The sequence below is a fragment of the Mytilus trossulus genome, chromosome 4, assembly GCF_036588685.1.
Source record: "Mytilus trossulus isolate FHL-02 chromosome 4, PNRI_Mtr1.1.1.hap1, whole genome shotgun sequence".
In the NCBI taxonomy this organism is placed as follows: domain Eukaryota; kingdom Metazoa; phylum Mollusca; class Bivalvia; order Mytilida; family Mytilidae; genus Mytilus; species Mytilus trossulus.
Window position 1 is genome coordinate 51,895,229 of NC_086376.1, and position 144,179 is coordinate 52,039,407.

The window sequence follows — 144,179 nt, forward strand, 5'->3', positions numbered from 1 at the left end:
TGATAAAATTAATGACATTGCATTTGAAAAAAACATATAGTTTTATGTTTGATTTTAAGATATTCTAACCGAAAATAAAATCTTCAGTTCTACATGGCGATGTTTGCATTGTTTCAGTTGACATATTATTACTTTAGACCCAGTTAACCTGGACAATTTCAAGAAAATAAAAAATATTTCAAGGATTTAGAGTTCATTTCCTAATGTTTGTAGATTAAGGCTTTGCTTTGCTTGCTTGCTTTGTTTTTATCAATGTTTACCTAGGCTTTGTAGTTAAGATTGACACCTGGAAACAACATAAAAAGGAGGAGTAAAACTTGTATACTAGTACATTATATTTAAATTTTGTATTTGACATTATCAAATTATCAATTTTACCTATATACAGGATAACTCCGTCTACTTATATTGTTTGAAGATGTCAATCTTAATTACGATACTTGAGCAAACAGTTATACAAACAAAGCAAGCAATGCAAGCAAGCAATGCAAGCAAGCAATGCAAGCAAGCAATGCAAGCTAACCAAACTTTTACTCTGCATGCAATAGGAAATTGTCTAAAATGTTATGTGGTGTGTATTGATTGTATAAGATGAATAGTATAAGAGTTTCAACATCATATTAAACTTTGCTCACTAGTGACAGACTATATATACAGGCGGAACCCCGGTTGAAATAGAACAAAAGAATCGAAACTCTTTGTTAGAGAGGGCGATAAATGCTTACTGTAATGTTTACTATAGTAACAAAAAAAATAAAAGTTAATATTAACAAAAAAAATAAAAGTTAATAGTAACAAATAAAATGACAGTATGCTTCTCAATTACGAAGAGTTCTATTTGAAAAACGCCATTTGCATAAGGTTTCAATTTATCTATTACATAGTTACAATGTAAGCAGAACAATTAGATATCAAGTCGACGTCATGGGTATCTATCAACTTTGATGTAGAAAATGCATAACCTCCGAATTTAAAAAAAAATATACCACGGACGGAGAACATATCAATCTATAAGTTCAGTAATTTTCGTGTCTGCCCTTTCATTATGTGACTCAAGAAAAAATTCTAAAAAATGGGTAACAATTGTATCGAAAAAAAGAAAATCGAGTGCACCTTTTTATGTAAGGGCGTGTTTGAGTTGAATATTTTGTCTTGAAAACGTACAAAGCAAGAATATTTGATACATCATCTCGCTTCAGATTCTATCATTTTTATATAGCAAAGCTACAGGTTGACTTTATAACCTAAACAATCACGGTACTACGATGAAATATATGGGTCAAGTGAAATACCTATCTAATAAATCATAAAAACAGAGTAGGTGTGTTCGAATAGCTATTTTTTTTACTAAAAGTACTTGACGACAGTCTTTCAAGTTGGATGATGAAAATGCATATCTTCGAAAATCAATATTTTTGTGTGTGTGATATCTAAGGTTTATAGTCTTCAACCACTAAAAAATCTAGGGTAATTCCACGAAATATTTCATAATAAAATTTTTTTAAATATTTATGAATTTTCAAAAATTCCACCTGACAACCGATAAGACAATAATTCTAAGTTGAATCAATGCAGACAAGATAATTAACTGATGATCATTAGCTAGTAGATACATATGTCTTTTAAAATACAACTGACATATAAGGATCGTAATGGTGCTATGCGGATAAATTTATCGGTTTTCAAGAGCAAAATTGGCAGCGCGTTATCCCTACAATGGCTTCCATTTCTACGATTGTAAAAATTAACTGGCGTAATTGGGAGATAATTTTGACGAAGTAGAATCCTGACTGAATATGCTGTATATTTTTCTGTTCCATATTTGTGTTACTGCCTGGTTAGCTTGAATTATTATTTCGGACCAGCTTGCAATAGATGATGAAAGTCGTGTGGTAAACATAACATGCGTACCAAAAAGAGAACCTTCTAGATTGCAGCACTTTTGCAAAAAAATGTCATGTAAGAAAATAATAGCCCAGGACTTAAGGAAACATTAAATGAAAGCAAGGGTAGCCAATCTACTATGTTCGTTTATTTGGTTTTATTGGTGAAAATTATAATTTTGAATGAATGATGGATATAAGAGCATTTCATGTCAAAATTTATTAAAATACGTATTTAAATTAACTTTCTCTAGATAGTGTCAAGCACCAAAAATCCATTTATCAACAAACGCGATAAATTGAAAATGAAGTGTTAATTTTTCAAGTATTACATTATTAATAGACTTCGTGATATTTTTAAGCAGATAAAACTGCAGACTTGTTAAATTTACACTTTTAGATAGAAGACATAAATTAAATTATTTTAAAGTAGCACAAACAAAATTTACGTTTTTTCAAACTGACCTCGCATTTATTTATTGACTGATGGAAAGACAAAAAATAAAAGAATTTGGAATTTGTTATTTTCACAAATATTCAAATTAACCAGCTTTTCAATAATGAGTATTTCATTATATATATGATTGAAGTCTTGTCTAAGGTATATTGAGAGTTTCAGCTTTGATATTGGTATACAAGTGTTTTATTTGGGCGTTTTGCTCTTTGCTATAGTATGCATACATTCGCTGTGCTGTGCCGTGTCTTCGTTATGTTTGCTTTATATAGTCGATATTGATGTTAATTTGTTTTGATGATGTTCAGTCTTCTGTTTACAGATATTTTTTATGATGTGTACTAGTATGAGAAAGTTGTATTTAGATTTTTTTTCTTGTATAAGTATTGTTGTAGATATGCATTATACATATTTAAGCGTATTATTGAGCTTTACTTAAATGAACTTATACGTTGCTATCGTGGAAGTGTATGTAGGTGCGTAGTGAGGTGTTTTAGTCTTGCTTGTTTGTATTATTATTGGCGTATTAATGTGTTGTAGTCTCGTATTTCTAATTTGGTCTTTAGTTTACAAAGATATATTTGGGAAAGTACTATAAAATCACAAAATACTGAACTCCGAGGAAAATTCAAAAAGGAAAGACTGTAATCAATGGAAATATGAAAATCTAAAACACATCAAACGAATGGATACAAAAAAGTTAAATCACAAAAAAAAACTGATCTCCGAGGAAAACTCAAAACAGAAAGTCCCTAATCAAATGTCAGAATACATCAAACGAATGGACAACAAGTGTCATATTCCTGACTTGGTACAGGCATTTTCAAATGTAGAAAATGGTGGATTGAACCTGGTTTTATAGCGCTTAACCTCTCACTTGTGTGACAGTCGAATCAAATTCCATTATATTTGCAACGATGCGTGAACAAAACAGACACAACCGTTAAAATTGTCAAAATGGGGGTACAGCAGTCATCACTGTGTCACAATCTCAATTAGAACAAAAACAAACAAATATTTAACAAAGAAGCACAAAAAGCATCTATCAAATTTAATGACAACTGATGGTAGGTTCAAAACCAAAATTTATGACAAACGCGATGATTTTAATTTTCCTATAGTCACCTTTCCATTTCTGTGTAGCAACATCCCAGCGGCACCAGCATATGAAGTATATGTGTCTCAATTGATACGTTACTCTAGAGCTAGCTCAAAGTACGTTGATTTTGTTGAACGAGGAATACTGCTTTCTTCAAAATTTGCAAAGACAGGGCTATGAATCAATCAAATTAAGGTCATCACTCAAGAAATTTACATTCGCTATCATGAGCTGATTGTCCATTATGACAAAAGTGTGTCAGAAATTATAACTGATATTCCTCCTCAGTCAATAACCTTTCATCATTACCAAACTGAACAAAGAAATAACACGACGGGTGCCGTAGACGGTGCAGGAAATGCTTACACCTTCCGGGGCACCTGATGTCACTCCCGGTTTTTAGTGGAGTTCGTGTTATTTCTTATTTATTATCTATAACTGTTGGTGTAAATGTCTTTTTGCTTTGTGAGTCTTTGTTTACTCCTTGATTTTGATTGTTATTGTCTTAAAAACCACATTCATTGCTTACTGATGTATGTATTTTATATCAACCCATAAAGGATTGATATATTTGAAGTCCTGTGACTAAATTTCAAGATTCACATCAACTCCAGAGTAGAGTCGCGGGTTTGACGTCTGAATGTAAACGTCACAAAGGAAGAAACATAAAATAATTTTGACGTTCAAAGTATTTCAAAATTATAATTTCACAAGAGAATTGTGGTATACGTGGTTGAAAAATCAATTGTCATATTCCTGACTTGGCACAGGCATTTTTTATGTAGAAACAGGTGGACCAAACCTGGTTTTATAGATAGCTAAACCTCTCATATTTATGAAAATGGGAGGCATTTGAATTGTATCTTCTCCAAGGATTAACTAGTAGAAACAAAGAAGCTCTTTCAATTGGTCCATTGTAGACTTAGTGTTCAATAAAAAATGCTATATTGTTGGGGTGTTGTTCTTTTATCATGTTACAAATATTTTTCTTTCACTCATTTGTTTCATTATCTCGATAGATCATTCAATAATGTCCGATATTTAATTAAAATCTTTTATCAATCGAAAATTAACTGTCTTTTTTATTACAAGGACATCCCATAATAAAAGTGGGTCATAAAAAAATTTCATCAACTCTATTATTGCAAACTAAAGGCCCTAAAGAGCCTGTGTCGCTCACCTTGGTATATGTGAATTAAACAAAGGAAGCAGACAGTTCATGACAAAATTGTGTTTAGATGATTGTGATGTGTTTTTACATCTTACTTTATTGAACATTCTTGCTGCTTACAATTATCTCTATCTATAATGAACTTGTCCGTGTAATTTCAGTGGAAAATGTAAGTAAAAATTTACAAATTTTATGATTGTTAAAAATTGATTATAAAGGACAATAACTTCTTAGCGGGTCAATTGACCATTTTTGTCATTTTGATTTATTTTTGAGTCTTAAATTGCTGTACATTATTGCTGTTTACAGTTTATCTCTATCTATAATTATACTCAAGATAATAACCCAAAACAGCAAAATTTCCTTGACCAGATAAACAATTTCACCCCTTGTCAGATTTGCTCTAAATGCTTTGGTTTTTGAGTTATAAGCCAAAAACTGCATTTTACCCCTATGTTCTATTTTTAGCCGTAGCGGCCTATTGGTTGGTTTGCTCGGTCACAAAACAAAATTTTAAAACTAGGTAGCCTTATAATGCTTCTGGCTATGTTTGGTAAAATTTGGCCCAGTAGTTTCAGAGGAGAAGATTTTTGTAAAAGTTAACTAAGATTTACGAAAAATGGTTAAAATTGACTATAAAGTGCAATAACTCCTAAAAGGGTCAACTGACGATTTTGGTCCTGATGACTTATTTGTAAATCTTACCTTGCTGAACAGTTTTGCTGTGAACAGTTTATCTCTATCCATAATAATATTCAAGATAATATCCAAAAACAGCAAAAATTCCTTAAAATTACCAATTTAGGGGCAGTAACCCAACACTGGGTTGTCTGATTCGTCTGAAAATTTCAGCGCAGATAGATCTTGACCTGATAAACAATTGTACCCAAGTCAGATTTGCTCTAAATGCTTTGGTTTTTGAGTTATAAGCCAAAAAATGCATTTTACCCCTATGTTCTATAATTATACCTGATGTCACTCCCGGTTTTTAGTGGAGTTCGTGTTATTTCTTATTTATTATCTATAACTGTTGGTGTAAATGTCTTTTTGTTTTGTGAGTCTTTGTTTACTCCTTGATTTTGATTGTTATTGTCTTAAAAAACCACATTCATTGCTTACTGATGTATGTATTTTATATCAACCCATAAAGGATTGATATATTTGAAGTCCTGTGACTAAATTTCAAGATTCACATCAACTCTAGAGTAGAGTCGCGGGTTTGACGTCTGAATGTAAACGTCACAAAGGAAGAAATATAAAATAATGTTGACGTTCAAAGTATTTCAAAATTATAATTTCACAAGAGAATTGTGGTATACGTGGTTGAAAAATTAAAATTGTCATATTCCTGACTTGGCACAGGCATTTTTTATGTAGAAACAGGTGGACCAAACCTGGTTTTATAGATAGCTAAACCTCTCATTTTTATGAAAATGGGAGGCATTTGAATTGTATCTACTCCAAGGATTAACTAGTAGAAACAAAGAAGCTCTTTCAATTGGTCCATTGTAGACTTAGTGTTCAATAAAAATTGCTATATTGTTGGGGTGTTGTTCTTTTATCATGTTACAAATATTTTTCTTTCACTCATTTGTTTCATTAACTCGATAGATCATTCAATAATGTCCGATATTTAATTAAAATCTTTTATCAATCGAAAATTAACTGTCTTTTTTATTACAAGGACATCCCATAATAAAAGTGGGTCATAAAAAAATTTCATCAACTCTATTATTGCAAACTAAAGGCCCTAAAGAGCCTGTGTCGCACACCTTGGTATATGTGAATTAAACAAAGGAAGCAGACAGTTCATGACAAAATTGTGTTTAGATGATTGTGATGTGTTTGTACATCTTACTTTATTGAACATTCTTGCTGCTTACAATTATCTCTATCTATAATGAACTTGTCCGTGTAGTTTCAGTGGAAAATGTAAGTAAAAATTTACAAATTTTATGATTGTTAAAAATTGATTATAAAGGACAATAACTTCTTAGGGGGTCAATTGACCATTTTTTTCATTTTGATTTATTTTTGAGTCTTAAATTGCTGTACATTATTGCTGTTTACAGTTTATCTCTATCTATAATTATACTCAAGATAATAACCCAAAACAGCAAAATTTCCTTGACCAGATAAACAATCTCACCCCTTGTCAGATTTGCTCTAAATGCTTTGGTTTTTGAGTTATAAGCCAAAAACTGCATTTTACCCCTATGTTCTATGTTTAGCCGTAGCGGCCTATTGGTTGGTTTGCTCGGTCACAAAACAAAATTTTAAAACTAGGTAGCCTTATAATGCTTCTGGCTATGTTTGGTAAAATTTGGCCCAGTAGTTTCAGAGGAGAAGATTTTTGTAAAAGTTAACTAAGATTTACGAAAAATGGTTAAAATTGACTATAAAGTGCAATAACTCCTAAAAGGGTCAACTGACGATTTTGGTCCTGATGACTTATTTGTAAATCTTACCTTACTGAACAGTTTTGCTGTGAACAGTTTATCTCTATCCATAATAATATTCAAGATAATATCCAAAAACAGCAAAAATTCCTTAAAATTACCAATTTAGGGGCAGCAACCCAACAATGGGTTGTCTGATTCGTCTGAAAATTTCAGCGCAGATAGATCTTGACCTGATAAACAATTGTACCCAAGTCAGATTTGCTCTAAATGCTTTGGTTTTTGAGTTATAAGCCAAAAAATGCATTTTACCCCTATGTTCTATTTTTAGCCATGACGGCCATCTAAGTTGGTTGGCCGGGTAAAAAAACACAATTTTTAAACTAGATACATCAATGATGCTTGTGGCCAAGTTTGGTTTAATTTGGCCCAGTAGTTTTAGAGGAGAAGATTTTTGTAAAAGTTAACGACGACGGACGACGGGCGACGGACGCCAAGTGATGAGAAAAGCTCACTTGGCCAGGTGAGCTAATAATAAATAATACATAATTAAATATTTCCCGTTGAAAAAAGAAGGAAATATTATTTTTGGGGTCTCTTATTTTAAATTGTAAAATCAAAATTCATTGAAGGTACAATAATTTGGCCTTTAAATAAAAGATCACTGCAATGAAATTGTTCATTTTATTGAAAGTCAATACTTAAAACCAAATATAACAGGCACCTACTAATATTCAATTTACATTTTAAATTGAACATTTAACTGACATTCTAAAATGTCTTGCTTTTTCTACTGATTATTACATATAACTCAATTTAATGTTATAAGTTTTTGAGATCAAAATCGTTAGAAAGGTATTCCATATAAACTGTTTTCACAGAGATATGTCTCGCTTTTTTTTGTAATTTCGATAATGTAAATGTTGAAATTAAAATAGCAACACTTTAACATATAAATTTTGCAAATATTCAAAGTCAATAAACCATGACTGTAAGTACATGGCTAAACAACCTATATGGAAATTAGATGTGCAAATGCTGATACAACTGCATACCTAGTACAAATGACGTATGGCAAGTAGTTTCCTTTAAACAAACATTTTAACACAAACTAATACATGTTATTTTAGCAAAATCTTAAGGTCAATAAATCATGACTGAGGGGCAGGGTCAAATAATTTCCAAGGTAATGAGATGTGCAATGCTAATACAACTACATACTAAATACCATAGACCTACCACAAGAGGTTTACCATAAACCGACCTAATCACAAACTAATAGATGAAAAACTAAGCAAAAGTTTCAGTCAATTGACCATGACTGAGGGAGCAGGGCCAAATAATCTCCATGGAAATGAGATATGCCAATGCGTATACAACTGCATACCATTTATCATCAACTTATCACTAGTGGTTCACTCTAATCTGACATAATAAAAAAAATAGATGAAAAACTAAGCAAAAGTTTCGAAGTCAATAAACTATGACTGAGGGAGCAGGGCAAACTAATCTCTATGGAAATGAGATATGTCAATGCTTATACAACTGCATACCAATTATGATTAACGTTTCCCCATAAACTGACCTAATCACAAATTAATACATGAAAATTAAGCAAAGTTTCAAAGTCAATAAACAATAACTGAGGGGGCGGGGCCAAATAATATCCATGGCAATGAAATGTGCCACTTGCCCTTATTTTTATGGATCGTTGGTCCATTTTTGTCTCGCTTGACGGAGTCAAAAAGCTAGCAAAGGTATGCTGTTTCCGGTGGCGATGGCTGTATCAATAATGTATTAGTTTGTGATTAGGTCTAGTTTATAGTGAACTACTAGTGGTAAGTCTATTATATATTTGGTATGTAGTTGTATTAGTAGTAATCAGATGAAACCTGTCAGATTGACTCTGCTCATCTTATAAAGATTTTTTAAAACAACAGACATGATTGACTTATGATTTATCATAAATGAGAAATAGATGTCATCAGAGACATATAATACATGTATCTGATGTCATCAAGAAAACTAAACCATTTGAAAAATAATATCAAGGTGAAATGGACCCTGTCAGATATGTACTTCTAACTACCATTCTATGCACCACATATCAGTGGCCTACTATCTACAGTTATACAGCTACAAAACAAATTAATGGAAAACAGTGATGGAACAGAATGACTTAAACATTAGTTGATGACAATGGGTCTCTTATATTTGCAACTTCATAGTTTAATCAAATAATGTTTTCTGTTTCATGTTTTACGTTTTTCATCTTTAAAAGAACTAAACAAATAAATGTTTTGGAATAAGTTTGTTAGTTATCGTTGTAGAACATGAGACCAACAAAAAGTCAATAAAAAAAGCAGTTAAGGAGTTGGGGCATGAAATTTACAGTACTACTGTGCATTAGCTAAAATTCATATTTTATCTATAATATTAAATTAACAAGGAGGCATTAGATTTTAGACATATTGGTATAATGATAACTTTTTTGTATCCCTAGCCTCAGCAATATGCTCAAATATCTCACCTAAGTTGATACTGATATCTTTTCTGTAACCCTAGCCTAAGCAATATTAGAGTTCAGACCTATTTGGATACTGATAGCTTTTATTGTAACCCTATACATAGGTTGCATCAGCACTATGCTCAAATGTCTCACCAGCTGAATAATAAGTTTTTATGTAAACAGTGGGTCTCTTACATTGCAACTTCGTAGTTTAATCAAATAATGTTCTCGGTTTCATTCTTTACGGTTTTCATATTGAAACAGTAGAACTTACCATATAAGTTGTTCACAATAAGTTTGTTAATTAGCGTTGTACAGCATGGGACCAACTTGTGTATTCATTATTGAGATCAAGAAATGTGTATTGAGTTTTGCTATCTTATTTATGTAAATCTGCTGTTCAATAAAACAAGCATATAAGGGGTCTAGGCATTACAATTTAGTCTCAATCTTGTACCTGATTGTGTTTTGACAATACAGGTAGTGTATCAGCACTCTTAATTGAATTAGAGGTATCATTATTTGTTCATAATTGTTCATTTGTACTTGGATCTATTTTAGAACACCAGATTCATACACCTTACAAATGTAATGTAATTCTTAATAAAATAGTCTGCTGACAAAGAATGCTTAAAACATATCTAACTTGAATATCTGAGTAAATAAATTGCATGACATTGTTATTAGTTATATACTTAAGAGTAAAGAACTTTTAAATTTTACTGTTTGATAATAGCATTAAATTTATGTGAATTTCATATTTACCCAAATTGTGTTTAGTGGGCTGATATGAAAAATCTATCAACTGCTTCCAGTTATTACTAAGTATTGCATTCCTTACGTAACATTATAGCATTGTATTTAGATGTCACTAGGAAAATTCTGGACAATACACCTCAACAGTACATTTTCAGTGAAAATCATAACAAAGTAGGATATAACGCAAATATTAGGAGGCAGGAAAATATATTATGTAAAATGCAAAACAAATGATACAATAAATGCATTTTATTCAAATATCTAAAAAATATCAGGTCTACATTTCTTCTGCTGAAGTATATGATGAAAAGATAACATATCATTTTTCATATCAGATATATTAACAGCCCTCTGTCAATTAAAATCCCTGAGTCTCTGGCACTTGGGCTGAGATTGTACATTTGGCTTATTATTCTGATATGAAAAATGCCATGTTATATTCTGGTTATATCATATGTGTTGTTTGTTTTATGGTTTTATCATTAAACAGGACATTGGTTCTTTTTTTACATTTTGTCATTTCAGAATCTTTTTTATCATGCTCTGTAGGATTAGTGTTGCTCACATCTACATCATTAGGTCTCTAGTGGATAATTGTCTCATTTGCAATCATACCTCATCTTCTTATTCTAATGTTTGAAGTTATGCTTAAATGCACCTTTAATAGTTGTTCAAAAGCAAAACAGCAAAATATTATTTCACTTTATTAAAATATTGATAGCTTAATTCATATTAGATTAGTTGAGAATATCCCAAGTGACAAAAAACAAAATAATCATATTATCTCACTTATAACACTTTTTTCAAAGCAAAATCATTGTTAATAGTTTGCTTTTAACAATTATCATGCCATGTAATAAATAAATATTTTTTTAAAATACTCATTATGTCATGCAATTCTAAAATAAAGGATGAGAAATTGCATGATGTACTATTATGGTAGTTAAAGAAAGTACTGTAATAACACTTTCATTTCTCTTGCCTAGGGAGGTATGAGGTTTGTTCATCTTAGAAAAACAATATCAACTTGGGCTAGGCCCTAAAAAAAATTAATTTGTTTCGGTGAACAAATTTTCATTTCTCTCTAAGATCATCTCAACTCCATTGCTTTTCTCACTTTCGCTGTACCAGCTCAAGCGAGAAAATCAATCTCGTTGAGATGATCAACGATAATCTATAATTAGCATAATTAGTGTTTATTTATCTATATTTTTTTATATTTATAGGACATTATCAAGGAGGCATTAGAATTCTTACCTAATGGTAGGTATAATGGTAACTTTTTTGTATCCCTAGCCTCAGCAATATGCTCGAATTTCTCACCTTATTATACACTGATATCTTTTTTGTATGCTTAGCCTAATCAATGTAAGATTTTAGACCTAATTAGACACTGATAACTTTTTTGTAACTCTAGCCTAAGCAATATAAGTTTTCAGACCTATTTGGTTACTGATAGCTTTATTGTAACCCTATATATAGGTAGCATCATCAATATGCTGAAATTTATCACCAACTGAAAAATTTGTTTTGATGATACTAACTGCAATTGGATTAAGATTTGCATTATGTAAAAATGGAAACAGTGAAACACTTCCAGTAAAGACACTCTTACATAATTTCCATACAGAACAATTGCACATAAATTCCATATTGGAGCAGACAGCAAAAATTAAAGCATTTCATTTTAATACTTTATTTCATATAACTTGCACCAATACACATGTATTAGATTTGTAGACAGCTGGTACAATATTGAGCAAACAAAGCTTGGTTACAACAAGTCAACACATTTAAGCTTTGAAGTCCAAGTTAAATACTTAAGATAAGTGTAAATTTAAACTATGACACAATTCATTGATGTTTTAATGATTTTACATTGATAACTTGACAATTACATGTATTTGCTATTATTTGGAGTGGTTTCAATGCATTTGTTACCCCATTAATTGTATAGGTAATACCATCTACGTGACTGAAATATTCAAATAGCAGGCAGATTTATGCTTCACATTGGCATGTATTGTTGTACTGACATGAACAGCCCTTCAGTTTTGAACTAATTAAACCCATAACAGCTGTCTATATAACAAAAAACAGTCTTTCTTTTTACTTCCTGGTTTTATTAGATAAGACCATCTAACTGTTGTCCTTAAGAGGGTGACATTCTACAGAAATTGGATCTTAGCTATTTTTATGAAAGAACGTAGTATATCTTAATGGTTATAAAAAAAACAGCAAAGTCCACATGCTTAACTATTACCCTTGCTAATACATTATTTCTTATGAGTAAATTCTTGTAGTTGATGAACTATTTCTGAGTCTACTGAATCCATCATTTCATTAAAGACACTTTGTCCATGTAATAACTGACAGGCTCTGAGTTGAGAGAGTAAATATTCTCGGAGAGCAATGGTATGTACTGGATCCTTCTTTGATAACTGAAAAAATACAGTAAACCAGTCAGTGAAACATGCTGTGAAAAATAGCAATAGAGATTTCTGCAGACATTTAGTTGATTGATTGATATATGTTTAAAGTCACTTTCAGCACTATTGACTATTTTGTTGCAGTAAGTTTTAATCAGTGGAGGAAGTCATAGTGCACAAAGAGTCCCACTAAAGATCAGCATGAAAACTGAAATTCTAGTCAAAACTAGTTTTGGGGCCTAGTATAGCTTGCTATTCAGTTTAAACTAAGACTCTGTGTTGAATGTCTTACTTTGACCTATAATGGTTTACTTTTACTAAATGTGACTTGGATGGAGAGATGTCTCATTGGCACTGATACCACATCTTCTTATGTCTAGTACAAAGTTTTGTTTAGGGGCCAGCTGAAGCCCGCCTCTGGTTACTAGATATTCTCACTTTGTTGAAGACCCATTGGTGGCCTTAGCTTTTTTCTGCTTTTTGATCCGGGTTGTTATCTCTTTGATACATTCCCCATTTTCATTTGTAATTTTATTTTATAGTATTTACAATAGTAAAAAAAAAATACAATAAATCACATAAAATTTAATCTCATTGTGTTGGTAGAAAATGTGTTAAAATGTTAATTACAAACAAGATTAATTAGTAATAAGAAATTGGAAGGCCCTGAATATGTGGCTGTATGTACATGGGATAAAATTTCAATTCTGTGATAAGGTTCAAAGATACTTCTATTCATTAATACAATTTCTTGGGATTGGTTTTATTGGTTGCAGGCATTTGGTAATAGCCTAAATGTAATTATTTTGTGATGGGATTCATTAGAATTTAGATTTTGCCATTAATTATTCTGGAATTCAGGATAAGACCACCTCCTAGGAGTCCTAGCCCCTTTTAATTTTTTTCTTAACAGTAATACTTTTATTCATTGTTTGCTTGATTGCATAGCATTAACTTGACTATCATTGTCTTCTGGTACCTTAGTTTTTCTTCTATCATGTTCTGAAATCTGATCTGTCGCCTCATTTCCACAATAATACTCATTATCCTCATCTGCACCATCATCATGAATCACAAGGGAACTACAAAAGTTATAAATAGATTTACTATAAATAGCACCATCATCATGAATCACAAGGGAACTACAAAAGTTATAAATAGATTTACTATAAATAGCACCATCATCATGAATCACAATGGAATTGCAAAAAATATAAATAGATTTTCGAAAAATATTTGCACCATCATTATGAATTACAAGGGAACTACAAAAGTTATAAATAGATTTACTCTGAATAGATTATAAATTTAAACCATGTCATCAGTGTACTAAAGCCCTCTGTGTAAGGATAATCATTGAATAAGCCATTCAATTCTTTGAAAATAAAATAAAGCAGTTCAATGTTATAACATGAGGAAATTGAAACACAAATTATTTCCCTGATGAAAAGTGGATGGAAATTAATTGTTTAAAGAGGTAAAAGATGTTGTTTCATCTTAAAGGTAAGAAACTGGTTGTTCCCCTACTTAGCAGACAATATACTATTAACTAGCCCTATATAATAAAAGAAAATTTTAAAATGAGATCTATCATGAAAATCAGTAAGTGTTGGTCAGGGCATTTACATTTTTGAAAGGTGAACTGCCCAATTGAATGAATCTTTTGTCCTCTGCGGAGTTCAATCAATAAAAACTTAAAGTTTCTCTTTGATTTTTTTTTATCATAAATTATGATAAACACCAACTGATTATGATTAAAGGTTTGAATTCCAGCTTGCAAAATAAGTGTTTAATTGTAAATCACTCCTTTTCAAAATAACCTGTATATTCAGATGAAGATTTCAATTTATAAGGAAATGTTAAAAGGAAGTTGTTGAATCCTTATTGGAAAGTTAATAAACTAGAAGCTCTCAAGAGCCTGTATCGCTCACCTCATTCTACTTGGGTTTTTGAAATCATATAAAAACTAGAGGCTCTCAAGAGCCTGTATCGCTCACCTGATTCTATTTGGTTTTTTGAAATCATATAAAAAAATATAAAATTTGGCTAAAAGTAATAATACAACCTCATACGGAAAGGAAAATTCAGGCTATGGTGATTTCATTCAAAAGGCCCCCACTGGCGGACATCTTGTATGATGAATCGGCTACAAAGTAACTACACTTGGTCAACACCTCATAAGGAACATTCATGCCATTTTTGGTTTCATTCCATTCAGTGGTTCTTTAAAAGAAGTCATTTGTATGCATTTCCCATAGGGTCCTATGTTAAACTAAGTCCCCCGCTGGCGTCCATCTTGGATGATGGATCAGCTACAAAGTAACAACACTTGGTCAGCACCTCATAAGGAACATTCATGCTACGTTTGGTTTCATTCCATTCAGTGGTTCTTTAAAAGAAGTCATTTGTATGCATTTCCCTTCGGGTCCTATGTTAAAGTAAGTCCCCCGCTGGCAGCCATCTTGGATAATGGATCGGCTACAAAGTAACAACACTTGGTCAGCACCTCATAAGGAACATTCATGCCATGTTTGCTTTCATTCCATTCAGTGGTTCTCTAAAAGAAGTCATTTGTATGCATTTCCCATAGGGTCCTATGTTAAACTAAGTCCCCAGCTGGCAGCCATCTTGGATAATGGATAGGCTACAAAGTAACAACACTTGATCAGCACCTAATAAGGAACATTCATGCCATGTTTGGTTTCATTCCATTCAGTGGTTCTCTAAAAGAAGTCATTTGTATGCATTTCCCATAGGGTCCTATGTTGAACTTAGTCCCCTGCTGGCGGTCATCTTGGATGATGGATCGGCTACAAAGTAACAACACTTGGTCAGCACCTCATAAGGAACATTCATGCCATGTTTAGATCATTCCATTCAGTGGTTCTCTAAAAGAAGTCATTTGTATGCATTTCCCGTAGGGTCCTATGTTAAACTAAGTCCCCTGCTAGCGCCATCTTGGATAATGGATCAGCTACAAAGTTACAACACTTGGTCAGCACCATATTAGGAACATTCATGCCATGTTTGGTTGTATTCCATTCAGTGGTTCTCTAAAAGAAGTCATTTGTATGCATTTCCCATAGGGTCCTATGTTAAACTAAGTCCCCCGCTGGCGGCCATCTTGGATAATGGATCGGCTTCAACGTAACAACACTTTGTCAGCACCACATTAGGAACATTCATGCCATGTTTGATTTCATTCCATTCAGTGGTTTTCTAAAAGAAGTCATTTATATGCATTTCCCATAGGGTCCTATGTTAAACTAAATCCCCCCCTGGCGGCCATCTTGGATGGTAGATCGGCTACAAAGTAACAACACTTGGTCAGCACCACATAAGGAACATTCATGCCATGTTTGGTTTCATTCCATTCAGTGGTTCTCTAGAAGAAGTTCAAAATGTAAAAAGTTAACGACGACGTAGACGGACGACGGACGCCAAGTGGTAAAAAAAAATGAGAATAAACATAATATTTCAGATAATATTATCTCATTAGTATAAACAAGCACCTGTATCTGCTATCAGAGTTTTTTCCCATCATGTAGTTTAAAGCAACTGTTCCAAACAGGTCAATAATGAAACAGTTACTGATTGGTTCAGGTTTAATAATTGACCTGCAATGACTCATCAATCACACAGGAAGCAGTCTGCAGAATATTGGTTTGAACTCCATAATTGAAATCTCTGGCATTGACCTTTGTCCTGAGACATAGATATCAAAGAAGTTTGTCCATAACCTCAGTGAAAGAATGTTTGATATTTACTGAATATTGGATGTTGTATTATGAATAAAAGGTGCTAGAGACAAATAAACAGATATGTTACTTTATCCCTTACATATGTTTGTTGCAAAGTGATGACAGAATAGAATAAAACAAGATGTGTAGAAACGACACAAATGGCCCCGTCTCACAAAGTTGAAAAATTGCAATTTCAACAAAACATCTGGACACAAACATCAAAAATCAACTCATAATTTGAAGGCATATAGAAAAAAGTCTGTAGGATTGTGATTTTCAATAATTTTCAATGTCGTAAACCCTTAATTTTGACAAATATCAGCGGAGCGGAACCTAACTTAAATACGATCTATAAGTCATCACGGTTAACTCACATACCAAAAAATCAGCCCAATATCTGAAGGCGTTTAGAAAAAAAGTCAGTATAACTTGTTTTCAACAATTTATAAAAGTCTGAAACCCGTAATTTCAGCAAAAATTAGAGGAGTGGAATGAACCTTTAACTTGATCTGTAACTCATCATGTTTAACTCACATACCAAATATCAGCCCAATATCTGAATGCGTTAAGAAAAAATACACCATATAATGGTTTGTTGAGGAATGACGGAATGACAGTATGACAAAACTATATGGCACTGATTTTCATTGAGGGGCCATCAAAAATTTAAAAAATACAGTATTCATGAAAATAGACTATATTGGTATTTTGATATGTTAATAGATGAATATAACTTATACCTTAATTTGAGCTAAAACTGAGAAAAAAAAATCACAGTGTTTAAAAATGTTATAACCCTACTTCAGCAATATTTGTTCATGCCATTCTCTATGCTTATCATGATCATCGGTAGGCATTATATTTGTCAATTTAAATTGTTGAAATAAATAATCCAAATCCATGTCAAAATGAGCATAGAGCATGGCATAATTTTCAGAACATTTGACCTTATCAAAGCAATCATAAAAAGACATGTGTTCAAATTGAAGCGAAATTAATTTCATAATCCTTCTTTGATACTGAAAAATACAGTGAACCAGTCAGTGAAACCCAAAACCTAACATTTACCCATACTTAACCATGACAATAGTCTTAACCTATCCCTAGCCATAAATGAACTCCTACACTTAAGTATGTGGACCCCTAATGTAAAGAATTTACATTACTTTTTGCAAACCCAATGAAAGTTTACCATAGATTTGTATGATAGTTACTTGTTCAATTAAACACAAAATCACATTTTTCATGGTAAAAATGTTATTTCTATCAATTTAGCAGATAAATCTTTTACTCAGGTAGATTAATCAATGAGTGATAGATTTCTCTTAGAAGAAATTTAAAGGTCCCAGTGAATAAACTACACAGAGAACAATACCTGTTGTATTTGTTAGATGGGACAATAGAACTGCCAAAAGTTTAAATGGACAGGTAACTATCAGGTGAATCTATGGTAAACTTTCATTGGGTTTGCACTAACAGATACATACTCTAATTGTATTGTAGGATCTTCGTCCACTGGAATTCTGGTTACATCATGTAATACTTCCACACATAAACACATAATTGCACAAAACTTTTCTTTTATAACACTGAAAAATAGTTATTATATGGTGTTGAACTGCAGTCTAATATCAATTATTTATCAATAAACCCTGACCTAAAAGACTATTCTATTAAAGAAAGTGTTATTATACTTGAATAAGAAAAAAAATCCTGATTGGTATGCTTTTCTTACTTGGAAGCATACAAGAGCTTAAAACCATAACCATGATTAAAGGTGCTGAATGCATTACCAGTACTTTTCTGATTTAAAACCAGCTACTGGGGATTTATTATTATTTGTGGAATACCTTTTTTTGTTGATTTCATGGGTGAATATGAACTGTTCAAAGAAGTACAAAGTTTCTAAATGCATTGACAAAATCACTTATTCAAACATCTGTGAAAATATCATTTTCCCTCAATGAGAATTGGTACCCATGAAAATAAATAAAATCCACAGAATTCATGAAGATCAAGTCTTACAATTTGGTACATGGTTCCTTTTCCAAAATGTAAGACTTGATCAATTCTTTTTCCAGTGCTTGTGACACATTTGAACTTAAAAACTGACAATGCAATTTATGTTATTGACCTTTTTCAAGCAGACATTATCAATTTTTCTAATCAAACATTTAACAAGTATATTTAAAAAAAAAACATATAAAAAATAAGATCATTTGATTTTGTTTTTTGAAGAAACTATTATTTATCATTTACTAAAAGCCATTCCTCTCCTTTTGAATTATAACTTTTCATCAATATTGATGAAACTTTAAAAATTTCCTAGAAAGTAATCACTAGTATCTGTGATGTAATAATTTCTATTGATTTTTAAGTTGAATTAATCTAGAGGAATTCTATACAATCAAACAGATTGTCTAAAGATTACAGTTGTCATCATAGTATCATAATTTGTCTTCTTCATATTTGTAATAAACTTTTGTTTTATATAACTATCCCTTAACAGAATTCTGACAAAGTAATACAAAGAGAAATTTCAAATATCTTCAGGAGTGCAAGAAATTTTATTTTCTTATCATATGAGCTTCACATAATGCAGATAAAAACAAGAAATACTTCAGAAATTATCTTTACTTTCACCATGAGCGAATATAAGAATTATTCCCTTTATCTATAAAAAAAAAAAGAGACAAGACAAAAAAATCTATTGTGCACTTGAAAGGTCTTTTAATAATAAATCTCACAAGAATTGAATGTGGGATAAGGATATGAATTGTTTTTGAGAATTTTATCAGTATATGACATAAAAGAATGGGGCATCACCTCCAGGTATCCACAGATTCAAAATATCAAAAGTCATTGTGGAAGGGTAAAAAAGTTATGACATGCATATGGAAATGAAGTGTTCAAGAAAGAGACAAATGATTACAAATGACCACAACAATGTTGAGGAACAATTTTAATTAAACAAGAAGAACAAGAAGAAGATCTGATTCCAACATTCAAGGAAGTGCAAAGTTAACAAAATACTTAATTTCTTGTGTTAAGAATTGAATACTTCTTTTTGTAAATTCATTGGGGTGTAAAAGGGTTGACTGAAGTACATTTTGTATGAAGCACGAAAGCGCTCCAATCTTAAAATGTGTGCACCAAAAGAAGCATTCAATACTTAGAAATTACATTTTTGTAGCTATGATCATAAAAACACGAATACTATCAAGTTTTTTTCTATTATTTACCTGGGCATTTTATTGTAGAAGCACCTGTCAACAAGAATGCTACAATTCATTTTGAAAAGAAGTTGGTTAAGGAATAAAGCAAGATTGCAGTTAGCCAATCAGAATAATGTATTATGATGAAACATACATCTAATGTAATTACTACCAAATAAAACAATCCTTGGGATTGACTGGAATTTGAAATAGTACTACAATCCCAGACTTTGAACCAAAAATCCGTCTTTATTACAATATTGATGAAATATTAAATTTCATTGATTGATTGTTGGTTGCCTTACGTCCAGTTGCAAATTATTCATGCATGTGCTGGACAGAAACATTGGGTTTCAATCAAGGAGACAACAGCTTAACAACACAAAAATCTAGAACACTTATTTAAGTTAACAGACTATAAAAAAAGTCCAGTAATACTTGTAAATAATGATACTTACTTTAAATTAAGAGATAACAAAGAAGTAACACATAAAGCACATAATTTACGTTTCTCTGGTTGAGTTATACTATCTATCTTTTCTGACAATATGTCCAGAAACATTCCTAGAACACTCTCACTCTGTAAACAATAAAAATATGTCATAAAGAATTCTAATGGAAGGAATAAATACTGTAACTAATAAACCATTAGAGAAAACTTATAATTGTGAACTACATACAACTTTCAATGATTATTTTTTTTTGCATTTATATAACGTTTATACATAATGAGATACATATAATAGGGAAAACATGTTTTAATATCAAAAATGCATGAAGTACTTGCCACTGTACATAAAATCAATTAATCAATTGTATATTGGTACTTCATTTTAAAACTTCACCAGGGCTATGGTGGCTGTGGCTGAAGGGACTAAGTAGTTCATCTACTGTAGTCTGTATCACAAACTTGTCAACATTGAGGTTGTTAGTTCAGACCTCATATGTGGCATACCAAGGCTATGGTGGCTGTGGCTGAAGGGACTAAGTAGTTCATCTACTGTAGTCTGTATCACAAACTTGTCAACATTGAGGTTGTTAGTTCAGACCCCATATGTGGCATACCAAGGCTATGGTGGCTGTGGCTGAAGGGACTAAGTAGTTCATCTACTGTAGTCTGTATCACAAACTTGTCAACACTGAGGTTGTTAGTTCAGACCCCATATGTGGCATGCAGGTGCATTCTACTACAATCTTAATATAACAAGAATTGCCAGTAGTTCTTCACAGCTTCCATGATCAATACAAACACTGTCACAATACAGCTAATATTGTTGAAAGTGGTGTTAAACATCAACAATTAATCAATCAATCAAAAGTGTAACTGTTTTTACAAATATCAAAAGTCTTGAAAATATTTTTTAATGTTTACTTACATCTTTATTCAAATCTGTTGCTACTTGGTTTAAAAAATTGAACATAAATTCTTGATTCTGTAGAACAATTCTGGCAAGAAGTGTAAGGTACATTGACAAAATCAATGGATGTTCCTACAAAATAAAATTCTTGCAATGTTCAAAGTTTGTCAAATATTTATAAAATAATAAAATTAAAATACATTTCAATATTTTTTATATTTTATTTTTAGCAATCTTTTACATATTGATTTTATATCATTATTTGAAATTGGACTATTATGTTCTGATTTTTTGTTGATTTATAGATAAATTGACTTATTAGGACTTTAATACTTCTGCTAATGATCCAATTTCACAGAAAACCTGCATATCATTAACAACTGAAACAAGTTAAAAGTATAAATCAAGAAATGCCCTACAAGCAATTCTTTCAAATGTAAAATGTGTCTAGTTTGACCTATTAAACAACATTTAAAAATATTTTTTCAAATGGTATACTGGAATAATATATAGACACACAAGGTTCAACTTTAATATACATACAGAACTTTTAAAATTCCTTACTAAAAGTGTTTGCTTTTCAATCTTACTTTCCTCTAAACAAGATCATATATATATATACTAGTAATCTTAGGGATAGCCTTAGTGCTATTCCAGTAAAACTTATCTAGGAAGGTCCAATTTTGGAGAATAAAACCGCGGACTATACAAGCATTTTAACAGTAAATGTTAAATAAGTCTGTAAATGAGCGGAGGGCCAAGATCACAAAATTATCTCTTTGTTTATATGAATGCAGACACAATTTGTGCATATACAAGTACCACACACTGTCTGGATAAATAACATTAATCTGAACTGATGTTTGGCAATTTGTTTCTCTTTCTCTGCAAAGAATATGTCCTTTTTAGATATTGACCTTTTAAGAAGAACTGGCCAATTCTTTGCAATTTTTGTCATAATATTTTATTGCATACAATTTATAACTTCTTTAAACTTCTTTAAGGGGGCTCGCGGGTCTAAATCAATTTTTTAATTTAATATAAGATTTTGCTATATTTTTGTATAAATTAACTTTGTCTTATACCTAATAGAAAAATGAAATAAAAAAATGGGGTCACCGTTCATTTACGCTCACAATCTGCCTTCGAAAAGAACATGCATTTTTGCTAATGTCCTTTTTTTCTGTTGAACTAATAGGAGAAAAAGCGGTCATATAGAAATTAAAAAAGAACTAAATTACAGAAATGGCTAAAATTTTACAATCATTTAGTTTATGTACAGCTTTTTCGAAAATAGCAATAAAAAATATAGGTCACCGATGAGTTAAAAAAGATATTTAAATTTTAATGCCAAAAAATGGCATTTTTGCACCAAAGGGAGATAATTTGGAGCTTTTTCAATGATATCTACATTTTAAAAGTCACCTGGGGCCAACACGTATTGATTTTTTGGAATCATTTTTGTACCATATGATAAAGTAACAATTTCTTAAGGTAATTAATAAAATTTGTAATGACAAATAAACGTTTGATCTTTTTCTGAAAATTTTATACCCTTTCTCCCTTATCTGCCCTCTTCTTAGGCAAGTATGTGTGGCTGACATCTTAACTTCTAGGTCCCTTTAAAGGGGGGTCTTGCAAGGTGCAGGACCTGCTTTCCCTGCGAGAGCACCTGAGTTTGTCCAAGTGTTTTCGGGGTCGGTGTTTCTCATTTATTTTCAGTTTTCAATGTTGAATGTTTTTGATCACCTGGTTAATTTTCTAACTGTTAAATAATATGAGGCAGGCATTACCTGTGATAGGGGACCAAGTCTGTGTAAAAAAAATTTCTTAATTCAAACATATTTTAACTTCAAAATCTGTTTAAAAAGAAACAGCAATACCGTAATGTTTCTGATTTTGGTTCTGTTGTTAGGGATTTTAGTTGTGACATTATTTTAGTTATGACTTCATATTCAATGTAAACAAAGAAACACTATCATTAGGTAACATCTTTTTCATATCAAAGAATAAATTAAAATGAAATTGTTATTGTGTTCCTTCCTATATTTTACTGGATTAAGGATAAATATATATTTCACTCAAAGTCTCATGAAAAACAAGACCGTAAGAAGGAAGTAGATTTCTGTGCAAATGCGGGAATTTAAAAAAGTGACAAAACAAGAATGTGTCCAAAGTACACGGATGCCCCACTGGCACTATCATTTTCCATGTTTCATGGACTGTGAAATTGGGTCAAAAGTCTAATTTGGCTTTAAAATTAGAAAGATCATATCATTAGCAGCAAGTGTACTAAGTTTCAAGTTGATTGGACTTCAGCTCTACAAAAACTACCTTGACCAAAAACTTTAACCTGAAACTCCCATTTTCATTTTCTATGTTCAGTTGACTGTGAAATTGGGTTCAAAAGTCTAATTTGGCTTTAAAATTAGAAAGATCATATCATAAGCAACAAGTGTACTAAGTTTCTAGTTTATTGGACTTCAGCTTCATCACAAACTACCTTGACCAAAAACTTTAACCTGCGGACGAACAAACGAACAGACGGACGAACAAACGAACGAACGGAGCCACAAGACCAGAAAACATAATGCCCCTCTACTATCGTAGGTGGGGCATAAAAAAGTTAACGATTTTGAGTTTATTAGTACAATGAAAATTTTGGGAAATTTTCGAGTTTTTTATTTTTTTATTTTTATTGATTTTTCTACTGTTATAGGAGACTTCATCCCCTTATTAATTATGGCATGTATGGGAAGGGCATCCATGGCTTATAGACATCTAGTTCCGTCCAGTTAAATACTAAGAAGAAGTCTCGACAGCTGAAGTGCCAGCCAAAAAGAAGGGCAATCCATAAATAATTTGCACTAAAATAGATAAACCAACAAATTTTACATTACTTTAAAAAGCTAGCTAACTTTTATTTTATTCTATAGGAATATCTTGGAAGAAAATACATGTTCTAGGTGGGGGTATATTTTTTTTAATCTTTTCCATAAGGGGGGGTGTCAAAAAATAAGTGGCGTTCCAACTTCCATCCCCCTGCACCCTCCACCCGCTGGATAATTTTTACTGGATTAGCCCTTATGCTCTCAATCTAAAAAAAATCTAGATAAAACTTTTTAAGTTCATTCTATGTACCAGTATTAAATAAATAGTTTTTTTTGCTAATCAGGTAAATAAGATTTGACCAAAGAAACTGAGTGTTCTCATCCTAAATACAATGTATAAATATTTACAACATGCAATAAATTGAATGAAATCAATGAGAGAACACTTTCAAAACACGGAAGTAAATTGACCTTTGTCTTATTGATCAAAGTAAACATGCAAGGAACTATGTGACATAACAGCTAGACGAATCTGTTACAGTAGAAGAAATGTTTTTTAGTGGGTTCACTGTTCATGAACTCTGTTACAATTGAAGAATTGGTTTTTAGTGGGTTCACTGTTCATGAAATCTGTTACAGTTGAAGAATTGGTTTTTAGTGGGTTCATAATCCCTGATTGTAAAATCTGTTACAGCAGAAGAATTATTTTTTAGTGGGTTCACTGTTTGAGAAATCTGTTACAGTAGAAGAATTGTTTTTTAGTGGGTTCACTGTTTAAAAAATCTGTTACAGTAGAAGAATTGTTTTTAGTGGTTGTTCAGTTCTTGAAATCTAGATCTGTTACAGTAGAATAATTGTTCTTTTTAGTGAATTCATGATCACTGCTAGTGAAATCTGTTACAGTAGAAGAATTGTTTATGTGGGTTCATTATCACTGTTTTTGAAACCTGTGTCAGTAGAAGATTTTTTTCTGAGTGGGTTCACTGTTCATGAACAAAATATGGTTTAGGAATTTTATCCTTGATTATGGACATAAATACAATCATTGTGAAATATACCATTTGTTGTGGTATTGATAACTTCTGATATTTTTTTCTCACCAGTAAAAGTGTTAGTACTCTTCATTTATAAAATTATGTTTAAGTTCTTATTACCTCATTTTCTAGTACTGCTTTAATAAAACTTGGCAGCAATGGAGAAAATGCCTCTGGAGCCTCTTTTGGGAATGTTTTCAACACAAGTTCTATCACCTTCAATAAATAACAAAGATAATCAATATCTATAATAGTTCAAGAATCTGTATATAGGCAATTTATCACATAGAAGACACACTAAATCTGTCTCAGCAATGTTCACATGGTCACTAAAAATACCAAAGGGTAAACATACAAATTATGCCATAACTCTAAAAAGAGTTTTAGAAATTTTTAGAACATTTCGGAAACCATAATCATGATAAATGTAATTTTAGTTTTGAATAAAACATCAATGAGACATCACTTAAAGACCCCACTTCCAAAAAAACAACCCAACAAACAAGCAGAAACTAAAACAAAACAACAATAAAAAGACAATATTAGCTTTCTCATACTGTTTTGTCACACCAAAATAGCATTCTCTTGACTTAATTAATTTAGGAATAGAGCCCTGTAGTGTAAAAGGTAATAAAAGAACACTTAATTCAAGCATTATGTCATAGTACCTGCCAAAATAATTAACTTTTGAAACAGATGATTCTGCTTGACTGACATTTTTAAACAGATTATAGATTGTTACATGACACTTATTGTAACAAAAACAGGTTTAATGTTGTAATCCTACTGAATTATTCAGGAATCCCATTAACAAATAAATATTAATCCTACTGACTGATTAGTAGATGAAAAAGATGATTTTTTCATAGATTTATATTTATGGGAAATATTGAGCACATGCAAGTGCTACAAAAATACATACATGATAGACGTTGTTCAAAAAGACATTTTGGTAAATTATTAAGAAAATACTTGCATGTGATCTATTTTTGCCAGTCCCAATACTATCTGAAAATATAAGGCCATTGAGGCTCTTATTATAATACAAAAAGTTGTATGTTTTGGGATGTTTTATTGCATTGTTTTACCAAAATCTGCATAGAAGCCTATACAAATTTGTACTTCCTAGAAAATTTAAATGTGTGGTTCACATGTACCCACAAAATCAGTACTTTGGATTCATTACTATTTGTTGGATACCAATTTTCATGGATTTAGTGGCACACTGGTGAACCCAAATTTAAATGTTCAACAAATCACAAATTTTCTATAGGCTTTGAATGCTGAGATTGGCAAAACAACGAAATCAAATACTGTAAATTCAGAAAAATTTTGCTTGCATTTATTATTGCGATTTTGTCCATTTAGACTAAAATGCAAGTTTAAATTTTTGCGATTATGACCCTGTCACATTTTTGCAATAATTTAAACATTGCAATAATTTCTGAAATTACAGTATCCAAGAAAATACAAGTTTTCCTCAATACACGAAATTGATACCAACGAAAAAAATAAATGAATCCACAGTAATTAAACTCAAATTACCCTCAGCACTAATACTTGTGCTTCTGTTTTGATATCAGTCATTAAACTACCAAGACTCTGGACTAGTACACTGGAATACTGCTGTAAATACAAAAAAATTATTCTGACATCAATATCAAATTCATTTGTATACCTCAATCATAACAAATATGTAACATTTAAAACATTACTAACTTGAGGGCTGTTAAATAAAAAAGCCTGCATGATACCAAGGGAAGGCACTTCTATATGTGTGTGTTTTTGTACCGTGAAAGTGTAAGAACAAATTCTAAACTTGCCTCATCAGATGGCAATTAGTAAAATTGCAAGACCCAGTATTTTGAATGTGGCAATTTTTTTTTTTTTAACTAGGAGCCCTTTATTATGTATGTAAAGTGGTTTCACTATGAGTTCAAAATTTTAAAGAGTAATGTAGAGGTCCTATGGTTTTAAGTAGGGACAATTTGTCTACTTTGCCAGGATGGACTCACATTTTGAGGGTAGTCAAATAGTTTTACTGTAAATTCTAGTATTTGGATTGAGGAATACAATGGTCAAGAGGTTTCACTGTATGTAGGAAAATCTGAACAATTGCAAATCATAGTGTTTGAAATCAGTTCGCAAAAAGCAAGCTGTTTAAATGCTTGTAATAGTTTGGAGTCCTATTTCAAAGTTTTTATACTGTTTTAGAGTTTGAAATGTGACATTGAATCTCACCCATTTTAATGTGAATTTTGTGTTTGCAGTAAAGGTTTTTGAGTCCATTTTTATTATCATAATTTCAATAAAACATTATTTTATCATAAAACACAAACATTTTCTTTTCACTAAGTGTTCAAAATGATGTCATTGCATTAGATTAAATGAAAACAGTTAGATAAGATATGACATTTTTATAACAACACAACATCTATGTAGGCTGGGACATTAGCAATAGATTATTTAGTTTAATACCAATAATTGTGGAACTTATCAGATAAACAACAGCTTGTATAAATATTTCTGCAGACTAGTTTTTCCTAATAAAAATTACTTGAATGTTTATCTAGGAGCCAAACTTTATATTTTATCGAATGCATTTAACTGAATTATATTTGCAATATTAGATAAAAGTGCAACTGTTTAAATTGATTAAACAAATTTTGTCACGACTGAACATAATAAATTGTATATACGAAGACAACTTAATCATTGTTCAATCAAAATTATAACAAGTAAAACTGTAAACTAATTCTCCCTAATAATAACCCCATTTTAAAGGGAAACTTCGCAAAAAAATCAAAAATTGATATCATGTCCATTCTGTATAAAAATGCTTAAAATCATAGATATTAAAGTTTTATTCTGCTAGATAAGAGATCACCATCAATTTTAAATTTACAGTATCAATTCTCTGCGTTCGGCCATTTTGTCATCTTCTTCAATTAGAAACCACAAAGGACCAAAACTACAGTAACCTGATGTAGTCGTAATTGCGTGTCGATATCTTGCCAATTGTACGGTTGTTTTATCCGACTAACTAACTTGATACTGAAAATGTTCTTATTTTAAAAAAAATAACAATGGTCTGTTATTTTTAAACTGTTAATATTGGAATTAGTTAAAAAGTCAAAGTCAAATCATAAATAAGTGTTCCATGAATTTTTTTTTCTCCAAAATTTTTTTTGTTCATAATTCTTTTATGTAATAAACTTTATTCAAATAAATTCAGATCTTCCCTCATCTGATCACCAAAATGGCTAAAGGTATCACTCTCAAAGGTATTGTGAGGGGTGTGAGGTGACACGTCCAGGTATTCAAGCGATTTCCTGTTGGCTTGCAAGTTCATGTATCGTTTCACTTCTGAGGGTATTGATCAGTGTACACGGCCGATTACTTATAACTTTCCATTTTGAACTATCAGGTGAATAATATAATTCTCTGTCTTGCGTGTCCGAAAGTGATATGATATACTTGTCATTACTAAACTCATACGCTTGTTTATAAATAACATTTCTGGTGTAAAGAATATTATTCAATAATACCAACAAAAAAAAAAGATGAAATAAAAATCTATTTACATTTATTTTCCAAGGGTAAATTTGGGAAAATGTAATATACACTCGTTGCCAATAGTAAAGGAGCATAGAACATACCAGAAATATTGATTTAAAAAAATGTATGCACTTGTCGACCATTCGTTTATACACCTGGATAGAAAGTTATGTAACTATAGCGCAATTTAGAATATATACATGTATACATTGAACATAAGGAAGAAACATGCATTTTGTGTAAATTGGAGTAAAAGTTTTGTAAATTGACTAGTCCAGGTATGCCAACAGTATCTAATCATTGAATGTCGATAGACTATTGTATACCAAAAGAAGAAGAAGAAGAAGAGAGCCAATTTGATTTAAATACAGGTCGATATATAACTTGCTTTGGTTCATCGAAGTTATAGACATAGATCACAGATTTATATATCAATTAGATTGTTCTCGAATAAAGGAAGAAATTCATCATCATCACAATTGTTCCGGCATGCATGTAATATATATGCAACTGGACGTACACTAATAATCCCCAAGGAATGTGAATATTTTCCAGGAAAACTATTGAGTATCAAAGTTTCAAATCAATTTCATGATTTATTTTCTTTCTTGATATTCAATGACAGCAATTTAAAGAATAAACTGCTTGTGCTCTTTAGGGGTATTCTTGCCAGTTAAAACAGACTTACAATTACATGTACATTCAAAAATAGGGAAAGATGACATTAAATTCGTTCTGTCTTTTTTTTTAAACATCGTTGGTCAAATAGCTAAAGTATTATACATTGTGAGAAGAAGACTATTTTAATAAGGACATTACTTATTATGTATAAATTTTGTTGATGTTTTTCACACTTGAAAAGAATATCTGTTCCTAATTTTTCGATTCCATTCCAAGAAGATTCTTAAATTTCCTGTCAATTTTTTTAAACATCTTTTTTCTTCTTCAAATAGCTGAAGTATCATGTGTTGTGAGATTTAAAATATTTTGATGAGAACATAAATTCCTAAATAGATAAATAAAAATCATTTTGATGGGCTAAATTATATAATTGCAATTGTTAATGATCTGTTTGAAATATTAAAGGTTGCTGATTCTAATTTAAAATAGTACAATTTTTAGTTCATACACTCGTGTTTAGAAAGCTATTTTTATTTATAAATTTATTCAATTAAAATAATTCAGTATTTTTTCGTTACAAAAGTAATCAGAAGTCATAATTCATTTAAAAGTGAGCTTATGCAAAATATAAAAATATACAACAGCTATCCAGTTATTGTGCAACCTTATTACTCCCGTAAATTAATTTTAATTCTTTTTTTTACATTTCTGTGTCTAAAACTATCACTGACTCCCGTTAATCATTCATATGAAATGTTGTGAAACACCTGAAATGATGAACCGTGACGCCTAGATTTTTAACTGAATGAAGGTCAAGAGATTAAAATTACATAATGCTAATCTTTTAATCACCTAGAGTTTAACTACGCATTCAACATTCACTAAGTGTCACAAAACAATACACATTTTATTTCCACTGTACAAGCAAGTGAAAATGTTTGTTGGAATGAAGCAAAAAGGTCAGAATACAAACATGTATTTTTAATACACTATCGATCATGTTTCAAATGTTTGTTGAAAGTATTTGTTGAAAAAAAATCATCAAAATGTTCTATTGTATGATTTACTTTTATTACTAAAATTTTTCGTTGATTAATAGCTACACCAAAAATTGTCGATGCGCTTTAAAAAGCGTTATGAGATTAATGAACAAGACTTAAATGAGATTAATTTCACTCCTGGCATGCAAAAAGATTTAAACTACGTCACATAAGTCAGGAAGTTTGAAGAAATAAAATTAATAATTCCCAATTTTCTTCTTTATTAGTTTTCATATTAAAATAAAACTTGGTGTATATGTTTTTTATGGTATTATGAACAAGACAGTTTAATTTTCAACATTTAAAGTGTGATGCTTGCAGAGCCTTGAAAATAATTTAAATTAAACTGTTGAGAGTGGAGAAATATTGTGATTTACGAGTTAAAGTGGTGGAATCTGTATACCTAATGATTTTTATCCTTCCTTTTTCAAAGTTTTACAGAAAGTTGTGTTCTTTATATGTGGCGTCATCAGTTGCTTTTTTTCATGATGTCACAATAGGAAAATTCAAAAGAAACCAAGAAAATTTGAGGTCGTATTTAAATTTTGACCAATCATTTTCTGAGAACTTAGTGAGGAGAAATATTTTCTCACACTGAAATATGAAAAGAGCACAAAAATTAGAGAAAGTTTGATATCAAATTTTTAGAAGCTTCAATTCATAAAATATGGAAAAAATGTCATACTTGGGCATTTTACATAAAAATATATAAGTATTATGTAAACCCGAAGAAGTTGAACTATTAACGGAAAAATGCATCCAACAATATAAAATGCTACAAATTTTCATTAAGATATGATTTGTTGTTTCTGACAAAAATGACAAACAGGAACAGGGTACAGACAGTGGAAAACCCTAATACACCTTTTTGGAAGAGGCGTTATGAGAACATACCTGCATAAACTCAACAGGACATAACAATATATAATCTTCTATAACTTTTAAACACATCCGTAAATTTTCTGTTCCAAGCTCTGAAAAATATTGGTTAATGGCATAAGAGAGATAACAATATTTTAACATTTATTATCCCACTTGATTCAATTTGTAAAAAACAAAAATACATACTGATTTAATTGTTTGCCTACTTGATGTGCTTATGACAGGGAACTTATAAAAAACTTAAACTCAATATATTTCTAAGAGGAATAATTATTGTAATTCTTAGGCCTAAATTAATATATTGTTTGTTTCCCCAATCCCGACCCTGCCAAGCAAGGTGTGGGTAGGTAGGTGGGGAAATATTTTTTTTTTCTCCAAAAAGCTGGAACAAGATCTTTCCATACAGCAAGCCTGAAAATCGGAAATGAATAAAATAATATTTGAATTAGTTTTGACAATAAAATTTTTATGAGTCAAACCGTTTTTGCAGGGTCGGTCGGCATTTGGGAAACAAACAATATTTTATTTTAGGTCTTATTTCATATTTTCTCAACAATATAAATGAGATGCTCACCATTGAGAAATAATTATCAGAAGATAATACTACGAAAGTTGATTGTTATAGAACAATAATATCATAACTGGATTCCTCAACTGATTAAGATTTGAAGCTATACAAGATACTTATTTATGAGATTACATAAGAGATATTGGAGAGAGACTGCTACAAAACATTATCTTGAGTTACAAGTGTATATTGTCTCCACAATTTAGGGGAACTGACAAAGTAAAGATAAAAAAATAAGAAGATGGGGGTTAGGGTAGCAAATGAAACACGTCTCCACCAGTTTGTTTTATGGTCATTTTTAGTGCACAAAAAAAGCTCTGCACATTTTGCAGTTTGATATAGTGTGACACAGACTCCTGTCTTTTATTTTATGCAGATATTTTTGCCATCGGGTTAACGTTGCAGCCTTATAAATTTATAAAGCACATCTTTATTTATTCAGAGTAGTTGGTAGTAAGTGATCTTTGAATGGTGAAATAAGAGAACTCTCAGATCACAGATAGATTTGATTTAACCAGAACTGTTCATAAATACGTGTATTTCTTTTCTTTTTCTGTGTTTGTTTGAGTATATCAAAACAACCTTGGTGGTCTCTCTGACAGCAGGAGGTCATCAATATGACCTCAGCATGTAAAACCAAAGTTTTGAAAATTGGTTTTTGATGCAAGCATGCTTCTCAGTTAAACATGGCATTTAGGAGTCAAGACAAGTTTGCTCAAGGATGAACTTAGGTGAAGTTTTGGTATTTGTGTCAAATGTTCGGACTCCTTGGTGTTTTTCAATACAATACAAGGTAAAATATTTTGTCATAACACCCATTTATTTTTTCATACAAGATTAAATAACTCATAAATTGTCATTTACCAAAATTTATGCAGATTTTTTATTTTCTTTGTTTTGAGACCCAAATAAAACCAATGCAAATATAAGGTAAAAGTGCAAGTCAGTCTATTTCCGCCATATTTAAATAGCAAATATTTTGAAGAGAAGCTCTATGACCCATCAATATTTTTAGCTTATTTTAATTCTTAACTAATGTTTTTCCGGCTTATAGTGTCAATTTTAGATTCTTGATTTATTTTATTTCACCTAAGTACATCCTTAAAGTCAAATATTGTGTCAGAGTAGGGTGACATGTATCAATGCTGACTGTTAATGAACTAGTACATCAAAAATCTGGCTCATTGTGGCAGTCTTGTACAAGGCAGGTTCATATTTACTTCACATAACATGCTCTCATCCTGGATATGCATTTTCAACCTGCAATAAATTTGTAAACAGTCATCTATCATTATAACTATCATCTAGTATATCCATACCTAATAAACCAGTCATATTTGAAAACAGATGTAGCATATGGTCTGTAGAAGCTGATGTATTCTGTAGAGTGACATGCCATAATTCTACCCCATCTTCTACCAGATATATATACTGGTCTTGTGTCACGTCAGTCGACATCTGTATCACAGGCAGCAGGAAATTAAACATACACGAACAACTTGTACCAAATCCCTGAAATCAAGCATAAAAATCTCAAAATATACATAACATAGGATCGTACATTAAAATCAAAAGGCAAACTAGGAAAATATTTCAAGGCCATGATAATATCAATGTCCAATATCGTATGACTTTTTTTCAATGCTACATGTTAGTATTGTTTTTGATCTAACATTTTGTTATTGTTATGTTTTTCATAGCAATCCTATTGTTTGGATTTTAAACTAATACAATTCGTATTCTTATTCTTATCATTAATATTAAACACAGAATAGATGAATCAAAAATGTTTTCTCAGACAAATTTAATATTGCCAGGGGCGTAGCTACCCGGAGGCACGACAGCACGTGCATCCACGTCGTTTTCACAAAAAATAAAAAAAATAATGAAGAGAGAGAGAGAGAAATAAGTTGTCAATCGGAATCAGACAGCGACGCGTGATGCATGTATCATCTTAGACTATTATGATTATAATATTTGTTTAACGTCGGAGACTGTTGGTGTCCCGGATATTAGTTTGACAACCTATAGTTACAAGTGTTGATGAAGCTTCGAGTCATGCAGAAAAAGATCTTGGCTCCATATACACTTACACGCAGTTGCGTGTACATTGATTCGGCATGCAAAAAAGAAATGGCAAAATCAAAATTTATAAATTGAATGTTAAAGGAAACAACTATGTTGTCACCTTTTTAATTAATGAAATATCATTAAATAACGACATTTGGTTTCAAAATTTAAAAAAATGACAAGATCAGGAGGTAACTTGTATTTTTTTCAAGATTTGAATTTATATTCAGTCTAAGACATGTAGTTTTGGAGAATGTTTCACAGTGTACAGTTCATCAGTTTGGAATGAGATGTACCAATCGGCATTATAATTATTAGATCCCTTCGATATCGTTGAAAATATGCCGAGACGAAGTGGTCGACAGACTACCGGAGCCAATCACCCTGCAACCACGCCAAAACAGTATTGGAAATACTTATTATTTTTTGCGTTTTTAGACCATATGATAAGGGAACTGGAAAGTGGAGTCGCTTCAAGTATTATCTTCTTTGCGCTGTATCTGCTTCATCATAATGTAGGAAATATCACAAATCTCAATATTGTCTGAGACATACGAAACAGTTACTGACCTGTCATGTAATTTTGACGAATTCAATTGGGAAGCACGGTCGCTCGATGCCGGACACGTACGCTGGTTTATAACATCTCGCGAGTGCTACCATACCATGATGGAGATCTTTCAATCACGGTACTACATATGTAATTGAAAATAAATGTACGATCAACAATGAACAACGGCAGTTACATAGTATAACTGCATATTCATCGGGATTTCAGTGTGATTATTGACAAAGTAATAGAGAAGTTTCTTTCTTCCAAGACCCAAAGAGCAGATTTCGGACAATTTTGAGTAAATTCTTATCAAAAATATGAGTTGTTTATTTGATACTCTATTCAGAAGATTTATTAATAGTTTTACATTCATAAATTTTTATCTATATATACATGTAGTTCCTCTTTTAGCCGTCCTATGACCAAAAACCAAAAAAACATTTTTCTGTAAAATAGGGTCCCAAAAATCGGCGGAACTTGCTTCCACGTCATTTCTTTCTAGCTACGCCCCTGATTGCTGTCTTTTGGTATTTATAACACGCACATTTATACCCTGGGTCATGTTTCTTGTAAGAGGGGTGTGCGTTATACATGACTTCAAACATTTTCTTAGTCTAAACTCTGACAAAGAAATTTCCAAGTGACGTGAAGAGTATGGTATATATTTGCATAAACCTCGAATTTTTTTTATGTTTTACATGTTATATTTAATATATGTATTGTATAGTTTTTGATTTGTCATGTTTTATTCAAATAAAAAACATTTTATATCTTTGTTGTTACTTTTATCGTGTAAATTTGGTCCATCTGTTTTGCAATCTGGAAGGGAGTAAGTTCGGTAAGGACCATATTTGGCCCCAATTATAAAGTTCATAGTTACAAGACAATAAATGTTTTAAGTTGCCTTAAAGACATGCTAGAAAGTTAAACAGAACTGTTTTTGTCAAAGTTTAATTCTAACACGTTGATTTTTACATCAAAAAAAGGTCAAAATAAGGTATTTTGGTGAAAATCGACAAAATCAGCTAGATTTCAACCAAATGAAGGACCAGGAAACATAGAGCGCAGGCGTCGACAAGCTTAAGATTCAAATAAGACATGTGAAATGTCTTCACAAAAATTATTTTAAAAGATCTTTGTTGTCGACGTATGCGCTCTATGTTTCCTGTCCAATAATCGATGGAAATTCACCCATTTTCATTGATTTTCACAAAAAAATCAATATGAGTACAACTTGTGACGTCATAATGAAACGCAGAAACGTAAAATTTTTAACAGAATGGTTTATATCCAAGCTAGTCAATGTATTAGCTATAATTTATCGTGATATTGGTCGATAAATCTGAACTTGAAATTTTCGCTAAAAAAGGGGGCCATTTTAGGACCTTATCGAACATACTCCTTTGTCATGTCTTAATAAAACACAATAAAGCTGACGGTAAAATCAGCCTCTATGTTCCTTGTTGTCATAACTTATTGTTTTTGTATGTGACTATCATAGAAAGTTGAAGAAAAATGTATGAAAATTGAATAAACCACGCTCTTTTTGAAAAGATAAATGGCCATGATCGCAAGTTATGTGGGTCAGTCATGTGACTTAATATTGTAAAGTGATAATTTACTCTATGAGAAGTTTATTTTTATAAATATGTTTTTATTTTGTAACTTTTCGATTTTTTAAACAACTGTTTAAAAAGCCCAATTTAGAAATTATGAATGAAAACATGACAATCCCAAAATTACAACCTGAAAGAATCTAATTAGGAACAAGGTCAACCTGTCACTAATTTGTTTTGACATCGATTATAGACCTGTTGATTGAGGTGTGACAATCCGCATTAACAGCTAGAATCATCAAACAAAAAATAAAAATAATGAGATTTTAACAATTCATTACCGCACTAATGACATTAATTATAATTATTAGACTGATTCATAATTATTTTAGAATGTAGGACAGAAAGTCACAGGACAAAAAGTCACAGACAAAAAGTCACCGACAAAAAGTCACAGGACAAAAAGTCACAATTCATTTTTTTTGATTATTTTTTTTAAAATAAAAAACGCTTATTTCTACAAAAATATTTTTGTATTTTTCTTAAACAATTGTATATAAACCAACTTTGTTAACAAAATTTATCAAAAAAATATCTAAGATGATCAAATAATTGTTAAAAACCAAATTTTAAAGTGGCTTGGCACTTAAATGGCTTCCTGGTGCCTAGAAATCTTTCTTTAGCGTGATTAAAATTAAATAAATCATCATTTTTCAAATATAATGACACATTTCCCAAACTTTAATATTAATATATGTATTGAAAAGTAAATGTTTCAAGATATTTCTCTTATATATTCAAACAATTGTCAACAGATTATTTGTGATACTCTTTTCCTTGATACTCAAACAAGTCATTAAAAAAAAACTTGGTTTAAAAAACCAAACTTTAATGAATATTTATCTCAATCTAATAAAATTCTTTTTCATTTGTTAGAATATTTGCAATTTCATATTTATTACATATTCAGGATGGAATTCTCGGACATTGGTGTCCATTTAAAAAACTTCCTGTTTACCGATAAACTTCCTGTTTGCTGATTTGGGATGAATATGTAGATACGACAATAATTAAATTCACAATATATCAATACAGTGTATACAGTCTTACTTGTACAAGATGTATGAGTGTAGTAAGTATAGCACATCGTAACATATTATGTTCAGCTGACTCTTGCCACAGAGCTGGTAGATAGTGGATCAAGGCTGTGGCATATTGTTGTATCTTTGGTCCAACTCTTTCAATCACAAATGATATCACATGTAATACTTGCATCTGCAAATTAATTCAATTTCAATCTCATGTAAGAATATTTGTAAGTGAGGTATGCTTTTGTTTACATAAGGTCATGGTCTTTGTTTTACATTTGTCATTTCTGGGGCCTTTTATTTATGACTATGCCCTAAGTGTTTTATCCATGTTGAATGCTATAAAGTGACCTATAGTTGTCAATTTCTGTTTCAATTGGTCCTTTGTGGAGTGTTATCTCTTGGCAATCATTTCTACATCTTATTATTCTTATATATGATCAATTTTGCATGACATACAAACTATACTGATATTTCAAAAGGTGAACTGCAATAAAAACATTGATCATTACATATATTTATTGAAGTAAGTAAATAAGCAAGAGTCAGCTTATATATGTAGAAACAACAATTAACATGAGTTTAAAAAACCCATATTATAAATGACTACAACATATGTACATAACATCACCAAACAAATGAGATGAGCACTCATAAGCGTAACGATGTAAGCACATTTAATTTTTAAATAAGAACCAGATGCTCAGCTGGGCGCAGCTTTATACAACCGCAGAGGTCGAACCCTGAACAGTTGGGGCAAGTATGGACACAACATTCAAGCTTGATACAGCTCTGAATTTGAATTGTGATTAAATAGTTGAAACAGCATAGGTTTCTGACACAGAATGAATGTGGTCTAATGAACTTAAAATTCATTTTTTTTATTTTGAGCAATTCGCTATGCTGTTGAATATCCTTAAATTTTTTTTTTAAGAAATTATCTTTTCAATTTCTGAAATCTGAAATGAGAAAAATTGTAACCCCCCTCCAATTTGTTTTCACCTCCCCTTTCCCTTATTCCAAAAATAATCTCAAATCAAATTTCTAATGGAGTTTGCATCAATAACTACTCATCTAAATACATCATAAAATATTAAAAAATAAAATGACATTTAGTCACGGTTAAAATTAATATTTATTAATACATGTAAAAGTAACATGTACAGCTAATCATCTCAAGACAATCATCATTTCTTAATACATACGCTAAACACATGTTATTGACTGGAAACTACAAAATTTCTTATTTGGGCCCCTTTTTTGGCCCCCAACTTATTGAAACCCCCCTTGGAGCAAGAACCCCAAAACTCAATTCCAGCCTTTCTTTTGTAGTAAGACCCCCTTGTAGTATAATTTCAGAGATCCATACACTTAAACACAAGTTATAGTCTGTAAACTAGTAAAATGTTTCTTTTTGGCCCTTTTTATGGCCCCTCATTCCTACATGTCGGGAAAATTAACCCCAAACTGAATCCCAGCCTTCCCTTTGTTACATGTATATGGAATCTTGTGGTACAATGTCAGAGAGATCCATACAGTAACACACAAGTTATATCCAGAAACTAGAAAAATGCTTCTTTTGGCCCCTTTTGGCCCTTACTTCCTATCCTGTTGCCCCATAACCCTAAAAATACATCCCAGCCTTCTACTTAAGGTATTAAACATTATGGTACAATTTCAGAGCAATTGAAATACTTATACACAACTTATTGTCTTAAAACTAGATAAATACTTGTTTTTGGGCCCCTAATTCCCAAACCTTTGGGACCAGAACCCCCAAAATCAATTCCAACCTTCCTTTTAAGGTTATAAACATTGTGTTAAAATTTTATTGAATTCTATTTACTTATACTAAAGTTATTATCCGGAAACCATGTGTCTTCAGAGGACGCCAACGACGACTAAAACGTGATACCAATATACGACCAATTTTTTTTTTAATTTTTGCGGTCGTATAAAAAAAGATACAAAAGATTGTTTTCTAGCTTAATAAACTTACTTTTGTGTCACATTCTCTAACCTCTTGTAGAAGTTGAAACAACAAAGAAAACAAGGTTTCCAAAAACTGAAAAAAAGGTAGATTAAGCATTTACAGAAATGCCATGGCAATGAAATTTGGTCTTATAATAAACTCTATCTTCAGAATGTCTTTTTTCCCTTTTTTGTTTTTCTTTAGAACTTTTACATTCAGACCTAAACCATTGTCATCAAGATATATTAATGTTGTCAACCATTGGAGAATGGCAAAGTTAAACTTCAAAATAAAACTTCTGATCTATCTGAGAACGAGCAATCCACACATTGTCTATATGGAAAATAAACAACCTGTTTTTAAGCCAGCTTAAGACTTCTGATTTCTTTTCTTTTGTACAATTTCTATTTTAATTTTTAAAGAGCATTTTATTACCATATTCATTCTTCTTTAAATAAAGCTTGTGTATTACAGGTATCAGCAATAATTAGAGAAGTGAATGTAGAAATAGTGCATACATTCAATATTATTAAGATTTAATCACACTTACAGGTAAAAACTGATCAACACTAAATTCAAAATCATCCACTGGTAATACTGTTAAGGAATTTTATATCAAAAGTGAAAGAAATCTGAACAATTTTACTTCATATGTAAAATTGACCAACAGTTTCTGATGAAATTATGCAACATTTGGAAAAATGGGGTAAGTTAACTGTTGAAATGTTTGAAAAACTCAGTATTTTCTACCCTGGGAATTGATAACCTTAGCTGGGTTTTGTTTTTTAGTGTGTTCAGTGAAAAATACATGTACAGACATTATTCAGGTTTAAGACTTTGAATTATTCTTTAACTAGTAGAAAAGGATATCAGTTTTCAGTGTCTGAGCAGCCTCTAATCTCACAACCAAATCCTCCTCCTTTGCCAGGAGAGGTATCAAAGCTTGGTATAAATTAGGTCTCAGGCTTTGTGACATCTTCACTCCTACCCACTGCCCAATCAACCATATCACTCGTCGTCTAATTATTCTGTAACTGTAAAACAAAAATAAGTGGTAATTTATAATAATAAAGTTTGCAGTGCTTCTCCATCTTTTTTTTTCTTATAGATAAACCTATTCATCTTATTGATTTTTTTCAGCCATTACTGCATGGCCATCACAAACATTAAAAAAAAACTTAAATGTATAAGAAAAAATGTCTGACTCAAAAATGCAAAAGTGATTGTATGACATCAATGTTCAAAAGTAGCAAAAATCTCGAATCAAGTGTCACAGATTCTGAAATAGCTATAAAGATCTATTGAGCATGAACCTAGTGCATTTAAAAGTTTTCAAAGAATGCTTAATATCATTTCCTTAAGAGTATATTGTCTTCAGTACATGTTCCTATAATCTTTGCATGTTCTACATCATTTACAAACAAATAAACTAGCTACTTGAATTTAAAACTTATATATATATATAGCGATCCGATGGATACATCTGTTGTAGGGTTGTCACTGACTCAGACGTACTTATGAATATAATTATTTTCTGTGACTGTATCTTACATTAATTTGTAGGATCCTTTACTATAGATAATTTAGCTGATCTGTAACAACAACATCTTCATGTCTTATATATCATGTACTGTAGTACGCCGCTAGATTAAAACTGATGTGGAAAGGTAACACATGCCCACCGAAAGCTCTTTTTTTGAGAGCCCAGGTGGTAGTGTGGTCTAGGCTGCAGTGCAGGCGATTTGGTGTCACGATATCAGAGTAGCATGGGTTCGAATCCCGGCTAGGGAAGAACCAAAAATTTGCGTTGTTAATAATTGTTATTAATCAGTACACGAGCCTAGATGATGCAGATTTACCTACTTTACATGTCTATTTGTTAGTTCTGACAACAAATGACTTGTGAACCATTCATCAAAATTAATATCATCAAACAAATCAAAGGCCGACAGTCCTACAGCATTATACACTGAAATAAAACATCAACAAATATAAAAAAAACACATTATAAATCAAAGGCTGACAGTCCTACAGCATTATACACTGAAATAAAACATCAACAAATATAAAAAAAACATATTATAAATCAAAGGCCGACAGTACTACAGCATTATACACTGAAATAAAACATCAACAAATATAAAAAAAACATATTATAAATCAAAGGCTGACAGTCCTACAGCATTATACACTGAAATAAAACATCAACAAATATAAAAAAAACATATTATAAATCAAAGGACAACAGTCCTACAGCATTATACACTGAAATAAAACATCAACAAATATAAAAAAAACATATTATAAATCAAAGGACAACAGTCCTACAGCATTATACACTGAAATAAAACATCAACAAATATAAAAAAAACACATTATAAATCAAAGGCCGACAGTCCTACAGCATTATACACTGAAATAAAACATCAACAAATATAAAAAAAACATATTATAAATACATTTTAATGAAACAGGAATTAGAGTATGAATTCTACATTATCTTTAGGTTCATTCTATACTAAAATTAATTGTACCATGCGCCCTGATAACACTTGATAGAACTGAAAAAACACAAGCTTTAATCCTTTATGCACCCTCTGAAGTATGAAAAATAGGTATATCGACCTTCATTTTCATACCTTATTATGTAAAATAATTAAAGTTGATTGATTTTTTTCACCTACTGTGGATTCAGTAATTTTCTTGAGTACCAATTGCAATTTTTTGTAGATTGAGGAAAACCTGCATTTTTGTGGATATTTGATTGTAAGATTTTTCCAGTCTGCATACATTTTTATAAAAAAATTGTACTTTGTTGAACATTTTTAAATTCCTGGCCCCTCCAAGTAGTATTTTTAGTATACAGGGCCTGTACCCACAAAATATTAAAGAAAAAAAATCCACATAATATTATTTCCTACCTACCTGCATCTTTTCTTAAGACAGCCATTATATCATTAGGATCACTGTTCAGTTGTATCTGATGGACCATCTCTATCAATACTGGTGATAATGACATTCTATTCTCTTTAAATAATGCCAAAAATAAAGCCTCTGTACAGGGCTGCAATTAAAAAACGAATCCAGGATGCTAACATTCAGTTTTCAAATAAAGAAAGCAATGATACAGGACAAGCAAAAATTAAAACAAAATCCATGTAAATAAACAACAGTTAACATCACCATTTAATAAACAAATATCTTATTGCAAAACCTTATTCCTATTTTATATCTGCCAACTGACCTAATTTTTGTGGATCATACCTAGGAATTTAGACAATCACCAGAGAATTTATCACCTCAACATAGTCCAGCTCATCAAATAAGATTTCATCGTATATTCCAATTTCTTTATATTCTAGATCATTAAGACTAATGATGTCTAAAATGCTAAATTATCTCTCAAATTCTGTTTTTCTCGAATAGGAAATGTATTTTCTAACAGCAAATATTATTCATTGGTAAATATCAATAATCCTAAAAACATTTGGAGTTTAAAATACAACTGAGTCAGAGAAAAATCTCAAACCTGTTTATCTCTTCTATTTGATTATTTTAATAATACATAATTGTATATGTTTATAAGCACAATAATACATGAGATAAAAAGATATAAATAGTACGGAAGACAACTATACAAAAAGTAGCCTCGGTAACATATCAAACAGTTTCAGTATGGGTACTTGAGATCTTATAATGATTTTGTTCTTTTTGTCTCATTGTTAATCAACCAGATTTTTTTCTTTCTAGACTTAAAAAATCTAACACAATCTAGAATGTTTATCATATTCTTACCTTTATTGAATATCTATATGAATCACCTATTTCTTCTTGACCTGTAATTTGAAAAAAATAGTTACACATAGTTTCACATGTTTCAGATTTAAGTGTAGACTTCTAAATTCTTCAAGAAAAATTATACCCATATAAATGACCAAGCAAAATGATAAAAATTTAAGATTCTTTCTGTCATTTATAATAACTATTGGGGAAAAGAATTTTATTATAGATTTTCATAATATGAGTCATTTCGTTACTTTATTTCATAAAAATAGTTTTGCATTGATCCAAAAACAATAACTTTTAAAACTAGAGGTTCTAAAGAGCCTGTGTCGCTCACCTTGGTTTATGTGCATATTAAACAAAGGACACAGATGGATTCATGACAAAATTGTGTTTCAGTGTTGGTGATGTGTTTGTAGATCTTACTTTACTAAACATTCTTGCTGCTTACAATTATCTCTATCATTAATGAAATTGGCCCAGAATGTGACGGTGGAAAAAAATATTTTGTAAAAATTTACAAAAATTACAAAAGTTATGAAAATTGTAAAAAATTGACTATAAAGAGCAATAACTTTATGGGGTCAATTGACCACTTTAGTCTTGTTGACTAATTTGTAGCTCTTACTTTGCTGTACATTATGGTGTTTACAGTTTATCTCTATCTATAATAATATTCAAGATAATAACCAAAAGCTGCAAAAGTGGTTTCAAAGATATGAGCCAAAAACTGCACTTTACCCTATGTACTATTTTTAGCCATGTTGGCCATCTTGGTTCGCGAGCGGTGTCATCAGACAAATCTTTTAAACTAAATACCCTAATGGTGATTGTGTACAAGTTTGGATAAATTTATCTTAGTAGTTTCAGAGGAGAATTTTTTTTTTGGAGATAACAAATATTTACAAAAAATTGATAAAAATTGACTATAAAGGGCAATACTCCTTTAGGGGTCAACTGACCATTTTGGTCATGTTGACTTATTTGTAGATCTAACTTTGCTGAACATTAGTGCTGTTTACAGTTTATCTCTATCTATAATAATATTCAAAATAATAAACAACCAGATGCTCCACAGGGCCAAGCTTTACACGACCGCAGAGTTCGAACCCTGAACAGTTGGGGCAAGTATGGACACAACATTCAAGCTTGATACAGCTCTGAATTTGGATTGTGATTAAATAGTTGAAACAACATAGGTTTCTGACATAGAATGAATGTGCTCTAAGACCTTTAACTTAAAAACTTTAAAACTTAAAATTGGACATTTACCTATTATGGTCCAATATCCAAAATCTAAATACATGGTTAGATTCAGCATATCAAAGAACCCCAAGAATTCAATTTTTGATGAAATCAAATAAAGTTCAATTTTGGACCCTTTAGACCTCAATGTGGACCAATTTGATAACCAGGCCCAAATATCAAAAATCTAAATACATGGTTAGATTCAGCATATCAAAGAACCCCAAGGATTCAATTGTTGTTGATATCAAGCAAAGTTTAATTTTGGACCACGATTTGGACCAACTTGAAAACTGGCCCCATAAGCAAAAATCTTAATACATGTTTAGATTCAGTATATCAAAGAACCCCAAGGATTCAATTTTTGTTGAAATCAAACAAAGTTTAATGTTGGACCTCGATTTGGACCAACTTGAAAACTGGGCCCATAATCAAAAATCTAAGTACATGTTTAGATTCATCATATCAAAGAACCCCAAGAATTCAATTTTAGTTAAAATCAAACTAAGTTTAATTTTGGACCCTTTGGACCTTAATGTAGACCAATTTGAAAACAGGACCAAAAATTAAGAATCTACATACACAGTTAGATTGGCATACCAAAGAACTCCAATTAATCAATTTTTGATGAAATCAAACAAAGTTTAATTTTGGACCCATTGGGCCCTTAAGGAGTAGGTCCGGTCCGGTAAGGACTGATTTTGGCCTCAAATATCAGTTTCATCTGACAAAGGTTTTGACCACTTTTTGAACATTTATTCGCTATTTCGTATGATTCAAATAATTTATGTGAAAGATTTTAACTTATTAAGTCATTTAAAACAATCTGATTCAAGCTCAAATGTGTTCAATATTTTGGATGAACACCAATGTGGCCACTTTCGTTTTACACGGAAACCGTCTAAAATTTAACTAAAATGCTGGAATTGTGAAGATTTCAGTAATTTAGCATGACTTGCTGGTGCTAGTACCCAATATATGTGCATTGTATTGTCAAAAACAGCTCATATTTATGTAGCAGAACCATTCTACTATCCAATAAATAACTAAAAGTTTACATTTTAACAATTTTGTAAAACTCCTTTATTTTGGGGCCAAAATGGGGTCTTACTGGAATTACTCCTTTCTAACCTGTTGGGACAAAAACTCCCAAAATCAATCCCAACCTTCCTTTTGTGTTCATAAACCTTGTGTTTAAATTTCATAGATTTCTATTTACTTATACTAAAGTTATTGTGCGAAAACCAAGAAAAATGCTTATTTTGGCCCTTTTTTGGCCCCTAATTCCTAAACTGTTGGTACCAAAACTCCCAAAATCAATCACCACCTTCCTTTTGTGGTAATAAACATTGTGTTAAAATTTCATAGATTTCTATTAACTTAAACTAGTTATAGTGTGAAAACCAATGTGTCTTGGGACGACGATGACGCCAACGTCATTCCAATATACAACATAAAAACGGCAAAATTTTCTTAAAATTACCAATTTGGGGGCAGCAACCCAACAACGGGTTCTCCGATTCATTTGAAATATTTTAGGGCAGATAGATCTCGACCTGATAAACAATTTTATCCCATGTCAGATTTGCTCTATATGCTTTGGTTTCAGACATATAAGGCAAAATCTTCATTTTACCCCTATGTTCTATTGGTTGGTTGGCCAAGTCACCGGACACATTTTTTAAACTAGATACCCACTGGATGATTGTGGTCAAGTTTGGTTTAATTTGGCCCAGTAGTTTCAGAGAAGAAGATTTTTGTAAAAGTTAACGATGCCAGACGCCGCTAGACACAGCCAAGTGATGAGATAGGCTCTCATGGCCCGTGAGGCCAAGTGAGCTAAAAACTGACGTACCAAATACCAAAATCAAACATACCAAAAACATCAAATCACTTAAATTCCGAGAGAATTTGTAATATCTGAGCAACCTGTAAAAAAATTCAATATTGGATGAAAAGCTTATCATTTTTGCAAAAAAAGAAACTACTTAATTTTTTTGGAATTTATAATTTGGACAGGTAGAATTGGGATAAAATGAATACCTTGACAAAGAAGAAATGATTCTGTGGACAGGGTTCATTTCTATTGGAGTAATAGTTTGTCTGTTCTAATCTATTTTGATCTTTTTTACATGACAACAACAGCCAGCAGATCTGAAATACTTACAAAATTCTTCTGGATCTGTATCCCAGGTATTCAGATCTTCAGAGGACAATAAAAAATACTGTGACACTAATCTTCGACAGATTTCTGACAAGGTAGCAAATGTGAAAAATTCTGTTTTTATTTTACATGATTCTTGTCTCATAGGCTCTGTTAACTCTGAAATATAATAATATCTTTATAAGAGTATGTCAAAATTCTCAGCTCTAAAATCTATTGGAAAATAACTATGCAACAAGTGTCCATTAATATCATTGATGTCATGACTTTTTACAATTACAATGCCTTACATTATTTAATGGTTTAACAGTCAGCCATTGCGCCAAAATAGCTTAGTTGTACATTTAATTTGTAGATTCTTGTCATTAAACAATTGAAAATAACTTTTCTTTGAATAGGTTTTATATATATTTGCAGTTTATGATAATTGAGCTCAATGTTGCCATATAAAATTATCTCCCTTAGTAAATCTTGATATTTCAGTTTCTAACATATAATTTGGGTTTGCAATATAAAACTTTTCAGGGTGGGGAGAAATAAAAAGAATTAGTTACTCCAAAATACCTGATGAGTTCCTTAATGGTTTATACATATCACACAGTACTATTGACTTCATCAAATTAAAACAATTCACTGTAAACTTCTCAAATAACAGACCTGCAAATATAAAACAGTTAAAAGTAATTCTTTAGAAAAAAATTGTATGATAAAAGTCATTTTTCTTCTTGCCATTTACCACAAAAGAAATATCAAATATCAAATACATATTTATCAATAGACATCTTTAGCTACTGTTGAAATGAAGTTGCAACAGAGATATAATGTAACACTGTTTTTATTAATTAAACTTTTGAACACAAATTATCAGATTGTCATCACTGAGTGATTTTGTTTGTTTTTAAATGTTATGCATGTTCATTATTTTTTTGGTTAAAAAGAACACTTTCTACTTGCAGCGCTATTGGCTATATTGTGGTTGTAAGTTTTCATGAGTGGAGGAAGCCAGGGTGCATGCAGAGTGAAGAGAACCATAACTTTGGATTATCGGACTATCTTTATCAATTAAAGCAGAGTAAACCTGCCATATGCGGGGTTTAAAACCACAGCCTCAATGTTGACAAGCTATTGAGACAGTAGTTGGACTACAACGACAACTCTGAAACTAGTGCATCTTTGATTTGTAAGCAAACAGACTTAACAAGATGATTCCAATAAAGACTGGTCCCTGATACCTTTTAGTAATGATGTTACTGACAATTAATGCTTCAAAATATATAACTTACAGGTGTATGATAATGTACAATGACAGGTCTTTGGAATTTCCATTTCCCAGGGAAAGAAAAAAATCTTTGGGTAACTAAGTGAAAACTGAGGTACCACTTTCCTGTCTTTACGAGGCACCATTTGGTGCATTGTATTTTTCTTTGAGAAAAGTCAGTTATTGGACAAATTCAATTATAGAAACTGGTTCCCTGAATTATTTACTTGCTTCCGTGCATATACAATGGTAGTTTGTTATTAACTTATCAGTAAACAACAATGGAGGTCATGAAGCCATGAGTTTGCATAGATACTTTATCTACACTGATTCATCTAAGAAACGGAAATTATTAAACAGTAATGTAGTCAAACCTGTTGTATGTTCAAAAATAAAGTTGTTTATGGATTTTTTTTAATTGTTAGTTCATCAGTTAGCCTTTTTTCAATTAAAAAAAAATTGGAACGGGAAAGTGAAAGTGAAAACTGATAAGGGAAAGTAAAATTTTAAGATAACTTGCCCGTGGGTAAGTGCATTTACAAAATAATTCCGAAGCACTGAATAATGTGCAGAAACAAATCATAGTAAATTCAATAGCAATGATGTAAAACTTCTTGCATTTCAAATTTTTTTGGACATGAACAGAAATCAAACTAGGAAACAATATATTTGCCTACCTTTCTCTGACTCTGAGAAGTTATAAGCTACTGTTAACTCTAATGATGGTCTTATCAATGGTATAAATGTAACAGGATGCATATCAACCAAATCTAACAACTGAAAGTAAATGATAATTTTAATCATGTTAATATTCTTTTGCCCTTTTTCCTTTCATTTGCAGCAGTCATAAAGTAAGGAAGTGACCAGTTATTATTTTAATACCATAATCTTCATTCACACTAGATATATATACAGGTCAAGCAATTCTGCAAGGTGCCTCAATATTAATTGAATGTATTTACAAAGGTAAAATGTATTTAAAAATAAATCAACATAAGCCACAATTCTGCAAGGTGCCTCAGTTTTAATTAAATGTATTTAAGGAATGACTGCAATAAATGTGGTGCACACTGAATAACGCGCGTAGCGGGTTATTTAACAGTGGGCACCACAGTTTTTATGTTATTTTGAATAGACAGAATAAATATTACAGTAATTTCTTATAATTTAATTCTAAAATCCATTTTAAACCGTAGAAAACCATGAAAAAATGTTGATGACGACCATGACTAAATTATGTCTATGGGCTGATAACAAAATAATGTCAGCCAATCAGAAGAGGTGTTACATCCAAAATTAAATTTTTTACAAAGGTAAAATGTATTTAAAAATAAATCAACATAAGCCACAATTCTGCAAGGTGCCTCAATATTGATTAAATGTATTTACAAGGGGTAAAATATATTTAAAAATAAATCAACATACACGAAAAACTGTGAAGAACAATAATTAAAATCCAAACTAAAACAATTTTAAATAGATGACTAGATGACAATACTTTTGTTTGCATCTCTAATTGCCACATGCAATGTTTGTGAAATAATATCTTTATTTATTGATATTTTATTGACTATTTTTCAGAACATGGTACTCAAATTAAGTGATATGGAAGAAAGAGAATATATGACATCACAAGCCTCAGTTATTGACCTTGCCTAGGAAGACATTGATAAACAAATTGTCATCAATATCGAGGATATTTCATAGCTACAACCTATTGAGGAATCTCACCTATCAATGAGATTGTAGTTGAAAATATCCTACAAGTTTGTAAACTAATTGATAATCTAAAAGTATGAGAGTTCTTAAAATAAACTTTTATAACAAAATAAATTACCTCCCTTGTGTCAGTCATTGTAACTTACCACTTTTGTCATTAGGATAATAATTTTTTCACATTTTTCTATCACCTGGTGATTGCCCCACATACTCTGTCCTGTAAAACAAATAAGTATACCAGTAAATATAAATAGCTGCAGAAGGTATAAATGCATGTATATCAAGGTGGAACTAAGAAATGTTGATCGTCCCTGAGACTTTCTTCTTAGTATACTTATGCATATATATTCTAATTATTTATGCTGACATTGAAAAAGGCATAACTATATCTCCCCAACTACAACTTTTAATGAAGACAAGCTAGATTTCATTGAATATCAAAAAATATTAAAATTACTATGGTTTCATACAAACAAAGCCTTATACCAATATAGCATAATATCCCTAAATATTGATAAACAAACATTGTTTGCAACAACAGCACACTATTCTATACTGATTATTCATGATTTTCAATAAATATTTTTAGCTTTGTGTTATAAAGTATGATGTAATTCTGTTAAGAAAGATTTTTTAAACAGATCTAACTCTAAAATGAGAGAAAGAACCAATGTTGTTCTAAAAGAAAGTTCACTTGTCATGTTTTGGAATTTTTGTCAAGATTTTCGGAATCCTCTGGTTTTATTCATTTGAATGCATTAAAAAAAAAATGCCCATTGACCCCTATTTTTCTTTTTATAAATATTATACATGTATAAATATAAGCCATCTGTAAAAGTTTTATAAAATCTTTGTCATTTTTTAATACTTTTTGAGCACTTAAACTTGATAATGCTATGAAAAGTCAAGCAAGAATAATTTCCAGTCAAAATTTCAATGGCTTATATCTTAAAAACAAGCACATTGACCTATTTTTTTGTTCTTTTAGTTCCTTTAATAATCCCCTATCAATATATACTAGTGTTATGAAAAGCTTGTTATTTTGAAACTGAGTAGAGAACCTCCTTAATATCCCAACCTGTGCGTCCTATTGAACTAAATGTAAATAACTCACTGCAATCCAACATTTGCTTAAATCTTGTAAATATTTGCTTGAGGAAAATGTTAACATCTGCATTTTCACCAGGTTCTTTGAATCCAAATGCTGTCTGCTTCCTTAAAACTGTAATGATATTGTACATAATAAAAATATATTTGTTAACTGGAGGGTTTGAAAATTAGAGATCAGAAACTATTTCTGATGGATGCACTCACAGACAAACAAACTGATAGACACACAAACAGGAAGACAGTGCATAATTCTATAACCAGTTGGATTCACAAACCCACAACTGTTTTTTTCTTAAAAGCATCTATCTTTTGGGTAATTCTTGTCTTTTGATTGCTGTCTCATTTACATATACCCCTATTTGTCTTTTTTACAAAAGTGTTATAATGTTTGTAAATAATTTAATATAATAGTTACTTACTTCTTAATGCCAGTATACTTTTATCTAAAGAATTGTTAGAGTTGTCGCTCTGTTTTAAGGCTAATTGTCCAAACTGATCCAGGGTTGTTGTCCAAAGACCAAGGATAAAACTAAATACATCATTTGTTAACTGAAATATAACCAAAAAAATATTTGCAAGGCCATTTATTAGGTCTATTACAAAACAAATATCTTTCAGGGCCTTTTATAGCTGACTATGTGGTATGGACTTTGCTCATTGTTGAAGGCCTTGATTGATTGACTTTTCTGTATTTAATACCAACTTCGGGACTATTTGCTATTTTAAGTAGCATTATTTTTTTTCTATGTTTTTCCATCACATTGTTTTAAAGTCATATGAAATGAGTGACTGGTGAAAAATAATGTTTATCCAATTCTTGAACCAATGCATGTATATATCATAAACTTAGTCCTCTGTGCACATTTTTTTCTTTTTTTACGCAAATATATCGTGTAATCGTCATTTTTTTTCTTTCTGTCTGTTATGATTTTACAAATATGGCTGCTCATTAAATGCCGTGTTTTGAAGCCAAAGTTTACCAATTGTCACCTTATAGTAAATAATCAACAAAAAACATGGGTATTGAGCACATGTTTAACATGTACAATCAGATAATTGTTTATTTTAATGACAGATCCATGCGTATTGCGATCACCAGATTTTTACGTGGAGGGTCATGCTTAGGTTGCTATGCATACGGAAAATATGTTGGTGAATTGCTTCCTGGAAGCAAGCAATTAAAAATAAGTAAACTTCTTCTAAATGTGGACAAATTAAAGAATTTTCCTCAGAAAAAAGTATATGTACACAAGTTGTATAATGAAAACTATCCATTCCGTTATAAAAAACATATGCTTATTTTTTTGTATTTGAGGTTTCATATGACTTTAACTCTGAGACACACAGATACCAGAGAAATGATTTTTTTTTTTAAATAAATAGTTTACCCCATGCACTTTCTCAGAATTGCAGATTATTAAAGAAAAAAAGTGCAGTTGCAAAATTTTAGGAGGCTATCTTATTAAAATCCATTTTTTTTTTTTTATAATTTGTACTTGTATCTGCTGTAAGATTTCAAAATGAAGTTTCTACTATGCTTTTTTCAAGAATATAATAAAAAGCATGGGTCACCTGATTTTTTTTAACACTACATGTACAGGTTGTGAAGAATTGTCAGATTTTGATTATGCATAGAAAATCCAATTTTGTGTGATAAAAAGAAAACTACCAGGTAGAATTTAAAGATAAAATGTGAGAAGACAGTGGCGGATCCAGAACTTTTCAGAAGGGGGGGGGCTCCAGTCATGCTTCAGTGATTCCCTATATAATCAATCATATTTTTCCAACAAAAAGCCCCAGGGTCCCCCCTGGATTTGCCTATGGAAGATAGCTCTCATAACATGCTTTAAGATAGGAAAAAAGAAAACATGGGGTCACCAAACTTGTTTTCTTGCTACATATTAATATAGGTAAATATAACACTTATTATTATTTCTTTATCTGAGTTATCTCCCCTTATTTGGGAGAGTTGAAAAAATTTTATCAAATACAGAGTTTGGTAGAAATAACAGCCGTAAACATGATTAAACACATAATTTTCTATGTTTACATCAAAAACTTTACACATGAATTGCATACTACTCTCAAAATTTGCACATTTCATCAAAGATTTATACCATCTGTTCACTGCCACTTCAGGAGTCTTAATTGAAACTGATAAAATTTCTTCATACTTTGCCAAAACGAAGTATATACATGTATTGATATATGTTAAAATATATAATAAAAATGATAGGTCAACACACACATTCTCAAGCTACAGGTTGTGACACATTTTGTATGGATTATACAGGGAAAAAAACATCATTATGTGATTCAAAGCTAAACTAAATCATAGAATTGTAAAATAAAATATGGGAAGATTGCTTTTAGAAAATTCTTTAAGAATATCAAAAGAAAAGAAAGGATGTACATGTGTTCTTTTGCCTAAATTACAAAATAGCAAAATTCCATGTAAATTCCTAGAAAATGCACTATTTCAGATCTAGAGTTACCTCCCCTTAAAATTAGTAATTTGTAAACATTAAAAATCAAGCAAAAATAATCTACACTTGTAAAAATATTAATATTTATAAGTTATAATCTTAAAAACTTATGCTTTAAAATGCAAATTCACATTATTGTTCTGTGTTTTCTATATCAAATTTTGCTAACTTGAATACCTTAATTAGATTCTCTGTTTTTTACCAATCCAAGATGGTGAAAGACAACCATACCACCTTAATTACATGCTCTGATCTATTTTAAGATATGATTGAGTGGTTTTTAATAATTTCCTTTTCTAAATGATTCAATTATATGTTACATTAAATGGCAGTCAATATTTATATAATCTACAACTTAAAGCAGCTGACACAAAACATACAAATACATTTTTGTACAACATTTTTAAGTCTCAATTCAAAATATTGATTTTTAAGCTTGAAAGGTAAATCTTGTTGAAAATGGTAGATAAGAGTGATTAGAAATTTAACAAGAAATTAAAATATTTTTTATTTTTTAATCTAAATGCATAATATGCATGACTTCAAATAAAGCATCATAATAATTATTTTTGAATAGATGGTAGTCGATTATAATTAATCTTCAACCCTATTTGTTAATGCAACTTTCTGAATAAATCAATAAATGAGGTACATATATTTAATATTGTGGTAACATATTATACTTTTTGCTTGATAAACATTACATCTGTGTAAGTAAGAATTATTTATATTACAGATATTGTATATGTAGTGGTCATTTCTTTTATGGCTTGGGATTTTTAATACATGTAATATCAAAAATGTATATGCTATTTTTACATGCATTCAATTTACATTTAAATTATTTTGTAATCTGAATATTTCATGTTCTCCAACACATATCTGGTTCTTTAAAGTTTTTTTTTGGGTTGCTGTTACTATCAGAATTTATTAACATTTCATATTTTGGCAAGTATTAAATAGTTTGTCAAAGATAATTCAATTATTCTTAATATTGCCATAAATAGATGGTATATCATATTTTACCAGATTTAAATTATCCTACATATTATTCAGTCATAAACAATCTTGCTACAGAAATCATATCTGAACAAATGGGTTGGAAATAAAATTAAGACCAGGGACATACTGAAAGAGTACCTCAACATGCTGCAGATTCAAATAAATTTACTACACTAATAAGACTAATATCAACACGAATTTCAATAAACATGATAAATAAAAACATGAAGATAAAAATAAAAAAGAATGTGTCCATAGTACTTCAGTAGTTGTCGTTTGTTTATGTGTTACATATTTGTTTTTTGTTCATTTTTTTATATAAATAAGGCCGTTTGTTTTCTCGTTTGGATTGTTTTACATTGTCATTTCTGGCCTTTTATAGCTGACTATGCTGTACAGGCTTTGCTCATTGTTGAAGGCCATACACTGACCTATAATTGTTAATTTATGTGTCATTTGGGTCTCCTGTGCAGAGTTGTCTCATTGGAAATCATACCACATATTCTTTTTTTTATAGTAAAATTGAGAATGGAAATGGGGAATGTGTCAAAGAGACAACAACCCAACCATATAACAGATAACAGCAGAAGGTCACCAATAGGTCTTCAATGCAGCAAGAAATTCCTGCACCCGGAGGCTTCTTTCAGCTGGCCCCTATGAAAGTCATACTAAACTCCAAAATTATACACAAGAAACTAAAGTTAAAAATAATACAAAACTAAAAAAGGCCAGAGGCTCCTGACTTGGGACAGGCGCAAAAATGCGGCAGGGTTAAACATGTTTATGAGATCTCAACCCCCCTATACCTCTAGCCAATGTAGAAAAGTAAATGTTCTGTGGAAATTGAAATTGGGGTCAAAATTCTAATTTGGCATTAAATTAGAAAGATAAACATGTGTACATGTACTAAGTTACAAGTTGATTGGACTTGTCTTCAACTACATTAAAAATTACCTTGACCAAAAACTTTAACCTGGGAAAGACGAACAGAACAGACGAAATGGACGAACACATAGACCAGAAAATATAATGCCCCTCTACTATTGAGGTGGGGAATAAAAATAACCATAGGCTCTTAAGAGCCTGTGTCGCTCACCTTGGTTTATGTCAATATTAAACAAAGGAAGCAGATGGATTCATGACAAAATTGTGTTTTGGTGATCGTGATGTGTTTGTAAATCTTACTGTAATAAACTGTCTTGCTGCTTACAATTATCTCTATCTGTAATGAACTTGGCCCAGTGTAGTTTCAGTGGAAAATGTTAATAAAAATTTACCAATTTTATGAAAAGTGTTAAAAATTGACTATAAAGGACAATTACTCCTTAGGGGGTCAATTGACAATTTTTGGTTATGTTGACTTATTTGAACATTATTGATGTTTACAGTTTATCTCTATCTATAATAATATTCAAGATAATAACAAAAAACAGCAAAATTTCCTTAAAATTACCAATTCAGGGGCAGCAACCCAACAAAGGGTTGTCCGATTCGTCTGAAAATAACAGGGCAGATAGATCTTGACCTGATAAACAATTAAACCCCATGTCAGATTTGCTCTAAATGCTTTGGTTTTTGAGTTATAAGCCAAAAACTGCATTTTACCCCTATGTTCTATTTTTAGCCATGGCGGCCATCTTGGCTGGTTGACCGAGTCACGCCACACATTTTTTAAACTAGATACCCAAATAATGATTGAGGCCAAGTTTGGATTAATTTGGCCCAAAAGTTTCAGAGGAGAAGATTTTTGTAAAAGATAACTTAGATTAACGAAAAATGGTTAAAAATTGACTATAAAGGGCAATAACTCCTACAGGGGTCAACTGACCATTTCGGTCATGTAAACTTATTTGTTAATCTTACTTTGATGAACATTAATGCTGTTTACAGTTTATCTCTATCTATAATAATATTCAAGATAATATAACCAAAATCAGCAAAATTTCCTTAAAATTACCAATTCAGGGGCAGCAACCCAACAAAGGGTTGTCCGATTCGTCTGAAAATTTCGGGGCAGATAGATCTTGACCTGATAAACAATTAAACCCCCATGTCAGATTTGCTCTAAATGCTTTGGTTTTTGAGTTATAAGCCAAAAACTGCATTTGACCCCTATGTTCTATTTTTAGCCGTGGCGGCCATCTTGGTTCGTTGACCGGATCACGCCACACATTTTTAAACTAGATACCCAAATTATGATTGTGGTCAAGCTTGGTTTAATTTTGCCCAAAAGTTTCAGAGGAGAAGATTTTTGTAAAAGATAACTTAGATTTACGAAAAAATGGTTAAAAATTGACTATAAAGGGCAATAACTCCTAAAGGGGTCAACTGACCATTTCGGTCATGAGAACTTATTTGTTAATCTTACTTTGTTGAACATTATTGCTGTTTACAGTTTATCTCTATCTATAATAATATTCAAGATAATAACCAAAATCAGCAAAATTTCCTTAAAATTACCAATTCAGGGGCAGCAACCCAACAAAGGGTTGTCCGATTCGTCTGAAAATTTCAGGGCAGATAGATCTTGACCTGATAAACAAATAAACCCCCATGTCAGATTTGCTCTAAATGCTTTGGTTTTTGAGTTATAAGCCAAAAACTGCATTTTACCCCTATGTTCTATTTTTAGCCATGGCGGCCATCTTGGCTGGTTGACCGAGTCACGCCACACATTTTTTAAACTAGATACCCAAATAATGATTGAGGCCAAGTTTGGATTAATTTGGCCCAAAAGTTTCAGAGGAGAAGATTTTTGTAAAAGATAACTTAGATTAACGAAAAATGGTTAAAAATTGACTATAAAGGGCAATAACTCCTACAGGGGTCAACTGACCATTTCGGTCATGTAAACTTATTTGTTAATCTTACTTTGATGAACATTAATGCTGTTTACAGTTTATCTCTATCTATAATAATATTCAAGATAATATAACCAAAATCAGCAAAATTTCCTTAAAATTACCAATTCAGGGGCAGCAACCCAACAAAGGGTTGTCCGATTCGTCTGAAAATTTCGGGGCAGATAGATCTTGACCTGATAAACAATTAAACCCCCATGTCAGATTTGCTCTAAATGCTTTGGTTTTTGAGTTATAAGCCAAAAACTGCATTTGACCCCTATGTTCTATTTTTAGCCGTGGCGGCCATCTTGGTTCGTTGACCGGATCACGCCACACATTTTTAAACTAGATACCCAAATTATGATTGTGGTCAAGCTTGGTTTAATTTTGCCCAAAAGTTTCAGAGGAGAAGATTTTTGTAAAAGATAACTTAGATTTACGAAAAAATGGTTAAAAATTGACTATAAAGGGCAATAACTCCTAAAGGGGTCAACTGACCATTTCGGTCATGAGAACTTATTTGTTAATCTTACTTTGTTGAACATTATTGCTGTTTACAGTTTATCTCTATCTATAATAATATTCAAGATAATAACCAAAATCAGCAAAATTTCCTTAAAATTACCAATTCAGGGGCAGCAACCCAACAAAGGGTTGTCCGATTCGTCTGAAAATTTCAGGGCAGATAGATCTTGACCTGATAAACAAATAAACCCCCATGTCAGATTTGCTCTAAATGCTTTGGTTTTTGAGTTATAAGCCAAAAACTGCATTTGACCCCTATGTTCTATTTTTAGCCATGGCGGCCATCTTGGTTCGTTGACCGGGTCAAGCCACACATTTTTAAACTAGATTCCCCAATTATGATTGTGGCCAAGCTTGGTTTAATTTGGCCCAGTAGTTTCAGAGAAGAAGATTTTTCTAAAAGCTAACAACGACGGACGCCGGATGCCGGACGCCAAGTGATGAGAAAACAGGTGAGCTAAAAATAAATATATTCTAAATGAAAATGCTGTTTTCGGGAACGTTAACAAGCATCATAATTTTGTTACCTCTTCAAATAATTTCCTGTCACCAGGTAGTCTCTTAGATGCTAATGTCTTGGTCACATGATGTAAGACCAGTAAAGCTTGTTCTTGTGTATGCTCATTGTGACAGCGTACTGCCTCGAAAAGCACTGGCAGCAACCTTGACCAATTTCTAGGACAGTCCACTCTTGCTATCTTTGCAATCAATACAGCTAGTTGTAAAGATATCTAGAAATGTATAAAATTTCTGCTTTTCAAGCTAAATAATATCAATTTGTACATGCTTTTAGCTTTAATGTATAAATAGAAAATGTATTATCATTGTCAATGAGATAGCTACCCACCAAATAACAAAGGTGAAGGACAATGAACTACAGGTAGCAGTACAATATATGAAACCAAACCCCTTATTATTTTGACATGTCAGAAGTGCTTTTACGGATTTACCTTCAACCAGAACACTCAATGCCAAAAAAATGTAATGCCAAGGATTTATAAGAACTAAACAGTTGAAGACCATTTGACCAGAGGGACCTTCAAACTTCAAAGTTATTTTAATATGAATTTATGAATTATAGTAGACTTGTATGATGTTCATTTAATAGTTAGTAAACTTTTTGTTTCCTTTCTTACAACAAAATTCTCATAAAAAGGCTTTTGAAAGCAAAGATAACTGAATAGCTGTTTTATATCTATTTTTTTCTTCAGAGAATTGGCAAGTGGATAACAATATTTCTGAACACATCATTTTCATTCACTTGTTCAAAACAAATCATACCTGATGGACAGGTTCGTTGAAGTTGGAAATAAGTCTCTCTTTCAGTAACTCTTTTTCTTCCTCTTTCATGGCACTGAAAATTTATACAATATCATTCATAACAAAAAAAGTAAATGGTCTTGTTAGCTTGAATAATATCATTCAACTCTTCATCATACATGTTCATGTAATAAACGTAGAATAATTAAAATTCATGAGTCAACTTTAGAATATGATGTATATCACTTAGATACATGTAGAACCGAATTGCGAATTTAATGAAACTCAATGACCATAGGCTTAAATGTATGTTTTTTCCTCCCTTAAATAAAATCAAATCTTGATTTGAAATTAAACCAAATAGCCAAATGCCTTTTTAAGTACCAAGGCAAACACATTTACTGTTGTGATTAGTTAATTGCGATTTTCCTGTTTATTGACTAGTAGTACGGCACCAAAAGATAGAACAGCTATATTCTACATGTTCTACATACATTTTTTTATTACTTAAACTTTACTTACTTAGGAGCTGTTTTTCTCCAGTATTTCTCAACACCATTCTTACAATACAAAACTGCTAACCATCTAACATTTACATCTATACTGTGGTTACTAAATATCTCCTGAAAATAAAAAATAATGGTTTGTTCACATATAATCTATGCAAAATAAAAAAGCATCTCTTCCATATTAAATGAAAAATTGTGTCTGAAGGGAAATGGTGGTTAAGGTTGAGGTTGCTTTTTATACTTCAATCATGCAAAAAAACCACAACCAGACATCTGAAAATTTGTTTTGTATGCAAGTTAAATCTGTATGAATGGAATAATTCACAAATGCCATTGAGATATTACAAAATATAGCAAAAGAAGCTTATTTTCAACATAATTTGTATACGGTACATGTACATATTAGTATTTTTGAAAAGCTACTTGTTATAAATAAATCTACATTTAACATGTTACATAAGTAACATTTAATTTGCATGAATGTACATTTTGTTTAGATGAGTTTATATCTATTCTAATGTTGGACCACTGTCAACAGTTTACATGCATGACATGGTTTACATGCATTGTTATAGTATAGGAAGAGCGCTAGTGGTGTGAGTGCCAATGAGACAACTCTCCATCTAAATAACAATTTATAAAAGTAATTAAACCATCATAGGTCAATGTACAAGCTTCAACACGGAGCCTTGGCTCACACCGAACAACAAGCTATAAAGGGCCCCAAAATTACTATTGTAAAACCATTCAAACGGGAACATGATGAAAGGGATGAACAGTATCTCAAATAATTCCATGTGTAGAATAAAAACTGAGAAATGATATTAGAGGGTGAAGATAATATCATGCATGTATAATGATAATTAAAAACCAATTGTTCAGAGAACAATTGAAGGTCTTTCCACAAGTCAAGATCTATTTTTTTTTCAAAATATTAAAAATCAATCTAAAATGTCAGTTCCTATGACTTCATAATGTATAAATATGAATTTAAAGCAAAGGTCAAAATCCAGAACGTCCTATTAACCTTTGACCTTGACCTCAATTTCAAGGTCACCAACCAAGGACCTCAAATAAAAAGATCCTAGGTCTGTAATATGTATGGGTAATGAGTTATATCACTTTAGGCATGATTTTAAATATAAGATGGGCGAAAACTCTCATTTATTGTTTACGCACCCTTCCAACCAAAATGTATAAGTTACAACATGTCGCAACTCACAATTTAGTTAAAATTATTTGTCAATATCTTTCACGGTTGTTGAAAATAGAGAAAATAAGCCAAATTCAAAATTTAGAATATGACCTTGACCTTTGACCTTGACCTTATTTTCATTTTTTTGAAACAAGGAACTTTAATCCAAAGACCCTAGGCCTATATCACTGATGGTTTACCAGTTAGAAACGCATATCACTTATATCAAATGCATAAGGGGAAATAACTCTCATATGGAGTCTCCGGATAACTTCGGTCCAAATGAATATCCTAATCCTGAAGTAGTAAAGAGCAATTTAATAAAATAAATTTGTCGTAATCTTTTACGGTTGCGAAGGAGTAGTGGCCACAAGAAAAACAGTATTTGGGAAGATAACTCTTACAACGTAAAGTATTTTGTGACGCAGTTGTAATTTTTTAAAGCGTATAAACTATACGACATCATATTCCAAATATCTAAGCGACATCTTTTGAAACATCAATACTGCGCAAGAATAAAATTTAGGCGGAAGAAAAAAAAAAAAAATAATAATAATAATAATAATAATTAAAAACCAATTGTTCAGAGAACAATTGAAGGTCTTTCCACAAGTCAAGATCTATTTTTTTTTTCAAAATACTAAAAATCAATCTAAAATGTCAGTTCCTATGACTTTATAATGTATAAATATGAATTTAAAGCAAAGGTCAAAATCCAGAACGTCCTATTTACCTTTGACCTTGACCTCAATTTCAAGGTCACCAACCAAGGACCTCAAATAAAAAGATCCTAGGTCTGTAATATGTATGGTTAATGAGTTATATCACTTTAGGCATGATTTTAAATATGAGATGGGCGAAAACTCTCATTTATTGTTTACGCACCCTTCCAACCAAAATTTATAAGTTACAACATGTCGCAACTCACAATTCAGTTAAATTATTTGTCAATATCTTTCACGGTTGTTGAAAATAGAGAAAATAAGCCAAAATCAAAAATTTAGAATATGACCTTGACCTTTGACCTTGACCTTATTTTCATTTTTTGAAACAAGGAACTTTAATCCAAAGACCCTAGGCCTATATCACTGATGGTTTACCAGTTAGAAACGCATATCACTTATATCAAATGCATAAGGGGAAATAACTCTCATATGGAGTCTCCGGATAACTTCGGTCCAAATGAATATCCTAATCCTGAAGTAGTAACGAGCAATTTGGTAAAATAAATTTGTCGTAATCTTTTACGGTTGCGAAGGAGTAGTGGCCACAAGAAAAACAGTATTTGGGGAGATAACTCTTACAACGTAAAGTATTTTGTGACGCAGTTGTAATTTTTTAAAGCGTATAAACTATACGACATCATATTCCAAATATCTAAGCGACATCTTTTGAAACATCAATACTGCGCAAGAATAAAATTTAGGCGGAAGAAAAAAAAAAAAAAAAATAATAATAATAATAATAATAATAATCAGAACAAATACAATAGGTCTTTCCACGGAAAGGTGGAAAGACCTAATAATAATCAGAACAAATACAATAGGTCTTTCCACGGAAAGGTGGAAAGACCTAATTAAATGTTGTACATTGTATGAAATGTAATTAATATCAATATGAAAAGGAATTAAGGCAGTGTTCTACAAATTTATCAAAAGCTTAAAAGTGCAATGGAATAATAATTAATAAAATTTTAAATTACTTAACCATGTGAACATGTTTTAGAAACTATTTTATTTTAAATTATAAGAAAATGTCCCCTAAAAACTGAAATTCAGCTCAAAAAATTTTGTACGCATTATGACCTGAGATTTTATTCTTCAATGCAGATCATGACCTGCATTTTCATTGTCACAGGTTGACAGGTATGCATATGATGGTATCCGGTCCATTCGCCCTAATAACATGTTCACCCTGGGTCCGTTCTCCCTGAGTTCGTGCCCCCATAAAGTCTGTTCGCCCTTCTAAAATATATTAATATTCAGGGCATTGAAGTTGAATAAACTTATTCAGATATTTGTATGGTATATATTCTTGAAATTTATGGAAATATGGAGATATTTAAAAGTTTATGGCTTGTTAAGGATCATTAATTGTTCAATGACAAAATAATTTGGATCACTGATTATTGTGATACTTGTCTTTTGACGGATAAATAATAAAAACAAACGTTTGGTTTTGATAAAATATTCAGCTTGAAATTAATAAAAACAATGATGTACGAACTTTAAATCATGAAACAGATTTACAAGTTCATTTATTTATACTTTGAGACTAGTCTCAGTTTTACTGCATACATGTACATGTACATTTACATTGCTGATTGACTGAATACAATTATTTTGTTAACAAATATCTGAGACTACTATAACACATGGTAGTCTCAGCAAATATCATCAAATAAAGATAAATACATTATATTCCAGTATTCATGGTATTCAGTTTCTACTCTGCAAATCAAAGGGAAAATGATGTGAACAGGTATCAGCCTGCGAACATGTACTAAGGCGAAAGTTAATCGGGCGAAAGTGAATCAGGGCCAACAGACCTGGATTCCATATGACCCTGCCCACACTATACAATGCATAATTTGTGGGCACTGGCTATGGTTACATGGAAATGTAACAATAATAAAAATATTATTGTTACATTGGAGACTAATTGCTGGAATGCAAAGCTGGGTAAGGAACTGATTAATTACGAATGTAACAATAAATATTGTGGCTATGGTTACATTGCGTTTTTGTTACATTTGTTGTACATGAAAAACAGTACCGGTTATATACGTTAGATTTATCAAATTTAAATTTTCTATATAGTTTTGTTGCTTAATTCTTTCATACATGTATGTACCAAATAATACTTGTAATAATGACGAAATAATAAATATTATTATTCAACAAATTGTGTTTGAATAGTTTCACGTATTAATGGTTTTGATGTTCTTAAAGATACTGTCCCAAGTCAGGAGCCTCTGGCCTTTGTTAGTCTTGTATGATTTTTAATTTTAGTTTCTTGTGTATAATTCAGAGTTTAGTCCATTATCACTGAACTAGTATACATGTACATATGTGTTAAGGGGCTTGCTGAAGGACGCCTCCAGGTGCGGGAGTGTCTCGCTACATTGAAGACCCATTGATGGCTTTGACTGTTGTCTGCTCTATAGTCCGGTTGTTGTCGCTTTGAAAAATTCCCAATTTCCATTCACAATTTTACCTACATACGAATATTATTTGCCAAGCCTTGTTTTATACAAAAATGTGTCAGACTTTAACATGCTCCAAAAACCACTTACTGGATATGTAGAAACTGTCATTGTAAATAAAAAAAACAAAGAAATTGTTTGTAATAATTGTATGCATTGTAAATATAAAATAAATGTCTTCAATTTTTATTATTTAGTACATATTACTAGTCCCATCGTGCATTGCCGTGTTTCAAATAACAATAAAGCAATGTAACCGTAGCCTCATTAATTATTGTTACATTCGTAATTAATCAGTTCCTTACCCAACTTTGCATTCCAGCAATTAGTCTCCAATGTAAAAATAATGTTTTTATTATTGTTACATTTCCATGTAACCGTTACCAGTGCCTAATTTGTGTAGCCCTAAATACATGTACATGTTTAATTGGGTCATACACTTACCAAAAACAACAAGTGAAACTGTGAGCTACTGCTCACTGATGATACCCCCGCCGCAAGTGGATAATATTAATAGTGTAAAAATATGCAAGTGTTCGGTATACAGGAAGTTGTTGAGTGATGAATCTGAAAACGCATCACACGGTACATGTACATGTATAGCTGACTTATATAAATCCTGAAAACAAATTTCAGAAATCGTTGTATTGTAGTTCCTGAGAAAAATGTGACGAAAATTTTCAACTTGGCTATCATGTGTAAAATCATACAAGTGTTCGGTAAACAGGAAGTTGTCAAGTGATCAATCTGAAAACGCATCACACGGTATAGCTGACTTAGATAAACCCTGAAACCAAATTTCAGAAATCCTTGTATTGTAGTCCCTGAGAAAAATGTGACGAAAGTTTCATGGGACACACTTACTGAGGGACTGATGGACAGACAGACAGAGGTAAAACAGTATACCACCCCCCCCCCCCTTTTTTAAGCGGGGGTATAATTAGAGCAGAGTAGATGGACAAATAATCATTTCAAATATCTGCATAAACACAATTCTCCTCAATCAAATGAATCACCTGACTTATATTAAATCAAATACATCTATTACTAATGACATACCGATAAAACAGAGTAAAATCCAGGATGAATTTCCCAATCCTGCAACTGTTTTTCAGCAGGTTTCAAAATGTCAGCATTTTGACTACAAGCATTATGAAGTGCTTCAAGAACTGCTATACTAGGATTTGTCATCATCAAAATATAAGATGTCGGTGAGATCTGTTAATTAATGAATAAAATGTGTCAACATTGCACCGGACGATGAACAGACAACATAATTTCCTGCTTTGCGCTTGTGTCATATAAAGAGATTATTCTTCCTAGAAAAAGTACGGTAAGGTTTTACAAGTAACGGTACATATCCATGTCAAAAAATTTATATTGAGGCGTATTTGTGCTTAACTTCGTGTTTCTGCCTTTAACAGACATTTTCCACTATGGGCGCAGCCATTTTTTCAAAACTTTTTACTTCCGGTTCCGGTTCTAAGCTAAGATTGGTGACATGTAACATAAATCGTATTTCTATCCCAGTTTTACAGTTTTAATTTAATGAAGAGACTCATGAATTACATACCAAGTAGAAGCAGTACAAAAATAACAATGACTTGATTGGCATTACTGCCTTGAATGAAAATTACCCATCATGGTTGAATCTTATGGCAGTGGGTTGCCAAAACATGCAATATACAACACTTCATCAAGGTATAAAGGATAATAAAGTATACTCTTAAGCCAAAGGGCTGGAGAGAGACAAACAGTGTATAGATAATGGTATAGTTCGTTTTAGACCAAAGTCAATCCATCCCCATCTTCGCTAGCCAAGGGTTAGGATCCACTTCGCTCCTTTAGAGCTGCGGAACCGTAGCTCATAGGTCCTTATGTTATTTTTTGACTAATTGCGGTCCGCAAGGAAGATCAAGGAATTATTAAAGATGAAATTGGAATTGTGTTCATTCCTTTATTTATTAGACTCAGTGTTCTCCCCAGGCTGATATGACACTGCGGTACCGCAGCACCTTCAAAATATATCGTAGATCCCGCAGCGTCTTAATTGGCCGCTGTCCCTTAATACTTGATCCCGCAGCTTGTTAATTTACACATTTTCATTATAAATGTTGGTTAAAATTGTCAAGTTGCTGATCACCACTGAGAGGTCGGTCAGTGTTACGCAATAACTGATATAAGTTTTACCTGAGCCTTGCTTATCTCAGCCTTATCAGACCATTTTATCAAGTAATAGCGTAAATGATCATCAAGAAGATAGATATTTTTAAAAGAAAATTTTAAAATTTTATAACTTCAGTGCAGAAATTGAAGAAATTCTTCACAAATACATTGTATTTACACATAGTGTGTGTGATCACTTGACCATTTAAATAACGATAGTCCAGAAGAAGAATCTATTTTAACATGACCAATGAACTGAATACATGTGATAAAAATCAATACACATTGCTAAAGATATTTATGATGGAAATTATGAATAAGAGTATTTGTAGTTGAAAAAATTAAACTAACCTTTTATTAAAGATATTGAGGAGTGATTTATTTTAATAGAAAGTGAGAAAAAAAATTTTGCTTGCAAGGTAAATTCGTCTCAAACTGTCATGTTTTATTTTTAGTTATATTCAGTTTGTACTGTTCTTTTACGTCAGTTTAATAGTACGTTTATTTATGAGAACGGCAAATAATGCCTTTACCTAGAGCACTTCAATCTAAAACAATTGCGGTATTTGTCCTATTAGAATCAAAATAATTCATGGGGGCTTGAATATATCTTGATTTTACCACGGGTTGTCCCTTAATATACCGATATTTTACCCCTTGCTATCGCTCAGGGTAAAATTTTTGTCTTAAAGGGACAACCAAAGGAAAAATCACAATATATTCAAGCCCCATGAATTATTTCTTAATTGCTTCAGATCACAAAAGTTCACTCTAAAAAAAGATATACGCACCTTTGAATTTTGCGCATTTTAAATACTGAACACTGAGGTTAATAAATACATATTTTACTCAAAGTCTCCTGCATACAAAACCAGAAAAAGGTGTAGATTTCTTCACAAACATTGACAAATACGGGAAAAACAAAATAGTCTGAAAATAAAAAAGTTAACAATTTTGAGTTAATTAAAAGAATGAAAATTTGAAGAATTTTCTGCGACATTTTTTATTTTTTTATTTTTTTTATTGATTTTCTACCTTTATAGGGAACTTTGTCTCCTTATTATCATGATTGTAGTTTATTTATAGCCCAAATAATTCTGCCGTCTAGAAAGGCTATTTACGATTTTTGCTGTAACGCTTTCCTTGGAAGATGTCCACATGTTTTTTTCATAAAAAAGCCATACAAAACAGCATTATTATTTGGACTACCCCAGTCTCATCTGTCCAAAGTCATTCAGCTTTAAATTGTCATTGTCAAGCGATCTGGCCCCATACTATGTAGTAAAAAAATTATGTCAATGAATAATTTCTAAAAAAATTAAAATGATGCATGACAACATGAGCATCTCTCATTTGCATTGCCTCTAGCATGCATATGTCTAGCAGAAAACTGTTATGAACAGATTATCAAACTTGAGGATGTTTCTCAGTTACATTTGTACATCTCATCTCAGTGTTCACACTATCACCCTTCCATGAGATTGGAGCTGAGAAAAACCTGGTGTTTTTTAGAAAAAAGACATAAACATAAATCTGAAAATCTTTTTATATGGGGACTTTTAATCTTTAATAACAGTAGAAAAATTAAAAAAAAAAAAAATTGAAAAAATTTGGGTTCATTCTTTAATGAACTCAAAATCATTAACTTTTTTTTCAGACTTATATAAACCCTTTCATCTACGCAGAAGTCTACTTCCTTTTCGGGTCTTGTTTGCATGAGACTTTGAACAATATATATACATATTTATCAGTTTACTAAAATATAAGGAAGGAACTCAATACCAATTCATTTTTGTCGAGCCTTCGACTTTAGTCGAAAAAGCGAGACTAAGCGATCCTACATTCCGTCGGCGTCGGCGGCGGCGTCAACAAATATTCACTCTGTGGTTAAAGTTTTTGAAATTTTAATAACTTTCTTAAACTAAACTGGATTTCTACCAAACTTGGACAGAAGCTTGTCTATGATCATAAGATGGTATCCAGAAGTAAATTTTGTAAAAATAAAATTCCATTTTTTTCCATATTTTACTTATAAATGGACTTAGTTTTTCTGCGGGTAAACATTACATTCACTCTGTGGTTAAAGTTTTTTAAATTTGAATATCTTTCTTAAACTATACTGGATTTCTACCAAACTTGGACAGAAACTTGTTTGTGATCATAAGATAGTCATGATAGTATCCAGAAGTAAAGTTTGCAAAAATAAAATTCTATTTTTTCTGTTTTTTGTCGAGCCTTCGACTTTAGTCGAAAAAGTGAGACTAAGCGATCCTACATTCCGTTGTTGGCGGCGGCGGCGGCGTCCACAAATATTCACTCTGTGGTTAAAGTTTTTGAAATTTTAATAACTTTTTTAAACTATACTGGATTTCTACCAAACTTGGACAGAAGCTTGTTTATGATCATAAGATAGTAACCAGAAGTAACTTTTGTAAATATAAAATTCCATTTTTTCCGTTTTTTACTTATAAATGGACTTAGTTTTTTCTGCTCGGAAAAAATAACATTCACTCTGTGGTTAAAGTTTTTAGAATTTTTAAAACTTTCTTACTATCCTGGGTTTGCACCAAACTTGGACAGAAGCTTGTATTTAATCATAAGGTAGTATCCTGAAGTAAATTTTGTAAAAAAATAAATCCAATTTTTCCGTATTTTACTTTTAAATGGACTTAGTTTTTCTGCGGGGAAACATTACATTCACTCTGTGGTTAAAGTTTTTAAAATTTTAATAACTTTCTTAAACAATCCTGGGTTTGCACCAAACCTTGACAGAAGCTTATTTATGATCATAAGATAGTATCCAGAAGTAAATTTTGTAAAAAGATATCTCCATTTTTTCTGTATTTTATTTTTAAATGGACTTAGATTTTCTTCCAGTTAACATTACATACAGTCTGCAGTTTTCATTTATTAGATTAATTAACTATTCTAGATTTTTACCAAACTTGGACAAGCTTTTTACAATCATAAGATAGTATCAAGAGGAATATTTTTAATGATTTTTTTCCTCATTTTGTTGAGCCTGCTATTTACAGCATAAGTAGGCGAGACACTGGGTTCCGCGGAACCCTTACAAATTTTTACTTATAAATGGACTTAGTTTTTCTGCGGGGAAACATTAAATTTACTCTGTGGTTAAAGTTTTTTAAATTTTAATAACTTTCTTTAACTATCCTGGGTTTGTACCAAACTTGGACAGAAGCTTGTTTATGATCATGAGATAATGTCCAGAAGTAAATTTTGTAAAAAAATAATTCATTTTTTCTGTATTATACTTTTAAATGGACTTAGGTTTTCTGCTAGGAAACAACACATTCACTCTGTGGTAATTTTTTTTAAAATTTAATGACTTTCTTATACCATTTTATATTTGTACCAAACTTGGACAGAAGCTTGTTTATGATCAAAAGCTAGTATCGAGAAAGGATTTTTTTTAATATTTGGTACCTGTGTATCTGTATTTTACTTATAAATGGACTTAGTTTTTCTGCGGGGAAACATTACATACAGTCTGCAGTTAAAGTTTTTAAACATTTATTAGATTCATAAACTATCCTGAAATTTTTACCAAACTTGGACAAAAGCTTCTTACAATCAAAAGATAGTATCAAGAGGAATATTTTTATTGATTGTTTTCCTCATTATTTTTTAGCCTGGGAGTTTACAGCAAAAGTAGGCGAGACACTGGGTTCCGCGGAACCCTTACAAATTTTTAATAATTGTTTGAAAAAAAGTTACTTGATGAAAGCGTTTCTTTGTTTTCATTTAATATGATGTCATTATTTAAAGAACTTCACAACTGAATCCCTAACAATAGAACCAAAATCGGAAACGAACCGTATTTCCGTTTCTTTTATTAACATGTAATTTGAATTAGAAAAAAAATAATTCATGCAGCCTTCGTCCCCATTGACAGGTAATGCGTGCCTCATATTATGAAAAACCCACTACATCTGACAATGCTCACAGTCACAAAAATGTAATTTATAGGCTGCATATACACATACAAATGTATATACATTGTACATGTAGGCTTAAGAAGCAATTTTCCAATAGATTGGTTTATATTATCATATACATGTACCAAAACATGTCTGCTCAGATCAACAAATAATAAACCATAATTGTTTACAATACCATATCATTCAAATTCTAGTTCAGTAAAATAATTCTATTAATATCAATTAATTTATATGTCTGCTATTAATTTTTTTCCAGTTGGATGAAGTATGTTATAATTTTAGCTGTGTCAAAGTTCCTTCGGGCTGCAGGACTTTTCTTGTCTTATGATTTACTGAAGATTATCCCAGTGGTGCAGTTTCTGTTTATTATTAAAACAGGGTGAGGATTATAACTACATGTAACAATTATTTTTATTAACTATAATAACACTTATAACTCATTGTCAATTGAATTGTACTTGTTTTTAGCTCACCTGACCTGAAAGGTCAAGTGGGCTTTTCTCATCACTTGGTGTCCGTCATCGTCCAGCGTCCTTAAACTTTTACAAAATTCTTCTCCTCTGAAACATGACCAAAATTGTCAGTTGACCCCTTAACAAGTTATTGCCCTTAATAGTAAATTTTTAACCATTTTTCAAAAGTTTTACTTTTCTTTTACAAAAATCTTCTTCTCTGAAACAACTGGGCCAAATTTAACCAAATTTGGCCACAATCATCATTGGGGTATCTAGTCTAAAAAATGTGTGACGTGACCTGGCCAACCAACCAAGACGGCCGTCATGGCTAAAAAGAGAACATAGGGATGAAATGTAGATATTGGCTTATATATCTGAAACCAAAGCATTTAGAGCAAATCTGAAGTGGGGTAAAATTATTAATGAGGTCAAGATCTATCTGCCCTGAAATTTTCAGACAAATTGGACAAATTGCAATTGCTGCCCCCGAAATTAGTAATTTTAAGGAAATTTTGCAGATTTTGGTAATTATTATGATTATCTTGAATATTATTTATAATAATATTATAGATAGAGATAAACTGTAAACAGCAATAATGTTCAGCAAAATAAGATCTACAAATAAGTCAACATGACTAAAATTGTCAATTGGCCCCTTACGGAGTTATCATGGTTATTGCCCCTTACAGTCAATTTTTAACAATTTTCACAATTTTTTGTATTTTTTTGTAATTACTGGGCCAAGTTCATTATAGATAGAGATAATTGTAGCAACAACAATGTTCAGTAAAGAAAGATCAACAAACAGTTGAAACACATCACCATCACTAAATTACAATTTTGTCATGAAATTATCTATGTCCATTAATTGTTTTAAAATATGCACATACATGACATAGACCAAGGTGAGCGACACAGGCTCTTGAGAGCCTCTAGTTTAATATAGATTTTAAAATGTATATGTAGATATTTAATTCAAGAAATTAGACTTAGATATGGAACATTACAAGGAAGGAGAAGTATCAGACAGTCAGCAACCCAACAAAAACATCAAAACATATGTCTTGAGTTCTCTGCATTGACTTTTGTCTTACTGCTCTGATCCTCTTCATTCCTGTGAGACATATGTGAAATAAATGATTCTAATAGCATTTGTTTTAGTTTCTTTAACTGTATTAGCATTTAAAAGAGTCAAGACTGTATATTGCGTTTCAAAGCCTTTTGATTTTTATGCTGTTTGATACGTTTATCCAACAAAATGCAACATCATCTGTTTTTCAGACTCATACAATGTTATTAAGATCGATTTAGTTAAGGTTATGTACACATGTAACAAGAATCAATTCAATACCAGAATTTAACAACATATGGGAAAGACAGAAATAATTTCTGAATTTATGGTTCGTGCAGTGCCTGATGTTCATATGATGAAATCATAATCTTTCAGTCAGTTTAATTGAAGTCTGGAGCTGGCATGTCAGTTAACTGCTAGTAATCTGTTGTTATTTATGTATTATTGCCATTTTGTTTATTTTCTTTGGTTACATCTTCTGACATCAGACTCGGACTTCTCTTGAACTGAATATTAATGTGCGTATTGTTATGCGTTTATTTTTCTACATTGGTTAGAGGTATAGGGGGAGGGTTTAAATCTCACAAACATGTTTAACCCTGCCGCATTTTTGCGCCTGTCCCAAGTCAGGAGCCTCTGGCCTTTGTTAGTCTTGTATTATTTTTATATTAGTTTCTTGTGTACAATTTGGAAATTAGTATGGCGTTTATTATCACTGAACTAGTATATATTTGTTTAGGGGCCAGCTGAAGGACGCCTCCGGGTGCGGGAATTTCTCTCTACATTGAAGACCTGTTGGTGACCTTCTGTTGTTATTTTTAATTTGGTCAGGTTGTTGTCTCTTTGACACATTCCCCATTTCCATTCTCAATTTTATATAAAATGTATATACATTTTGTAGTGAATAAGCATAACTTTTTGAGTGACCTGTACAATGCAAAATTATCAATTCAATATTCAATATTTCTTCCCATTATAAATGATGTAGATCTATGTATTTTGCCTTTTTCAGGAGTTCATTACCACTACTGATATTACAAAAGCCATTTTCATCAAGTAAAAGATTATCGAAATCCCAGGTATGATTAACTTGAAAAAACATTTTAAATAACTATAATTTTGAATACATGATGAGATGCTTAAATTATTTTATGTCTAAGAGATGATTGGTGGACATTTTTTACAAAAGTGTGTGGATTTTGTTTCATGAACCCAACTATCAATACCAAACTTAAAGACACATCAATATTATTTTTTCTTTTCATTAGTTAACAATCCTTCTTTCCCTTTTAATTTTGAAATGTGTAATCCTTACATGTCAATTTCAACTGATAACAGGGAAAGATACATGTACAATTTTGTATATTAAAATCTTTTCTTCTGAATCTAAATCAGCTTCATGACAGTCATATTATTTCATTTTTATTTTCAGTGGTTTAGAATAGGAAAACATGCAATTTTTGGTGCATTTCTGAGTCTTCTGTGGCTTTTTGGGTTGACATTATGTGGACCTTTAAGGTAGGAATCTACATTTACACTACATACAGTTCACAAAAAATTGTTATTTCTATTTATTTTACATTAGAACCACTAAAAAATAAATCATCTAGTCAAAATAACTGTCTGGGAATCAGCACTTAAAAAATAACCCCCTTTTCCAAAGGGAAACTGCATTTAGCCAAAATTTCTCTTTAAGGGTATGCAATTAGTAAAAAAAAACATTTAAATTTGGCATACTCTTGCAATAAAATAAAAACTGGTTGTCGTCTGGTGAAAAGGGTAACAAATTTCAGTTGCAATTCTGATTAAGACACGGAAATATACATAACAAAATGGTCCTTAAACATGCAACAAAAGAAGAATTACTTTAGAAGATGTTGAAAAGCAGATATAATTGAAAGGGAGGTACACATATAATATACATATATTTTTTGGTCAAATCAAAGTACACAAATGTGCTTGAATAAATTTGTAATTAGTGAGATTTTTTGTTTACATAATCATGATAATAGGAATTTTCGAAATCCTTTTTTCCCAGGACAATACTTTTGTTTGAACATAGTGATCTAGTTATCATCTCAGGTGCCAGTGCTCTGTTCACAGCCAATGGAGGAGGCCCAGCAAAGGTACTTACAGGCTGTTTTATTATATCCTGGAAGTCATGATTGCTAGTATCATAAATTTGGAAAACACGTGACACCAACTTGCCACACAATTTCATTAAATATTACAATTAGCATCTATCATATGCAATCAGCTGTTTATTGCTTTTCTGTCAAACAAATAAAAACAGGTGGCGTTAAAACACCAACAATCAATCAAATTGTCAAACAAGTTCAAAAACCTGAATATAATAAACATGGACTAAGTCAAACTGTATAATTAAACACAATTTATTTATTTGCAAATTGAAAAAAATGTCAAAAACATTGAAAATTCACTACAAATTGTCATCCTTATTATTATAATTATCTAATACATGTACATGTATTGCAATTAAAATTCAACAATTGAAAAACGTTATAATCAGATATCCATATAATTTCTTTGCTCCTAGGGGAGATGTGTTGTTTTTAATTGCTATTTTGACCTTGTTGTTAGTTGAACATCATTTTCCAAATTTCAACAATCTAGGTAGAGAATTGTGCCATTTTGACCTAGTTGTTTAATCATAATTTTTCATATTTTAGTCTAGAGGAGCTTTCTTTTTCCTGATTGCCATTTTGACGCTGTTGTTATTTGATCACGATGAAGAACACAGTCACCATGATCATGATGGTATCCTTGCAAACATACTTTAAGACTTTAAGTCATCGAAGATTTGACTAAAATTCGGAATGAATATTTTCTGAGGTCTGTTCCAGATTTTCATGCATGGAGGGATTGAAGGCACTTTTTTAGACCCCTACAACCCATGCATAATATAAAATCAAAAAAATACAACCACACACAATGTGTTAACATAAATGCCTCTCATCCCCTTACCCCATACATTTTATAACAGTTCTTTGTTGAAATGGGATATGTTTGTTTACCTTACTTTTTTATACGACCGCAAAAATTAAAAAATTGTCGTCGTCGTCAGTGTTGTCCAAAGATAGATGGTTCCCTGATAATAACTTTAGTATAAGTAAATAGAAATCAATAAAATTTTAAGACAAGGTTTATAACCACTAAAGGAAGGTTGAGATTGATTTTGGGGGTTATGGTCCCAACTGTTCTGGAATTAGAGACCAAAAAAGGGCCCAAATAAGTTTTTTTTTAGTTTACAGACAATAACGTATGTAAAAGTGTATGAACCTTTCTGAAATTATACCGAAAGTTTCCATAAAACAAAGGAATGTTTAGGATATATTATGGGAGTTATGGCTAAAACCATTTAGGAATTAGAGGCAAAAAAGGGGGGAAAACAAGGTTTCTTCTGGTTAAAGAAAAATTAAGACAATTAAAAAGAAGTCTAAGCGAGGTAATCTAATCCCAATTAAAAAACAAAAATGTTTGATTACGTTCCTTACAGTCATGACAGTGCTTGTTAATTACGTATAAAGAAATGATGATTGTCTTGAGGTGATTAGCTGTCAATTTTTTTTTTTAAATTACTATTAACTAATATTAATTTTTAGCCATGACTATGTACATGTATGTCATTTTATATTTTAAGACTTAAGCTTGTATGCTGTATTTAAAAGGTTAATTATGGTTGTTAATTTTATAAGAAATTTGAATTGAGATTTTGACTATATCTTGAAGTATTGAAATTTAAATTTGGAATAAGAGAAAGGGGGAGGTGGAAAAAAAATGGGGAGGGGACTCTTTTTCTCATTTCAGATTTCAGAAATTATAAAGAAAATTTCTTCAAATATTTTTTTTTATATATTCAACAGGATGGTGTATTGCACAAAAGCAAAAAAACGGGCTCAATTTTACTCACAACATTCCTTAACAAGTTTTCAGGAAATCACAAACACAGCAATGTATTTACACATGTATTTTATCATATCATAAATTCCATTGGATGGTCCGACCATAAGGTAAGTGTACAACTGTATAATAAATAGAAAATAAGGGGCTGTGGTATGATTGACAAATTGGTGAGACAATTATCTTCATAAATTCCTAATAAAATGTTTATGCAACTGTTCAGCCTTTAACGATGAGAAAATTCTATACAGGGTTTTATAGTCGGTTATTAAATGCCCTGACATGAAGTGTGAAACAATTCAAACAAGAAAACCAATGGCATAATTTATAACAAAACAAATATGACAGACATGAACCATTGAAAACTGTTTTTATTGGTATAAATATAATATTGATTTTGTTATCAGTAAATTAAAAGCTAACTAAATATTACTAGTATGTTATATACATATACATATTCATGGATCTACAATCTGTCGATACCTGTAACTTGGCATTGCACAAGGTCATGTTTTTCTCTGGCTGTTTATGACATCTTTACACTAAATCCATTGGACGTTGGATGTGTACAGATTGATAGTTTAGTCTTAGATGCATGATTTTATTATTAGTTGTTAGTGGCTTTGAACTAGCTGTCAGATAACTGCAAGTACTCTCAGATCTGTTCATTGTGTCTTTTTGTGTCAGGATGTATAAGTACCTTGCCACGTCTACTTGTATTTTTGTCCATCTGATGAGTTAAGCCTTTTTCAACTGATTTTTAGACGGGACGTTTTATGGTATACCGTTGTCCGTCCGTCCGTCCATCTGTCGTCCACACTGCGGACAATAACTCAACACTTTCACCAATTTCCATGAAACTTAAATGAATTGTTTATATCTATTGACGTAAGCTCCCTTTCCTTTTTTTTAATTTCCGATTTTAAGTTTTGGATTTATGGGGCTTTATTTATAAAAAAGGGGGTCCGTCGTCCACATTTCCGACAATAACTCAAAAACACTTTCACCAATTTCCATGAAACTTAAGTGAATTGTTTATATTTATTGACGTAAGCTCCCTTTCGTTTTTATTTTAATTTCAGATTTTAAGTTTTGGATTTATGGGGCTTTATTCATAAAAAAAGGGGGTCCGTCGTCCACACTTCAGACAATAACTCAAAAAGGCTTTCACCAATGTCCATGAAACTTTGGTGAATTGTTTATATCTATTGATGTAAGCTCCCTTTCAATTTTTATAAATTTCAGATCTTACATTTCTGTGTTATGAATTTTTATGCTTAAAAAAGGGGTGATTTTCCAATTTTGGGACAATAATTTACACTTTCACAAAATTTTATGCAACTTTGATAAATTGTTTATATCTTTTGACATAAGCTCCCTTTTCATTTTTATAAATTTAAAAATTTTACGTTTTCTTAAGTAATGAATTTTTACTTAAAAAAGGGGGATTTTATGCAACTTTGGTGAAACTGAGAGCAACGGGCGTATCCTGCGCTAAAGCGCAGCCCTTTATTATAGTTCATTCTTATGTTGAACTGTTATATCACTGTCCCAGATTAGGTGGAAGGTTGGGATCCTGCTAACATGTTTAACCCCGCCACATTATTTATGTAATTGCCTGTCCCAAGTCAGGAGCCTGTAAATTCAGTGGTGGTTGTTTGTTTATGTGTTACATATTTGTTATTAAATCATTTTTTTACATAGATAAGGCCGTTAATTTTCTCGTTTGAATTGTTTTACATTGTCTTATCAGGGCCTTTTATAGCTGACTATGCGGTATGGGATTTGCTCATTGTTGAAGGCTGTACGGTGACCTATAGTTGTTAATGTCTGTCATTTTGGTCTTTTGTGGATAGTTGTCTCACTGGCAATCATACCACATCTTCTTTTTTATATTTTGAGTTAACTTAAAAAAGTTTGTCAATGTAGAATTATATCTTTTATGCAAAACAAAGCTGTTGCCTTGAGTATAATAAAAGATTAACTGTTAACCTGAACTATAGAGAATACTTGTTAAAAATATCAAAGTGATATTTAAAAATTCCCAAGAAACTAGAAAATTAGCTTGCTTATATTGTCATTTAAAGAGAATGAGCATTTACCCTTTTATACTTGCTTCATGAAAATCAACGTGTACACAGGAAATCCACAAAAAATTGGTATACATAGAATAAAATGGAATCCTCAGTATGTTTTTATTATTATGTTTAATAGGGTGGAGTAGTCCTGCTGTCATTAACTTTATTCCTACAAATAGGATACAACAGTGCTTCAAAGAAATTATCTGTGGATGTTGGTGGGTCTAAACGTCTTCATGCTATGTCTACATTTATACAAGCTTTTGTTATGTTTCCATGGGCAATGTTCATTGCAATGACCAAAGAGGTAATTAAAAATAAGAATTTTCTGTAGATTAGCTTTGCTGTATATTATTTACAGATCAGATCAGATTAATACATGCTAGTAAAAACAAATATGAATCAAAACACCAAAATCGTCCCGATTACACATATCATAATCATTATTTCTTTTCTTTAACACTAACTGAAATATACTAGTATATAGGTGATTGACAACCCCATTGCATATGTTTTTGAAAATTTTACCATTACTGCATGCAACAAACATTTTTTAATTGAACACACAAGAAAGTTCATTGGAAATAGAATGGCTTTTCAGTGACATCAACATTATGGCTTTAAAATTACTGCTGGGTTAAAAAAAAGTACCTGTGAAATAATCAAAATGGAAAACCATACATATGTTGACTATTTTATGCTATTTAATTGGATATGGGAGGCTTTGAAGACATGTCAGACCACAACCTACCTTATAGAAATAAGGAAGATGGGTATGATTGTCCATGAGAAAACTCTCTACCAGAGACCAAATGATGAAGAAGAACCTTCTTTGTTGAATTTTGCATACATGAAATGGACCAAGAATCATAAATGACCTGTGACTCATGAAAAATATATACCCTTTTCTACCTTCTCACATCTATGTTGATGGGCGAGTGCATAAAAATTGGTAAATTTCTTCAAATTTATTTACTTTTATTTTTTCATTGTAGAGTGACATAGATTCTTGGTTATACCTCCTTTTCCCACTATTTCTTGTGATATTATTTGTGCTTGTGATAGACTTCTATATAGAAGCAGTTGTTATCAACCACCTACAGCCGCCAAAGACTGCAGTGTATGGTGCATATGCAATATTTCTCTCAGCTTTATTTCTTGCTTTAACTTGGAATCATCCATTAGTTTCTAAAATCACCACCATCAAAGAGATTATTACAAACGATCATGTTTTATCTGGTGGAGTTGTATTCAGTTTAGCAGTTTTCATGCTAGGTAAGATTTTATTTGTAATGCAATTATTCTGTTTCCTTTTTTTGTGGGGGGGGGGGGGGGTCAGACCTTCATCAGGACTGGGGGATGGGGTGTTTTTAAAGCTTGGGATTTTGGAATTGATCCTTACGAGATATGGGGAATTCTTTTTTGAATTTTGGGATGTAAGGATTTAAATTTCTTTAAATTCAGGAACCCCCGAAATTCATGTTTTTAAGCCTGGGATTTTTTGCCACATCATGTTAATAAGTTAAAATCAACATTCAGATTCATTGCATAGATTAATCACATTACCATTTAAAATTGATTAAATATATTTTAAACTTGGCCTATGTAAAGCATAGGTTTCATTGTCACAAATTTTCTATATCTAGCTTCTTGTAGAAACTTGTTAACATATTTTCTTCCTTAGTAAAACCAAGTTTAAGATGGCCAAAGTTATCACCAAACCAGTCATTATTTTTGTGTAAACATTTGATGGTTAATTGCTTAACTGCTAGTACAATGTAACATGAAATTGTAAAGTTCAGACTAAAATTTATAGTATACTTTGAAACAACCAATCTTACAAAATGTAATTACTGTCTCTAAATGTCTTTTCTTATCAATGAAAGATGCAGTTTACCTAAGTGTTGTTAGCTCACCTGGCCTAAAAGGCCATGTGAGCTTTTCTAATCACTTGGCATCCGTCGTCGTCTTCGTCTGTCGTTAACAATTTTTCAAACATCTTCTCCTCTGAAACTAATGAATGGATTTGAATGAAACTTAGCATGATTGTTCCTTAGAGTATCCTGCACAAAGTGTGTGCTTCGATTTTTGATCCGTCAAAAAACATGGCCGCCGTTACTTAAAATAGAACATAGGGGTCAAATGCAGTTTTTGGCTTATATCTCAAAAACGAAAGCATTTAGAGCAAATCTGACAAGGGGTAAAAATGTTTTTTAGGTCAGCCCTGAAATTTTCAGATGAATCAAACAAACCATTGTTGGGTTGCTGCCACTTAATTGGTAATTTTAAGGAAATTTTGCAGTTTTTGGTCATTATCTTGAATATTATTATAGATAAAGATAAACTGTAAACAGCAAAAATGATCAGCAAAGTAAGATCTACAAATAAGTTAATATGACCAAAATTGTCAATTGACCCCTTAAGGTGTTATTGTCCTTTAATGACAATTTTTCACAATTTGTTCATCATATTTGCCAACTTTAAAAAATCTTCTCCTCTGAAACTACTGAATTAATTTGGATGAAACTTAGCATGATTGTTCCTTAGAGTATCCTGCACAAAGTGTGTGCTTAGATTTTTTAACTGTCAAAAAACATGGCCGCCGTTACTTAAAATAGAACATAGGGGTCAAATACAGTTTTTGGCTTATATCTCAAAAACAAAAGCATTTAGAGCAAATCTGACATGGGGGGGAAAAGTGTTAATTAGGTCAAGATCTATCAGCCCTGAAATTTTCAGATGAATCAAACAAACCATTGTTGGGTTGCTGCCACTTAATTGGTAATTTAAGGACATTTTGCAGTTTTTGGTCATTATCTTGAATATTATTATAGATAAAGATAAACTGTAAACAGCAAAAATGATCAGCAAAGTAAGATCTACAAATAAGTTAATATGACCAAAATTGTCAATTGACCCCTTAAGGTGTTATTGTCCTTTAATGACAATTTTTCACAATTTGTTCATCATATTTGCCAACTTTAAAAAATCTTCTCCTCTGAAACTACTGAATGGATTTGGATGAAACTTAGCATGATTGTTCCTTAGATTATCCTGCACAAAGTGTGTGCTTCGATTTTTGATCCGTCGAAAAACATGGCCGCCGTTACTTAAAATAGAACATAGGGGTCAAATGCAGTTTTTGGCTTATATCTCAAAAAACGAAAGCATTTAGAGCAAACCTGACATGGGGGTAAAATTGTTCATTAGGTCAAGATCTATCAGCCCTGAAATTTTCAGATGAATCAAACAAACCATTGTTGGGTTGCTGCCACTTAATTGGTAATTTTAAGGAAATTTTGCAGTTTTGGGTCATTATCTTGAATATTATTATAGATAAAGATAAACTGTAAACAGCTAAAATGATCAGCAAAGTGAGATCTACAAATAAGTCAATTTGACCAAAATTGTCAATTGACCTCTTAAGGAGTTATTGCCCTTTAAAGACTTTTTTCACAATTTGTTCATCATGTTGACTTACTTTAAAAAATCTTCTCCTTTGAAACTGCTGTATCAATTTCAGCCAAACTTAGGCTAAATGAGTTTCAAAGTTTCAGAGTATCTAGTATAAATTTTATATTTCATTTCCTTGTATGTCAAGAAACATAGCTCCTATGGCTAAAATAGAACATAGGAGAAAATGATTTTTTTTTTTGCTTTTGAAGAGAATAAGACGATTCAAAGAACATTTAAATAAATTGAAAAGCCAAAATAATCATTGATGAGAAATTAAACCAACAAAATTCAGGTGAGCGATTCAGGCTCTTGAGAGCCTCTTGTTGTCAATCTAGAGGTCTTTAAAGGGAAAAAGTGTATTCAATTGATTTGAGGTTTGAAATGGAAATAGATCTATTTATATAAACATTTAAAAAAAATGCTTCCCTAAAACTGTCAATTAAATATCTTTGGTTTTTTTTCTTTCTTAGCCACCAATATGCTAGCATGGCCCAGTAAAGGGACAAAAGGTGGAAGCTTTATTGGCTACTCAGCAACTGGATTACCTCTCTATAGTTTTACTGGTGATGCAATATCTAAAACAACACATTCAGTAGTCACCATACTTAAAAATGGACTAAAACAAATATATGAGGAATCAGATTCACGGAGAATATTTTATTTTCTTTGTATAAACTTGGTAAGTGTAGTCTATGATAAAGGAAAAAGTGTAATGAATACTGTAGATTCATTTATTTAAGTGGGTATAAATTTTCATGGTCTGAGTAAAAATTGTATTTTCATGGGTATTTGATTATGCAATAGTCTGCATGCATGACTATATTTTGTACTATGTTGAACATTTAAATTCGCTTTTTGCTTTCTCCAAAAAATCCACAAAAGTTGGACTATTAATCCCACGAATAATAAACAATCAGTTTTATAATAGTTCCAAGACAGTTTCCTTCAATTTGATTACAAAACAAGTTTATTTTGTATATGCAGTATAACCTGTTTAATCCAACACACTGGGGGACCAGAAAAAAATGTCGGATTAAGCAGGGTATCAGAATACTCAAGTTTTTCTGCAAGGATATGCATATTTTGGAACCACTAAATGGGTCAGTTAAAGCAGGACATTGGAATACTAATGTTTTGGATGAGGCAGGTTAAACTGTAGAACTGATAAAATGGAGAATGAATGAAGAGAAATTTAAGCACAGCTGCCAGATAATAAAACATATAATGTATTTAGGTTACTGGTAAATGATAGAGCTATGATTTCAAAATTCTGCTGTTAACATTTTTAGTACTCCATTAGGATGACTGAACATTATTTTATGCAATCAGAAAGAAAGTAACTTTGAAAACCAGACACAACAAAATAATTGCAAAATTCACAACAAAAATGGTATTATTGCTCATGCTCTAACTGTCTAAGTGCAATTTATTTACATTTCTTGAAGGGAATGACACTTTTAAATTCAAGAAGGAAAAACCAACTATGCTATCATTAGAATAGAGAAAAGAAATTGGGAATGTATCAAAGAGATAACAATCTGACCAAAAAGAAGAGTAAATAAATTTATTGTTACAATTGAATTTTTCAAACTTTATTTTAAATACACTGACTGCTGTATTGCAAGTCTTGACGCCCTCGTCATATACTGTGCTTTACATTATACAAATTTGTGTCAATGCAGTGTACAGATTTGGGAAGAATAACAATTTACACAACTTGAGTGTACATTTAATAGAAATCATTTTTTTTTTCTCTTATATATAATTGAAATTTCAAATTTTATCCAATCATGTTTTGTTGTAAAAAGCTGATAACATGTTATATTTTATTGTGTTTTGATTTTTATTGAACTTGTATATGGTGTGTGGACACCAATAGTTTAGGCCTGATTTTACATAAGATGTTATATTTTACAGTGTTTTACATTTGTTGAACTTGTATATGTTGTGTGGACCAATAACTTAGGCCTGATATTACATAAGATGTTATATTTTACAGTGTTTTACTTTTGTTGAACTTGTATATAGTGTGTGGACCAATAATTTAGGCCTGATATTACATTAAAATGTTATATTTTGCAGTGTTTTACATTTGTTAAACTTGTATATTTTGTGTGGATCAATAATTTAGGCCTGATTTGACATAAGATGTTATATTTTTCAGTGTTTTACTTTTGTTGAACTTGTATATTTTGTGTGGACCAATAATTTAGGCCTGATATTACATTAAAATGTTATATTTTACTGTGTTTTACATTTGTTAAACTTGAATATTTTGTGTGGACCAATAATTTAGGCCTGAATTGACATAAGAGGTTATTTTTTACAGTGTTTTACTTTTGTTGAACTTGTATATAGTGTGTGGACCAATAGTTTAGGCCTGATATTACATTGAAATGTTATATTTTACTGTGTTTTACATTTGTTAAACTTGAATATTTTGTGTGGACCAATAATTTAGGCCTGAATTGACATAAGATGTTATTTTTTACAGTGTTTTACTTTTGTTGAACTTGTATATAGTGTGTGGACCAATAATTTAGGCCTGATACTCATTAAAATGTTATATTTTGCAGTGTTTTACATTTGTTAAACTTGTATATTTTGTGTGGATCAATAATTTAGGCCTGATTTGACATAAGATGTTATTTTTTACAGTGTTTTACTTTTGTTGAACTTGTATATAGTGTGTGGACCAATAATTTAGGCCTGATATTACATTAAAATGTTATATTTTGCAGTGTTTTACATTTGTTAAACTTGTATATTTTGTGTGGATCAATAATTTAGGCCTGCTTTGACATAAGATGTTATATTTTTCAGTGTTTTACTTTTGTTGAACTTGTATATTTTGTGTGGACCAATAATTTAGGCCTGATATTACATTAAAATGTTATATTTTACTGTGTTGTACATTTGTTAAACTTGAATATTTTGTGTGGACCAATAATTTAGGCCTGAATTGACATAAGAGGTTATTTTTTACAGTGTTTTACTTTTGTTGAACTTGTATATAGTGTGTGGACCAATAGTTTAGGCCTGATATTACATTGAAATGTTATATTTTACTGTGTTTTACATTTGTTAAACTTGAATATTTTGTGTGGACCAATAATTTAGGCCTGAATTGACATAAGATGTTATTTTTTACAGTGTTTTACTTTTGTTGAACTTGTATATAGTGTGTGGACCAATAATTTAGGCCTGATACTCATTAAAATGTTATATTTTGCAGTGTTTTACATTTGTTAAACTTGTATATTTTGTGTGGATCAATAATTTAGGCCTGATTTGACATAAGATGTTATTTTTTACAGTGTTTTACTTTTGTTGAACTTGTATATAGTGTGTGGACCAATAATTTAGGCCTGATATTACATTAAAATGTTATATTTTGCAGTGTTTTACATTTGTTAAACTTGTATATTTTGTGTGGATCAATAATTTAGGCCTGCTTTGACATAAGATGTTATATTTTTCAGTGTTTTACTTTTGTTGAACTTGTATATTTTGTGTGGACCAATAATTTAGGCCTGATATTACATTAAAATGTTATATTTTACTGTGTTGTACATTTGTTAAACTTGAATATTTTGTGTGGACCAATAATTTAGGCCTGAATTGACATAAGAGGTTATTTTTTACAGTGTTTTACTTTTGTTGAACTTGTATATAGTGTGTGGACCAATAGTTTAGGCCTGATATTACATTAAAATGTTATATTTTACAGTGTTTTACCTTTGTTAAACTTTTATATTTTGTGTGGATCAATAATTTAGGCCTGATTTGACATAAGATGTTTTATTTTACAGTGTTTTACATTTGTCGAACTTGTATATGTTGTGTGGACCAATAATTTAGGCCTGATTTGACATAAGATGTTATTTTTTACAGTGTTTTACTTTTGTTGAACTTGTATATGGTGTGTGGACCAATAGTTTAGGCCTGATTTGACATAAGATGTTATATTTTACAGTGTTCTACTTTTGTTTAACTTGTATATGGTGTGTGGACCAATAGTTTAGGCCTGATATTACATTGAAATGTTATATTTTACTGTGTTTTACTTTTTGTTGAACTTGTATATGGTGTGTTGACCAATAGTTTAGGCCTGATTTGACATAAGATGTTATATTTTACAGTGTTTTACTTTTGTTGAACTTGTATATGGTGTGTGGACCAATAATTTAGGCCTGATATATCATTGAAATGTTATATTTTACTGTGTTTTACTTTTTGTTGAACTTGTATATGTTGTACATGTGTGGACCAATAGTTTAGGCCTGATATTACATAAGATGTTATATTTTACAGTGTTTTACTTTTGTTGAACTTGTATATGGTGTGTGGACCAATAATTTAGGCCTGATATTACATTGAAATGTTATATTTTACTGTGTTTTACTTTTTGTTGAACTTGTATATGGTGTGTTGACCAATAGTTTAGGCCTGATTTGACATAAGATGTTATATTTTACAGTGTTTTACTTTTGTTGAACTTGTATATGGTGTGTGGACCAATAATTTAGGCCTGATATATCATTGAAATGTTATATTTTACTGTGTTTTACTTTTTGTTGAACTTGTATATGTTGTACATGTGTTGACCAATAATTTAGGCCTGATATATCATTGAAATGTTATTTTTTACAGTGTTTTACTTTTTGTTGAACTTGTATATGGTGTGTTGACCAATAGTTTAGGCCTGATTTGACATAAGATGTTATATTTTACAGTGTTTTACTTTTTGTTGAACTTGTATATGGTGTGTTGACCAATAGTTTAGGCCTGATTTGACATAAGATGTTATATTTTACAGTGTTTTACTTTTGTTGAACTTGTATATGGTGTGTTGACCAATAGTTTAGGCCTGATTTGACATAAGATGTTATTTTTTACAGTGTTTTACTTTTGTTGAACTTGTATATGGTGTGTGGACCAATAGTTTAGGCCTGATTTGACATAAGATGTTATATTTTACAGTGTTTTACATTTGTTAAACTTGTATATGGTGTGTGGACCAATAGTTTAGGCCTGATTTTACATAAGATGTTATATTTTACAGTGTTTTACATTTTTTAAACTTGTATATTTTGTGTGGACAAATAATTTAGGCCTGATTTGACATAAGATGTTATATTTTAGTGTTTTACTTTTGTTGAACTTGTATATAGTGTGTGGACCAATAATTGAGGCCTGATATTACATAAGATGTTATTTTTTACAGTGTTTTACTTTTGTTGAACTTGTATATGGTGTGTGGACCAATAATTTAGGCCTGATATTACATTGAAATGTTATATTTTACTGTGTTTTACTTTTGTTGAACTTGTATATGGTGTGTGGACCAATAGTTTAGGCTTGATTTGACACAAGATGTTATATTTGACAGTGTTTTACATTTGTCGAACTTGTATATGTTGTGTGGACCAATAATTTATGCCTGATTTGACATAAGATGTTATTTTTTACAGTGTTTTATTTTTGTTGAACTTGTATATGGTGTGTGGACCAATAGTTTAGGCCTGATTTGACATAAGATGTTATATTTTACAGTGTTTTACTTTTGTTGAACTTGTATATGTTGTGTGGACCAATAATTTAGGCCTGATATTACATAAGATGTTATATTTTACAGTGTTTTACTTTTGTTGAACTTGTATATGGTGTGTGGACCAATAATTTAGGCCTGATATTACATTGAAATGTTATATTTTACTGTGTTTTACTTTTTGTTGAACTTGTATATGGTGTGTTGACCAATAGTTTAGGCCTGATTTGACATAAGATGTTATATTTTACAGTGTTTTACTTTTGTTGAACTTGTATATGGTGTGTGGACCAATAATTTAGGCCTGATATATCATTGAAATGTTATATTTTACTGTGTTTTACTTTTTGTTGAACTTGTATATGTTGTACATGTGTTGACCAATAGTTTAGGCCTGATTTGACATAAGATGTTATATTTTACAGTGTTTTACGTTTGTTGAACTTGTATATGGTGTGTGGACCAATAGTTTAGGCCTGATTTGACATAAGATGTTATTTTTTACAGTGTTTTACTTTTGTTGAACTTGTATATGGTGTGTGGACCAATAGTTTAGGCCTGATTTGACATAAGATGTTATATTTTACAGTGTTTTACATTTGTTAAACTTGTATATGGTGTGTGGACCAATAGTTTAGGCCTGATTTTACATAAGATGTTATATTTTACAGTGTTTTACATTTTTTAAACTTGTATATTTTGTGTGGACAAATAATTTAGGCCTGATTTGACATAAGATGTTATATTTTAGTGTTTTACTTTTGTTGAACTTGTACATTTTGTGTGGACCAATAATTTAGGCCTGATATTACATAAGATGTTTTATTTTACAGTGTTTTACATTTGTTAAACTTGTATATGGTGTGTGGACCAATAGTTAGGCCTGATTTGACATAAGATGTTATATTTTACAGTGTTTTACTTTTGTTGAACTTGTATATGTTATGTTGACCAATAATTTAGGCCTGATTTGACATAAGATGTTATATTTTAGTGTTTTACTTTTGTTGAACTTGTATATAGTGTGTGGACCAATAATTGAGGCCTGATATTACATAAGATGTTATTTTTTACAGTGTTTTACTTTTGTTGAACTTGTATATGGTGTGTGGACCAATAATTTAGGCCTGATATTACATTGAAATGTTATATTTTACTGTGTTTTACTTTTGTTGAACTTGTATATGGTGTGTGGACCAATAGTTTAGGCTTGATTTGACACAAGATGTTATATTTGACAGTGTTTTACATTTGTCGAACTTGTATATGTTGTGTGGACCAATAATTTATGCCTGATTTGACATAAGATGTTATTTTTTACAGTGTTTTACTTTTGTTGAACTTGTATATGGTGTGTGGACCAATAGTTTAGGCCTGATTTGACATAAGATGTTATTTTTTACAGTGTTTTACTTTTGTTGAACTTGTATATAGTGTGTGGACCAATAGTTTAGGCCTGATTTGACATAAGATGTTATATTTTACAGTGTTTTACATTTGTTAAACTTGTATATGGTGTGTGGACCAATAGTTTAGGCCTGATTTGACATAAGATGTTATTTTTTACAGTGTTTTACTTTTGTTGAACTTGTATATGTTATGTTGACCAATAATTTAGGCCTGATTTGACATAAGATGTTATATTTTAGTGTTTTACTTTTGTTGAACTTGTATATTTTGTGTGGACCAATAATTTAGGCCTGATATTACATTAAAATGTTATATTTTACTGTGTTGTACATTTGTTAAACTTGTATATGTTGTGTGGACCAATAGTTTAGGCCTGATTTTACATAAGATGTTATATTTTACAGTGTTTTACATTTTTTAAACTTGTATATAGTGTGTGGACAAATAATTTAGGCCTGATTTGACATAAGATGTTATATTTTACAGTGTTTTACTTTTGTTGAACTTGTATATAGTGTGTGGACCAATAGTTTAGGCCTGATATTACATTGAAATGTTATATTTTACTGTGTTTTACTTTTGTTGAACTTGTATATGGTGTGTGGACCAATAGTTTAGGCTTGATTTGACACAAGATGTTATATTTGACAGTGTTTTACATTTGTCGAACTTGTATATGTTGTGTGGACCAATAATTTATGCCTGATTTGACATAAGATGTTATTTTTTACAGTGTTTTATTTTTGTTGAACTTGTATATGGTGTGTGGACCAATAGTTTAGGCCTGATTTGACATAAGATGTTATATTTTACAGTGTTTTACTTTTGTTGAACTTGTATATGTTGTGTGGACCAATAATTTAGGCCTGATATTACATAAGATGTTATATTTTACAGTGTTTTACTTTTGTTGAACTTGTATATGGTGTGTGGACCAATAATTTAGGCCTGATATTACATTGAAATGTTATATTTTACTGTGTTTTACTTTTTGTTGAACTTGTATATGGTGTGTTGACCAATAGTTTAGGCCTGATTTGACATAAGATGTTATATTTTACAGTGTTTTACTTTTGTTGAACTTGTATATGGTGTGTGGACCAATAATTTAGGCCTGATATGTCATTGAAATGTTATATTTTACTGTGTTTTACTTTTTGTTGAACTTGTATATGTTGTACATGTGTTGACCAATAGTTTAGGCCTGATTTGACATAAGATGTTATTTTTTACAGTGTTTTACTTTTGTTGAACTTGTATATGGTGTGTGGACCAATAGTTTAGGCCTGATTTGACATAAGATGTTATATTTTACAGTGTTTTACATTTGTTAAACTTGTATATGGTGTGTGGACCAATAGTTTAGGCCTGATTTTACATAAGATGTTATATTTTACAGTGTTTTACATTTGTTAAACTTGTATATAGTGTGTGGACCAATAGTTTAGGCCTGATATTACATTAAAATGTTATATTTTACAGTGTTTTACATTTTTTAAACTTGTATATTTTGTGTGGACAAATAATTTAGGCCTGATTTGACATAAGATGTTATATTTTAGTGTTTTACTTTTGTTGAACTTGTACATTTTGTGTGGACCAATAATTTAGGCCTGATATTACATAAGATGTTTTATTTTACAGTGTTTTACATTTGTTAAACTTGTATATGGTGTGTGGACCAATAGTTAGGCCTGATTTGACATAAGATGTTATATTTTACAGTGTTTTACTTTTGTTGAACTTGTATATGTTATGTTGACCAATAATTTAGGCCTGATTTGACATAAGATGTTATATTTTAGTGTTTTACTTTTGTTGAACTTGTATATAGTGTGTGGACCAATAATTGAGGCCTGATATTACATAAGATGTTATTTTTTACAGTGTTTTACTTTTGTTGAACTTGTATATGGTGTGTGGACCAATAATTTAGGCCTGATATTACATTGAAATGTTATATTTTACTGTGTTTTACTTTTGTTGAACTTGTATATGGTGTGTGGACCAATAGTTTAGGCTTGATTTGACACAAGATGTTATATTTGACAGTGTTTTACATTTGTCGAACTTGTATATGTTGTGTGGACCAATAATTTATGCCTGATTTGACATAAGATGTTATTTTTTACAGTGTTTTACTTTTGTTGAACTTGTATATGGTGTGTGGACCAATAGTTTAGGCCTGATTTGACATAAGATGTTATTTTTTACAGTGTTTTACTTTTGTTGAACTTGTATATAGTGTGTGGACCAATAGTTTAGGCCTGATTTGACATAAGATGTTATATTTTACAGTGTTTTACATTTGTTAAACTTGTATATGGTGTGTGGACCAATAGTTTAGGCCTGATTTGACATAAGATGTTATTTTTTACAGTGTTTTACTTTTGTTGAACTTGTATATGTTATGTTGACCAATAATTTAGGCCTGATTTGACATAAGATGTTATATTTTAGTGTTTTACTTTTGTTGAACTTGTATATTTTGTGTGGACCAATAATTTAGGCCTGATATTACATTAAAATGTTATATTTTACTGTGTTGTACATTTGTTAAACTTGTATATGTTGTGTGGACCAATAGTTTAGGCCTGATTTTACATAAGATGTTATATTTTACAGTGTTTTACATTTTTTAAACTTGTATATAGTGTGTGGACAAATAATTTAGGCCTGATTTGACATAAGATGTTATATTTTACAGTGTTTTACTTTTGTTGAACTTGTATATGTTATGTTGACCAATAATTTAGGCCTGATTTGACATAAGATGTTATATTTTAGTGTTTTACTTTTGTTGAACTTGTATATTTTGTGTGGACCAATAATTTAGGCCTGATATTACATAAGATGTTTTATTTTACAGTGTTTTACATTTGTTAAACTTGTATATGGTGTGTGGACCAATAGTTTAGGCCTGATTTGACATAAGATGTTATATTTTACAGTGTTTTACTTTTGTTGAACTTGTATATGTTATGTTGACCAATAATTTAGGCCTGATTTGACATAAGATGTTATATTTTAGTGTTTTACTTTTGTTGAACTTGTATATTTTGTGTGGACCAATAATTTAGGCCTGATATTACATAAGATGTTTTATTTTACAGTGTTTTACATTTGTTAAACTTGTATATGGTGTGTGGACCAATAGTTTAGGCCTGATTTGACATAAGATGTTATATTTTACAGTGTTTTACTTTTGTTGAACTTGTATATGTTATGTTGACCAATAATTTAGGCCTGATTTGACATAAGATGTTATATTTTAGTGTTTTACTTTTGTTGAACTTGTATATTTTGTGTGGACCAATAATTTAGGCCTGATATTACATAAGATGTTTTATTTTACAGTGTTTTACATTTGTTAAACTTGTATATGTTGTACATGTGTTGACCAATAGTTTAGGCCTGATTTGACATAAGATGTTATATTTTACAGTGTTTTACTTTTGTTGAACTTGTATATGGTGTGTGGACCAATAGTTTAGGCCTGATTTGACATAAGATGTTATTTTTTACAGTGTTTTACTTTTGTTGAACTTGTATATAGTGTGTGGACCAATAATTGAGGCCTGATATTACATAAGATGTTATTTTTTACAGTGTTTTACTTTTGTTGAACTTGTATATGGTGTGTGGACCAATAATTTAGGCCTGATATTACATTGAAATGTTATATTTTACTGTGTTTTACTTTTGTTGAACTTGTATATGGTGTGTGGACCAATAGTTTAGGCTTGATTTGACACAAGATGTTATATTTGACAGTGTTTTACATTTGTCGAACTTGTATATGTTGTGTGGACCAATAATTTATGCCTGATTTGACATAAGATGTTATTTTTTACAGTGTTTTACTTTTGTTGAACTTGTATATGGTGTGTGGACCAATAGTTTAGGCCTGATTTGACATAAGATGTTATTTTTTACAGTGTTTTACTTTTGTTGAACTTGTATATGGTGTGTGGACCAATAGTTTAGGCCTGATTTGACATAAGATGTTATTTTTTACAGTGTTTTACTTTTGTTGAACTTGTATATGGTGTGTGGACCAATAGTTTAGGCCTGATTTTACATAAGATGTTATATTTTACAGTGTTTTACATTTTTTAAACTTGTATATGGTGTGTGGACCAATAGTTTAGGCCTGATTTGACATAAGATGTTATATTTTACAGTGTTCTACTTTTGTTGAACTTGTATATGTTGTACATGTGTGGACCAATAGTTTAGGCCTGATTTGACATAAGATGTTATATTTTACAGTGTTTTCCTTTTGTTGAACTTGTATATGGTGTGTGGACCAATAATTTAGGCCTGATTTTACATAAGATGTTATATTTTACAGTGTTTTACTTTTGTTGAACTTGTATATGTTGTACATGTGTTGACCAATAGTTTAGGCCTGATTTGACATAAGATGTTATATTTTACAGTGTTTTACTTTTGTTGAACTTGTATATGGTGTGTGGACCAATAATTTAGGCCTGATTTGACATAAGATGTTATATTTTACAGTGTTTTACATTTGTTGAACTTGTATATTTTGTGTGGACCAATAATTTAGGCCTGATTTGACATAAGATGTTATATTTTACAGTGTTTTACATTTGTTGAACTTGTATATTTTGTGTGGACCAATAATTTAGGCCTGATTTTACAAAAGATGTTATATTTTACAGTGTTTTACTTTTGTTGAACTTGTATATGGTGTGTTGACCAATAGTTTAGGTATGATTTTACGTAAGATGTTTTATTTTACAGTGTTTTACGTTTGTTGAACTTGTATATAGTGTGTGGACCAATAGTTTAGGCCTGATATTACATTAAAATGTTATATTTTACAGTGTTTTACTTTTGTTGAACTTGTATTTGTTGTGTGGACCAATAGTTTAGGCCTGATTTGACATAAGATGTTATATTTTACAGTGTTTTCCTTTTGTTGAACTTGTATATGGTGTGTGGACCAATAATTTAGGCCTGATTTTACATAAGATGTTATATTTTACAGTGTTTTACTTTTGTTGAACTTGTATATGTTGTGTGGACCAATAATTTAGGCCTGATTTGACATAAGATGTTATATTTTACAGTGTTTTACTTTTGTTGAACTTGTATATGGTGTGTGGACCAATAATTTAGGCCTGATTTGACATAAGATGTTATATTTTACAGTGTTTTACATTTGTTGAACTTGTATATTTTGTGTGGACCAATAATTTAGGCCTGATTTTACAAAAGATGTTATATTTTACAGTGTTTTACTTTTGTTGAACTTGTATATGGTGTGTTGACCAATAGTTTAGGCATGATTTTACGTAAGATGTTTTATTTTACAGTGTTTTACGTTTGTTGAACTTGTATATAGTGTGTGGACCAATAATTTAGGCCTGATTTTACAAAAGATGTTATATTTTACAGTGTTTTACTTTTGTTGAACTTGTATATGGTGTGTTGACCAATAGTTTAGGCATGATTTTACAAAAGATGTTATATTTTACAGTGTTTTACTTTTGTTGAACTTGTATATGGTGTGTGGACCAATAGTTTAGGCATGATTTGACATAAGATGTTTTATTTTACAGTGTTTTACATTTGTTGAACTTGTATATAGTGTGTGGACCAATAGTTTAGGCCTGATTTGACATAAGATGTTTTATTTTACAGTGTTTTACATTTGTTGAACTTGTATATGGTGTGTGGACCAATAGTTTAGGCCTGATTTTACGTAAGATGTTTTATTTTACAGTGTTTTACGTTTGTTGAACTTGTATATGGTGTGTGGACCAATAGTTTAGGCCTGATATCTGATGGCTTCCATATGTTATTTGATTGTTCAGCATTAGTTATGGGGTTATATGCAGCCATTATGAGTCGATGGAAAGCTACAAGAATATTTTCTTATGGGTAAGCTGTTTATAAGAAGTATTATTAAATTAACTGATTCTTAATCTTTTTATGGATTTTAAAAAAATATTAAGGAACATAGAAATAAAGATGCTTTACTATTAAAAAAAGATGCCATTTAGTCAAGTATTCCTGTTTCTAGGTAATGTTGCTTTTATTTGTATTTTTGACACTTTCAGAAATAACCTCATTTTATATCAGATTTCTTATACTGTTGCTATTTGTTTATACTATATTGTTATGGGAAGATGTGGTATGAGTGCCAATATGACAACATTCCATTCAAGTCACAATTTATAAAAGTAAACCATTATAGGTCAAGGTACAGCCTTCAACACAGATTCTTGGCTCACACCAGACAGCAAGCTATAAAGGGCACCCAAAAATTGCTCGTGTAAAACCATTCAAGAGGGAAAACCAACAGTCTAATCTATATAAAAACGAGAAGCACTTACGTATAAAAATAAACAGATGACAACCACTGAACATCATATTCCTGACTGAGGATTATACTTCTGATATTTGTAGGTATGACAGGGTAGAAGTGTTATCAGGGTTTATTAATGGTTTGTTTATACTGTTGTTATTTGTAGGTATGACAGAGTTGAAGTATTATCAGGATTTATAAATGGTTTGTTCTTGGTTGTGATTGGGATATTTGTCTTCACAGAAGGACTTTCTAGATTATTTCACCCACCAGAGATACACACAGAAAGATTGTTTGTAAGTCAGTTGGCATTATTAAGAGAAAACCTTTCTTAAAAGAGAATTGTATAAAAAAAAGTATTACTGTAAACTCAGAAATTATTGCGTGCATTTATTATTGTGATTTCTCAAAAATTGACAAGAATGCAAGTTTAATTAATGTGATTTTAGAACAATCTTCATTCAGATCTTTGTTTTATTTATCAAAATCCAAGTTCTTATTATTGTATACTCACCTAGTTGCATTATTCCCAATAAGAAAAACTCGCAATAATTTCTGAATTTACAGTATATAAAAGTTTTTAAAAAAACTCACATACATAACATTGGTATGAAAGGAAATGATGATAGAATAAAAAAATCAAGATATTTTGGTTGCTTGGCCAGCGGAAGCCCACCACCGTATGGGGGAATTTCTTGCTGTGTTGAAGACCAATTTATGGACCAGCTGTTATCTGCTCTTTTGGTCAGGTTGCTGTCTCTATATATTCCTGATTTCCATTCTCAATTTTATGTTGATCATAATTTTTCCTAAGTAAAAGAAGATGATTAATATCCATAAGAGACAACAACCTGCAAACACAATAAAATTAGGATATTTCGTAACACTTTTCAGAAAAGAATTTGATTCTTCATATATAGCTAATGAACTTTATTTCCAAGAAATACCTTAGACCAAAAACAGTAAGATGTATTGAACTGCTATGCATGTCTTCAAAATTGTAAAATATGTATGATATTCATTTCAAATGTTGTGTAATATTTTTTATTTAATTTTTTACTGCATTTAAAATATTTATGTCCCCTTCAAATGGTATCTTTCCCTTTTCTTTTAAATTCATAAATGTATTCTTTAAGGCTGTGTCTGTGATGGGCCTTTTGGTAAATTTAATTGGTATTGTGGCATTTAGAGGAGCACATGGGCATAGCCACGGTGGTGGTCATGGACAAAGTCATGGAGGTGGAGGACATGGCCATTCCCATGGAGGAGGCCACAACACAAACATGGAAGGTAGGTTAAAAAAACTTCAGAGCCAAAAGTTGTGAATGCCAATATTGCATTTTTTTTTTAATTATTCATGTTCCATGCACAACACAGGAACCTTGTCTCAACTATTTAACCTACAGAAAATGACAAAATTTGTTGGTGGAAATTTAAACTTCAAAGCAGACTTTCAGGTAGAGTTGACTATAGTAGAATTCTGGTATTGAGGTTCTATGCAAAGTTCAGCTTTGACAATTTCAGTCAAACATAGAATAAAGGATGAATATTTATTGTCTTAATGTACAATGCTAACAAAGTGAGTGCCAATAATTAAGTCCTTCAGAAGTAATCAGTTATTAGAGGCTCAGATAACATGGCTCTGGTCGTCTTTTTTATCTTTAGCAGCACAGATTCAATATTTGTGTACATGTAATCTTGTAAGGCGACAGCATTTTGGTTTGGTCCTGAATTTTAATTATGCTTATTGCTATACTTGTATTCTATTGATGTTTCAACAAGTTAAAATATTCAACATTTGTAAAAATGTTTCAATCATTTTTATAATTAATTGATTGCACTTCTTAAAACTTTAGTTTTATATACATAAATAGATATTTCTTTCTTACTTTATTTTATTTATCTATTTCCTTCTTTTTGTGACATGGATAAATATTGCAGATTCTTCAAGTTCAAGTTCCTTGTCTCAATGTGGAGCTTACATTTTTAGTGAGTTTAACATGTCTTTATTCCCTTTTCATGAAATCCTATGGGTCAATCTCACTAATCTATTCACTGGAAGATGAAACATTTTGAACTGAAACAATTGATCTGTTTGATCTTAACTGTACTTTAATCAATACAGAGTTCTCTTTAGAAAGGTGTCATGTTGATTCAATGTTGTGTTTAGACAGATTTCCGCTTGTTTCCTTTTGATACAGAGTTCATTTAGACAGGGTGTTTGTTCTAACAGGTTTCACAATAATACAGGGCTCTGTTTAAATAGTTTTCACTGCATTATATTTTCATCAGACTTTGATTCAGTTTTCACTAAAACTGCTGTTAATTTAGCCACACAGCTTGTGATTAATTCTGATATGTTTATATTATAAATAATGAGATAATGGTATGATTGTCAACGAGGTTACTGAGTTCATTTGATAAAGATAAAATAAATCATATGTTACAGCACTGCCTTCAACAATTAAAAAATATCACACCATTTAGTCATCTAAAAAAGGCCCCAACATGAAAAATGTGAAACCATTCAAACAAGAAACTAACATAAACCCATTTTCACATAGGCCACCTCATTTTATGGTAGAACTTGCATGTTTCCTGTTTCTAATCGCTTGGTTTAGTGACCTTGACCCAATTTCCAAAGTATTGATCAGATCTGCAAATATTGAAATTCTGCACATCTTTTATATGCACTTGAGAGGCTTAAATTTGGCAACAGCTTTGATCTGAATATAAAACTAACACATCCTGTACATGCTGTAATGGAATCATACTTTTTGGTTCAGAGCTATTATACAACTACTAAAGTTTTGTTTTTATGCCCCATTTTTGGGCATTATGTTTTCTGGTCCGTCCGTCCGTTCGTTCGTTTGTCCGTTCATTGGTCCATCTCAGGTTGAAGTTTTTGGTGGAGGTAGTTTTTGATGAAGTTGAAGTCCAATCAACTTGAAACTTAGCAAACATGTACCCTGTGATATGATATTTCTAGTTTTAATGCCAAATTAGAGATTTTATCCCATTTTCATGGTCTACTGAACATAGAAAATGATAATGAGGATGGGGCATTCAGATTCTTGTTTTAATTTGTTATGGTGTTTGTTGGGTTCATGACTTGATGACATTTTTATGCAATTATTTTGTTCCTAATTTGTTTCAATATAATTTGCAGTAAAATTACTATGGATTTCATTTATTTTATGTGGGTACTTATATTATATGTGAAAATCATGTATTTTCATGGAAACTTGATTTAGGGGAATTAGCCAAATCCTGCATACATTACTATATATTATCCATGGTTTCCCTAATCACCCAAAATCCATGATTTTTTTTTATCCAGTGGTCCCATGATGAATCCACAGTATACAATACTACAGAAAGTTTTGTAGTCATTATTGGACTCTTGACACAACTACATAAATCAATATTGAGATTTTCTTTCGAATACTGTCATTCATTTGTGTATTTAATTTCAGGAGTGTTTCTACATATTTTGGCTGATACACTAGGCAGTGTTGGAGTAATCATATCTACTGTACTGATAGAAAACTTTGGCTGGAACATTGCTGATCCTATATGTTCATTATTTATTGCTACGATGATATTGTTGAGTGTCCTTCCACTTCTGAAGGAAACATCAATGATTTTATTGCTCCGTTCTCCGAGCGAAGAAGATTCAGGGATAAATGAAGTCTTACAGAAGGTTTGAATTTAATAGATATTGCAACATGAGAATTACAAGACCGTACTTTGACCTAAAATGGTTTACTTTAGTTTACCAATTGTGACTTGGATGGAGAGTTGTCCCATTGGCACTCATACCACATCTTTTTATGATAAAGTCTTGTATTGAAAACTTAATTCTAACTGCCATTCACAGACTACGCAATAAAAAAAAGTATAATCTGTTCATTATTTTGAATGTTTCAATAGTAAATGAATATTCTTTTTGATTTACAAACTTGAAGGCAAAGGGTTTTAACAGATTAGTTGTATGTATATTCTTATGTCTTTTACTGATTTTAGGTGCTTAATATAGAAGGAATCCTGGCTTACAGAGAACCACATTTCTGGCAGCACACAGCTGATAAAATTTATGGCACAGTACATATACATGTTGTACCAGATGCTAGTGAACAAAAAATTATTGCATATGTAAGTAGTAATTAATTATAAGTAACCATTCACATACATATCAATCATGCAATTTTTGAGAAAAAAACAATTTACATCCATAAATCAGATTATGCATAGTTCTTAGGTCGAATGGTACATAAAACTCTTATATAAATATGGGGTTTGCCAATATGACTGCAGTCTGACATCAATTTAAACCAAAACAACTTCTTGTGGTGAAAATATGTCCTTCAGTGATAGCACAGTGTCCAAAATTTGTATGCCAAGGCCTGAATTGCCTCTAGTCTAGACAAAGTGTAAATGAATTGAAAAAAGAACAGTAGAGATCTGTTAGTAATACAAGATCTCTTCATGGTCTAAAAATAGACAGAGAAATAAAAACTTCCAAATGAAAAAACTCAAGACAGTCATGTTGATTTATTTGGTTTAAATTAGTTTTGTTCACCTTAAAATAATGATTTTTTTATAAGAAGTTGCATATTGACTACTACATGTGTAAATTTAACACAGATTTTGTGTTTGCTACTGTTTAGTATTAACATATAAATAAATAACTGACACATCAATGTTTCATATTTTCCAGGTAACAAATTTATTCAAAGAGATTAACATTAACACTGTAACAGTACAGGTGGAGAAAGAGACATATTACTTCCATTTATCAGGACTTGGTGCTAATTGTGACAGTTACAATGACTTTGGAAACTCAAAATTCTTTCAAAATGGTCAGCCTATAAAAGATATTTAAATTTCCAATTTAAATGGTACAAGGCTTGAAAGGATCGATCATAAGCCACACTGGGAATGATTAAACAGATTAGAATGGAAATTCCTATTGAACAACATTTCCAATGCAGTGTTAACAAGGATGTTATAAAGTGGACTGTTTTTTAACGATATTTCCTCATAAAAAGATGACCAGGCTGTGATTGATTGATATTGTCTATTTAAAGTGTATTCAAGTTAGAAAATTAAAGAAAATTTATGTAAAGATCTTAAGTACAGTGCATCTGTCAGATTGATATTGCATGTTAGATTAAACATTGAGTTTAGAAGACATACAGGACATATCTTCTCCTCCATGCTTATGCTTTCTTTATTTAAAAAGCTTTAAATAATACTGGCAATGGCATAATTATTTGATTTGAACCAAATATCTGTAGTATATTATTACCTGTTAATTGTAAACAAGTAATGGCACAATATTTTCCTCACAGTTGCCTGTAAATATTGTGCAAAATATTTTTAAACTTTTGATGTGTAACCTATTTCAGTTCTGTAAATTGTAAAATACAATTCATTAAAAACTTAGAGGATAATTATTTACTAATTAAAACAGAACAATCCAGACAAATATTGTCAGACTTTGTATACCAATAAGACAAAGATTTACCAATGTATATAAAATAAGAATTTTGTCTCGCCTCATCAAAGAATAAATTTGGGATTGGTTTTAGTTTAAGGGAAATTCCAAGTGTTGGGTCAATGATATTCATTCTGCAGATGTATTAGCATTTGCACATCTAACTTCACTGCAGGTTATTTGACCCTGCACCTTCAGTCAAGGTTTATTGACTTTGAATGTTTTGCATAGTTTACATGTTAAGTTATTGCCATAGTAATTTCAACATTTGCATTGTACTATCAAAACTGTATGAAGGCAATACATAGCTCTGTAATAACATTTTTGAAGATTTATAGAACCCAGACATTAAAAAAAAATATTCAATAAAAGGTTGTAGCAAGAATATTTGTGAATTTTAATGACTAAAAGAAAAAACGTTTACAGTGGATTCATTGTTGATAGTGGCAAACCATACATTTAAATGTTCTAACAAGTTGGAATTTTCTATGGTATTGACAAAAACTGTCAAATCCTTGAAATCAAATTAAAATTAAAATAAGATTGTTCTTCAATCCATGAATTTGGTACCCACAATAATAAATGAATCCACAGTACTGTGGTGGCATGGTAGTACAATGAAATCTTCTTTTTGGATTAATTGATTGATTGTTGGTTGCTTAGCTTCTAGTTTCAATAATAAACACTAGATTTCATACTTAAGTCTTGTAAAATGTTAGAGTATTTGGAATGGGATTGATATACACTAAGCTTGGGATGCCAGTGTCAATACTCAGTATATTTTTCTTTTTGCCCATGAACAAATTAGTGGCTGTTATTTTACCTTTCAAATACATTTAATCTCTCCATAGGGGGAGGGGGGTTACCTTGACATTATTATTTCTTTAATTTTTCAAGCTAGTCAGCAGGGTTTCCGCTGGCGGTTGCCATTTTCAAATTTGCGAAAAAATAATAATTGTGGCGATTAAATTTCGTCATTGGCGAAAGAATTTGGCGAAAGAAATATATATATATAACGTTTTATTTTCAGCCATCTTGTTTATTTACTTTTTTTCGGGTTTCTCCGACTTTACCGATCAGACAATACTCTGAATTCACCTTGAACTCGTTAAGATTTTGACAGAAAATCAATAATCATCTGATTGCATTCATAGCTATCGACATCAAAGGACTAATTAATAAAGGTGTTGATTGTATGATATGACAAAATGATATGGCTTCTGTCACATGTCACAAAAGGGATTTATTAACCACTTTGCGACGCACGTGTTTGAAGCAAAATTTTACGCTTCCTCTCCTTTTAATGATAGTCCAGAAAAGAAAATTGTTGTTATGACGAAAAATGTTCAAAAGCAAGAAAGGTCTCTGATTTAAAACTTTATCATTTAACTTTCATATAGATCATTGATTTGAGTGGATACTTCAAAGTCGTTTCAGTTACACACGTGTTTCAAGCATACAGTTTTACTTTTTTACTATTGTCTAGAAAAGAAAACTGTCGTTATGAAGAAATCTATTCAAAAAGTTGGCATGAAAGTAACCCTTCAATGTAATGACTACACCTTACATGAGGGATCAATTCCAAATGCTAAGATGCTTCGTTTTGTTCTAAAAAAACACTTCTAATATAGGGGGCTCGAAAAAGGAAATTTTAAAAGAAAAGTATATTTGTGTCACTTGGCAAAAAAATTATAAAGTGGCGAAAAATATATTGTTTTGGCGAAAGGGGTGGCGAAAAAAATAATCGACCCAGGGGAAACCCTGTAGTCAGATTATGACAATGGAAAACAGTTTTACTCTGATGATGGAAAATATCAATTTATTTCATATATCATATTTATTTATTGAAGTGCCATAATTTACGAATATTTTTTAGTGAACATACTGCACTTTGAACATTCAGCTGACATTTATCCTAGGTATCCATATCTGTATCTGTATAATACTGGAAATGAACTCAAAAATTCTGAGTAAAACTTATCCAGGTAATAATTCACATGATATTTTTGTAATTGTTAGATATTTTATGGTTATAGGGAACAATATAGGGAACTTTGTTAACATCTGTTTTAAAGACCATTCTTAAAATTAGTTGGAATCACCTGTTTTTACAGAAATGTAACTGGTGACAAAATAGTGACCTGTGAGTGTCAATAATTTACATTTCCATAAGTAGATTACTAGTATTGTTTATCTTATGCTTTAAAACAAAGTAGGTCTGATTTTATCATAATTTATTTTGTCAGGAATAATGTTATTTTAAAATTGTCATACCAAATCAAAATAAATATTTTTCGCAATATATAGCTCTTGTTCTTTCTTAAAAACTTGTATGCCTTTGTGTCTAAAAACCTTCCAAAGTTTGAGTGTTGACCCTTGAAAGTCCATGCCCCTGCTGTAGTGGAGGGGGCATTAAGTTTTACTCTTGCTCCATATGTACGTCCATACGTCCCAAAGTTTGTTTCCTTTCTGTAACTTTAGTTTGCCTCTACCAAATGTTAAAAAACTTACACAATGCTTAACAATCAAAAACACAGATCTAGTTTGAATTTTAGTGGCTTAACTTTTATTGTTCTTCAGATATGTTTCTTTATAAATTTATATGATATGCAAGACACATTATGGACACATAGCTTTTTCAACTGATTTTTATAGTTCGTTCTTTTGTTGTACTGTTATACCACTGTCCCAGGTTAGGGGGAGGGTTGGGATCCCGCTAACATGTTTAACCCCGCCACATTATTTATGCATGTGCCTGTCCCAAGTCAGGAGCCTGTAATTCAGTGGTTGTCGTTTGTTAATGTGTTACATATTTGTTTATCGTATTTTTTTACATAAATAAGGCCGTTAGTTTTCTTGTTTGAATTGTTTTACATTGTCTTATCAGGGCCTTTTATAGCTGACTATGTGGTATGGGCGTTGCTCATTGTTGAAAGCTGTACGGTGACCTATAGTTGTTAATGTTTGTGTCATTTTGGTCTTTTGTTGATAGTTGTCTGTGACTCTCATTGGCAATCATACCACATCTTCTTTTTTTATACATATATATGCATTCCCCATTTATTATTTCTTAAGATTCATAAAGATCTTGCAAGTCAGATTAACCCTTCCAGATGGACACAGATATAGGAAGATGTGGTATGCATATCTCACATTATTTATTACCACTTTTAAGATTTTGGTTAGTATGCCAATCATTTTATGATTCAAATTTACAAAATTCGCTTCTCCAGTTCTAAGGGATTTCCTATTATTCAAACTTATCTAGGGGGATACCTGTATCTGACAGACATGCTACATATGTACCCGAACAATCATTTCAAATAGAACTATAATTGACATATTACTTGTAGTATCTGAGAAACAGGCCTAAATACAAAATAATTCAGGTTGACAAATGAATCATGAAAATCAGGTCAAGGTCAGAGGAATCCTGTTTGCCCTACAATCATTTCATACACCTAATAACTTGACATTTTGCTCCAAGTCAAGGGGCTGGAATTGAAACGACCGATATCGGGTGAAAAAAAATCCTGATCCTTGCTCTATAAGTTTCTGATAAACTACCTAAAAAAGTTACAACTATTTCAACTTTTTTTCAAATTTATAGGAACAGTTTCACTTTATTTATCATCCTGATAAGGAAAGTCCAAAGATATCATAAGGAATATAGTCTCATTTCTTTCATTTCCAAATCAATGTTCCATTATGCAAGTTCTTTGTAGTAACAAAATTCGTATCTTATCCTTAATATGTTCCTATATAGATATCTATAAGAAGATGTGATATGAGTGCCAATGAGACGACACTCCATTAAAGTCACGATTTGTAAAAGTAAACCATTATCGGCCAGTTTATGTATTTAAACATGGAGACTCGGCTCACCGACCAGTGGGCTATAAAGGGCTTCCTATAATTGGATATATTTTGGGTGTGAATATCTCTTGATTATTTTGTGTGTTACTCTGCTTCTTCAAACTTCATTCTATCTACAAATGTAAAGTATAAGTTACATTTATGTTTCCAGCAGGAATTCTATCTACAAATGTAAAGTATGAATTACATCTATGTTTCCAGCGGGAATTCTATCTGTCTTCCTACAGATATGTAAATGAAGCATGTCTTGCCAGGTTTTTATTATCAATAAAAGGCCTCATACAAATAATATTCTGGATGGTACCTTTTGATTGTCAATTTCATATTTTCAATGACTTTTGTGGAAATGTTTCTGGTGGTTATCAAAGAAAATATGGTTGTCATACTGGATTTCTGATCTTCATGTAAAAAAAAGAGAACCATGACTGGCATGTATATATATTAAAAGTATGCAAAATAAGAATAAGAATAAGAATACTTTATTAATCCAATTATGGACCCTTGCGGGTTTTAAATTTCATACAATGATTACAATGATTTGTTATAACAATGAAATAATAAAATGAAATACATGACAATAGGACACTGAACAGTTATTGCATGCACATGGAATAGAAAGTAATATGGGAGACAATCAATCAATTTATGTAAGGATTATTCCCCTTTAAACAGATATGGTGTTTTGAGTTGCATACAAATGATATGCAGCCCCAACTGATTAGATATAAGAGTATTTTTCTCCCACAGCAACCAATTACTAGATATTTATGTATATAATTATATTTTTTGACAATTGCAGGAATATGATAAGCACTTTAGAGTTTTACTGCAGTTTGTTTATAAGCATTTACATATTAATAGAAGAAATATGCATATACATAGAAAAATGTGCACTTAAATTAAATTTTTGAATTTAAAATATATATATAAATAAACTAAAAGAGATTTAGCCGTTAACATAATTTGTGGATCTCAATTGAAAACTCTGGATAAGAAAAATGCTTAACTTTTTCAGTATATGTTGATCTTCAGTGGTCATTAACCATAAAAGTTTTGATTTGCAGTCCAAGTTATTGAAATTTTGACAGTGTTCATGAGCTTGTGCAAACAGTGATTCTCTACATTGATTATACAATGGACAGTTAATTAAAAAATGAAACTCGTCTTCAATATTATTATGAAGACAAAAATTACAAGTCCTCTGTGACCTTTCTATAGGATTGTTCTTATGTCGCTCTTTTTCTACTCTTAATTGGTGAGCACTTATGTGAAATTTACATACAATTTGTCTTGATTGAAAACTTTGAATATCAAGATATTTTTCCATTTGGAAATTACTTTTATGAGAAAAATATGTATCTAGCTTTCCATTAACATTATCTTTATCATTGAACCATGCTTTTAAAAATAATGTCTTTAACTTTTTCATAATAAGTTGTTTTAATCTATTAATTGAATAATCAATACAATATGTTTCTTTCAATTCAAGCTTTTGTAAAATAAATTTAACAGAGGAATACCATGTTATAGTGTTATTTTCATGCCTATCTTTGTTACATAAAAACGCTTCTTTCAATAAATTTGAGTTACAATGATGTAATCTATGCAGATAGCTTATCATAGATATAACAATATTAAAATATATAGGAAATCTACCTAATTCTGATTGTACACCAACATTTGTACTTTTATTATTTAAGCCTAGAATATGCTTAGAGAACTTTAAGTTCATTTTATCAGCAACATTATTCTGGTATATTTCTAGCACATATTTTTTCAAGCACATTTGTAGCATCTTTTTTACAGGAAGCAGAGTTGGTTTTAAACATTCCCCATATCTCTGAGCCATACAAAATAATAGGTTTAATGGTATGGTCAAACAGATGTAAATTTGTTTTAATACTAGCATCTGAGCCAGATAAACATCTATTAGGTTTATATGAAGCTTTTAAAGATTTATTAAATAAGTCTTCTTTTGCATAATTAAATAGGCCACTTGACTGGAATCAATTAATTCATTTTTAAAATAAAATGGTTCTTTTATGTGGCGTCCATTTTTATTAAAGATTAATAAGACTTTAGTTTTTTTTAAGTTTACATTAAGGCACCAGGTATCACAGTATGATTCCAATGCCTTCAAGCGCTTTTGAAGTCCATCTGCAGAATCAGAAAATACAATGACATCATCTGCATACATAAGACAGTCTATGCGACTAGTGCTGAGTTTTACACTATCAGGACAATTTAGTAAACAGTTAGGTAGATCATTTATGAATAGATTAAAAAGGGCAGGGCTTAAAACATCCCCTTGTCTAACCCCAATATAAGAGTTAAAACATGGACCTAGTTTGTTATCAACTTTTACTCTTAAATTATTAAGTGTATACATGTGTTTAATTAACTGGTAAAATTTTCCCCCAATGTCTGACTTGAGCATTTTGATAAGGATTCCTGAGTGTATCACAGTATCAAAAGCTCTTTTAAAGTCAATAAAACAAGCATAAAATTTACTTCCCTTACAGTTAGTATATTTATCAATTAAGCATTTGAGGACAAACATGTGATCTGTTGTCCTTGATTTATTTCTGAAGCCAGCTTGGCAATCAGTCAAGATATTTCTCTCATCTAAATGTTTAGAAAGTCTTGTATTTAACACAACATTAAATAACTTTCCAATACAAGAATTTATAGCTATACCTCTGTAATTTTCAGGGTTATTTATATCTCCTGATTTATGTATAGGTATACAGTATCCTTCACACCATAGCTTTGGATATGTACTATGAGCAAATATTAAATTAAAAAGTTTATTAATGCAGCCTATAAGGGCTGTTTGTCCAGCTTTTTTTTTAAGTTGATAATTGCTTTAAATATTTCTTGATTAGTCACTTAATAGATACATTTGACATGTTCTCTTTTTCTAAATCATCAAGCATGTTATTTAATAGGTTTATTTTTGATTTATTGGTATCAGATAGAGAATTTAAATCTTGGAAATATTTTGTCCATGTGGAGTTATTTATAGAAGTTTCTGGGGTGTCCCTAGTTTCGTCTGTTTTCCCCTTTAGTTTATTTACAAGGTTCCAGTATTCCTTTGGATTCTTAGTTAGCAGATTATCAAGCTGTTTAACAATTTTTGATTTAAACTCCTTTCTTTTATATTTTTTTAACTTTTTGAATTCTCTATAATGTTTAAAATAGTTATTTCTAATATTAATATTATATGGATTTTCAGACATATGCTTAGCCTTAATGTTTAATTCTCTCCTTTTATTGTGAAGATATTGATCATACCATTTTTTCTTATTAATAGTTTTCTTTTTATATTTATTAGATTTGAATTTGAGTGACATTTTTGCTGCTTTAATAATAATATTCTGCAGGTCAGTAGCAGCAGAGTTTATGTTTGTTTTTTCTTGATAATTGTTAGTTAGAAAGGATTAATATCAAGTTTACAAGATGGGTGACATAGAGCATCCTGAAATTTTTCCTTTGAGCAATCGGTCCATTTAAATTTACCTGGAAAATTTTGAGTACTTTCATTCTTATTTATAAAAACAGGACAATATGAGGCAAGCAGCATACATGATACCTTACAATGGCAATCTGAAAAACAGGTATTAAAATTTGATACTTTACAATTCAAAGTATGTTGAATCAAATCTTCCGACATAATAATATAATCTACCACACTTGTGCCATTAGGTTTAAAACAAGTAAAATTACCATTTGAATCACCCAACATACGGCCATTCAGTATTCTGAGTTTTAAAGTAATACATAGTTGAAGTAATTGCTTGCCTCTAGCATCAACTTTATTATCACAACTATTCCTTTTCAGTAACCCAATATCATATTCATATTCTTCATCGTCCATTGCAAATGGATCATATGTATCATTTTCTATAAAATCTAATTCTGACCCAGTCCTTGCATTTAAGTCTCCACATAGAACTATGTGACCCCTCTCACGACAGCATAATAAATATGTATCCACATAGGGACCTTATCACAAACTTTAATAAATTGTCACCATCATGGGAAACAGCAATACCTATAAAGTCATAAGTCTTGCTTTTTTACTCATTTAGGATGTTTAAGGCAAGACAAAATTGAATTTATATGATACACATAGATAACCTTTATGCAGTACAATTATATGGCCATTTTTGTCGAACCTGCAATTTTTGTTGCAGAAATCTCGACAGGGATAGTGATCCGGTGGCAGTGGCGGCGTTAGCTAACTTTTTAAAAGCTTTATATTTTAGAAGGTGGAAGACCTGGATGCTTCATACTTTGTATATAGATGCCTCATGTTAGATCTTTGAAGTCATGAAAAAAAATTCTAAAAAGAATTTCTCAGTGTATTCAACGTGAGCAAGCGAGAGCACCTGATAGCTTGGTATATACATGTTTGAAATTCTTTATGTTCGGAAAATAAAATGATGTCGCATTGTTGTTTTGTTAAGGGAAGTTGTATTTTTTGTTTATACTAACAAGTGTGGACACAGATGAGTGTGGATAGTATGTTTGGATGTTTGACAGTGTCTTATGACAATAAAGTTCTATGTTTTTCCTTTATGGTGTTAATAACTGTGTTGCACGGTGACAACCGATCTGAGCATTAGAAGTGTTATTTATTTGATATTTTTTTATGTTCAATACAGACATGGGGAGACAGTAATTACATTAGTTACCAAATGATTATGATAGAACATGTTCTACATCTTTGGTTTTGGATACATTTTGTAGCTGGGAGAGCAATTGTTAATTTCTGTGTCGATTTGGTCTCTTGTGGAGAATTGTCTCATTGGCAATCATACCTCATCTTTTTTATATGTATTTGCTTACTATTGGTATGGTTCTATTTACATTACTTTGTGGTGGATCGTCAGTATCATTAGTAAAATTTTTGTTAAAACGTGGAATTTCTTCCTCAGATTAGAATACATTTATTGGTTTTAAGTAATGACAATGGCTTATGTCTTACATGATTATTGGGGCTAAATGAGATAGGAAGTAAACCTCTGTGCTGATTTATTTCAATTCTTTATATCTCCTCCAAAGCTGGTTGAAGCAAAGACAAGTTTTGACCAATATAAAAATGATTTCACCAAAAGAACCTTTGTGAGCATGCTTCAAAGACTCATAACTGCTCCAAAAGTAATCCAATCGAATTTGAAGCATGTCAAGCAGATATCATCAACATCTACTTAATAAGTCTTAATATGTCCAAATACCTAAAAAGCTATTTAGTACTCAAAAGATATTGCAAAATTATTCCTTTTCATTTTTTGTTTTGTTATATGGATACAAATATAAGTGATACATGTACCAATACAGTATTTGTTGTGGTATGCAAGTGTAGTAATTAACATTTACTGTAACAATGTTAATTCACACAAATTAAGAAAAAACAAATGAATGGAACAGATACTCCGCAGGGTGCTGCTTTATACGACTGCAGAGGTGGAAACCTGAACAGTTGGGGCTAGTATGGACACAACATTCAAGCTGGATACATCTCTGAATTTGGATTGTGGTTAAATAGTTGACACAACATAGGTTTCTGACACAGATTGAATGTGGTCTATTAGAACTTCAACTTAAAAAATTTAAATTGGACCTATTTTGGTCCAATATCCAAAATCTAAATACATGGTTAAATTCAGAATATCATAGAACCTGAAGAATTCAATTTTTGATGAAATCAAATAATGTTTAATTTTAGACCATTTAGACCTCCATGTTGCACCTTTTAAATTTGTATATAATAGGTGAAATTACTTTAAGCGCGAAGGAACCCGTTTCAGCGCTTGACTGATTCCCTGTTACTTATTCGCTTGTAACATGTGTTAAACGTTGCACCTTTTAAAAAACGGTTACTTTTTTTCTTGTCACTTGTGTTACATATAGCAATAGGTTCTTGGAGGTGAAATAACCCTATTAGCGCATATGTATAAAAAAAAAGATGTGGTATAATTGCAAATGAGACAACTCTCCACAAGAGCCCAAATGACACAGAAATTAACAACTATAGGTCACTGTACGGTCTTGAACAATGATCCAAGCCATACCGCATAGTCAGCTATAAAAGCCCCCGAAATGACATATGTAAAAAAGTTTAAACGAGAAAAACTAAAGCCTCGGTCACATGCACCTTACCGGATATCTCGAACGGACGCCTAACGGATAACTTTTTTCATTCGTTCATGTCCGTTAGACGTCCGTTCTTATCCGTTAGACGTCCGTCCATATCCGTTGCATGTCGACGTCCGTTTTGTCCGGTGGAAAATTTTGAGCATGTTCAAAACTTTGAACGGACGTCCAACGGATAAAATGTCCGTTGAACGTCCGTTTCGTTTCCGTTTTGTATCCGTTTCGTGTCCGTTATACGTCCGTTCGAGGTCTGGAAGATAAATTCACCAACGGACTTCTACCGGGCGTTAAACGGATAAAACGATTGTAAAACGAATGAGAAACGGACTCCTACCGGACGTATAACGGATAAAACGGATGGTGAACGGATCTGAAACGGATAAATGCCAATTAAAAATTTCGCGTCAGAAATGCCATTTATTGGTATGTCAGATTTCTTAAGGTTCGTGAATTCTTATTATTCATAATCAATCTTAGAGTAAAGGCACGTCTTCACAATCAAGCAGCTCTTATTCAGATCAGACACTGCCCTCTGGTGGTATTTTGAAGAACAAACCAAAACCAGTTACACAGAAGCATTTGAATATTTATGCGATTTACATGTATTATTATTGTCGTCTTTAATTTATCCGTATATCTTGTTCATCTGCTTTATCTGGTACGCTTCCATTAGTTGTCCGTTTTATGCGGCACTCGTCCGTTGGGTGTACGTTCGACATCCGTTCTGTCCGGTACGTTTCCGTTTCTCGTACGTTGCATATCCGTTGCATGTCCGTTATACATTCGTTAAGCGTCCGTTTTATTCGGTCAGTACATCAACGGACTCCCAACAGATACCAATTTTGTCAACGGACAACTTTCATTTTCATCCGTTAGGCGTCCGTTAGTGCCATCCGGTAAGGTGTGACCGAGGTTTAACTGTCTAATTTATGTACAAAAATGAAAGAAAAACAAATATGTAACACATCAAAAAACGACAACTACTGAATTACAGGCTCCAGGCTTGGGACAGACACATACATACAGAATGTGGCGACAGACACATACATACAGAATGTGGCGACAGACACATACATACAGAATGTGGCGGGGTTAAACATGTAAGCGGGATCCCGTAATCGTTTCAGCGCTCGACTGATACCCTGTTACTTATTATTTCCTTTTTTGCTTAAAATACGTGTGTTATATGTTGCACCTTTAAAAAGAATCATTCTGATTTTTCTGGTCTCTGGTGCTAGCTATATGGGTTCTTATAGGTGAAATAACCCTATAAGCGCGTATGTACCCGCTACAGCGCTCGACTTTGTCCTGTTTCTTATTCATTCCTTATTCGCTTGTTATACGTTGTACCAAGTTGTACCAAGTTGTACCAAGTCAGGAATATGACAGTTCTTGTCCATTTGTTTTTGATGCGTTTTGTTATTTGATTTTGCCATGTGATTATGGACTTTCCAAATTGATTTTCCTCTGAGTTCAGTATTTTTGTGATTTTACTTTTTGCACCTTTTAAATAAATGCTTGGTTGGCAACTCCGTATTTTTGCGCCTGTCTCAAGTCATGAGCTTTATTTTGTCAGTCTGTGTATTTTAAGCTCAACGGAGCCCGAAGGGCCCCATCTAAGATTATGCCTTTACTCTGTCCGTCGTCGTCCGTCGTCTGTCGTGGTTAACTATTAAAAAAATCTTCTCCTCTGAAACTAAAGGGCCAAATACCTTCAAACTTTAACTAAATGGTCCTTAGGGTATTTAGTTTTATTTTAGTACTTGTATATGTTTACTTTTAGAGTTATGTGTGACCGTCCATTTTCCCTGAACTACTGCACACAATTTTATTTAGGGGCCAGCTGATGACCACCTCCGGGTGCGGGATTTTCTCGCTACGTTGAAAACCCATTGGTGGCCTTGGATGTTATCTGCCCTTTGGTCGGGTTGTTGTCTTTTTGCCTGACATATGCATTCTCATGCATTCTCAATTTTATCTTTTCATTTTTGTTCATGTCCCTGGTGTTAGCTATGAGTTCTAAAAGGTGGAATAACCCTATTAGCGTGTATATATACACGTTTCAGCGCTCGACTGATATGAAAGGCCGATCATGTCAAAAACCCGATAAAGTAACGCGTTAAAATTAAACGCGATAAAATCACATTTAACGCGATAAATACAGTTTTAACGCGTTAAAACAAGACTTTAACGCGATAAGAAATGAATATTTTTAACTCGTTAAACTTTGCAATTATCAAGTTTGGGATTTATCCGTAGGTGCAAATTGACGTTTATCGCGATAATATATCCGTCGCACTGGCCACATGTGTCATAATAAATCACATTAACGCGTTAAATTCAACACAAAAACGTTGCTACGATACATTATTTTAACGCGTTAAAACATCATTTAACGCGTTAAAACTTCATTTAACGCGTTAAAACATCGTTTAACGCGAGAAAACATCGTTGGTTGGAGTTATAGAATAATGTTGCTAACGAATACTATGATCTGTTCAAATTTTTTGGAGTAGCGTGTTTTGAAGGCATAAAACTTTGCTCAGTGCTCCAAGCACAAAAATCATGCTCGAAACATGAAATCCAGCCATTTGATTTTCGAGTCTGAGTACAAAAATCATGCTCAAAAGTTTAATGACCGTGAGGTCTGGCCTTGCGAGTCAGTTTTTGTACTCGTACTCGTAAATCAACAAATGAAAATGCTGAATTTCATGTTTCGAGCATGATTTTTGTGCTTGGAGCACTGAGCAAAGTTTTATGCCTTCAAAACACGCTACTCCAAAAAATTTGAGCACTGAGCAAAGTTTTATGACTTCAACCCCAGGACATTTCAGACGAGGAGGATGAGGATAATGAAGATATTACATTTTGTCTTCATCTCACGATTAAACCATTCTCCTTGTCAAACCAGATTTCAAAATAGGAAACTCGGTTTGTTAACTAAAAACTATACAAGTTCTAATGTCCTATTTGTAACAGGTATCTTGAACAACATACTACCAAAAACAAGTGCTGAAAATGAAAACATACCACCATAAATACAAGAAGATGACACCAATGAAGACGATAACATTTTGGCACACTCGGGAATAAATTACAGTCTTCACTGTAACGGCATGCACGCTGTTCCTACATTACAACCCCTATGTTTTAAAACAGAATCTTCGAAATTTCCGCCGCAAAACAAAATAAAATGTAAACAAACACTAACCATTATAAAAACTAATTCAGTATATATATGTCGTGTGGTAACAAACGATGTCTGACTTGCCAACAAATAGTGAATACTCAAACATTTACTTTCTACTCCACTGGGTCTGTGTACACAATATTTTGTAATGTAACTTGCAAAACCCAGAATGTTGTATACATTCTTCAGTGTCGATGTGGCATGCAGTATGTTGGCGAGACAGAACAGCCATTCAACAAACGCATGAATGGTCATCGTAGCGACTACACATGCAAGCCCGACCTCCCCGTAAGTCGTCATTTAAGATCACACGGGAAAGTTTTTGGATAAGAAAGCTGAGGACAGTTTCCCCAGAGGGCATTAATGAAAAAACATAGAAGAGTCACTCATTTCTCCTACCATCACTAATTTCCAGTCATCACTTGTGGCCAGTTACTACGGCTTCCGTACTGGACCCTTACACTTTTCAGGAATTTTTTAATTATATTAGTTTTGATTACAGTTGGCAAAGATGTGTAAGTACGCAGCCTCGTTCTATTACTTAACCTTAGTAAACATTTATTACTCAATTTTCTTATCATCAAATTACTATATTTTTAGATGTTTAAATACGCAGTCTCTGATGCAACTGCCCTACCGTTGTCATATTTTAAATATCATACCAGTTTAGATCGGTCAGGACTGTTTATTGGGACTGTATTTCCACGCAGTTGTTTAACATCTCAACTGTCAACACCTTTGGGAATTTAGAGTTGTGCCAGTTCACATCGTAAATAACTTTTTATTTTTGGCATATTTTTGTAGACTTTGCGGTGTGTTTGAAAATTTTAAAATTGTTCCAGCGTTCGCTTAAATTGTATAAATCAAGATTGTGATAGAGTCTTAATTTGAATTGACATGATTCATTTTTCATCGTGCAATTACCGAAGAAGGATATCTGTTATCCGAAATATCTAACATATTGTTCGTTTTATTGTGTTTTTGGTGATGTTGTATTCTTTTAGACTTGTTATGTATTATATTATGTAGTGTACTGCATCATGTTTATATGATCCATCGCCCCGTAAGATTTATCGTTGACTATTTATTCAGTCATTTTATATATATATATATGTTTTCCTTTATTTTCTTATAGCTCTTGGTCATATGCTTAGTAATATCTAGTATATTTGAGGATTAATACAACAAAACTTTGTGAAAAAAACGGATGTCCAACGTTACATTTTTAAACAACTGTTTTATCTCTTATGTATAGTGATTCTATTCTTTTTTTCTCAATGCCCTAAACAAATAATTTTTTTCACCAAAAACTGGAAACAAACTTTTTTTTCCAAAAAAAACCATAGCCCCCCCTCCAGAAAATCAAATGGTTGCTGCCTTATCGGAAACGGCGACAAAAACAGTTTCATTGAAGTAATGCATCCCCGTATTATACGGACGATTCAGGAGAAGATTAGTACATTTTAAAAGCAAGATGACTTGGAAAATAATTTTCAAGATCGGGTTATAATAATTTCATTCGATGATTATGTGTCAAGTAAATTTTTAATACAATTCAATTCAAATTAATCAAGGGTAAATATGTTTTTATTTACTTGCAGAGTGTCGGATAAATTTGTATTAGGGTTGAATCAAGACATGAAAAATTTACAATGACAGATGATATGCATCCATGCATTTTTAGCAGCCTGTGAATTAAGGGTAAAAATTATTTAATCGATTTCCACAACTTTGGGTAAATAAATTCTTGGTAAATAGACATCACAAAATTAATAGAGGCAGATTTAGAATCAACCAACTACATAAAAAAAAGCAAATGAAACTTGCAAATTGAATAAAATTTATGTACGTCAAACGTTTCAGAAATCTCTCTTTGACGTCGTGGTGGTGTAACGTAGGAACATCGTGCGCAAAGTTTGTATAGTCTTGGCTCACACTGAACAGCATGGTACAAAGGGCCTTAAAAAGACTAGTGTAAAAACAGGAAAGCCAACGGTATAGTCTATAAAAACAAATGGAAACACTTATGAAGCACATAAAAAAACGACATTTTGATACGGTACCAGGTACCCGACTTAGGACAGGTGCAAACAAATTGGATTTAAACGTATAGATAGGCACTAACACCTATCCAACTTGAAACAATAATGTAAAATCACAACATAGAAAGACACGCTTTGAAATATTAACTGAAATGGTTTTACTCAATCAAATGACATACTAGTATTAAAAGAACTAATGATGAAACACTGACCGAACAAATGTGATCTATGACTCAATGTAAATAAAAAATAAAACAATGGGGTAAGAGTCAAACAATATCAGAAAGAAAATCATAACCTTGAACAAAATTCGGACGGACAGAGAGACAGTGTCTTTCAGCTTTACAGGTAGGGCATTGATAATAGCGCCCATTTTAGAGAGGGGGATAAATAATCTGTTCTCCGTACATGCCATATTACAAAACAACGCAGTATTTAGAGGTCAAAATGTCGAAAATGAATGATTGCGCGGCGAAAAAAACCCGACTTAGTGAGTAGTAAAAACAAAGAATAACATCCTCCTTCTCCAATGGATATCAAATGGTCATCCTCTTTCTTTTGGCACAGATTCGTTACATTATTGGGCATGGTTTACTAGATGCTCGATGTACGCTATTAAAGGCCTCTTGTTTTAAAATTTATTTTACAAAATTCACCTGTAGAGACTTATGTAAGTCAAAATACCAGTTTATGGTAAACCATAATGTTAGATACAGACATCACATGATGCAAAAAGACGAAGTAAAGTATCTGAACAACTGGACATATAAACAAAATTTAAAGCGTAAAGACAGGTTGACAAATGTAAATCTAAAGTTGTTTTTAACGTGTTAAAATAACATTTAACGCGTTTAAGTTGCATTTAACGCGTTAAAATTACATTTAACGCGTTAAAGTTGCATTTAACGCGTTAAAATTGCATTCAACGCGTTAAAGTTGCATTTAACGCGTTAAAGTTGCATTTAACGCGTTAAAGTTGCTTTTAACGCGGTAAACTTGCTTTGACGTGTTGAAGTTGCATTAAAAGAGTAAACGTTGCTTTAACGCGTTACAGTTACATTTAACGCGTTAAAATTGCATTCAACGCGTTAAAGATGCATTCAACGCGTTAAAGATGCATTTAACGCGTTAAAACTGCATTTTACGCGTTAAAGTTGCATTTAACTCGTTGAAGTTGCTTTTAACGCATTAAAGTTGCTTTTAACGCGGTAAACTTGCTTTTAACGCGTTAAGATAACATTTAACGCGTTGAAGTTGCATTTAACTCGTTAAAGTTGCTTTTAACGCATTGAAGTTTGCTTTAACGCGTTAAAGTTGCGTTTAACGCGTTAAAATTGCTTTTAACGCGTTAAAGTAGCATTTAACGCGTTAAAGTAGCATTTAACGCGTTAAAATTGCTTTTAACGCGTTAAAGTAGCATTCAACGCGTTAAAGTAGCATTTAACGCGTTAAAGTAGCATTTAACGCGTTAAAATTGCATTTAACGCGTTAAAGAAGCTTTTACGTAATGTTCTGCTAATCTCAACATTATCGCGTTAATAGACGTAGATATGACACATCCGGCCATTTCATTTATTAGGTTTCGAGTAAAACCTGACGTCTTAGAACTTAGTTAAGGCGAAAGTAGAAAGATTTTCTGTCATTTTTTGTAGTGAATTGCCTAACGCGTTAAATTATCAATTAACGCGTTAAAAATAATTTTAACGCGTTTAAACTACATTTATCGCGTTAAATGTGATTTTATCGCGTTAAATGTTAACGCGTTACTTTATCGGGTTTTTGACATGAACGGCCTTTCATAGACTGATACCCGGTTAAATAAATAAAATAAATTAAATAAATAATCTTTATTTCAAGAGGATGATCCCATTAGTTAAAACTAATCTTCCTGAGAGTCCTCAAAATAATAATAACATAGTTATAAGTACAAACAGTATAATAAAGTTATATTATATACAATTGTATTGAAATAATAATGAAAATGAATATTAATTTGCACAATTGATGAAAAATTTTGTTTTAAAAGATACAAGTGTATCACTCATTTTGATTTCATTTGGTAAACTGTTCCATATTTGAGAACCTGAATATGTAAATGTTTTCTTTAAAAAAATTGTTTTTGGTTTTGGAAGATTTAATAGTTTTTCATCAGCTGAACGTAAGTTATAGTTTTGATTATTAGTAAAATGAAAATTTTCTACTAAATAGTTAGGAACCATGCCATTAACTGATTTAAATACAAGTATTGCCTTTTGGTATTGAATTCGTTTTTCCACATTTAATCAGTGTAAACTTTTAAACAATAAACTGGATGATGTCATTATGTCAGCTTTTACTATAACCCTAGCAGATTTCTTTATTAATTTATTAAGTTTATTTATTCCACTTTCACAACAACTTCCCCGTATGTTGCAACAATAATCAAATAATGGCAGAATATAAGCATTAAAATAGATAATACTTATATGCATAGGTAAATATTTTCTTATCTTTTGTAATAAGTTGATTCTATTTGCGGATTCCAATTTAAGTTTTTGTCAATATATAAACCAAGTAGTTTTTCACAATCTACATTTTCTATTTGTTCATTTGAAATATTTATATCTAAACTGTTTCCAGTTAAACAAAGCCTTTGTTTTGAACCAATAATCATTGATTTACACTTTTTGGCATTTAATTTCATACAATTTTGCGAACACCAGTTTTCAATAACATGAATATCATTTTGAAGGTTAGAAGCTATCTGAATTACATCATTACCTCTACAATGTAATGTAGAATCATCTGCATGGTTACTTTTTCGTCGTCTATTATTCACTTGTAATACGTGTGTTATACTTTGCACTTTTCAAATAAATTGTTGTAAAAGTCATTATTCGTTAAAGTAAACCATCATAGGACAAAGTACGGTCTTCAACACGGAGCATTGGCTCACACCGAACAGCAAACTATATAAAGGTCCCCCAAAACGATATCCATGTTACTACTAGTATACCAAGAAAGTTGAGGTTATACCGAAGAAAAAAATCAATCCTGCTAATAAAGCTATAACCGAATATAAATATACTTCCAAAGTAAGTTCTCTTTGAGAACTGTGTAAAGTTGGTTAGATTCAAAAAAGCTACCCTTTGATAATGAATGTATAGAATGAAGATGTTTAATTAAAAATAAAATTATGTTCTCTCCATTCAAATTGCTACCCAGGCATCTTTTAAAAAAAGTACTAAACTATATTGAAATGAAAATTCAATAACTTTCTATCAAAAAGTCTTTATCATATTCTGAGATTTTTGCTTCAAAATTAAAAAAAAAATGTTTCCTTATTAATAATAAATCATTTTAAAGCAAAAATATCAGTTTGTGTATTTGACTATGAAGTTTCACAATTGTATGACATTATTCTTGATCTTTCCTATAATTATACTTTACTATGTCTATTTTCTTGTTAAATTATATACTTTTCTGATTCTACTACAGATAATTAATTTGTTATATACATGCTTATTAGTATCATGAAAAATAAGAAAAAGAAACTATTCTGTGCATTCGTAGATTTTGCTAAAGCCTTTGATACTGTTTGGAGAAAGGGTCTTTGGCATAAATTACGTGTGAATGATATCAACGGTAAAATGTATAATGTAATTTTTAATATGTACACTGGTATTAAATCTCGTATTATGTATAATGGTGAAATGTCAGAATACTTTTCATGCAATATCGGTGTAAGACAGGGTGAAAATATGTCTCCTTTTTTATTTTCATTGTATTTGAACGACCTTCAACAGTTTATTGAAGAAAAAAATGTATGTGGTTTAAATTGTATTACTGATGAAATAGAGAATAAGTTTGATATCTACTTAAAACTGTTTGTGCTATTATACGCAGATGATATGTATCACTGCAGTGTTATTTTCCGGGATAATGCATCCGATCTACAGTTACAATTAGATATATTCTTTGAATATTGCAGTACCTGGAAATTAAAAGTTAACACAAGTAAAACTAAGATTATAATTTTTTCTGGTGGTAGATTACCCCAAAATATTAACTTTATATATGACGGAAATGCATTGGAGATAGTCAATGAATTGACATATCTTGGGTTGAATTTTTCAAGAACAGGTAGCTTTATGAGTGCTAAGAAGATTTTAGTTAGAAAAGCAAATAAAGCAATGTATGAAGTATTGAAAAAGGGGAGGTTGCACAACTTGTCAGTGAAATTACAATATGATCTTTTTGATAAAATTGTGAAGCCAATTCTCCTGTATGGTTGTGAGATTTGGGGTTTCAGTAATACTGATATTATAGAAAAAGTGCACCTAAAATTTTGTAAATTATAATTAAACCTTAAGAAGTCGACACCCAATTTTATGATTTATGGTGAACTTGGTATGTATCCCATGTCTTTATATATACAGCTGCGTATGGTTAATTTTTGGTCAAAAATGGTTAATGGAGATGATAACAGGATTGCTAAAATACTATACAAATACGTGTTCTTGAAAAATTCGGACAACCAATTTAGGTCAGATTGGTTGAAATGCATTAAAGATATATTAGATAAATGTGGATACAGCAATATATGGTTGTCACAAGGAAATTTTAATTCTAAGTGGTTGGGTATTAGTTTAAAACAAAAGTTATTTGATCAGTTTCAACAGAAATGGAGAGCTGATATTGACTGTTCGCCAAAAGGTTTGGCCTACAAATTGTATAAACAAAATTTTGAATTTGAGGAATTTCTGAATATTTTAAATGATAAAGATAGAATAACATATTGTAGATTTCGTACGGGTATTAAATCATAAGTTACCCATCGAAACTGGTAGATGGAATAAGATTGAGCGAAACCTTAGATATTGTAACTTATGTCATTGTAACGAGATTGGTGATGAATTTCATTACACTTTGCAGTGTAGTTCTTTGGCAAATTTTCGAGCACAATATTTGGATTCTTTTTTCTTGCACAGATGTAACATACTAAAATTTGAAAAAACTATTTCAGTTAAAAATTAAAAATAAGTTGAAAAAGCTGTGCAAATTTATCAGGGTTATAACTTTTCAAGTGAGTCTTCCTGGTTAATCACCACTCTCAATTCTTTACTATACTGTTTATCATGTATTATTTGATATTTTCATCTCATCTTGTCATGTGTGTTTGTGTTATGTTATATGACTTTTGATGAACTTCTTTGTACCATTGTATCTTTATGGTGTTTAAGAAATAAAGAATCTTGAATCTTGATGCACAAATCAGTCTTAATTTATGTATAATTGTACTTCAAGTATTCCATTATTCCTATGCATATTTATTATAATGATTTGGCCTTGTATGTATCTTTTTTTTTATCTACAGTAACTAGTAAATTACAACCGAAATGAATGACAGACGGACATTTTTACAAAACTTGATGAATGATTGCAATCAAGATATTTGCGCTAGATAACGCAAAAGTTAGCGTTGTATTGCAAAGGTTTGCGTTATTTCGCAAAGATCACTTTGTGTTAGAACACACATGTTTGTGTTATTTCGCATAGGTTTGTGTTATAACTATAAGATAGGAAGAAAAACAAAAAATAAAAATGTGTGGCGCTAATACGCTTCTGTACTAATACTCTTCGGATTTAGAGTACTAGTATCAATTCTTAATTCCAGATATTTGTTTAATTTCACCTAACTGCATTATTCAAGATAAAAGATTTGTTAATGCATATTGTATTGATATAAATGGCATAAAGTGATGAGACTATATTTTTGAAATATTGATTGTATGTAATTTAATGCGCGATAACCATTTCATTCATTTTATATTCTATACTTGTAACCACAATCATGTCACATGGCCGTACGTTGTAACGGTGAATTTATGCGATTTACTAAAGTTTGTTTGACTTTTCTTATTTAAGAAGTAAAGTAATAATGATTTTGGATTAAAACATCAACACGCAGTAAACCCAACAACTCAAATAAGATCTACATATGGCATAAAAAGATTGATATTCGCACGACTTAATGCAAGTTTAGTCCTTCGATGTTAAAGGTCATATGGCAATTAATACATTGATGTTGTTTTTTTAATTGACTTAATACCGGGAGATTGGTGGTCTCGTGTTAATTTAACGCATGTCAGCTATCTTGTTTTATCTACAAAAAAGAGGGCCAGTTTGTGTTCTTTAATATTAAGTCAATTCTCCCATGAAGAAAGGATAAATTTTTCTGTGTTCAGTAGCATCGTATTTTCTTAAAATATTTTCTCGCACAATATCTGGACATCGGTGGACATGCAGCATTGTCAAACCACACAACCGTTCACCCGTCATCGTAGCTCTAATTTCGATAATATTCTAACAATTTCATGTAGTTTTTTTAATTAGACAAAAGGTCCTTCGGTATAAGAAAACTCCCAAGTTAAAAAAATTACTAGATTTGCAAAAGAAAATCAACACTTATTTAATTTGTCAAAAAGTAGGATAATAAATGAACAAAAAACAGATAAGACACATAACTGCAATAATAGACCTTTAACACTGATTTTAAAGATGGATTACGAAAAATATACAGGGGCAACATCAGTTATATATAACCATGGAAGTATTATATTGACAGGAACTCCAACGAAAAATTAGCACATTCGGATCCCACTGATTTCTTTAAGAAAATAAAAGCTTCCGACTCAGTTTGACAAGTACGTGATAACTCCTTTGTGGGGTATCTGCGATGCCGCTGTCGCCTGTAAGTTTACAGAAACGGATCTTATCACGTGATCTGTTATCGAAGGGCTTGCATGTCTTCCTGCCAATGTAAATAAACACGGAAACTCCTGTGGCTTTTTGCGAATCGCTACATGGACAACGACACCTGTTTCTGTTCAATAAATAAAAACTACAGCTGAAACAATCTAAAAAATCGGTCCACATTTCACAGAATGACAACAGAAAATTAAGTTTATTTGGAAAGAAGTTAAGATTATTTTTAGTTTTGTTAGATATATTTTTATCAATATAACTAGAAAATCGGAAAATATCGTGTTATAAAAATTAAATGAGTCTGTAGTACAGTGTTAGGAGAAAATAATGTGATGTGCATGAAGTGTGCCAGATGGCGCCAGATAACTTAAATTTCAAGTAAAAGATTGTAAACTCTTATCGAGTGTAACGCAAAGATATATGGTTTTCTCTATCGTAAAATATCCGGTAAAATGATATTAACTTACTTATCAAATATATTTTAAAGACTAAAAGATGTTAATAATTACACACATGTGATGTCCTCTATATAGCAATATCAGGTTACGAGTCAATCAGATTAATGTTTACACCTTAGGCTTTTATGATAATTCGTTGTAAACAAATCTTAACATTCAACCTAGTCCGAGAATATTCTGATGTTTAACAGGTTTATTTTTACGGATGGCTTTAAATATTTCTGAATGCTTTTAAAGAACAATCACTATAATTGGGTCTGAGCAGTTATTTTTTTTTATCATGGAAATCACATTTGAATTTATTGGTGTTTTTTTTTAAAAAGCTGAACAGTTCCGAAATAATTATTACTGATAACTTTTCCGTTTATTTTACATGAAAATTTTATGATTTTCAAGCTTAAAATATACAGTTAAGCGTGATTAGCCAACGACCCTCTTATGAATGAAAAATCCTACTATTTTAAGATTGATTCAGTGTCACATTTGTACTTATACTTAAATGTGTATTGCTTCTGAGTATTTTTACTCCTCAGGTTTTTTCTATGTGTTGAAACAGTTGCCAGAATTTCGTTTCATTTCTTTTTTATTTGTTTTTAAGCAGCAAACCCGTAAATATTGACATATTTGTCATTCACACTGTCAGTAAATGTCATTTCCTTGACAATTAAGTACACATCCGTTTATTTCGGTATGTTCCGTAATTACGATCTTTCACGAGGTTCCAAAAATTTGAAAGGATCCCATGCATCCATAAGACATGTTGAGTTAATTAACAGATACTTCAAGAATTTGCGGCATCGCACTATAAACGTTTGAAGTCTGCTTGTTGGAGTTTCTGTCAATATAATACTTCCATGATATAACTAATATAGTACAAAGGTGTAGATTAAAAATTACACCACTCCAGGCCTTTTTGTTTTCCACGTCATTAATATTGCCAATAATTAAGAAGTTCCGGGTCGTCGAGTCCGATACCGATACCAATAGTATATTCACCTGTTACCTATTACCTTATCTGTACATTCCGCATCTGACAGGCGCGCCAGCAAACGGTGTATTCAGGATTAATATGCTCTATACACGGGTCATAATCACAGGGTTGACACTACTAAATTGTTAAATTGTTACCTATTGTAGTATTTTAAGATTTCCAAGATAACAATACGAGTACTAAAAATCTAGACTAAAATTAATGCGTATAGGTACAGTTTTCAATTTGTTAGTGGCTTTACGAGAGGCTGTTAACATTACAGTGAAAAATACAGGCTAAAATGGCTGAAAGAGGGACGAAAGATACCAAAGGGACAGTCAAACTCGTAAATCTAAAACACATTTTAGCCTGTATTTTACACTGTAATGTTAAAAGCCTCTCGCTTCGATTTTTAAAATAGCTCAGGAACCTGTATTTTTGCAACAACAGTCATTATGTTTCATTTAAATGGTGTATATTGTTGTGTATATTCATTTTCTGCCCCGACAACCTGTCTATCAATTAAATTAAAATTAAAACAAACATTTTTTGAAACGTCAAATTTGCAAACTTCGTGTTGAAAATTGGCTTACAAGGTCTTTAAAAAAAACAGGTTGCCGGGGGGAAATTTGAAACTTGAATTTCCAAAGAATAAGCAAGTCCAAACCTTGTATGTGTAGTCGTTGAACTTAAGGTTCCCACGTAAAATTAAAATTTCACTATTTCAAGAAGAATAAACTCACGAAAGCACGGAAAATTCACTAAATTCGCGTTCATTGTTTTGATTTTGACCGCCTGACAACTTTACGGAAATATCAAAGTGATTGTAAATAAGGGAGCTACCATTTGATTTTTATGGGGGGGGGGGGGGGGGGGGGGGGGGCTAGGATGAAATTTGAAAAAAAATAGGCAGGACAGGAGTTTTGAGTAAAAAAAAAGGCAGGATGACAATTTATGTAAAAAAAGTCAGGATAAACTAAAAAAAAAAAGCAGGACCAGATAGAGTGAAAAATAAAAAGGCAGGACAGAGATTACAACTAAAAAAAAATGCAGGACAAAATTTTTCATCCTAGCCCCCCCCCCCCCCCCCCCCCCCCCCATAAAAATCAAATGGTAGCTCCCTAAGGACTCTGTGACGGGCAACTAATAATATCCGTGTTTTATCAAGCCTATCAATCCAGTCAAGTTCAAACTACTATCACGTGGTACAATTCTCATTTACATATTATGAATATTAATTAGCAAAACCACTACTAATTTCTGGCTATGCCGAATGTCGGATAGTATGTAGTTTTAAAATACACAATTGTTGTTGCTAGAAAGCGTGCAGTTATTGCAAGCACTTCGAAACAGTTACAAATTTTCGACCGATAACTGTGTCGAAGTTTTAGCATTAACTGCATGCTTTCCAGCAATGATAATTGTGTATTTCAAAACAAGAAAGTATCCGACATTCGATGCACTACCTTATTTATTAAATTTTATTGATAAACAAGTAAATACGACTACTTACCTTTCAAGCGGTCTGCTCGACTGTTACTTCCGCTGTTTGTATATCCATCACGTGGTTTTGATTGTACCCCTTGCTTATACTAAAATAAGGCTTGCGCATAGTTATATACTTTAATTCAGTCACGGACCCGTTATATCACGGGTGTGTTCTAGTATTTATTAAAGTTATGTACACTGGTATGTACATGTAAACATTACCACGTGTATTTGTTTATAAAATTACACGTGTTTGAAAGTATATAATAGGTTAAATGTTTTTCATTGGTCGAGTTAGAACTGACCATAATATCGCAACTCGTGTAAAGATCGAGTTTGGGTGGAATACAAATATTTTATCGATCTTTACTCGATCATCTCGACCTTTGCTTGATAAGAATAAGATCATTTCCCGATCAACGCCAACCTGTTTGATATGTGGTCCAGATGAACTCGACCGATACCTGATCGCTTAGATCACCGCGACCTCTATATTATTTTGACCCCATACCAAATCAACCAATACAATCAAACTGAAACTTCGAAAATACCTACACAGCCATTAAGAAAAACGAAAAACGACGAGAAGAAAAACATGCAGCAGTCCACATAACACAAAATAGAAAGCTTTAAACTACTGATTAGCAACACGAAACCTTACAAAACCTGGGACTATCTCGTGCAGGTGTTCCGGAAGGGAAATAGATTCTGCATTTTGGTCCCTTGTTTTTTTTTCAGATATGAAAGTAATTGTGCAATAAAAAATCATTATTAGAATGCTAATGATATAGCCTCCAAAGTGGGGTTTACCTGTTTTATGAACTATTTTCTGTTTGACTGTTGTGTAGTATAAAAATAAGATCAGGTATGATTGCCAATGAGGTAACTCTCCACAGGACACCAAATAATACAGAAATGAACAACTATCTGTTACCGTACAAACGAACTTTAAGACGCAATTTAACAGAAAATAAGACGAAAGACAACTGATTTTGATTTGATCTTTTGATAGTTGTACGTAAACAGTTTCAGAAAAGGTCCAGGGGATTACAAGTCTACTTCTGGTCAATTTTTGGGAAATATATGACAGCTTTACCACCTTTCTACAATAGTTTTTAGCCAATAGGTAATTGACATGGATATACACATACATGTATGCATAAATTATATATGACACAAACAGCAAGCTTCATTTGTAAAAAAGCAAGGAAAAGGGGATGGTCAAATGTATGTATATAATTGCTATCTAACATAAGTACTAATCCAGTGACAAATCTCATTTGGTGGTGTCATTTTCAAGAAATTTAAAGACCAGTTAAACTCCCAAAACATATCAGCTTGGACTCTGAAGAAGTTTTTCAACCATTGGGGTCCTCTTTTTCGAACTCCTGCAAGTCTCTGATGCTACTCACACAGTGGTCGCCGTGTTACACACTGCCTAACCTAGACGTCTGTATCGGATGAAAAAAATTTAAAGGGAGCTCAGGTCCATAGATATAAACAATTCACCAAAGTTTCATGCCAATTGGTTAAAGTGTTTTTAGTTATTGTCCCGACATATACCAAAATACGTACTGTAAACGGTGTTTTCAAAAATTCACAACATGCCAACTATGTAAAAGTTTCAAAGTCAATAGACCATGACTGAGGGAATAGTATATTCAGATTTTTTTGTCGCATCTCCTTTTATTCATATGCCTGTGAATTCAAGTAAACTAAAAACCAAAATGCACCCATTGTCATGCCAAGCAGGCCTTCACATGGTATTGGTGTAAAGACTTTGTTCACCTTTATATTTCAACTAGTATTATTCAGTAATACTATATCAATTGATTTTATCCAACACATTCTTTAAGAAAGATAGACCAATCTAAAGATTACTTTAACAATGACATATTGATATTTTTAGAACAGATGTAAGATTGAATTCTGCACCTTGAACATGTTATATATTTTTCTCAACAAGTATAACATCATTTTGCACTATATTGTGTGCATCTCAAAAGAAGTAATAAACTTACGAAGATTTAAAAATCAAGTCAGTACCATTGATCACCATTGAGGGTTTAAATTCATTTCATAAATCTGTAGCAAATAAACCAGTTACGAAAACTGGAAAATCCCCCCTTGTCTAGGAGCAAAATTAATTAACTCAGAAAAGGAGCTTACATCAATAGAAATAACCAATTCACCAAAGTTTCATTAAAAATGGTGAACAAGTTTAATATTGTTTGATATGTTTTCATTTTATGGACAGATTCAAGGACAACGCTGTACCATAATACCTCCCTGAGTGAAAGGCCTACATGTATATCAAAAGGTTACCTATTATTAAGTTGGTATATGAAACATCATGATAATATTAAATAACTAGAGGCTCTAAAGAGCCTGTGTCGCTCACCTTGGTCTATGTGCATATTAAAGGACACAAATGGATTCATGACAAAATTGTATTTTGGTGATGGTGATGTGTTGGAAGTTCTTACTTTTCTGAACGTTCTTGCTTCTTACAATTATATCTATAATGAACCTTGCCCATTAGTAACAGAGAAAAATATTTGGTAAAAATTTACATAAATTTAACGAATTAATGAAAATTGTTAAAAAATTGACTATAAAGGGCAATAACTCCTTAAGGGGTCAATTGACCATTTAGGTCATGTTGACTTATTTGTAGATCTTACTTTGCTGAACATTATTGCTGTTTACAGTTTATCTCTATCTATAATAGTATTCAAGATAATAACCAAAAACGGCAAAATTTCTTTAAAAATTACCAATTGGAGGGCAGCAAGCCAACAACCAATTGTCCAATTCATCTGAAAATTTCAGGGCAGATAGATATTGACCTGATAAACATTTTTTATCCCATGTCAAATTTCCTCAAAATGCTTTGGTTTTTGAGTTATAAGCCAAAAACTGCATTTTACCCCTATGTTCTATTTTTAGCCATGGCAGCCATCTTGGTTGGTTGACCGGGTCACGCCACACAATTTTTAAACTAGATACCCCAAAGATGATTGTGGCCAAGTTTGGATTAATTTGGCTCAGTAGTTTCAGAGGAGAAGATTTTTGTAAAAGATTACTTAGATTTATGAAAAATGGTTAAAAATTGACTATAAAGGGCAATAACTCCTAAAGGGGTCAACTGACCATTTCGGTCATGTTGACTTATTTGTAAATCTAACTTTGCTGAACATTATTACTGTTTACAGTTTATCTCTATCTATAATAATATTCAAGATAATAACCAAAAACAGCAAAATTTCCTCAAAATTACCAATTCAGGGGCAGCAACCCAACAACAGGTTAACCGATTCATCTGAAAATTTCAGGGCAGATAGATCTTGACCTGATAAACATTTTTACCCCATGTCAGATTTCCTCTAAATGCTTTGGTTTTTGAGTTATAAGCCAAAAACTGCATTTTACCCCTATGTTCTATTTTTAGCCATGGCGGCCATCTTGGTTGGATGACCGGGTCACGCCACACATTTTTTAAACTAGATACCCCAATGATGATTGTGGCCAAGTTTGGTTTGATTTGGCCCAGTAGTTTCAGAGGAGAAGATTTTTGTAAAAGTTAACGACGACGGACGACGACGGACGACGACGGACGACGACGGACGACGACAGACGACGGACGACGGACGACGGACGCAAAGTGATGGGAAAAGCTCACTTGGCCCTTCGGGCCAGGTGAGCTAAAAACAAGTTACAAAAATATTTCTTTAATACAAAATATAAAATATCTATTAATTAATATATCATCATTGTACGTGTTGTATAAAATGTAATGTATTTCTTGTTTTCATAAATCTTTGAATTTTGTTTAATCATTTTTCGTCACAAGCTACTTGACTGAGAATTTTTTTCTCTCTTGGTGAAATAGATTTAGGAATGAGACTACATAATGTGCCAATAACATTGCTTTGGAAAAAGCTATAAACACATAAATCATGATCTTTTTTAAAAGTTCTGTCTATCAAATTTTTCATTCTTAATAATTATAGATTATTGCTATTTTGTGCATTTTCCTTTGATTTTTATGGGGGATAATTTTTCATATCATGCTAGTTACTGGAGATGGAAAATTATCTCTAGAAACTAAGAAGGCACTTGTCGTTGCTAATGAAAATGACATCGTCATAGGTAAAATAGCTATGAACAGATTATCATTGGTCATCTCAACTCGATTGCTTTTCTCACTTTCACCATACTGGCTCAAGCGAGAAAATCAACAATAATCTATAATTATCTACAGTTTTAGAAACGAGAGTGGGTTTCTAGGCTACAATTCATCTCAGGGGTTGGCGCCCTACAGCCTTTGATGAGTTCGGATCCGAGAATTTCACTCTTGTTTCAAAAACAATAGATAATCAATAATCATTTGGATTAAATTTTCAAAAGACATTAATTTTCAGAGATATTTTAATTACAAACAGTGAAAAGAAAACTATTTACAGAATTGAGCAACAATTTATCAATAAAGAGCTGTGCTTTAGCGCATGATACGCCCGTTGCTCTTTTAACTTGTCTTTTATGCTTTAAGCAATAAAAACTCATAACACGGAAATGTAAAATCTGAAATTTATAAAAATTGAAAAGGCGCTTACATCAATAGATATAAACAATTCACCAAAGTTTCATGGACATTGGTGAAAGCCTTTTTGAGTTATTGTCCAAATTGTTAAAAATCCCCTTTTTTTAGGAATAAAGCCCCATAAATCCAAAACTTAAAATCTGAAATTTATAAAAATTGAAAGGGAGCTTACATCAATAGATATAAACAATTCACCAAAGTTTCATGGACATCGGTGAAAGTACTTTTGAGTAATTGTCCGAAGTGTTGACGACGGACCCCCTTTTTTATGAATAAAGCCCCATAAATCCAAAACTTAAAATCTGAAACAAACAAAAAACGAAAGGGAGCTTACGTCAATAGATATAAACAAAATCACTCAAGTTTCATGGAAATTGGTGAAAGTGTTTTTGTGTTATTGTCCAAAGTGTGGACGACAGACCCCCTTTTTTTATGAATAAAGCCCCATAAATCCAAAACTTAAAATCTGAAATTAAAAAAAAACGAAGGGAGCTTGTGTCAATAGATATAATCAATTCACTTAAGTTTCATGGAAATTGATGAGTGTTTTTGAGTTATTGTCGGAAGTGTGGACGACGGATGGACAATGGTATACCATAATACATCCTGTCTAAAAGATGGGCGTATAAAAGCCAAAAATTCACCCAAGATGTGGAATATTTCCACCACATATAACTTGATAATCAAAATTGGTTTTGTTCCTGCATAATTAAATTAAGTTTTAATTTCACAGAAACATGATAAGTAAGCAAATTTAATGCAATTTTTAGAAATACCTATTTATTTTACATTTTATTGATTCTATTCATTGATTTATTTTTGGTTTTAATGCCACTTTCAAGACTTTTGTTTTGGTAGCAGTCATTTTTTATTGTTGGAGGAAGCTTTTTTGAGTTTGGATGTAACAACAGACCTTCAGTGGGAAAACCAACACTTATAATTAAGATTGCACTCACAATCTCATGCATGTTGACAGGCTTTTGATACAGTATAGTTGAGTTTTTTAAATGAAGAACTGCAGCGTTTTTCTGTGACAGGAGGATTTTTAAAAATAAAAATGTGAGCCTGGCATTGCGACTTAAATATAAACTTAACAGGATGAAAATGAGTATTCTTTAGGGAATAATTATGCACAAATTTGATAATTATACATTGGTGCCAGTGTATTATAGAATTTATCAAATCAAGATAGAAGTAGTTGTATGATCAAATTTTAATTCTGAGCCATGGCAAGGACTTTAAAATGGGATAAATCTGACAATCCACAAATAACTATGCATAAATCTGTTTCTTTAATGATTATCAAATAAATTTTCTTTTTTGATGAAGAAAAATCCCTTTTCGCACCATTCCACATTTGATGAAATTGTCAATTTCTCTAACACCTGTTAGCACATTTCAATACATCCAGGGAGCTGATAAAGATTATCCTTAAACTCAGCCAACCATGTTGAGATCATCAACAACCACACGTTGATTAAATCGTTTTATACAATGGGTCAAAAAGGGTTTAGAATTAGAGAAATAAGTATTCATTGTAAAACATAGAAGTATAAAATAAGACATTATTGGTACGGTACAATTCAAGTAAATATCGATTTGTATACCAGCTATCTGTACAACAGTTGCAGGTAAAAAGAAAAATAATATAAATAGTTAAAAAAATAAACAATATAATACTAACCCGAATAATTCAGTTGTTATATTCCGCTGATCTACGATCACTACATTAGGCAGCAACCATTTGATTTTCTGGGGGGTTGCTGCCTTAATGCCTGAATGCCTGAATGCATAGACAATGAAAAATCTTCAATCACCATTCGATTGTAATTAGCTCGGGATTAACTTATAAAATTGAGCTGATTGATGATTGGTCACCTCTTCTATAGGGCACCTATCAAAATCCAGGATTCATGAAGAGTTTTTATCAATATGTTAGGAATTCAGGCCCTCACTAGTAGGAGAGATCAATTACGAAGAGGAACTGAATTATTTGGGTTAATATAAAACAAAAAATACAAGTTTAATAAATAAACACTTTAATACACCAAAAAATATATACAATATAATACAAAAAAATACATGTTTTGTAAATAAACAATATAATATACAAAAAATATATATATAAAAAAATATGTACATAACAAAAGCCAGAATGTAAAAGCATATATAAAGCCTCAACCAAATGTTTTAAACCTATACACAATGCTAATACCATAAAAGAAAGATAAAGTTTGTGCACTCATCCAATATATGGTTTTCCATTTAGGCCAGGATTCAATGTCCTTCAGACACATTCTTTTTTTATTTGTTGTCTTTAACTTTGGTTTCATGCATCATACCAAAAAGAATGAATCACATCAATTGTGAGGTCACTCAATGCGTCATCAAGAACATGCTGGTGTATAACACCTTGCAATCAGATGCCAACTTGGCTGTGTGAGACACTCGATGTGATAAGCCCAGTGCTGTATAAAGATACTATTTTGAGTATTGACAATCCTGGTAACAAGTGCTACAGCAGATAGATCCCTCAGTGTAGTATGTAGGTTAAAAACATGTGTACAATTAACAATGAATATCATTGGACAAAGTTATGGAGAAGTTTGTTTCTGCCAAGACCCGAAGAGCTGATTTTGGACAATTTTGAGTCAATTCGGTTTCACAAATATGTACGTGTGTTCCTCATGTATTCAATGTACCATAATTTACCCTATTCTAAAGAATTCTGAATAGGTTTGCATAAATGGATGTCTATCAGTCCTATGAGCACAAACTTCCTATGACCGAAAATAATAATAAAAAAAAAAATTCTGCATAAAATGGTCTCAGAAAATTTTCATTTTATAATAGCTATGCCCCCGTAAGTGATTTGTTATTCTATTATTTTTTTAACTAGTTTTTGAAGACTTATTTGAAAAAGAATTTGCAGAGATTGTCTTATCCCAATTTTCCCTGATGTTGACTCTGCAGTACCCAATTCCCTGAAGGGATTATCAAATTCTCGAGGATTGTCAAAATTCAGCTTCTATAAACATTCATATGCACTCAACCAAAACAAAGCTCAGAAACCAAAATTTCAGGTCTCTGATATTCTACTTGTAAACTATAAATATGCCAATACTTCTTGAATTTTCTGATTTTCAAATATATTTACTACAGATCAAAGCATCAAATTTCAGGTCCCCCTTTTGATCAGATTTGGCTGAGTACTTGTACATCCTGGACAGCCTGGCCTGGTCAGGGTTTTACTGCCGGTCAGATGACCAAGTGACCATATTTCTATTCCCCAGTCACCCTTGGGGTAAAATTGATAACTTAAAGTAAATGTAGGCTGGTCTTTAGTTTAAATAAATGAGTCACCCTTTTTTACCAGTTCTAACTTCTTGAAAGTTACCAATGAAAACTTTTATTTAGTATTTGACAAAAGAAACTTTAATTCATTACCACTGAATACAGTTCAATTTCATGGTTGCCTATAGTATTTGTGTGGACTCAATGTGGCCTGATGGCAAGTGTAATTCTTTGATGAATATTCTAGTTGATCGGTGAAAAAATTGCTCAAATAATGAGGAATTGAGCACCAAATTTTGCATGAAGGTACATTTTTGTGTACTGAGCAATATTAGCTATGGATCCACCCTCAAAATTCAATATGGTGGCTTATTTCAAGATGGCAGTCATACATTCTTAAATGATTTTCAAGTATTACACAACCCAAAGTTGATTTGATGCTGGAAACACAAAATTCAACATATTTTAATGATTTGGTGTACTTAACAAGATTTTAAATTCCGCGAGGTGAACCAACGCCTGTGAAATCGTTTTGGTAGAGTCCCTGAAGTGGATACCTTGGTATGCCGGGTTGTCAAATCATGCAAATGAATTCAATCCTTAAATAATAATTAAAATTGACAACAAGATTTTGTTTTGATCTATATTTCAAATTCAAAAAGGTGACTATTTTCAAAATGGCCGCTTTAAAAAAAAATACATAATCATTATTGAGAATTGAACTGAATTTAATCATTTTATTTAAGTAGTGTTATTTAGTCTCTGCTTTCCAGTTCTGTCCTTTTCATTTTACCTGGCTTGTCATTTCATATACAAAGTACTAGCTTTCATAAAAAGCTGTAATATTTTTTGTCTTGGGTCACACATAAAAGCTGTGCTTTGAGATTTATCTGCCATAAGATACTATTCATTGTCTATCTTATTTCTTGGTTTACATTATAAGCTGAATAGGAAGATGCAATAAATACTGATAGTGAACTGGTGGGAGCAGTCTAAACACAGGATAGACCACAAGGTGGTAAGTGCTTGGAGGATTTGATGGACAGAACAATGAGAAATTCAATGTTGTGGCGAGACAGTCCCATGTTGTATATACATGTACATGTATATGTTGAGTATAATTTGACACCGGCCATGCCAGGGTTAAAGAGCAACACTTGAAGAAACGATCATATAAGAGGATCTCTGAAAGTTAAGTTAGAGGTGACTTGAGGTAATCATAAAGCACAGTAGTATCCAGGATTACATAGAATGTGTTAGGGCGTCACTTGGCTGATCGTCTCCTGTGTTCCATTCATCATCTCCTGTGTGCTTACATGTCATGTAGGTTTCAAAAGTTATCACTTGGCATCTGTCTATCAATATTGCTTAAGCTGTTATTTTCCTCCATGATGAAAGTATAAAGTGAGGAAAGGATAGACATTGGATTCAATGCAAAACATCATTTGTCGCCAGCTTGGCAATCTGGATGATATATATTCATCCAGCCAAAAAATCTGGTTGCATTAGGTGACCTGGTGACCGTTAAGTTTAGTCCCACCTCATTGTGACAGCATATGGTTACTAGGATCTAGTATCCTAGCCATAACTGTAGACCCAGATCTGATTAGCAGGGACCTTAGGTGTAGTGTGAGGCCCCTTGCCTGTGGACATGGACTAGCACTCATTAATCTTGCTCCAGTTATAGGTTAGTAGCTAACCAGATGAAAATCATCAGCCTTGGGAGGTAATGCATCTAGGAAAAGACAACTCTTTATAAAATCTGATAAGGTTTGATCAAGTAAGCCTTTGATTGATCTATAGAAAATTCTCCGACTCTAATTTGTGGATTGAGCAATAAAAAATAAAACTAAAACATTGCGACATGAGTCATCTTATGACAAGTCATTTTATCAGTCAAAAAAGTCTTCCTTATCATGGGTTTTGCATCCATATATACCAAATGTCATGGTAAAAATCTTTGTGGTTTTAAAAAAAAAAAAGATTTTTTAGAACACTAATTCTGTCGAATGATATCATGATGTGATGTTTAACATGTACCCAATTTTCTATAAGGCCAGGCAGTGAAGGATGTACAATTATTTAGCCAAGTCTTGTCAAAATGGGTACCTTAAATCTGAAGCCGTTTGCAAGCATATTTGAAAATCAGGACATTAAAGAAGTATTGCCATACCTGTATCTAGTTTACAAGTTGAAAATCAGCACCATAAAATTTTGGGTTCTGAACTTTGTTTTAGTTGAGTGCATATTGACGCTTATAGAAGCTGAATTTTGTTAATCCTTGAGAACCAGATAATCACTTTTGGGTTTAAGATACCTAGGCAGAATTTTTCTGATTGTGTTGGCGGTCAAACAGAAAAACCCTCTCTGCAGTACCCAATTCCCTGAAGGGATTATCAAATTCTCGAGGATTGTCAAAATTCAGCTTCTGTAACATTCATATGCACTCAACCAAAACAAAGCTCAGAAACCAAAATTTCAGGTCTCTGATATTCTACTTGTAAACTATAAATATGCCAATACTTCTTGAATTTTCTGATTTTCAAATATATTTACTACAGATCAAAGCATCAAATTTCAGGTCCCCCTTCTGATCAGATTTGGCTGAGTACTTGTACATCCTGGACAGCCTGGCCTGGTCAGGGTTTTACTGCCGGTCAGATGACCAAGTGACCATATTTCTATTCCCCAGTCACCCTTGGGGTAAAATTGATAACTTAAAGTAAATGTAGGCTGGTCTTTAGTTTAAATAAATGAGTCACCCTTTTTTACCAGTTCTAACTTCTTGAAAGTTACCAATGAAAACTTTTATTTAGTATTTGACAAAAGAAACTTTTAAATTCATTACCACTGAATACGGTTCAATTTCATGGTTGCCTGTAGTATTTGTGTGGACTCAATGTGGCCTGATGGCAAGTGTAATTCTTTGATGAATATTCTAGTTGATCAGTGAAAAAATTGCTCAAATAATGAGGAATTGAGCACCAAATTTTGCATGAAGGTACATTTTTGTGTACTGAGCAATATTAGCTATGGATCCACCCTCAAAATTCAATATGATGGCTTAAATTTCAATATGGCGGTCATACATTCTAAAATGATTTTCAAGTATTACACAACCCAAAGTTGATTTGATGCTGGAAACACAAAATTCAACATATTTTAATGATTTGGTGTACTTAACAAGATTTTGTTTTGATCTATATTTCAAATTCAAAAAGGTGACTATTTTCAAAATGGCCGCTTTAAAAAAAAATACATAATCATTATTGAGAATTGAACTGAATTTAATCATTTTATTTAAGTAGTGTTATTTAGTCTCTGCTTTCCAGTTCTGTCCTTTTCATTTTACCTGGCTTGTCATTTCATATACAAAGTACTAGCTTTCATAAAAAGCTGTAATATTTTTTGTCTTGGGTCACACATAAAAGCTGTGCTTTGAGATTTATCTGCCATAAGATACTATTCATTGTCTATCTTATTTCTTGGTTTACATTATAAGCTGAATAGGAAGATGCAATGAATACTGATAGTGAACTGGTGGGAGCAGTCTAAACACAGGATAGACCACAAGGTGGTAAGTGCTTGGAGGATTTGATGGACAATATATATTCATCCAGCCAAAAAATCTGGTTGCATTAGGTGACCTGGTGACCGTTAAGTTTAGTCCCGCCTCATTGTGACAGCATATGGTTACTAGGATCTAGTATCCTAGCCATAACTGTAGACCCAGATCTGATTAGCAGGGACCTTAGGTGTAGTGTGAGGCCCCTTGCCTGTGGACATGGACTAGCACTCATTAATCTTGCTCCAGTTATAGGTTAGTAGCTAACCAGATGAAAATCATCAGCCTTGGGAGGTAATGCATCTAGGAAAAGACAACTCTTTATAAAATCTGATAAGGTTTGATCAAGTAAGCCTTTGATTGATCTATAGAAAATTCTCCGACTCTAATTTGTGGATTGAGCAATAAAAAATAAAAATAAAACATTGCGACATGAGTCATCTTATGACAAGTCATTTTATCAGTCAAAAAAGTCTTCCTTATCATGGGTTTTGCATCCATATATACCAAATGTCATGGTAAAAATCTTTGTGGTTTTAAAAAAAAAAAGATTTTTTAGAACACTAATTCTGTCGAATGATATCATGATGTGATGTTTAACATGTACCCAATTTTCTATAAGGCCAGGCAGTGAAGGATGTACAATTATTTAGCCAAGTCTTGTCAAAATGGGTACCTTAAATCTGAAGTCGTTTGCAAGCATATTTGAAAATCAGGACATTAAAGAAGTATTGCCATACCTGTATCTAGTTTACAAGTTGAAAATCAGCACCATAAAATTTTGGGTTCTGAACTTTGTTTTAGTTGAGTGCATATTGACGCTTATAGAAGCTGAATTTTGTTAATCCTTGAGAACCAGATAATCACTTTTGGGTTTAAGATACCTAGGCAGAATTTTTCTGATTGTGTTGGCGGTCAAACAGAAAAACCCTCTCTGCAGTACCCAATACCCTGAAGGGATTATCAAATTCTCGAGGATTGTCAAAATTCAGCTTCTGTAACATTCATATGCACTCAACCAAAACAAAGCTCAGAAACCAAAATTTCAGGTCTCTGATATTCTACTTGTAAACTATAAATATGCCAATTATACTTCTTGAATTTTCTGATTTTCAAATATATTTACTACAGATCAAAGCATCAAATTTCAGGTCCCCCTTCTGATCAGATTTGGCTGAGTACTTGTACATCCTGGACAGCCTGGCCTGGTCAGGGTTTTACTGCCGGTCAGATGACCAAGTGACCATATTTCTATTCCCCAGTCACCCTTGGGGTAAAATTGATAACTTAAAGTAAATGTAGGCTGGTCTTTAGTTTTAATAAATGAGTCACCCTTTTTTACCAGTTCTAACTTCTTGAAAGTTACCAATGAAAACTTTTATTTAGTATTTGACAAAAGAAACTTTTAAATTCATTACCACTGAATACGGTTCAATTTCATGGTTGCCTATAGTATTTGTGTGGACTCAATGTGGCCTGATGGCAAGTGTAATTCTTTGATGAATATTCTAGTTGATCGGTGAAAAAATTGCTCAAATAATGAGGAATTGAGCACCAAATTTTGCATGAAGGTACATTTTTGTGTACTGAGCAATATTAGCTATGGATCCACCCTCAAAATTCAATATGATGGCTTATTTCAAGATGGTGCACATTCTAAAATGATTTTCAAGTATTACACAACCCAAAGTTGATTTGATGCTGGAAACACAAAATTCAACATATTTTAATGATTTGGTGTACTTAACAAGATTTTGTTTTGATCTATATTTCAAATTCAAAAAGGTGACTATTTTCAAAATGGCCGCTTTAAAAAAAAATACATAATCATTATTGAGAATTGAACTGAATTTAATCATTTTATTTAAGTAGTGTTATTTAGTCTCTGCTTTCCAGTTCTGTCCTTTTTATTTTACCTGGCTTGTCATTTCATATACAAAGTACTAGCTTTCATAAAAAGCTGTAATATTTTTTGTCTTGGGTCACACATAAAAGCTGTGCTTTGAGATTTATCTGCCATAAGATACTATTCATTGTCTATCTTATTTCTTGGTTTACATTATAAGCTGAATAGGAAGATGCAATGAATACTGATAGTGAACTGGTGGGAGCAGTCTAAACACAGGATAGACCACAAGGTGGTAAGTGCTTGGAGGATTTGATGGACAATATATATTCATCCAGCCAAAAAATCTGGTTGCATTAGGTGACCTGGTGACCGTTAAGTTTAGTCCCGCCTCATTGTGACAGCATATGGTTACTAGGATCTAGTATCCTAGCCATAACTGTAGACCCAGATCTGATTAGCAGGGACCTTAGGTGTAGTGTGAGGCCCCTTGCCTGTGGACATGGACTAGCACTCATTAATCTTGCTCCAGTTATAAGTTAGTAGCTAACCAGATGAAAATCATCAGTCTTGGGAGGTAATGCATCTAGGAAAAGACAACTCTTTATAAAATCTGATAAGGTTTGATCAAGTAAGCCTTTGATTGATCTATAGAAAATTCTCCGACTCTAATTTGTGGATTGAGCAATAAAAAATAAAAATAAAACATTGCGACATGAGTCATCTTATGACAAGTCATTTTATCAGTCAAAAAAGTCTTCCTTATCATGGGTTTTGCATCCATATATACCAAATGTCATGGTAAAAATCTTTGTGGTTTTCCAAAAAAAAAGATTTTTTAGAACACTAATTCTGTCGAATGATATCATGATGTGATGTTTAACATGTACCCAATTTTCTATAAGGCCAGGCAGTGAAGGATGTACAATTATTTAGCCAAGTCCTGTCAAAATGGGTACCTTAAATCTGAAGCCGTTTGCAAGCATATTTGAAAATCAGGACATTAAAGAAGTATTGCCATACCTGTATCTAGTTTACAAGTTGAAAATCAGCACCATAAAATTTTGGGTTCTGAACTTTGTTTTAGTTGAGTGCATATTGACGCTTATAGAAGCTGAATTTTGTTAATCCTTGAGAACCAGATAATCACTTTTGGGTTTAAGATACCTAGGCAGAATTTTTCTGATTGTGTTGGCGGTCAAACAGAAAAACCCTCTCTGCAGTACCCAATTGCCTGAAGGGATTATCAAATTCTCGAGGATTGTCAAAATTCAGCTTCTGTAACATTCATATGCACTCAACCAAAACAAAGCTCAGAAACCAAAATTTCATGTCTCTGATATTCTACTTGTAAACTATAAATATGCCAATACTTCTTGAATTTTCTGATTTTCAAATATATTTACTACAGATCAAAGCATCAAATTTCAGGTCCCCCTTCTGATCAGATTTGGCTGAGTACTTGTACATCCTGGACAGCCTGGCCTGGTCAGGGTTTTACTGCCGGTCAGATGACCAAGTGACCATATTTCTATTCCCCAGTCACCCTTGGGGTAAAATTGATAACTTAAAGTAAATGTAGGCTGGTCTTTAGTTTAATAAATGAGTCACCCTTTTTTACCAGTTCTAACTTCTTGAAAGTTACCAATGAAAACTTTTATTTAGTATTTGACAAAAGAAACTTTTAAATTCATTACCACTGAATACGGTTCAATTTCATGGTTGCCTATAGTATTTGTGTGGACTCAATGTGGCCTGATGGCAAGTGTAATTCTTTGATGAATATTCTAGTTGATCAGTGAAAAAATTGCTCAAATAATGAGGAATTGAGCACCAAATTTTGCATGAAGGTACATTTTTGTGTACTGAGCAATATTAGCTATGGATCCACCCTCAAAATTCAATATGATGGCTTATTTCAAGATGGCGGTCATACATTCTAAAATGATTTTCAAGTATTATACAACCCAAAGTTGATTTGATGCTGGAAACACAAAATTCAACATATTTTAATGATTTGGTGTACTTAACAAGATTTTGTTTTGAAAAATTATTTCAAATTCAAAAGGTGACTATTTTCAAAATGGCCGCTTTAAAAAACTAGAGGCTCTCAAGAGCCTGTGACGCTCACCTGTTACTGCATTTACTGATGTCGGTCATCTTGGTTGGTAGATGGGGTCATTAGACACTTTTTTAAAATAGATACCATAGTAATGATTGTGGACACGTTGAGTTTAATATGGCCCATAGTTTTAGAAAAAGAAAATGTTTGTACAAGTTACAAAAATGATGAAAAGTTGTTCAAAATTGACTATAAAGGACAATAACTCCTTAAGGGGTACTCTTACAATTTTTATCATGTTGACTTATTTTTAGATCCTACTTTGCTGAACAAAATTGCTGTTTACAGTTTATCTCTATCTATAATAGTATTCAAGATAATAACCAAAAACTGCAAAATTTCCTTAAAATTACCAATTTTAGGGCAGCAACCCAACAACGAGTTGTCAGATTCATCTGAAAATTTGCAAGGTGATAGATCTTATTCTGATGGACATTTAAATCTTAAAAGATTTGCCCTAAATGTCTTAGTTTTAAAGATATAAATCAAAAACTGCATTTTATCACTATGTTCTAATTTTAGCCATGTCGGCCATTTTGTTTGGTAGGAGGTGTCATCAGACACATTTTTTAAACTATATACCACAATGATAATTATGGCCAAGTTTGGTTTAATTTGGCCATGTAGTTTCAGAGAAGAAGATTTTTGTACAAGTTACAAAAACTGACGAAAATTTGTTAAAATTTGACTATAAAGGGCAATAACTCCTTAAGGGGTTGACTGACAATTTTGGTCATGTTGACTTATTTGTAGGTTTTACTTTGCTGAACATTATTGCTGTTTACAGTTTAACTCTATCTATAATAGTATTCAAGATAATAACCAAAAACAGCAAAATTTCCTCAAAATAACCAATTCAGGGGCAGCAACCTAACAACAAGTTGTCTGATTCATCTGAACATTTCAGGGCAGATAGATCATGACCTGATCAACAATTTTACCCTTTGTCAGATTTGCTCTAAATGTTTTGGTTTCAAAGATATAAGCCAAAATTTACATTTTACCCCTGTGTTCTATTTTTAGCCATGGCGGCCATCTTGGTTGGATGGCCAGGTCACCGGAAACATTTTTTAAACTAGATACCAACTAGCACAAGGTCATGGTTTTCTTCAATGACTAAATCCATTGGTGTAGACTTGTACTGATTGATATTTTAGTCCTAGATGCATATTTCTATTAGTTGTTATTGTCTTTGAAATAGCTATCAGCAACTTCTTACAGCTTGTACTCTTAAGGTCTCTGTTACGACATGGCAGTGTCGTTTTTGTTGTGAGGATTCATTATTAGTATCCTTCCAATTCTTTATTGTTGAAGATATTCACATTTTTAGATAATATTCCAAAATTTAAAATTTGTCAACTTAATTAAAATACAACTTTAATGGCTTTTTTTTTTATCTTGAACTCGTGTACATTGATACAGCTTTCATATTAAGGGGCACAATTCCAAAAAAGTAAAAGTGTTGTTAAAGTGTTATAAGATAAAACAGTGCGAACACTTAAGTCATCTTATTTTATCAGTCAAACAAAAGTCTTCCTAAATCATGGGTTTTACATCCATATACCAAATGTCATGGAAACAATCTTTGTGGTTTAAAAAAAAAATGATTAGTAAGAACACTAGTTCTGTCAAATGATATCATAATGTTATGACTAAACAATTGTACTTATTTTCAAAACCGCTCAAGGCAGTGATAAATTTACAATTACTCAGCCAAGTCTTATCAGAATGGGTACCTTAAATCAAATCCAGTCCTGCGATACATTTGAAAATCAGGACATATGAAAAGAATCGCCATATCTAGTTTTCCAAATAGAAATCAGCACCATAAAATTTTAGGTTCTGGACTTTTTTTAGTTGCATATTTTTCAGGTCAGGTGAGCTAAAAACATGTTTAACCCTGTTGCAATCTTACGCCTGTCCCAAGTCAGCAGCCTCTGGCTTTGTTAGTCTAGTATGATTTTTAATTTCAGTTTCTCATGTATAATTCAGAATTTAGCATGGCATCCATTATCACGAAACTAGTGTGCAGATTTAGTAGATCAGGTAATTATTGAATTTGGACCAAAAAAAAAAAGCAAAATATTTGCTTTTTGACATGTAGCCTTTTATTTCACAAGTAATAACTACTTTTTTGGTGATAAATTTAGTTTAAAAAGGAATATTTTTCTAATTATTTGAAATGTCTGTATGTTTGAAGAGTAAAAAAACAAGAAAAACAAATTAATTAACTTTTGATATACCTCACAAAACGACATGCATACAAGTCTTATTTTTAATGAAATGTTCCCTCCTCCTCACCCTCACACAAAAAAAACATGTGCAAGATTTGATTTGCAGCAGGCCAAGTTTACGAGCATTTTCCATCTACGCCAGGGACTTACAACCTTACGACTTTTCACAGTGCGCCAGAGGGTTGCATCCTGTTCTGCAAATCCTTTTCTGCTAAATTAAGATAAATGTATTTATAAATCCATAATGAAATAGTAAATGTTGAAATTCCCATATACACATGTCGTTTGAAAGCATTTATTTATATATTTTTCAAATAAAAACAGGTATAGAATAGAGCATTTAAATTATCACAACAACATACAGAATAGAAATGAGAAAGAAAAACAAATGAATTTACTATTGAAATACCTCACAAAACAACATGCATACAAGTCTAATTTTTAATGAAATGTTCCCTCCTACCCATCCTCACAAAAAAAACATGTGCATGATTTGATTTGCAGCAGGCCAAGTTTACGAGCGTTTTCCATCTACGCCAGGGACTTACAACCTTACGACTTTTCACAGTGCGCCAGAGGGTTGCATCCTGTTCTGCAAATCCTTTTCTGCTAAATTAAGATAAATGTATTTATAAATCCATAATGAAATAGTAAATGTTGAAATTCCCATATACACATGTTGTTTGAAGGCATTTATTTATATATTTTTCAAATAAAAACAGGTGTAGAATAAAGCATTTAAATTATCACAATAACATACAGAATAGAAATGAGAAAGAAAAACAAATGAATGAGTCCCGCCTCATTGTGACAGCATATGGTTACTAGGATCTAGTATACTAGGCATATATATAACTGTAGACCCAGATCTGATTAGCAGGGACCCTTGGTGTAGTGTGAGGCCCCTTGCCTGTGGACATGGACTAGCACTCATTAATCTTGCTCCAGTTATAGGTTAGTAGCTAACCAGATGAAAATCATCAGCCTTGGGAGGTAATGCATCTAGGAAAAGACAACTCTTTATAAAATCTGATAAGGTTTGATCAAGTAAGCCTTTGATTGATCTATAAAAATTCTCCGACTCTAATTTGTGGATTGAGCAATAAAAAATCAAACTAAAACATTGCGACATGAGTCGATCATCTTATGACAAGTCATTTTATCAGTCAAAAAAGTCTTCCTTATCATGGGTTTTGCATCCATATATATACCAAATGTCATGGTAAAAATCTTTGTGGTTTTCCAAAAAAAAAGATTTTTTAGAACACTAATTCTGTCGAATGATATCATGATGTGATGTTTAACATGTACCCAATTTTCTATAAGGCCAGGCAGTGAAGGATGTACAATTATTTAGCCAAGTCTTGTCAAAATGGGAACCTTAAACCTGATGCCGTTTGCAAGCATATTTGAAAATCAGGACATAAAAGAAGTATTGCCAAACCTGTATTTAGTTTACAAGTTGAAAATCAGCACCATAAAATTTTGGGTTCTGAACTTTGTTTTAGTTGAGTGCATATTGACGCTTATAGAAGCTGAATTTTGTTAATCCTTGAGAACCAGATAATCACTTTTGGGTTTAAGATACCTAGGCAGAATTTTTCTGATTGTGTTGGCGGTCAAACAGAAAAACCCTCTCTGCGGTACCCGATTCCCTGAAGGGATTATCAAATTCTCGAGGATTGTCAAAATTCAGCTTCTGTAACATTCATATGCACTTAACCAAAACAAAGCTCAGAAACCAAAATTTCATGTCTCTGATATTCTACTTGAAAACTATAAATATGCCAATACCTCTTGAATTTTCTGTTTTTCAAATATATTTACTACAGATCAAAGCATCAAATTTCAGGTCCCCCTTCTGATCAGATTTGGCTGAGTACTTGTACATCCTGGACAGCCTGGCCTGGTCAGGGTTTTACTGCCGGTCAGATGACCAAGTGACCATATTTCTATTCCCCAGTCACCCTTGGGGTAAAATTGATAACTTAAAGTAAATGTAGGCTGGTCTTTAGTTTTAATAAATGAGTCACCCTTTTTTACCAGTTCTAACTACTTGAAAGTTACCAATGAAAACTTTTATTTAGTATTTGACCAAAGAAGCTTTTTTTAAATTCATTACCACTGAATACAGTTCAATTTCATGGTTGCCTAAATTATTTGTGTGGACTCAATGTGGCCTGATGGCAAGTGTAATTCTTTGATGAATATTCTAGTCGATCGGTGAAAAAATTGCTCAAATAATGAGGAATTGTGCACCAAATTTTGCATGAAGGTACATTTTTGTGTACTGAGCAATATCAGCTATCATGGTCCACCCTCAAAATTCAATATGGTGGCTTATTTCAAGATGGCGGTCATACATTCTAAAATGATTTTCAAGTATTATATACACAACCCACAGTGGATTTGATGCTGGAAACACAAAATTCAACATATTTTCAAAATGGCCCTTTTAAAAAAAAATACATAATCATTATTGAGAATTGAACTGAATTTAATCATTTTATTTAAGTATAGTGTTATTTAGTCTCTGCTTTCCAGTTCTGTCCTTTTGATTTTACCTGGCTTGTCATTT

The 144,179-nt window shown here is 31.7% G+C and overlaps 2 protein-coding genes across 2 annotated transcripts; one reads left to right on the forward strand and one right to left on the reverse strand.

Moving 5' to 3' along the window:
• Positions 1–11,954: 11,954 nt before the first annotated feature.
• LOC134715490 (importin-11-like) lies at positions 11,955–64,554 on the reverse strand. The gene is made up of 26 exons (XM_063577695.1): positions 64,156–64,554; positions 58,710–58,810; positions 58,209–58,281; positions 57,455–57,658; positions 50,491–50,620; positions 50,076–50,183; positions 49,108–49,178; positions 47,920–48,019; positions 46,549–46,641; positions 45,988–46,143; positions 42,588–42,628; positions 41,718–41,856; positions 40,656–40,761; positions 39,663–39,826; positions 39,343–39,383; positions 38,820–38,885; positions 36,843–37,007; positions 32,873–33,065; positions 30,998–31,077; positions 26,430–26,510; positions 25,005–25,100; positions 21,038–21,151; positions 20,120–20,241; positions 17,934–18,035; positions 13,683–13,785; positions 11,955–12,715 (listed from the first exon to the last, which is right to left on the reverse strand). Exons 1-26 carry the CDS (start codon positions 64,288–64,290, stop codon positions 12,551–12,553), a joined length of 2,949 nt encoding a protein of 982 aa, XP_063433765.1. The 5' UTR covers positions 64,291–64,554; the 3' UTR covers positions 11,955–12,550.
• A 25-nt stretch (positions 64,555–64,579) lies between these two features.
• LOC134715491 (proton-coupled zinc antiporter SLC30A5-like) lies at positions 64,580–101,309 on the forward strand. Its single transcript, XM_063577697.1, has 16 exons — positions 64,580–64,797; positions 69,481–69,603; positions 71,764–71,830; positions 72,184–72,269; positions 72,790–72,877; positions 73,442–73,529; positions 74,706–74,782; positions 76,887–77,057; positions 77,746–78,025; positions 80,677–80,885; positions 92,923–93,080; positions 93,674–93,803; positions 94,644–94,797; positions 96,984–97,210; positions 97,534–97,662; positions 98,228–101,309. Exons 1-16 carry the CDS (start codon positions 64,739–64,741, stop codon positions 98,390–98,392), a joined length of 2,211 nt encoding a protein of 736 aa, XP_063433767.1. The 5' UTR covers positions 64,580–64,738; the 3' UTR covers positions 98,393–101,309.
• The last annotated feature ends 42,870 nt before the right edge of the window (positions 101,310–144,179 follow it).

Bases quoted from the DNA above. Each gene is read 5' to 3' on its own strand.
- LOC134715491 (XM_063577697.1), top strand. From the start codon at position 64,739: ATGGTTGAATCTTATGGCAGTGGGTTGCCAAAACATGCAATATACAAC. The intron at 64,798-69,480 runs GTATAAAGGATA...ATTTTTTTCCAG, and splicing joins ATATACAACACTTCATCAAG to TTGGATGAAGTATGTTATAA. The intron at 78,026-80,676 runs GTAAGATTTTAT...TTTCTTTCTTAG, and splicing joins TTTAGCAGTTTTCATGCTAG to CCACCAATATGCTAGCATGG.
- LOC134715490 (XM_063577695.1), bottom strand. From the start codon at position 64,290: ATGATGACAAATCCTAGTATAGCAGTTCTTGAAGCACTTCATAATGCT. The intron at 21,152-25,004 runs GTAATAAGAACT...TTTATTTTGTAG, and splicing joins AAGCAGTACTAGAAAATGAG to GAACATCCATTGATTTTGTC. The intron at 13,786-17,933 runs GTATGTATCTGT...TAACTTTTGTAG, and splicing joins GATCCTACAATACAATTAGA to TTCCCTTGTGATTCATGATG.